At 32.8% G+C, this 144,179-nt stretch overlaps 3 protein-coding genes across 6 annotated transcripts; 2 read left to right on the plus strand and 1 right to left on the minus strand.

Moving 5' to 3' along the window:
- The first annotated feature begins 36,895 nt into the window (after positions 1-36,895).
- On the plus strand, positions 36,896-45,670 carry LOC124942799 (RNA polymerase II C-terminal domain phosphatase-like 4). Of its 4 annotated transcripts, none has more exons than XR_007099747.1 (11): positions 36,896-37,184; positions 39,611-39,762; positions 39,876-39,961; positions 40,044-40,159; positions 41,204-41,384; positions 43,174-43,463; positions 43,758-43,946; positions 44,043-44,099; positions 44,939-45,250; positions 45,339-45,444; positions 45,561-45,670. XR_007099747.1 is itself a non-coding variant. In XM_047483355.1 (10 exons), exons 2-9 carry the CDS (start codon positions 39,611-39,613, stop codon positions 45,242-45,244), a joined length of 1,377 nt encoding a protein of 458 aa, XP_047339311.1. In that variant the 5' UTR covers positions 36,896-37,184; the 3' UTR covers positions 45,245-45,250; positions 45,339-45,670. The 4 variants fall into 4 exon arrangements, 2 of the variants coding, with proteins under 2 accessions (XP_047339311.1, XP_047339312.1); XR_007099748.1 differs by having other exon boundaries at positions 44,939-45,226; XM_047483355.1 differs by having other exon boundaries at positions 45,339-45,670.
- Positions 45,671-72,840: 27,170 nt separating this feature from the next.
- LOC124942909 (U-box domain-containing protein 38-like) lies at positions 72,841-75,060 on the minus strand. Its single transcript, XM_047483478.1, has one exon. It carries the CDS (start codon positions 74,785-74,787, stop codon positions 73,090-73,092), a length of 1,698 nt encoding a protein of 565 aa, XP_047339434.1. The 5' UTR covers positions 74,788-75,060; the 3' UTR covers positions 72,841-73,089.
- A 48,389-nt stretch (positions 75,061-123,449) lies between these two features.
- LOC124942144 (LIM domain-containing protein WLIM1-like) lies at positions 123,450-125,142 on the plus strand. Its single transcript, XM_047482572.1, has 5 exons — positions 123,450-123,705; positions 124,123-124,219; positions 124,315-124,358; positions 124,443-124,532; positions 124,618-125,142. Exons 1-5 carry the CDS (start codon positions 123,568-123,570, stop codon positions 124,828-124,830), a joined length of 582 nt encoding a protein of 193 aa, XP_047338528.1. The 5' UTR covers positions 123,450-123,567; the 3' UTR covers positions 124,831-125,142.
- The last annotated feature ends 19,037 nt before the right edge of the window (positions 125,143-144,179 follow it).

The raw sequence follows: 144,179 nt of genomic DNA on the forward strand, positions 1-144,179 counted from the left end.
TTTAGTCCTTCATAGAGCATTAAACTCTTTAGAACAGAACTCCAAATTATTATCAGTATGCAAAAGTTTTATTAGTTTCCTATTTATTTCTCAATCATAGTCTTCCACTATTAAATTTAGAGAACACAACAATCTTTTTCTTAAAAAAGAAAGCCCAAACTTTTCTAGAGAAATCACCGATAATCGTTATCATATAGTAAGCATATCACATAAAATACACCCTAGACGGTCCCCAGAGATTATAGATGTTGAGTTATGGAGCCTACACTTATAATAAACTCTACATTGTTAATTAGAGTTTATTGGATTTTCTTTTAGGTTTTGGGCTTGGGCCTGACCAAAGTAATTTAAGTTTATTACCTGAATGTTTACCCTATAAATATGTGATTATTAAGGGTTTACATTGTTAAGACAGAATTCTAGAGAGATAAAGTGAATATACATAATTCTAGAGAGATAAAGTGTGAGGCAAAAAACTCTATATTTCTTCTTCTTCTTCATAGTGAAATCTGGTGGTGGCTGAAGTGGATGTAGCTCAATTTGAGTGAACCACTATAAATTTGTGTCTTCTTGTGTTCTTATTTCTTGTATTTATACAGATTGTTTCAAGCTAGTCGGATTTGGGAGATTCAAATCCTAACAATAGAGAATATAATCAAGTGTTCCTTCAGTATTGTGGATGATTTTAGAGAACTTGACTTTTTTTCTTGCCGAGGACATAGTGCTCACAAAACTTTAGTGTGGTAATACTCTATCCATCAAGAATTCCTCATTTTCTTAATTCGTTCATGTCATTCTCACTCATATGACTAATTCGCATGTACTACAATTTAGTGATATCAGGATCATACAATGAAGAGGTGGCAACAATAACATTAGCTAAAATAGTAGAGCCTTTCAAAAAATATAATATGTTCGGTTTTCTTTCACCCTTCATCACGATAAGAATACCTCTACTAATCTTCATCACTCCACTTTCATCAATGTAAATGTACCCTTTTAAATCAAGAGTACTGAGAGAAATTAGATTTCTCTTCAAACTAGCAACATGTCTCATATCACCAAGTGTCTAAGTAGCTTCATTAAACATCTTGGATTTTATTGTTATTATACCCATGAATTTACATGATGAATTATTTCACATCAATACAACATATTTGGAAACTTTATCATATGTTTAAAACTAGTCTCGATTGGAACACATATGATACATATAACTAGAATCGAGTATTCATTCATCTTGTGATCTCGCATCGCAAACAAAAGCCACGAGGAGTTCACTCTCTTCAACTTTAGTAGTGCTAGATTCACCAAAATTTCTAGTCTGCTTTTTAGGAGGATTACATTCTTCTTCCTTATCTTTATTTTATAGTTTTTAACACTCAGATTTTACGTGGTCTCCTTTTTTACAGTAATTACAAGTCTTCCAAGATTTTCTTGACTTTGATATATCTCTCTAATTATTTGTTGAACTTTTTTCTTGTGTTTTTTCTTGAGCAATAAGACCCTCTACTGGACCATCAAAATTGTTAGCATGATGTTTCATCTTCTCTTTAGAGAATATTGTATCATAAACATCATTCATTGTGACAACATCACGACTAAATAAAATAGTATCACGAAATATGATGTACGATGGGGGAAATGAACAAAGTATAATCAAAGCTAAATCTTCATCATCAATCTTGCATTCCAAGGCTTCCAAATCAATAACAATTTCTTTAAATATTAATAAATGCTCTTGTAGAGACGTGTCTTCTACCATATGAAGAAAATATAACAGTTGCTTTAAATGTAGCTTACTAGTAAGACTTTTTGTCATACATGATTGTTCTAGCTTCATCCATAACTCATCAATATTCGTCTCCTTCAAAACATCTTGTAGAATATTGTTCGACATATGAAAATGTATGTGAGACATAACATTGCGATCCATCCTCTTTTTCTTTGTTATTTTCCATGAACTGTGCATCTTATCAAACTCTGATAGATTTTCGTCTAAATCTATCTAAGCGATTATAGTTTGCATCTTAACCTGCCATAGAGAAAATATAGTGTTGCGATCCAAAAATGTAATATTGTAAATTATACTCGACATCTCCGAAAAATAGATATAGTCTTAGAATAAAAAAGTTCAAGGCTCTGATACTAATTATTGAAAAATAGTATATGGTTTTGTGACTAATTAAAATAAAATAAAAGATAGAGTGCAAACAAATGAAGTACGATAATAACACAAAATTTATGTAGAAACTCAAGATAGAAAAAAAGACAGGCATATGAGAATTTTTTTCACTATATTGTTAAAGAATATTACAATTTAGAGAGAGGAGAATAATATCAAATATTATGTGTATATAAAATTCTAACTAAAGATCATATATTTATAAGTCATATAACTGGGCCACTAGGCCTAAATATCAAACAATTATGATTTTATTTTATTTCATTACGGGCTTAGGCCAGGTCCCGATAAAAACTCATATGGATCACCATAATCTAACAAAGAAGATTAAACATTAGGGAGAGTTCTTCCATAATAGTGTTTTACTTTTGGTATGACAGAAACAAGTGTCCCTATGTGAACAAAACGTTATGTGTTGACAAAACATGGATAGTTTCCTTGTGGGATATTGTTAGTTTCAACAATTTGTTCGCTAAAAAATTTCATATTATTTTTGTTGGGAGAAGATTTTTGAGTAAAAGCTTTCATCCAAGATCTCGTTTTTTGGATGAAGTGTTATTCACGATGGAATTCTTACAGATAATGTGTGCATGAAAAAATGTTGTATTATGGTAAGTCGTATGTGTCATGAGAAGGATAAATCGACAACTCATTTAATTTTGAATTTTCTAGGGTGGCTAGTATCTAGAGTCTTGTGGGGTATTACTAAAATTCACTAGTTGATGCCTGAGTCTATGGGTAGTTGTTGAGAAGTACCAACATAATTAATTATGGTGAACTATTTAATTGGAGAGAACTCATCAAATATTCAACAATCAGTCGTCATATGCGTATCATTCATAATGTTATTATTATGATGCTTTCTAAAATTCATTCCGAAAAGTGGGTACAATCGGTTAGGAAGTTGATCATTCTTCTCGAGAACCTATGAGCTCAATAACTATTGGTTAACGTGATTTTATTTGTATTTCTTACTTTTGTTATTATATTATTTTTATTTTTATTTTCATTATATGCTTTTTCGTTATGCTTTGACCCCATAAGTTTCGACTACATATATGTTTTTTTTAATTATCTAGGTTAAACCTAGAATTGGCTTAAGACCTCTTTTTTAGTTTATTTATTCATTTTAGAAAGGAGATAATATCATCGCCTCAAATTCGTCTCTGAGCCTGTTGAGTAGAGTTAGTTTTAGATCTTGATCAAAATATATTGTTTCACAATGATAAGTGTATCTAACATGTTCTTGATAGGTTGAATGAAGTGAAGAAGAGAGCCAATATCTGTGTTTGTGTTAAGGAGTTTGCTTTGTAACTAAAGTATTCAACTCTTTGATTGATAAACATTGGTCTTCTCTAGGGTTTCTCATAGTTTTTGTTCTGAATCTCGTTAGTCAATGTTGAAAAGTGTTGTGCAAATATCGTTTGATCTTGAATACTTTATTATTTAATTTTGGATTGTTATTTTGAATTGTATTAATTTGATCTTCTCTTATTTTGAAAATATCTTGGAGGAATTTTTAGATTACTTTTACTAAATCAATAAAATTAAAATTTACCATGATAGGAGTAACTTGTGATTTTTAATATATACAGTTGCATTTATCAAGTTGTATATTTTCAGTTATTATGTATAGAACTTAGAAGTGATTTTGTGTTCTATTGAAAGCATTTTTTATAATTTCCCCCTAGATTTTAGAATCGATGATATAAAAATAAATAAGAACTATTTGATTGAGTTCTTAAAGTGAAATATTAAATTATATGATTAATTGTATTGATAATATTTACAATAATATATCTATTTATACTAACAGTAGAAAAGTTAACTAATAATAAAATACTTAAAAGCTTATTAGTAGGGCTGGACAAATAATAATATATCTAATTTACTAACTTTTGTTTTAAATCTTAATTTGAGTGTAAATGAGTATGGATATCATGTTGGTCAATATACTAATTTACCTGTAGGTTAAAAGCTTACATACAATATTAATATATACATACGCAAAATTATAAATTGAATTTAACAATCACAAGTGGTTTAGCGGTTAAATTGTTCATATTTCATACTTAAGACTAGAGTTTGAATCGACCTTATGCGAATTTAAGAGTGTATTATTAACACTAAAATGACTATAATGGTGGTATATGTGGGTGTGAATTTAAGGGATAAGAGAATAGTAATTTGAATTGATAGTGTGTGTTCATAATGCATATTTGAAGAAGAATGTATGATGATATTGACAAGTTAAGTTAAAGAATTATAGAAGAAGAATTTTGTAAGAGAGAACTTGATGAATTTATTGAAGGAATAAAGGGCTATATATATCTATCATTTTATATTTGAAAAGTAAAATAACTTCCATAAACTAACTATTAACTTCTACTAACTACTAAGAGGATAATAACAACTAACTACCATTAACTACTAGATAAGATAAGAACAACTAACTACTTCTAGGGAATTGGGACTCACTCCTGAGAAGAAATCTAGAAGTACAGAGGATACTTGATCATATAAGTAACATACAACTACACGACAGACCGAATATTCATGAATGGAAAGCTGAGGACAATGGAAAACTGGTATCGAATAAAATATGGGAGGTAACCCGGAAAAAAGCGCAGAAAGTAGAATGAGCTCCTCTTGTATGGTCAACGAAGATTATCCTTAGACACTAGTTCATCCTATGGCTCGCCTTCTGGGAAAGACTCAGCACTCGTGATCTTATCAGCAAGTATACGAGCATCCTAGACACGAGTTGTCTTCTATGTAGAGGAAATGAAGAAACCATAGATCACCTATTCGGGAGCTGCTGCATTGCTTCAGAGCTTTGGGACAGATTCTATAAAATCCAGGAGCTGATCAGTTTCCCGAGCGAATGAAATAAAACCAAAGATGCAACACTACTCAAAGCCAAGGGAAATAGATTTGCAACAAGCGTGTTCATGTGTGGCTTTGGAGTAGTGGTGTATAACATTTGGCAAGAACGGAATGCAAGGGTATATGTCAGAATCCGTAGGAGCGTTGAAGAGTTATGGAAAGATATTTTATCGGATTGCAGTGCCCTCACGGGAACGTGGACAAGAATTTCAAGCACGGAGCAGAACTGGAATATCTGTAGGAACTGGAATTTACCGGTTTTTAAACTTACTAGAATTGAAAGCATTATAATCAGATAATTCATTTATGTTTTTAGCTTTTTAGCTTTTATTCAGAATGTTACGACTTCAAAATCATTTTAGGCCTGTCTAGAATGATCTTTTAAACTCGTGGTTTTTTTTCCCATTTTTGGGAATTTTTAATAAAATGACGCTAAGTCGTTTCCCCCCCCCCCAAAAAAAAAACTATCTACTTCTAGATAAGAACGAGTTATAAATCTCTATATAAAATATTAAACTAATAAACAAAATAACATATATCTTAACATCCTCCCTTAAATTGGTAACACTTGTATCAATTTATACCCAGATCAACACAAACACCTAACAAATCTCGCAGTTTCTCAAAAGCATCCAACTTAAGTGGTTTATTCATGATGTCTGCAATTTGTTCTTTAGTATTGCAATACTCTAGATTCACAGTTTCATCTTTTGTAAGTTCACGGAGAAAATGAAACATGACATCTACGTGTTTGTTTCGTTCATGCATCACATGATTTTTTGATAACTTGATTGCTGAATTATTATCACATAATACAATGATAGCACCAATAGGAGCGTGTTTTACTTCCTCAAAAATCCTTCTAAGCCATACAACTTGACAAGCACACGATGCAACTTCAATGAATTCAGCTTCAGTGGAGGACAATGAAACTATTGGTTGTTTCTTTGAAGACCAAGATACTACTCCATAACAAAACATAAAAGCATATTTAGAAGTACTTTTCTTATCACTTAGGTCCCCTGCATAATCACTATCAGTATATGCAATTAAATTTTGTTGTCCTTTTTCACTTGTAAAAAATCTCAAAGTCCATTGTTCCATTTAAATATCTAAGTATTCTCTTTTCTATAGCAAGATGTGATTCAGTAGGAAATTCCATGAATCTAGTAAGAAGAATTAATTACCACAAACATAATATCTGGTCTAGTAGCTATTAAATACATCAGACTCCCCCAATATCTATTTATAAGTAGTTGTATCTACCTTCTTTTCTTCTTCTGATTTTCCAAGTTTACAACATGGAACAATAGGATTTAGAACCAGATTACTTTGATCCATATTGAATCTCTCAAAAATCTCATGTGTGTATTTCTTTTTCCCAATAAAAATGCCATCTTGCCTATGCAACACTTCAATTCCAAGAAAGAATCTCATATTTCCTAAATCAACCATCTCAAACTCATTTTTCATTGATTTCTTGAAATCAACAAACATACCTTCATTGTTTCCAATAAATATAAGATCATCCACATAAACACATACAATTATAAACATACATTTGTCTCCAATCTTGATAAAAAGAGTGTGTTCATATTGACATCTCTTAAAGCCTTCTTTGCTAAAATAAGTTTCAATCCGATTATACCAAGCTCTATGGGCCTGTTTTAGGCCATATAGTGCTTTCTTTAACTTGAAGACTTTATGCTCTTGACCTTTTTTCTCATATCCATGTGATTGTTGAATATAGACTTCTTCATTTCATTCTCCATACAAGAAGGTTGATTTTACATCATGTTGATAAATTTTCCATTTCTTTAGAGTAGTCAATGCAATTACAACTCTAATGTATCCAATCTAGCAATAGGTGCAAATACCTCATTATAGTCTACTCCATGTTCTTGATTATATCCTTTTGCAACAAGTCGGGCTTTGTACTTATCAACTTCTCCTTTCTCATTCAATTTAGTCTTGAATACCCATTTTACACCTATCTTCTTTGCTTCAACTAGTAGGTTGGTCAAATTCCATGTATTGTTTCTTTCCATAGCCTCAATTTCCATATCCATAGCATTTCTCCATTTTGGTGTCTTCACAGCTTCACAAAACAATAAAGGATCACTATTTACAAGTAATGCTTGATGTATAACATCATCTTCAAATTGATCATCCTCAACTAGATAGTCTCTCAACCATATTGGTGGTCTTCTAACCTGTAAAACCCTTTCTTTTGTTATAGTAGTATTGTGTTCTGCAACAACATTATAAGAATTATCTTCATCAACAATATTAGTAGTATTGTCTTCAACAATAACCTGCTCATTGTTTTTCCCTTGAAAAATGTTGCTACTTTGTCCTCTTTCTATGTCGACTCTTACTTCATCATCATTTTCTTTCAAAACAGACGTGACATCACTTTCCTTTATAAGACCAGTATTCCAATTCCAGCTTTCACCTTCTTCAAACTTCACATCCCTGCTTATAACTATCTTCTTAATGAATGGATTGTATAGTTTATAAGCCTTTGATTCTTCACTTACTCCAAGCAATACACACTTTAGGCTTTTGTCATCCAATTTTGTTCTTTTAACATCAGGAACATGCACAAAAAATATACAATCAAATACATTGAAGAGTTTCACTGTAGGTTTGTAGCCGCTCCAAGCTTCTTCTGGAGTTATATTCTTTAACATTAATGTTGGAATTCTATTTAAAACATAGACAGTCCAATTTACAGCTTCAGGCCAGAAAGTTTTTGGAACTTTTCTGCTTAAAAGTGTACTCTGTACCATGTTCATAATCGTTTGATTCTTCCTTTCAGAAACTCCATTTTACTGTGGGGTGTAGACTAAAGTGAGTTGCTTCTTTATTCCATGATCTTGATAGAAATTTACAAACTCATTAGATGTGAATTCTCCTCCAAGATCAGTTCTAAGACACTTGAGTTTCATTTCAGATTCATTTTCAACTCGGTGCTTGAAAATTTTGAAAACCTTAAAAGCTCTAATTTTTCAGTCAAAAAATATACCCAAATTTTTATGCTAAAATCATTAATGAAAGTAATCAAATACCTTTTGTTTCCATTTGATGTATGATTGATAAGACCACAAATATCACTATGTACTAATTGAAGTACTTGTTCTTCTCTCCATTTTCTTAATTTAGAGAATGGATTCTTTTTCTGTTTGCCTATCAAACAATCTTCACACAAACCTAAAAGAGCTTCAAACTTTGGAAGTACCTTCACCATGTCAAGTTGTTGAAGAGTTTTTAATCCAAGAATACTCAAATGACCATACCTTTGATGCCACAACCAAGTTTGACTTTCTATAGATGAGAAATATGTCTCTTCTTTCTCTATCTTTTGAGAATGAAGAATGAAAGTCCTATTTGTTGCCATTTGAATTATCATAATTATTTCCTTTTCTGGATGATATATCTTGCACTTTCCATCTTGAAGAAGGATCGTCAAACCTTTTTCTAGTAATTGGCGTGCACTAAGCAAATTACTTTTCAGACCGGGAACATAGAAAACATCTTGAATGGTCTGCATAGTCTCTTTCACAATGACACGTACATCTCCTTTGCCCTTAGCCTCCAGACTTCTATCATCTCCAAATCGGATGGTTGTAAGAATATTTTCATCGAGTCTACAAAAAATTTCCTTTTTCCCACACATGTAATTACTACAGCCAGAGTCAATAAACCATGATTCTTCTTTATTACTCACATTGTTTTCTTCATATGTCATTAATAGAACATCTTCATTAGTTTCAGCAAACTGTGCTTTAATCTCACTTTCTTTGGTTGGACACTCATAAGAAAAGTGTCCAAGTTTGTGACAATTGTAACACTCAATAGTAGATTTATCAAAGGATTGTCTCCCTCGACCTCTACCTCTTCCTCTATTATCACAATTTCCTCGACCTCTTCCCTTTTCTTGATCAATATATGTAGCTTTTAGAGCATGTTCTTATTCAAAAACATGTTCATTCATCCTCTGCTCATGAACCAACAAACTGTTTTGCAACATATCAATTGATAGAGTATCAACATCATTTAATTCCTCAATTAAACATACAACATAATCAAATCTAGATGTCATAGATCTCAATTTTTTCTCAATAACTACAACATCTTCCATCTTTTCACCAGTGACTTTCATTTTATTTACAATAACAAGAGTTCTAGCAAAATAATCACTCACAGATTCTTCTGTCTTCATGTTTAATATTTGAAACTCTTTGCGAAGAGCTTGCCTTTGTGCTCTTTGCACTCTAACAGATCCTTTATACTTCTGTTTCAAAGATTCCCAAATATCTTTTGATATATCCTTATTTAGAATGGTTTATAATATCGTTCTATCATTAGTTTGAAAGAGATAATTTTTTACCTTTAAATCTTTCAACTTTGCCTCATTAATGGCCTTTTGTGCTGCATTTGTTGGTTCAAATCCTCTAGCAATTGTCGGAATTCATTCTTCTATTAACCCCCAATACTATTTGGATCGAAGGAAGTTCTCCATTAACATGCACCAATGTTCGTAGTGATCATTCAAATTCGGTATCGAAGCTTGAACAAAATTATTTTTGGTTGTCATGGATTACTTCACCTTTTTCTTCGTTGCAACGTAGAAGACCTTGCTCTGATACCAATTGATAATTTAAGTTAAAGAATTATAGAAAAAGAATTTTATAAGAGAGAACTTAATGAATTTATTGAAGAATAAAGAGCTATATATAGCCATCATCTTACATTTGAAAAGTAAAATAACTTCCATAAACTAACTATTAACTTCTACTAACTACTAAGAGGATAATAACAACTAACTACCATTAACTACTAGATAAGATAAGAACAACTAACTACTTCTAGATAAGAACAAGGAGTTATACATCTCCATATACAATATTAAACTAATAAACAAACTAACATTTCTTAACAGATATATGTGGGGAATGAAAGAGTTATGTGAATGTGGGTGTCGAGACATAAGTCCTAAACAATATGTGGTATACATGGTTGTGAAATTGAGTAATGAAATAATTATATTTGAATGTGCGTGTCGAGACCTAACCCAATAAGTGGTATATGTGGTTCTACATTTGAGGACTGAAAGAGTATGTGCATGTGAGTGTGAATTTGAGGAAATCCAAATTGAAGGGATAGTTATTTTCTCTCACTGAGGCTTAACCCAATATCATTTATTTTCTCCTAATTCATTAAAAGTCCAACATATATCAATTAATTCTAAAAAAATATTGTAGGACAAATTTCTCATAAATGTTTATATGTAGTTAAATATCAAACAATCTAATTCAAATAGTTACATACTATAAATACAAAATTATTTGATAATGAAACTTCTATTGCTAACTATTATACAAGTCAACCTTAAATAAAATATAACAGCAAATATCGAAAATTATTCATTTATTTTAAAATAAATTTTCTGTTATAATTTTGAATTACTAATCAAAATCATATAGCACTCTATGTTTTTATTTGGGGGGAGGGGATTACGTTCATAATATAGCTTACATTTTCATGTTAAAATCATATATTACACTATGTTTTTAATTAGTTGGTTAGTGAAGTCATATATAACCTTTCAAGTTCATATCATTCCACTATGTGAAGATTCTACAAGACAAAAAACCCATGGAATGTAAAACATGACCATATATTCGTGAATCGTAGTTTATCCTAATGATATAGGATAATCAAGTGGTGTCGTAACCCTCACAAATTACTACCACATCGAGATCAAAGAATCGAAAATTACAAATATTGAGTATAAATTATTTAAATTGACATTTTTGGTATGAAAAATAAGAATACAAAATTTTGACCTATAAAGCATTAGTGGTTGTTTACAACTTTGCAGTTATTGATAGAGTCAATGAACTAGTTTATTTTTATCCTTAAAAGAGTGATAATTGAAGAATCAATATTTCATTGTGGTAATTTAAGGTGTTGGTCGACTCCACCAAGGTAGCTCAGTGGTAAGAGTCGGCTTAAGAGACCAAAATGTCACGAGTTTGATTCCATCTGAAAGCGTTTTGAGTTTAAGAGGAGTGTCATGGTTGTGGGGTGTCATGCTAGTTCTCCTTTGGTTAAAAAAAATCAAGATGTTGGTCATCAATGGTATTTTCCTAACATCTTCTATAACATAAGTGTTGTGGGACGAAAATATTTTTAAGTCTCGCGATCTACTTCTTTTAAATTTAATCTTATTATATAGCACGAGTGATTTTTATAGGTATTATGGGTTATAAAGTGATGTTGGTATTAAGAACTATTTTAGTCTCTTACCCATTATCTTTTTTATTTGTTGATTATATGAATATTGTATAAAGATTTCTTATATTTGTAAATTTTTTATAAAAAATATTAATTAACAAACTTATAGTGCACGATAAAATACAATTTAAAATGGTGTAGACAAATTAGAACTCCATAATATGTAAGTATTCGTTATTATTTAAGGTATTATATGTATCAAATAAATTAGCTTAAAATTTCGTGTTCTTTTGTTTTCATTTCAAAATTGAACTTGCTTATGTTAATTAACATAATTGAAATATAATGATTTAGATATGTAGGTCATGACTTTATTGAAACAAAATGTGTATTCTTATGTAGTTTGAGGGACTCGACTGGATTACTTCTAATTTTTAAAAAAGGTTTGAGTCTTAACATATTTGAATGTCTTAATATTAATTTAATGTTTGAATTGTAATTATATGTATAAAGAATGTGGTTGACTTTTAGAGAAGTAACGATGTGAAAGAGATGTTATTGTGGTCTGCAAAGATTACATGTAGCTATAATTTTTTGTAAATTTATAATATAAGAAATAATCAAAATATGGGTAGAATTGATTTGAAACAAGAATAAAAATTTTATGGGGTTAGTATGTGTAGAGAAGATGTATGATTGAAAAGGAATAATTGTATATATGAATGAGAAATGTACAGGTTATTTATATTACAATTTGTTATATGTAAAGTCTAAATATGTGGAGCAATTAGCCCTGCAATCACTAAGATTATGGAGGAATATATTGTGACTTGATTGCATCTTTGACTTGCAGATTTTGTGGAGCAATTAGCTGTGCAATCACTAAGATTATGGAGGAATATATTGTGACTTGATTGCATCTTTGACTTGCAGATTTTGTGGAGTAAGATTGTTTGGTTCTTTAACATTACCCCTCAAGATGGACCTTCCATTGAAGAGGCCAATCTTGGATAATAGGAACTCAAAACGCGGGCGAGGGAGAGGTTTGGTGAGGCCGTCGGCGAGCTAATCATGTCCACTGATGTGTTGTACCCGAAGTGTTCCAGCTTGGACTTGTTCACGAACAAAATGAAAGGCGAGAGCAACATGCTTCATTCGAGAGCGAAAAATCGGATTGGCGGAGTAATTTGTAGCACTTAAGTTATCACAATATATAACAGGTGTAGAAGGTAAGTGGATGTCGAGTTCTTGTAGAAGGGATTTTATCCAATTGAGTTCGGAAGTGGTGTCAGCAATGGCACGAAATTCAGCTTCGGTTGAGGATCGGGCTATCGTTTTTTGTTTGCAAGATGTCCAGGAGATAGCATTTTTGCAGAGATATATGATATAACCTGTAGTGGAGATGAAGTTATCAACATCGCTTGCCCAATCCGCGTCACTAAAGGCATGTAGTGATGATGGAGTATTGCGATGTAATTGCAAACCAAGGTGAGAAGTCCCGTGAAGGTAGCGGAGGAGCTTCTTGAGAGTTGTCCAGTGAGCTTCTTGCGGGTGTTGCTTGAACTGGGCTAACTTGTTGACAGAGTAAGCAATGTCAGGACGTGTGAGGTATAAGTATTGGAGGCTTCCAACAGCAGAACGATAAGTAGTAGGATCACATGGAGGTGTGGAGGTATTTTGTAGCAGTTGAGGGTGAGCAAGCATAGGGGTAGTTGATGGTTTGCAGTCAAGCATGTCATGACGTTAAAGGAGGTCGTGTATGTACTTTCTTTGGGAGATAAGGAGACCAGAAGTGTTGTGTTGTACTTCCACCCCTAAGAAGAAGGAAAGTTGCCCTAAGTCCTTGAGAGAAAAGCGTTTGGCAAAGTTGGAAATAAAGACCGAGACAAAATCAGGTGAAGGACCAGTTACGATAATGTCATCGATGTAAACAAGTGCATATAGGAGATCGCCATATTTTTTGTAAATGAAGAGAGATGCTGTAAAACCGAATTGTAGTAGATAGGAGGTGAGGGCTGTAAACCATGAGCGTGGAGCCTGTTTTAACCCGTATATGGCTTTGTTTAAACGACACACATAAGAAGGGTTGTTAGCGTTGATGAAGCCGGATGGTTGCTGCATGAAGACTGTCTCTTGGAGATCACCTTGGAGAAAGGCGTTGTTGATGTCGAGTTGGCGTAATGTCCAGTTGTGTTGGAGAGCAATTGAGAGGGTGAGTCGAATCGTGACTGGTTTGATAACCGGACTGAAGGTGGCAGAGTAGTCAAGACCAGCTTGTTGATGAAAACCTTTTGCGACAAGCCGAGCTTTGTATTTGTGAATCATGTTATCAGGATTATATTTGATTCTGAAGACCCATTTACAACCAATGACATTTCGAGCTTCACTAGGTGGTGCGAGAGTCCATGTATTGTGTTTCCGTAGAGCATTGTATTCAGCAAGCATAGCATCACGCCAATGAGGGATGGAGAGTGCTTGTTTGGGGGTGGTTGGTAGTGATGTGGGTGAGGAGATAGTGGTAAGTTGGGCATACTTTGGGTTAGGTTTGGTTATGTTGTTTGTGAGACGAGTTACAGGACGAGGGAGAATGGGAGGAGGGGGGTGGTGGATGTGGTGGCGTAGGAGGTGTGTTTTGTGGGGGTGTAGCAGCGGTGGACGGTGTTGTAGGGTTATGTGATGGATGTGGTGGCGTAGGAGATGTGTTCTTATAAGAACTTTGGTTAATGTCTTTGGTTACCTATTTTATATATAAGGTGGTCTTGATATTGAGTATGAAATATGAGCTATTATGTTTGTGAATTTTCAATTATTTATTTAAAATATTATTTGTTTAGCAATTTCAAATTTGTTGAGCTTACATTCTTAATTAGCCACTCAGATTTTACTTATTAAATTTTGATAAGAATGTATATGTACATTTTTGAGTTACAAAGCTCTAACAATGCATTATTAGGATATCGATTCTTTGGATCAATATGAATAATTAAAATTAAAATTTATTTCTTTCACCCTAAGTTATAATTTATTTATTTTCCATTTGACGTGAATGTCACTGTATGTATATATATATATATATATTTTATATATATATATATATATATATATATATATGTTTTTCATGCACAATGTCATCTTACTTTAATAGAAAAATGTCATAAGATTTTTCATCAACTTGATTTGTCTATATATGTTTTTATTATTATAGAAATCCTACATTTTTAAAATGCTCATAAGGAACCATAAATTCAAATTTTATCCCTACTACAAGGAAGAGAAAATAACACACGTTTGTTTCGCTGATAATATGTTCTTAGTGGCTCACGCAGATGTCGAATCTGTTAGTACAATCAAGGAAGTATTGACAATATTTTCTAGTATTACAAGTTTATTCATTAAATAAGACAAAGTCAGACTTTCTATAGAGGAGGAGTGAAATAGGATTTAAAGTAGAATATATTTAATATCATGAGGATAAAAGAATGAACGCTTCCATTCAAATGTCTTGGAGTCCCCTTATCTATAAATCAACTTCAAAGCTCACATTTTCGCTCACTTATTGAAAATTTCAGAAATTCTATCTTGGGTTGGGATGCAAAACACATGTCATACGCAAGAAGAATAGAATTTGTGAAAAGAGTTATTATGGAAATCATTGGTTACTGGAACAACACATAGTCATTCCCAAAAATATTCATGGTTGAACTAGATAAATTAATGAGAGACTTCACATGGGATACTCAAGGTAGAGGAGACAAAAAGGTTAAATGAGAAACTGTGTGTACCCCAAAGGAAGAAGGAGGGCTTGACATTAAAAAATTGTATCATATGAAATCGAGCGCTCACAATCAGACATGTATGTGACCTTGAGATAAAAGCAGATTCATTATGGGTCAAATGGGTTCATATCAGATTCATGAAAGGAGAAGCCAACATATGAACATGCCAAATTAAAAATGAAATGACATGGTCCTTGAAGAAAATCCTAAAAACTAGATGAGAGGCATATCAGATGATGAGTTTCAGAATCGGTAATGGAAGGAGAATATTATTCTAGCACAATCTATGGCCAGAGAATAATCATATATTTTTTCTAGAAAAATTCCAACCTATAAGAGTCCGAATCAAAAGAAATTGTCCCCTTGTGTTGCAAAGATTAATCAGATAATGATAAAGAAATAAAAAAAGTTATTACTAGCATGTACCCTTGCAAAGATTAATCAAATAATTATAATTTTAATGCGAAACATCTCTATATATTATAATTTGAAAAATATATTTTTATTTAAAATTAATAAATAAAATATTACATGTTTAAAACATTATTTAATAAATATTTAATTAAATTAATAAACATTATATGGTCAAATAAATAAAATATAAAAACAAGCCATATAATTTAATACTTATAATAAAACCAAAGAGTACAAATAAATTAAAACTATATTATTGTATTGGAGAATATAAATATGTTAAATTTTATAATACATAAATAAATATTTTATCTCGGATACATTTATAATATTAATTCTCCAATTTTCTAATTGACAATTTAAAATCAACATGCATAAATGATAGACAAAAAATAATAATAAAATTGACATAAAATAATAGTCACATAAAACTTATATTGTTCTATTAACAGGTTAACAATGTCACTCATAAACATAAAATGTATTATACCTAATTTTGAATGTGTTTATCATTTTTCTAGTCAAATATTTTAATTGACATTTTTTAATTATAAAATATATTTATCAAACTAATAGTAAAATAGACATAAAATGTTATATTAAAAAAGTACTTCATTTAAGAAGAATCATATTCATGAAGAACTTTATCCTACCAAATACATATCTTTCAAGAATGACAATAGAAACCATAATTCCTTCATCCCTCAAATTCGAACTCTCACATATACCATCATATTTAAAGGATTCCATTATCGACAACAATCGAATAGTCATTCATTCGTCCCTCTAATCATTTTAATCTTTATAATACACCTTCTAAAATCCGTAACATCTAGGACTCAAACATTTATCTCAAGTTTTAAATGTGAACAATGTAACCACTACACCATTTGTGATTGTTGAATTTAATTTATAATTTTGTATGGGAGACAAATAATCAATTTTTTTATTAAAATATATCACGAATGTATAAATAGGTCTTACAAAATTTATAAGAAATTAATACAAAATTTTAAAATTATATAAACGGAATGACATCCATTTATCAAACTTTATATTGAATTTAAAATATAAATTATCATTAGCTTAGTTAGTTAAAATGATGAACTTATATGGTTAATAATTTAATACGATCATCACATTTTGTGTTGAATTTAAAATATAAAATTTTATTAGCCTAATTGGTTAAAAGGTTGTACTTATTTTTATTAGGTTGGAAGTTCGAAACTTATATATACCATATTTTTTTAATTTAACCGTTCCAAATTTATGGCAGGTCAACTTATGACTCGACCCAAGTATCTATTTATTCTAAGATATATTAGGCCCAATTATCATATGAGGCTAGAACTTTGGGCGTTTTACTATATGGGACTCGAACTTTGATTTGAGCCATATGGGGCTTTAATTATCAAAATTTTGGCCATTTGAGGCGTTTTACTACAGAGATGTTTGATCCATTTCTTTTATTTGACGTGGTATTTTTTTTCCATTTATATGGCACTTGCCATTTTTATAAAAGAGGTGTAAAACAATTTATAAGCCCCTCTCTCTAAATCTCCTTTCCTCATCGACAAAAGCTCTTCCTCTTTATTGCTTTTTCATCTCCTCTAAATCTTCCACTTCATTATATTCAATAGCTCGATCAACAACTTTGACAGTCTGTCAAATATCTCAATCAACGATTCTGACAACGAAGGTGAACATTCTTCACTCGTCTCCCTCTCTCGATTTATGATTTGATTTAGGAACAATTAAGGCAGGGCATTCTTCACACAAAAAAGTAAAGAAAATGGGAATGTCTTGTTTACTTAAATCAGTCGATCAATTTTTAAGAAGAACAACACCTCCACTATCTTCACCCTCATATTGTACTTTCTCTTCATCTCCTTTTATCGTCGCCTGATCCAACTTCACCTTATATCTCTATATGTTGTTTTGATTGAATTTCGTTTCTAATTATTTCAAGAACATCATGTTACTTGTGTCATTTAAAACAAATTTGATAACATGAAAATGTTATTACCAATTTTGAACGTCTTGGATGGCAAGAATTTTGTAGACATGTCCATGAATTTGTTGATCATGTTTTATTACCGCATGTCTTGAAGGTTGGATAATAACTTCACTAGATAATTTACTTAAGAGTTTTAAATGTTGAGTTATGGAGCCTACACTTATAATAAACTCTATAATTGTTAATTAAAGTTTATTGGGTTTAGGTTTGAGTTTGGGTTTGGGCATAACCAAGAGTTATTTAGGTTTTATTACCTGAATGTTTACCCTATAAATATGTTATTAATAAGTATTTACATTAAAATATAAAATTCTAGAGAGATTAAGTTTGAGGCAAAAACTCTGTATTCCTTCTTCTTTTTTATAGTGAAATCTGGTGGCGGCTAAAGTGGACGTAGCTCATTTGAGTGAACCACTATAAATTTGTGTCTTCGTGTGTTCTTCTTTTTTGCATTTTTACAGATCGTTTCAAGTAAGTCGGATTTGGGGGATCTAAATCCTAACAACTGGTATCAGAGCTGCTAGACTAGATTGGAGTATTGGAAACGATGGAAAACGAGAACAGTATAAGACACGAGATTGGAATATTTGATGGAACAAATTATGTCTCTAGAGGATGCAGACTGAGGATTATCTATATAGAAAGAAGCTTCATGTTTCTTTGAGTGAGAAACCAGAGAAAATGGATGAAGTTGAATGGAAACTCCTTGATAAACAGGTTTTGGGAGTTGTTCGATTGACGCTAGCCAAGACAGTTGTTCACAATGTAGTAAAGGAGAAGACCACCATGGGTCTGATGAAAGATCTTTTTGATATATATAAGAAACCATCTGCTAACAAAAAGGTACATTTAATTAAAAGACTCTTCAATTTAAGAATGGTTGATAGTAATTTTGTTACTCATTTGAACAAATTTAATACAATTGTGAATCAACTACTATTAGTTGAGATTGATTTGGGGGACGAAGTTAATGCCCCGATTTTGTTAGCATCTTTAACAAATATTTGGGAACCTATGAGTGCATAAATTAGTAATTCTATTGGAACTTCTAAATTGAAATTTATTGAAGTTAGAGATCGAATTCTTGTTGAAGAGGTTTGTAAAATTGATTCTGGTGAAACGTTCAAAGGTTCTACTCTAAATGTTGAAAACAGGATTAGATGTAATGATAGAAATTTCAACTAAGGTAAGAGAAGATCTATGTCGAGGAATAAGAGGAGTACTTCCAAGTAGGAGAACATTTGATTGCTGGAACTATGGTAAGTAGGGTCACTTGAAGAGAAACTGTAAAGTGCCGAAGAGAAATAATGATGATAAAAATGATACAGGCAACACAGTTATAGTAAATTGACACTGATGCGTTACTTCTCTCTATTGATAGTCTGATAGATTCATATTTTGGAGTTGGGAGCATCTTTTCACACCACTGTTCACAAAGAATTAATGGAGAATTATGTGGTTGGAAACTGTGAGAAATTTTATCTCGTAGATAGTGAGCCACTAGATATTGTTGGCATGGGGGACATCAAATTGAAGATGTAAAACGGTTCTATTTGGAAGATTAATAAGGTGATACACATTCCAGGTTTAATGCGCAATCTGATTTCTGTTACACAACTTGATGAAAAAGGTCATAATTTCAGTTGTGGAAATTGTGCGTGGAAGGTAACTAAAGGAGCAATAGTTGTTGCTCGAGGTCACAAAACTAGAACGTTATACACGACTTCAACTTATAGAGAGAAAAAAATTGTTGATGTAGTTGATGACTCGAAGAACAATGAGTTGTGGAATTATAGGTTGTGCCATATGAACGGAAAAGTGATGAAAATTCATTTGAAAAATGAACATATTCTAGAACTGAAGTCTGTTGAACATCAGTTATGTGAAAATTGTATTCTTAGAAGAAAAAACGGGTGAGTTTCTTTAAAATTAGGAAGAATCTCAAGAAAGAAAGGTAAAATTGGTATACACTGATGTGTGAGGACCTTCACATGTTTCTTTTATTGGCAGATCACACTACTACGTGACATTTATAGATGATTTGACAAGAAAAGTATAAGTTTACTTTATGAAGCACAAGTTCAAAGGGTTACACCTACCTATCCTATGTAGAATTCAACTGTTGAACCTTTCATCAGATTAATCTTTCAATTTCCATTAATGTGGGGGATTGTTGGAATTAAACTAATTCCATTAATTAAATGGAAATGATATTTGGGCTAATGAAATTCACACCAAATTCAAATTTGAATTTCATGTGAATTTAATTTGGATTAATTTCACACTTAATTCACATTTGAATTTGGTGTGAATTTCATTAGCCTAAATATCATTTCCATTTAATTAATGGAATTAGTTTAATTCCAACAATCCCCCACATTAATGGAAATTGAAAGATTAACCCGGTGAAAGGTTCAACAGTTGAATTATACATAGGATAGGTAGGTGTAACCCTTTGAAACTTCCCTTATGAAAGTATATAACTTTACTAGCCGATTAGTAGACTCGATGTCCTTGAACTATTCTGCCTTTTATGTAAATGATTACACACTTTCACATAAAATTATTCCTAATACATGTTAGTTCTCATGATTGTGTTCGTTTTGGCCATGAACACTCGCCTGGTTCAGTGAGAGGGTCTAGAATTGAGTCGTGCAATTCTTTCGAAGCAGTCCCACTTCTCTCTCACATAGGTGATCTCTTTGTTCACAAAGAATGATTAAAAGCCTGTGTGCTTATCCTTTCCCAAAATGCTATTTTATCGTAGAATTTTTTACCCATGACAATCTACTAAGTTTAGTACAATTAGGTTGTCCCATTGAACATAGTTCTTGATATCTCCAGTCATCGTAGGTTGGGTTTCCCTTCATACTAACGTATTATAGGCTTAAGTCTCATTCCTTGTGAGGACTTTAACACCAACTCTTTGTTTAACCCTTTGGTTAGTGGAACCGCAATATTATCTTTTCATTTTACGTAATCAATTGAGATAATTCCAGTAGAGAGTAATTGTATAATGGTATTATGTCTACGACGTATATGTCTAGACTTACCATTATATATATGACTCTTAGCTCGTCCGATCGCAGATTGACTATCACAATGAATAGAAATTGCTGGTACAGGCTTAAACCATATTGGAATATCTTCTAAGAATAGACGTAGCCATTCAGCTTCTTCACCACATTTGTCAAGAGCTATAAATTCAGATTCCATCGTGGATCTAGCAATAACAGTTTGTTTAGAAGATTTCCAAGATATAGCTACACCTCCAAGTGTAAATACATATCCACTTGTTTACTTAGAGTCTTTCATATCTGAAATCCAATTAGCATCAGTGTACCCTTCGATAACAGCAGGATGTCTCGTGTAGTGTAGACCATAATCACGAGTATTTCTTAAATACCTAAGTAATCGTACAATGGTTTTCCAATGATTATTACCCAGATTACTCGTGTATCTACTTAGTTTGCTTACTGCATGGGCTATATCTAGTCTTGTACAACTCATTAAGTACATTAGACTCCTAATTATTCGAGAATATTCTAATTGAGAAACACTATTTCCGCGATTTTTAAATAGATGTTGACTTGTATCTATCGGAGTCTTAGCCAATGCAGAATCATCCTTGTTAAATTTTTCAAGGATCTTATCCACATAATGTGATTGACTTAGAACTATCCCTTCCGATGTTCTAATCACTTTGATTCCAAGAATCACATCAGCCAATCCCATATCTTTCATGTCAAATTTTGAATTTAACATATCTTTAGTGGATTTAACCATTTTATCATTACTTCCAATGCTAAGTATGTCATCTACATAAAGACATAAAATGACGTAACCATTTGTTGTGTCTTTAATATAAATACATTTATCACATTTATTGATATTAAATCCACTTGAGATCATAGCATGATCAAATTTCTCATGCCATTGTTTTGGAGCTTGTTTTAATCCATACAATGACTTAACTAATTTACAAACTTTATTTTATGGTCCTTGAGAAGAAAACCCTTGAGGTTGATCTATGTAAATTTCTTCTTCCAAGTCTCCATTTAAGAAAGCTGTTTTTACGTCCATTTGATGAACTTCTAGATTGCGCAAAGAAGCAATCGCAAGAATAAATCGAATAGAAGTTATTCTCGTAACTAGAGAATATGTATAAAAATAATCAAGACCTTCTCGTTGGCGATATCCTTTTACCACCAGTCTTGCCTTATATTTATCAATTGATCCATCAGCTTTCATTTTCCTTTTGAAAATCCATCGGCAACCTAGTGGTTTATTTAACGGGGGCAGATCCACTAGTTCCCATGTATGGTTTTGCAAGATAGATTCTATCTCACTATTAATTGTTGTTTCTATTGAGGCCCTTCAGACGAGTTAATTGCCTCATTATAGGTTTGAGGTTCACTTTCCATCATGAAAGTAATAAAATCTGGACCAAATGATTTTTCGGTTCTAGCTCATTTACTTCGTCTAAGTTCAACCTCAACTTCATTCTCCTTTTCTTGTTCATATAGTTCAAGAAATCTTTTTGGAGAACTTTGTTCTTCATTAAACTTATATGGAAGTACATGTTCAAAGAACGATGCATTTCTCGATTCCATTATCGTATTCTTATGAATATCCGGAATGTTCGATTTAAACACAAGAAAACGATAAGCACTAATGTTATGTGCATATCCAATAAATATACAATCAACAGTTTTTGGTCCAACTTTCATCTTTTTAGGTAATGGTATGGCTACCTTAGCTAGACACCCCCACATTCGTAAGTATTCATATGATAGTTTTCTTTCATGTCATAATTCATATGGACTCTTATCTAGCTTCTTTCGTGGAACCTTATTTAAAAGGTAATTAACTATCAAAATAGCTTCTCCCCACATGTTCTATGGTAGACCAGAACTTAATATAAGTGAATTCATCATTTCTTTTAATGTTCTATTTTTCCTCTCAGTCGTACCGTTTTGCTGAGGAGAATAAGGTGCTGTCGTCTCATGGATTATACCATGTTGAGCACATAACTCGGCAAAAGGTGATTCATATTCACCTCCTCTATCACTTCTTAACACCTTGATCTTTTACCAAGTTGGTTTTCAACCTCATTTTTATAGAGAGTAAATTTTTCTATGACTTCATTTTTACTTTTAAGAATATACACATAACAATATTTTGTGTTATCATCAATAAAAGTAATAAAGTATTTTCCTCCACCACGTGTTGGTGTTCCTTTTAAATCACACACTCTGTATGAATTAAATCAAGCGGTCTATTACTTCTTTCAACGTTTCGAAAGGATGATCTCGTCAATTTCGCTTCAAGGCAAATTTCACACTTGTGTTTCTTATTAATTTTGAATGTAGGTATACTCTTCAGTTTTATTAATCGATGCATCGAATCATAATTAATATGACCTAGTCTACCATGTCATAAAATGGAAGACTCCAACAGATAAATAGAAAAGTTATTCTTTTCATTCATATTTGGCTTAACTGCCATTACATTGAGTTTAAAAAACCCATCAGTAGCATAACCTCTACCTACAAACATTCCACTTTTGGATAAAATAATTTTATCCGACTCAATCACAATTCTAAAACCATGCTTACTTAGAAGAGATCCGAATATCAAATTTTTCCGAATCTCTGGAACATACAACACATTAGTCAATGTTAAATATTTCCCTGAAGACAACCTTAACACCACTTTTCCTTCACCTTGTATGTCAAAAGTGGCAGAATTCCCCATGAATAGCTTTTCACCATTCTTCACTTCTTCGAGGCTTGAAAATACTTCTTTGTTGAAGCAAACATGTCTTGTAGCTCCTTTGTCAACCCACCACTCTCGTAGATTAGACCCCACCAAGTTAACCTCATATATCATCGCACATAGATCCATGTCCGATAATCCTTGAGTCAAGTTAGCCTCTCGAACTCTTCTCGGCTTCTTGCAATCGGAAGATCTATGGCCCATGCCATTGCAATTGAAATACTTACCCGTGAACTTCTTAGAAATTCCTCCTTTAGGATTAAGGATCCGGTTTTTGACAAAAGAATTTTGTTTCTTCTTGTCTTTACCATGCTCAACCACATTTGCTTTAGCCACATGTTGACTAAAGTATTTCTTTGAGGCGCTTTTATTTTCCTCTTCAATGCGTAGACGAATTACCAATTCTTCTACGTTCATCTTCTTTCGCTTGTGCTTAAGGTAGTTCTTGATATTGTTCCAAGACGGTGACAACTTCTCAATAATAGCAGCCACTTGGAAAGTTTCTCCCAAATTCATGCCCTCAGCATGAATTTCGTGCAAAATAACTTGGATCTCTTGAACTTGTTTAATGACCGGTCTTGAATCTACCATTTTGTAGTCCAAAAATCGACCGACCATAAACTTTTTTGTACCCACATCTTCTGTTTTCTACTTACGTTCAAGAGATTGCCATAGTTCTTTAGCCGTATTCTTTTCATTGTACACATTGTATAATGAATCTGATAAGCCATTCAGCACGTAATTTCTACATAAAAAATCTGAATGGTGCCAAGCATTATTGGCCGAAGCCGCTTGCACATCAACTTTTGGATGCACGTTTGCATCCGACGATGAAGCCACGTTTGACTCATCGATTTGGGGAGTGTGAGGATCCTCCGCGAGGAATCGCGCAAGACTTAGGGTCGTGTGGTAGAAGAACATCTTCTGCTGCCATCTCTTAAAGTTTGAGCCATCAAACTTTTCTGGCTTATCCAGATGGTTAGCTGGAACCGGCATCCTCATGTTAGAAGTAGGTGTTTCGGTAGTCATTTCTGAAAGAAAACCAGAAACGTGTAAGAATTTGAGATAAGTAATATTTGAGACTGTTTTAAGATTGTTGGTAATCTTATCTCATAAAAATTACACGTAAATAATATATGAAAATAATACAATGATAATAAAACAAATACAACAAATTATTTAAGAGATGAAGAAAAATCTTCTCGTTTGCTCCGAGGCCTGTGGAATCACAGTTCTCTTAAAACAGTTTCACCGTCTCCCGTTTGTGTTGGAGAGTTTCGTCGGTGGCTGCTTCCCAGGGTACAACGGAACCTGCAATGATTTAGCATAGAAAAACCACTATAATAGCGAACTAGACAAAAGTACCTGAATCGCAATCACCGGGTTTTGCACAAAAATGGTCGAGTCAAGAAACTCGAATAACACTCACAAGAACACTCACAAGAATACTCACAAGAACAAGGAAAGACTTTAGAATTCTAGAGTGAGAAGTGATAAGATAATGTGTGGAGAGGAATCAAGGTGAGGGGATATTTATAGTTGAAAATTAAACTCATAATCAATTCTTTAATCCAACGGCCACTAATCCATCATCCATTCATCCAATGGTTATCTTTGCTTGCCTTTTCATTATCTTTGCAAGTTACATCCAACAATAAGTATTTTGTAGTTACAATATCAATTAACATCATTTGTTAATTGCCTCATTCAAGGCATTAATGTTAATTGTAACAATTAACAAATTTAATTTACAATGAATTTGATGTGAATTTCATTTGGATGAAATTTCACCTTAATTCACATTTGAATTTCATGTGAATTTTATTTGGATTAATTTCACTTTAATTCACATTTGAATTTCATGTGAATTTCATTTGGATTAATTTCACTTTAATTCACATTTTAATTTCATGTGAATTTCATTTGGATTAATTTCACACTTAATTCACATTTGAATTTGGTGTGAATTTCATTAGCCCAAATATCATTTCCATTTAATTAATGGAATTAGTTTAATTCCAACAAATGTGAATTAAAGTGAAATTAATCCAAATGAAATTCACATGAAATTCAAATGTGAATTAAAGTGAAATTAATCCAAATGAAATTCACATGAAATTCAAATGTGAATTAATGTGAAATTTCATTCAAATGAAATTCACATCAAATTCATTGTAAATTAAATTTGTTAATTGTTACAATTAACATTAATGCCTTGAATGAGGCAATTAACAAATGGTGTTAATTGCTATTGTAACTACAAAATACTTAGTGTTGGATGTAACTTGCAAAGATAATGAAAAGGCAAGCAAGGATAACCGTTGGATGATGGATTAGTGGCCGTTGGATTAAAGAATTGATTATGAGTTTAATTTTCAACTATAAATATCCCCTCACCTTGATTCCTCTCCACACATTATCTTATCACTTCTCACTCTAGAATTCTAAAGTTTTTCCTTGTTCTTGTGAGTATTCTTGTGAGTGTTCTTGTGAGTGTTCTTCGAGTTTCTTGACTCGACCATTTTTGTGCAAAACCCAGTGATTGCGATTCAGGTACTTTTGTCTAGTTCACCGTTGTAGTGGTTTTTCTGTGCTAAATCATTGCAGGTTCCTTTGTACCTTGGGAAGCAGCCACCGACGACTCTCCAGCACAAACGGGAGACAATGAAACTGTTTTAAGGGAACTGTGATTCCACAGGCCTCGGAGCAAACAAGAAGATTTTTCTTCATCTCTTAAATAATTTATTGTATTTTTTTTATTATCATTGTATTATTTTCATATATTATTTACGTGTAATTTTAATGAGATAAGATTACGAACAGTACAAGTCTAAAGTATTTGTGATTTTCAAAAAGTGGAAAGTTTTGGTTAAAAATGAAACATATCAGAAGGTTAAATATTTGAGATTCGACAATGGAGGTGAGTACATCAGTTCAGATTTAAGAGAATATTGTGTTGTAAATGAGATTAGTATGGTGAAGAATGTTCCACAAACGCCTCAAGAGAATATAGTAGCTAAACGGATGAATCGAACATTGAACGATCATGCTAGAAGCATGAGATTGCATGATGGGCTGCCTAAAACCTTCTGGGCATAAGCTATAAACACTAATGCCTACTTGATAAACAAGGGACCCTCTATTCCTCTTGAATTCAAAATTCCTAAAGAAGTCTGGAGTAATAAAAAGGTAAACATTTCTTATTTGAAAGTGTTTTGTTGTTTATCATATGTTCATATTAATGAATGTGATAGGAGCAAACTTGATCCAAAATTTAATAAATGTATTTTATTGGTTATGGTGATATTGAGTGTGATTATCGTTTTTGGGATAATCAAAATAAGAAGATTATTCATAGTAGGAACGTTATCTTTAATGAATAGATTCTCTACAAAAATTGTGTTGGGAAGACATCAGATGGTGATTTCAAACTGGAAGAGACTAGTATGGTCAATAAGAGAGATATTTCTACTAAATATATACCGACTATGGAAGAAGACCAATATGTTGTTGAAGATTACATCATTGAGAACGTGGCCCCAAAGGCAAATTAGTAAACACCGATTATATAGTTGAGAAGATCATCAAGAAATCGAAAACCAGTCGAAAGGTGGTCTGCATGTCTAAACTATATATTGTTGATAGATAGATGCGAACCTGAATACTATAAGGAAGCAATACAATCTGATGAATCGATTAAGTGGGAGTCGGCGTTGAAAGATGAGATTGACTCTCTAACATCGAATCAGACTTGGGAGCTCGAGCCACCAAACGGAAAAAAAGCACTTCACACCAAATGGATCTTCAAGATTAAAGAAGAACATAATAAAACTATGAGATACAAGGTAAGGTTGGTAGTGAAAGGATTTCAATAGAAATAAGGTATTGACTACAATGAGATCTTCTCTCTAGTAGTCAAATTGATGACAATTAGAACTTTTTTGAGTTTGGTTGTGAAAGTAGACCTTCATCTTTAATAAATGGATGTCAAAGATACTTTTCTTCATGGTGATTTGGATGAAGAGATTTATATGCGACAACCACAAGGCTTTGAAATGAAAGGAAACGATGAGCTTGTGTGTAAGCTTCTGAATAGTCTGTATGGTTTGAAACAGGATCCAAGGCAATGGTACAATAAGTTTGATAGCTTCATTAAAAGTAACCATTTTCTCGGTGTGAAGTTGATCATTATTGCTATATCAAGAGGTTTGATAAATCGTACATTATTCTTCTCCTTTACATTGATGACATGTTGATTGTTGGAGCAAGCTTGTATGAAATTAATAAGCTAAATAAAGAGTTGTCTGAAAAGTTTGCAATGAAGGATTTGGGTGCTGCAAAATAAATCATTGGGATGAGAATTTTCAGGGATAAAAAAGTTCTTAAGCTTTCATAAGAAGAATATGTGAACAAAGTTCTTATCATATTCAACTTGTATAATGCAAAACCAGTTACTACTCCATTAGCTAGTCACTTCAAACTATTTAAAGATCAAACACCTTCAACAAAGGATGAGAAAAATTACATGACCATCGTTTTGTATGCCTCTATCATTGGTTGTATTATGTATGCGATGGTTTGCACAAGACTAGACATAACACATGTAGTGGGAGTTGTTAGTAGATTTATGAGCAACTCAGGTAGACAACATTGAGATGCAGTAAAGTTGATACTACGATACTTAAGAGGAAGTATGGGTCTCACTTTGTATTTTCAAAAGTCTAATATGGGTTTGGAAGGATATGTTGATACAGACAATGATGGTGATATTGATAGTAAGAAGAGAACAACATGGTACATTTATACTCTAGGAGGTACTACAATCAGTTGGGTTTCAAAATTGCAGAAGATTGTTGTTCTTTCTAATTATGAAGTAGAGCATGTTGTTGTCACAGAGGCTTCTAAGGAGATGATGTGGTTGCAACTCTTTTTGAGAGAATTGGGTCAAGATTACAAGGGAAGTATGTTGTGATGCGACAGTTAGAGTGTCATTCATTTGTCAAAGAATCCTGTTTATCATGGAAGGATGAAACATATACAAATTCGTTATTATTTCATCCGATTAGCTTTAGAAGATGGAGTGTTATCTCTTGAGAAGATTTCCGGGAGTAGGAGTGAGCAAACGGGTAAACCCAACCCGTATTACTCAACCCATATTATTTACTAATATGGGTTGGGTTGGGTTGGGTATGGGTTGGGTAACCCAAATTATTATTTTTTATTTTTTATTTAACATGTATTTGACTCATTTAACACATTTTAATCCATTTAACACGTTATGACATTTTAACACGTTTTCCACATTTTTCACGTTTTTGGCACGTTTGACACGTTTAGCACGTTTTTTTTTACGTTTTGACACGTTTAATACGTTTTTCACACGTTTAACACATTTAACACGTTTTTGACATGTTTAACACATTTTTGACACGTTTAACACGTTTTTGGCACGTTTAACACATTTTTGACACGTTTAACACGTTTTTCATATTTTTGGTATGTTTAACACAATTAACATGTTTTGACACGTTTTTCACGATGATGACACATTTAACATATTTTAACATGTTTTTCACGTTTTTAGCATGTTTAACACGTTTTGACACGTTTAATATGGTTTTCACGTTTTTCACATTCTTGACACGTTTAACACGTTTTTAACATTTTTAACACATTTTACACGTTTTTCATGTTTTTCCCATTTTTAGCACATTTAACACATTTTGACATGTTTTTCACGTTTTTAGCACGTTTAACAAGTTTTAACACGTTTAACATGTTTTTCACATTCTTGACACGTTTAACACATTTTCACACGGTTTTCACGTTTTGACATTTTAACACGTTTTTGACACGTTTAACATGTTTTTCACATTTTTTACACGTTTAATACATTTTTTTACACATTTAATGTGTCAAACGTGAAAAACGTGTTAAACGTGCCAAAAACGTGAAAACGTGTTAAATGTACCAAAAATGTGAAAACGTGTTAAACATGTTAAAAACGTGTTAAATGTGCCAAAAACGTGTTAAAACTTGTCAAAACGTGTTAACGTACAAAAACCATGTTAAACATGTCAAAATGTGTTTAATGTGCAAACACGTGTTAAACGTGCTAAAATGTCAAAAACTTGTTAAACGTATTAAACGTGAAAAACGTGCAAAGACGTGAAAAACGTGCAAAAATGTGTTAAATGTACCAAAACATGTTAAATGTGCTAAAAATATGTTAAATGAGCCAAAAACGTGTTAAACATGTTCAACATGTCAAAAACGTGTTAAACGTGCCAAAATGGGAAAAATATATTAACACGTGAAAAATGTGTCAAATATGTCAAAAAAGTGTTAATAATGCCAAAAACGTGAAGAACATGTTAAATGTGTAAAAAAACGTGTTAAACGTGTGAAAAACATGTTAAACGTATAAAAAATATCAAAAACGTGTTAAACGTGCCAAAAACGTGAAAATTGTATTAACGTGCCAAAAACGTGAAAACCGTGTTAAACTGATCAAAAACGTGTTAAATATGTCAAAAACATGTTAAATATGTCAAAACGTGAAAAACGTGTTAAACTTGTCAAAAACGTGTTAAACGTATTAAACATGTCAAAAACATGTTAAACATGACAAAAACGTGAAAATGTGTTATTAGTGTGAAAATGTATTAAACATGTCAAAAATGTGTTAAACGTGCCAATAACGTGAAAACATGCCAAAAACGTGAAAACGTGCCAAAAACGTGTTAAACGTGCCAAAAACTTGAAAATGTGCCAAAAACATGAAACGTGTTAAACAAGTGAAAAACGTGTTATAATGTGAAAATGTGTTAAAAAAATTTAAAATGTGTGAAAAACGTGTAAAACGTGTGAAAAACGTGTTTGACTTAAAGTTGGAAGATGATTAGTTTATATTGGATGAATAATAGAGAATTAAATTAAATTTAAATAATTTGGGTAATTTGGGTAACCCTAACCCAACCCAAATTAAATCCAACCTATATTCAACCCAACCCAAATTAACCAACCCGAATTAATATTTTGGGTTTGGGTTAGGGTTGGGTTTGGGTAAACCCAAATTATGCTCACCCCTACCCGGGAGTGAGAATTAGTTGATATATTGACGAAAGTTGTGACAAATGAGAAACTGAAGTTGTGTACAACTTCAATTGGTCTTTTTTGTTAAGACACTAGATGGAAAGTCGCTACCTATAGAGAGATGATGAAGTTAATCTCCAAGTGTGAGATTAATGAGTTATGGAGCCTACACTTATAATAAAATCTACAATTGTTAATTAGAGTTTATTGAGTCTGAATTTAAGATTGGGTTTAGGCCCGACCACTTTCGATAAACCTTTTTTTACTAGTGATAGTTGATTTGAATAGACTTGTAAGATATTTTATTATGTGTCCTTAATGATTCACTGGTCATTGTATTTGGACTTCATCTCCTGCCACCTTTGATAATTGTTTTTGCTAAGTTTGATAAAAATAAAGTCCTATTTAATAATAAAATTATATATTGGAGCCATAAAATGATAATAGTATTGATATTTAACTAGTTTTAAATCAATTTCCTGTTCAGTTCCATTCTTTTCTAATCTTATTTAATATTGCAAACATCAGTCTGATTTTTATATAATCAATTATAATTTTATCTCCTCTCATCAATTATATTAATTAATTTATTAATTAAAATATTTTTATTTTTTATTTATTTTATAATATTAATTCATTTTGAGTTTTTTTTTGAAAAATAATATATATATATATATATAATTAAAACATTATTTATTTTATAATATTAATTCATTTTAAGTTTTTTAAAAAAAAAATAATATATATATATATATATATATATATATATATATATATATATAATTAAAACTAATGTTTGGAGTGGTGGAAATGAAATTAAAATTTACATTGAACTTCTAATTCCAACTATACGAGAATTGATATTAAATTACAATTCAATTCTATATTTGAGAAAACTACCAAATTGTAATTTAATCTCAATTCTTATTTTGAAAATAAGAATATAATAAAAATAATTTTAATATATATTATCTATTTTTATTAAAAATGTTGATTTGACATGATCAATTAAGATAGTTCAAATGTTAAAAGATATTTAATGTTTCAATTTTTATTAAAAAAAATATTGGTTCAACATGTTAACTTCATATATTTAAAAAACAAAATATATCGATTCAACATTTTAACTTTCTAAATTGAAAAACAAAATATCGGCTTAATAGGTTAACTTCTTTAAGTTTCGATGTTTATTAAAAAAAATATTGGTTCAACATGTTAACTTCATATATTTAAAAAATAAAATATATCGGTTCAATATTTTAACTTTTTAAATTTAAAAATAAAATATCGGCTTAATATGTTAGCCTCTGAAACTAATATATATATATATATATATACTAAAAAAACATTAGTTCGATATTTTAACCTCCTAAATTAAAAAAAATGTTAAAATGTTGCCGATATATACTATTCACTACCATAGTTTTGGCTCTATATGCTACAACTTTACTTATTTTGGAGTTATAATCTTCATCCATTGTCGGTCTTAATTCTCTAACCGGAATCTTAAGGTTTGCCCTGATTCTTTCCTCATCGATTTGCCAACCATTTTGCAGTGATATTTTTATTTTTGTATGCATGATCACAATCTTCGTGGACATCATTCAGCATTTTAATTACCAAATCACTTGTTCTGTTATTCCTATTTATTTATGCAAAACACTCCCATTTATAGGGTGGCTGACATTTGGCACGCACTCTTTGTCTCTCATTGTAGGAAATTTTAATCGACTTACCCATGCATATAGAATAATTTCTAATAGCCTCCTTGAATTCTATAGAGTTACAAAATCGTTGCCCTAACTGAAATGATGGATTTCTCATGTCCCTTTCTACATTGAAGTCAACATATGGAGGTCTTTGTGCATCCTACTCCTCATCAGATGATCCATAATTGTTATGAAGTCCATCATCAACCATATTTTCATCTAACACTTTAGTAAAAGTGTGATCAAGCCCCACCTTCTGCACATGTTCATGATCAACATTTTGTCCCTTATTTTTCCTCTTATCATTCGTATTTCTTATTTCACACTCTAATGGACCACTGCCTTGAACTTGAGTCACTGTTTCAGTTGGTTGAGTAAACCCTATTGCAATGACATCTTCACTCTCTTGTTGTCTTAGTCTTCGTTTAAGTTATGTTCGAACATATCATCATCATTGCAATAAAATTCTCCTTCTGAAAAGTTATCACTATTTGCATCTTCACTACTTGTATCATCACCATTTGCATCATCACTAGTTTCCAAATCACGATTTTCTTCATCATTCTCATCTTCCTCATGTACTTTTTCTTGTGTAGTACTATTTGAGCCTTGTGTACTCTTTCTTACTGAAATTGTTGCAGTACCCCTTGAACCTTGTGCACTATTTCTTACTAAAATTACTGTAATACACATTGAGCCTTGTGCACCCATTGTACTCCTTTTTACCGAAGTTATTACAATACGACTTTCGCCCATTTTTGTTCTTTTAACTAGAGTTGGTTAGGTTGACAGTTCAATTTCAATCCAATAGTAAACCTCAGTCAATCTTCCCTTGTTTACCCACGTACACATATTCATAACATCAACATCATTTACAATGTTCCTTATGTTACATTTCAAAGGATCACTTGGTTCCACATTCGAGAAGAACATATTATTGTTGCCATACCCTAGGTCTTTAGTCATTACCTTAATCTCTTGGAAAGACATTCTATCAATATCACAATAATCAACATCATCACCAACGTATAATAACCCATCTCTTCTTTATCCATGATAAAGTTTAATGCTAAAAAATTCAGACTCAAGACCTGTAACCCAATATATGTACATTGAAATAGTATAGAAGTTAATTAGAAGAATATATGAATATTGTAAACTTGATATCAATGTATAATTAGAAAATGAGGGTTTTAATTAGAGAAAAATGTTAAACATCTTATCAAGTATATTATATAAACTAGTAACTCTGTATTACTTAAACAAATAATCTCAAGTTTAAGTGCACTTCCAACTGAAACAGTTTCAACACAAAACTAAAGTCTATAAGTTACTATAGTAATAAATAGTTCAAATGATCTTTTACCTAACTAGAAGAATCATTATATCACATAAGAAATGTACTATTTTCTTTCCTCTATAAGTCTCTTTTCTTTAATAAAGATAAATATATAGCAGAAATTAGGTACAAATGAGATAACTATAGCTAATACATGGAGCAATATGTTTAAAAATATTATATCATAAGGAAGAAAACTAAGAAATAGGTATACACCAATAAGTACTTATCATATACTCGATTGGAACTAAAATCACAATTTCTAGGTCTAATCATCCAAGCCATTACTCTGATAATATGAACTTTATCTTATGTCTCTCTTTATCTCTCTAGCATACCCTTCTCTCGCACCGATCGCAACTTAGGGATTCTCTACTTCTCTAGCAGACCCTTCTCTCTACAAATCTATGGAAAAGAAGAAATAGGATATTAGGTAGGTATGTGGTCATAAAGAAGATGTAAAGTCGAGAATGATAGTTGAAAATGAAAAGTAGTTATGATGATTAAAAATGGGGGTTTTTAATTAGAGATTTTATGTTGTAACAGAAAAATTGACAAAAGGGCCTTTAGTGACCCATTTTGGTAGTTTAAGGGCCATTGGTGACTTTTCAGAAAGTTTAAGGGGTAATTTGTTTTAAAAAATAATTTGAGGGCTAAAGGTAAGCAATTGAAGTAATTTGAGGGCCACCTAGGTAATTTGTCCTATTTTAAATGATAAAATAATAAGTTATTTTGTTTAAAAAAACATAAATTTAAATATTTTTGAATTATAATTCCGATTTAAAAAGAATAAAATTGAGAACTATAAAATTACACTATATTGAATTTCATTGTAATTCTAATTCTAAGTCTAATTTTTAATATTAAAGCGTCTAACAAACTTAGGACCCAAACCCAATTCCAATTCCAATTCCAACTAGCGAGGTTTCTGTACATTTGTACGGTTATAAAAAAATAACAATTTTATCATCACCTACTTACCGAATCATTTTCGTCATTCATGCAATATATTCCTTATTAGCCAACTATCTCTTCTTTACCGAGATTTAACAATTCACTTCGGTCAACCAATAATCTTATTTTCACCCACTTACAAACTCACTTTCGTTAGCCAACATATTATATATTACACAACCATTCATCTCCTCTTTACTAGGCTTTATCAATTCATTTCCGACAAACAACAATATTATTTTCACCCACTTACTTACTCACTTCCGTCAACTAACCAACATATTCTTTAATCCCTCTTTATAATTATTATAAATTTGCACCGGGTGAGATTCAAACCCTCAATCTTTATTATGTAGAATGAACACTTAACCATTACACCACTAAATATTGTTGATTTCTTTTTATAAATTTATGTATGTATATATAATTGATATGCCTAACAATTATATATATAAAATGTTATATATATAATAAATTATATAAACGAATTTAAAATATTATTAGTTTAATTATTTAAAATGTTGAAGTTATATTATTAGAAATATCATACGTTCATCAATTTTGAAATTGATTTTAAAATATAAATTGATATTAGCTTAGTTAGTTAAAATATTAAGCTTATATTATGAGGTTGCAGGTTCAAAACTTGTGTATCATTTTTATTTAATTTTTTAAGTTTATGGGTAGGCGGGTCAACCCCCGACCCGACCCAACCCAAGTATTCATTACTCAAATATATATATCCAAATTAACCAAAACTCTGGATCCGACAATCCAGACACTTTCAAAATTAAGCATCATTATATTATATATTAATTAGTTAAAAAGTTGAATTTTATTTTTTAAATTTCCCGAGTTTATCATATTTAGTGTTGAATTGAAAATATAAAGTGTTATTATTCTAGTTGGTTAGAGGGTTGTATTTGTTTTAATTAGGTTGTAAGTTCGAAACATACATATACCATCTTTAATTTTATTTTTAACCGTTTTAAGTTTATGGGCGGGTCAACCCACAATCCTACCCAAGTATCCATTTACTCTCACATATATATCTAAATTAAACATAGCTGGCAATCCAAACACTTTCAAAATTAAGCATCATTATATATATATATATATATATATATATATATATATATATATATATATATATATATATATATATATTTAACCGTTTTAAGTTTATGGGCGGGTCAACCCACAATCTGACCCAAGTATTCATTTACTCTCATATATATATATATCCAAATTAACCAAAATTCTCAACCCGGCAATCTGGGCACTTTCAAAATTAAGCATCATTATATATATATATATATTTATAGATTAGTTAGTTAAAAAATTGAATTTATATTTTTAAAATGTCCAGCGTTCATCATATTTGGTGTTAAATTTAAAATATAAAGTGTTATTAGCCTAGTTAGTTAAACGGTTGTACTTGTTTTGTTAGGTTGCAAATTCGAAACATACATATAAAATTTTTAATTTTATTTTTAACCGTTTTAAGTTTATGGGCGGGTCAACCCAAAATCCGACCCAAGTATCTATTTATTCTCACATATATATCCAAATTAATCACAGCTCTCGACCCTACAATCCAAACATTTTCAATATTAAACATCATTATATATATATATATATATATATATATATATATATATATATATATATATATATATATATATATATATATATATATATATATATATAAACTCCAACTCCAATTCCAATTCCAATTCCAATTCCAATTCCAATTCAAATTCAAATTCCAATATATATATATATATATATATATATATATATATATATATATATATATTCCAATTCCAATTCCAATTCCAATTCAAATTCCAATATATATATATATATATATATATATATATATATATAAATTCCAATTCCAATATATATATATATAATGATGCTTAATTTTTAAAGTGTCCGGATTGCCGGGTCGAGAGCTGTGGTTAATTTGGATACTTGGGTCGGATTGTGGGTTGACCCGCCTTTAAATTTAAAACGGTTAAAAATAAAATTAAAAATACTAGAGGTATGTTTCGAACTTGCAACCTAACAAAACAAATACAACTCTTTAACCAATTAGGCTACAAAGACTTTATATTTTAAATTCAACACCAAATTTGATAAACGCGAGACGTTTATAAGTTCAACTTTTTAACTAACTAATATATATATATATATATATATATATATATATATAAAATATGATGATGAGTAAATGAATATTTGGGTTGGATTGTGGGTTGACCCACCCATAAACTTAAAACGATTACAAATAAAATTAAAAATGTTATCCGTAATTTTTTTTCACGTTTTTTATATTATTACTCGGGCTCAATGCTAGTTTTAATAAATACACTTTTATTAATTACGGTTTATTAATTACGAATGAATTTAAAGAGTTGAGGGGCTAATTTAAATATTCGTTCTCCTTCCTTTAGTGCAACGACAAATGGACTAAAGCCCTAGGCGTAGCTGTTCATCGGTTTCACATTTCTCTTCTTCACTAAAGAAACACCAATTTGGTTTTGTACCATATCAAGGAAGCAGCCGGTATATGATTCTTAATCCCGTTGTTGTTTGCTCCGCCGCGTGAAACCCAGAGAGGGAGTGTGATTTTCTTCCTTCCAACAGCTGCATTTGAGCATCACGCGATCAAGTCTTCGTCGACCTCTGCCAGAACAGCCGCCGACAAAGTTATTCAATCATCCCACTACTCGTAATAGGAGCCTTCATGATATTCTTCCCTTGCCCAGCTGAATAGGAGGTGAAAAAACATATTCTTCTCTTCTATTTGTTTATCTAGAACTTGTCTGCCTGTTTCCAGTTGCTTATACTTTAGAATTCACACATACAGTGACTGGGATATTTTTTTGACTATCATAGAAATAATGTCAATCTATTATTATGCATTTGAGCTGAAATTTGATTCTTTCTATAGATTGGATTCAAAATATAAGACATAGTTTCCATGTTTGAACTTAAATGATAAATATCATGTTGAGACAACTTCTGCTCAACTTTAAGTGTTCGTCCATCACTATTGAGCTGAAAACTAAGCATACATGGCATGTTGTATAGATTTTGGGCATTCAACTTGCTATGTTTTAAATTGAATCTTGGGTAACCTTATGCTAGATTTTGACATTAAGTTTTGGAAATTATATTCTGATGTTTGTGTTGAAATTTTGGGATGACAAATTGCGGCGGGGGAGTTCTTCACTAGAACCAACCTCTACCTCCTTTGGGAAGGGAGTTTGCTCTTCCAAAGAGCCAATCTAGGATCATCTTATGAAAGACTTGAAATACATAGTTTACCTCATATTTTTCTTTCAATAGGTATACATAGCTGTGAGCAAACGGGTAATCCCAACCTATACTCAATCCAAACTAAATTTACCCAACTATACCCATTCTAAAAAATCTATTAATATTATATAATTTTTTCAATATTTTTGCTACAACAATTTTTTTGTCATCTCTACCAACTATCTGAGTCAATTATTCATCATTTAATTTGGCTAATTCTTATTCTCATCATCTTTTACGCGAGTTGGTCCTTAATATAAAACCCAACAAACTCCATAACAATATACTAATATTCAAAATGAAATTAAACGATTGTAATACCTGTTATAAATTATTCAGTACAATGTATGGAACATTTTTTCTTTCAAAATTGGCTATTAATAATGTAGCCGAGTATCTGACCCGAACCGAAGACGACTTAAATTTTCCAAACTGGATTGGTTGGGTCCGTTGCTTTAAATATCATTATATTTTATATAATTGTAGTATTTGTTCAATTTTAGTAAGTTTTCTTGAAAAAACTTAAGTAGGTTAAAAATATTAATTTAAATAAAGTTAAAAGTTTAAGTCTTATAAATTAATAAATTATTTGTATAAATCGAATCAAAATAAGGTTTTGAGAAAGATTTTTATCAACCAAAAAGGTCGAGAAGTTGTTTTTATAAACAACATTAGAAACTAAAACAAAATGAATAATAAAATAAACGAATTACTAAAATTCAAACACTGACCTGATGTTTAAAGTATCAGAATAACCAATAGGTGACACAACATTTAATAGCATGGTGATATATTATACAAAACTTCTAACCCGAGCAAATGCAATGGAACCGAAGCAGTCAAGTGAACCTCTAGGTGTAACCTCTTGCTTAATACTAGAATTCACAAATGAAAACATAACATCCGTGGCTGCATTAATTGAGGATACATGACAGAAGGAATTATTTTCATTTTAAACCTCACTTTCAAGAAGCGTAGACTCTTTTTCTCAAAAAGGGATATATATCCTGAATCACGTGTCTTTCTCGTAAGGCTGAGAAAATAACTGGACATCTCTGTAATAGGTAAATAAATGCCTATGTTTCTCCTAAAGTTGTTGAAAATATTTGTATTAAGATATTGGCCATCTTAAATAGCAATAATTATTGCTAGAGTTTGACCTATCTGTACTGATAGATATGTCTTTCTATTGAAGGGGGTGGAGTCACTTATACATTTACTGTCTCTATTTTTATTTGGGTAGTTTGGGTAAGCACAATCCAATCCAATCCAATCCAACCCAAAACCAACCCAACTGGAATTGTCCTACTCAAAATGCTCAGTTCGGTTTGGGGATCTGATTTACCCATTATTTGCTCACCCCTAGTTATACCCAGTTCATTCTTGTATGATAATGATGGTTATAAAGCATTTAGACCTCCAGAATGTTTGACTCTAGATGGTCTCCAGCATTAATATGTATTAGAGATAAATGTTCTGTAGACATATAAGGAATTTTAGGAAATACATTCACAGTATATTTCACAAAGTGACATTCTTCACAATGAAATGAATTTGGATCTTTATTGATGAAGAGTATTAAATTCTGCTCTCATACCATCCAACAACCAGAAAGTAGTATTGGAATGTAAATTTAGATTATTTCAGTTCTGTGTATTACAAGGAATTGAATCAATATTTACATAAATATAATCATTTTAATTTAGGAGAATCAAATCTCCATAATTGGTACCTATAATTAAGAGATTTACGCTTAAGGTTGATTGTGTACCATATTTTCCTTGATTCCAATTTGTCAACTACTTAATATGGTTGAAAATCACACTAATTGACAATATCATCAATAATCAATTATCTACATCTTGTTCTTCTTTGTATGTTCAGATGGGTGTAGCAACTGATTCTCCAGTAAACTCATTCAGTAGCGATGACTTTGCTGCACTGCTGGACGCTGAGTTAGATACTGCATCTGATACATCACCCGATCGTGAAGATAGTGATGCAGATGAGGATAAATTGTCTTCTGAATCCATTAGGTGCCTAGACGTCAAGTTTTCAGTTTCCTCTATCCTGTTGTTTTTTGATGAAAATAACGTTTCTGGTTTCTTTGTGACAAGTTAGCCTAATTTGGAACTTAATATCTATCTAGTGTTAAGAGGCGTAAGATGGAGGCATCTGTTGACGTGGAGGAAATTGGGACATCATCTTCATACCAAATGACAGAGAATAGTTCTGGTGAATTTTTAATTTACTTTGATACATTTTCTTTTAACAGCTCATGCTAAATTGTGCTTCTATATGATTTTTTTTGATGAAGTTTCTGTCAAGACGGATATATGCACACATCCTGGTGTTTTTGGAGGAATGTGTATTGCATGTGGGCAAAGGGTGGACGTTGAGGAAGGCCATGTGTCACTTCGTTATATACACAAGGTATGTATGTGATTAGAAACAAGCATGAATCATTGTGTTGGTGACCTGTATAATAGGGATTGTGTTTGTTCTAATGTTACATTGTTAATAGTATGTACTAGTTGTATCGGGTACAAGTTGTACAAGGTATAATTTGGAAAGGGTTATTAGAGGTTAAGTTACATATATTATTGTTTTTTGATTCGAGGTATTAGATGAGGTATAAGTTGTATGTTTTTTGTAATTCTGTATTGGTAAAGAGTATAAACTTGAAGTATAAGTAATAATGACATTTTTACCCTTTTATTAAAATAAAGTTAGAATTTTATTTTAAGATGTCTTGGTTTAGTATTATTATAATTATTAATAATGTTTGAATTCATATTGTTATTAATTACTTCTTGAAACAATAGCCTTGCTATTCTTTATTTTATTTATTGTATATTTTTTGAGATACATACTTTAAACTTTATCTAATTACTCTTTTACATTAGTTATAAAATCACATTTATACAAGTACTTATTGTTTCTCATTTATTTTATTGCTATCAAAATACAATATAATAAAATTAGACACATGTAAATCTAAAAATTATTACCAGTTTTCATTCAAGTTGAGACTCTTCATTTCATAAAGTAAATTTCCGAACAATTTTAGCAAAAAAAATCCAAACTAATTGCCCCATCACTGCAGCAAAGGGTGATAGTGGAATTCCTAGTATGTCTGAGGCATCATATATGCTTTATATAAGCTTGTAACATGGGGGGAAGGGTTATACAAGCTTGTACCTCTCCCTGGGCACAACTTGTATATACCTTTGTACTGTGAGTATGGAAAAAGGAAAACCAATAACATATATTTGTTACTTTATGGATATTTGAACTATCCCCAGTTGCTCTGATACCCCTAACCAAATGATGCCCAAGTATATTGTGCAAGAAGATGTGATTTTCTTAACATATATGAAGTTTGGTAGGTCAGCAGCATGTGAAAAGTTCCAATTTCACTTGTCAGCTTCTTGAAGTTATTTGAAACTTTTATTTTCATGATAAAACTGTTGGTAGGCGTTAACCTTCAAAGATGATGAGATAACCCGAGTACGCAATAGAGATTTGAAGAATCTGTTTCGGCAAAAAAAGCTGTACCTGGTCCTTGATTTAGATCACACCCTTCTCAATTCAACCCGGTTTATGGATGTTATATCGGAGGAGCAGTACTTGATGGGCCAAATAGATTCCCTGCAAGGTAGGTCCAAATTTTATGCACATATTTTCTTTGGTTGTCAACCTATGTCATTAACTATGGCAATTTATGTGGATTATATCTTGATTAAACCAAATATACCAGCGTACATACCATCATTAATCACTTCTTCCATCAAATCATCAAATGAAATACCCTAAGTAGCACTGATACTCCGAAATGTTTTTTTTGGAGTATCTGATACGGCAAAACGGGTATCAAATACGGAAAAATAGGTATCGTTGAATTTAATGATGAATAACTATGTTTTTTGTTTTTAAATTGTAATGGATCTTATGAATGATGAATATGATTTTAATAATAAATTTATATAAATATTATATGTATAATATTTTTATAATTCTTAATAATTTGCGTATCCTAAACGTATCGTATCCTGTATTTTCAAAATTTTCCGTATCGCCGTATCCGTATCGTATTTGATAAGATACCCGTATCCGTGCAATTTAGGAAATACCAAAATACCCTCACTTCTTTATAACATTTCAAAATATTATATACTAAGATGACAGCTTAGTTTATGTGGAGGATGGATGATTAATATAAGATGACAGATGGTCAATTTACTGTGCTGTGATTCTTTGTAGTTAATGATTATGATTGTAATTGCCATCCTTGGGGTTATCAGGCCTGATGTTCATGCTTTTCCTAGTCCCCTTTCTTCTTCTCTTACTTTTTCAGACTCTTTCCTCTTTCTCTTACTTTTTCAGTTGTTTGTAACAAAAGACGTCGCCTTCGCGACAAGTTTATTAAATCATAATTTAATTTTGTTTTTTAAAGAACTATATACTAAAAGATATTTTATTCTTTAGACCAAATAAATCAAATTTTATAAAAAAATATATATTTTCAACTAAATCAGTTTATTTAAAACAAACAAATCAAACCAGTCCCGTGTTTGTTGTAAGTGGGACATTGTTTTTCATTTAGCTGTCTTGATTAGAAGTTCACATCATTGTTTTTTATTTTGGTTTCTTAAAATAAAAAAAAATGTTGAAAACTAAACATAGTTAGGGGAGAAAGCTTGGACCGAAATACTGACTAAAAATGTTTACAGTGTAAACAAATTTTAAAAATGTTTTCAAATGGGGCCCATGTCTTGATAGGCATATAGATAGCTAATTCCTGAAAAGGAATGTTCCCATTCTTTTTTCATACATTTTAGTTCTTCATAAACAATATTTGCATTCCTTTTGTTGTTGGGAACTTATTGTTGCCCAATTATATAGAAAGAAGATTTTATCTATTCCTGTTAAGTAGCTGACAAGAAAACTGAAGTGTTCCTTAAACTTTCAATCGCAATTAGAGGAAGCAATTTGGTATCTGCATTTCTTTTTTATATGCAACTAGATATCTAAATGGTCAGTCAGTTATTGTGATCAAGTTATGGATTGAAGATGCAACTTCAAAGAAAAATAAAAACTTAGTTGAATTTGACGAATCAATGAATCTAAGTGTTGGTCAAGTGAAGCTGTTTCATTTGGTCATGTACAAACCAAGTGATATATTTTTTGCTTTTGGTTAACAAAGTAAATAAGTTATTTTCTGACAAAAGAAAAGGTTTTCCCCTCTCTTTTTTGGATTTTTTTGATAATTTTATTTGATATTTGGTATCCTCCTCCATGATATGGATATTTATTTATATTGCTATTAGAGGTGATTAAGTACAAATCTGAAGTAGGGATGTCTTCTGGGCATTATTGTAGATGTACTTGTGTTGCATTTTCTAACTTTGTTGTTTTCTTGTAATGATATTGAAACATTATGATAGATATACCGAAAGGCAGCTTGTTTAGACTGGATTCCATGCACATGTTGACCAAGTTGAGGCCTTTTATTCGTACTTTCTTGGAAGAATTGAGTCCCTTGTTTGAAATGTACATATACACCATGGGGGAAAGGGCCTATGCATTACAAATGGCAAGTCTGCTTGACCCGACAAAAACATACTTCGGTACAAGAGTGATTGCCAATGATGATTGCACTCTGAAACATCAGAAGGGTTTGGATGTGGTGGTTGGACAAGAAAGTGCTACCCTTATTCTTGATGATACAGAAGTGGTTGGTTATTCATATGCTAAACTTCTACTTCTACTTTTGCTTGATGCTATTTCTTTTTAGGTTCATACGTCAGCTAAACTATATACCCACATGGAAACACTTATTGATTTTGTATTTGTATCCAGATACAAAAATGTTTGTAAACTAAATTTAGTCAGAGATAGATTCCCAAATATCTATGTGTGTTCCAAATGGGGCATATTAATTTTCTATTATCACTAGTTCAAGGATAATATGAGAGCTCTAATATTTTCTTCCATCTGCATCTTTCTTTCTTTTTTGTGATGATTTTAGGTATGGGGAAAGCACAAGGAAAATCTGATACTGATGGAAAGATATCATTTCTTCGCCTCAAGTTGCCGACAATTTGGTTATAGCTCTAAGTCTCTCTCTCAGCAAAGGAGTGATGAAAGTGAGACTGATGGAGCTCTTGCCTCAGTTCTTAAAGTTCTTAAGCGGATACATGGTTTGTTCTTCGCTGAGGTACTTTTGTGTTTCTCTTTCATTTATGTCCTTCCTATGAATTCAGAACTGAAATACTTTTGTAAATCATCGTCACTGATTCCAACTTCATTACAGGAAACTGAAGTGGGTTCATCAGAGATCATCCCGTTGGACAGCAAAGATGTAAGACAGGTAATAGATTTTTCTTGACCATAAGCGGAATTTTCTCACTTTATATTGTGGTAACTTTTCTCACTTTGAAAAAAATGGTAAGCGGAATGACATTTGAGCTTATTTGATAATTTTTATTTTGTCACGATCTCTTGCATGCACAGTCACGATCTTATTAGAAAATTGCTACCAAGTTAAAATTGAAAGTGATCTTTTATTTTTTTGGTTTGTCTTTTATTTTGGACCATGCTATATAGATTATAGTGTATTTTTTCTTATTTCATTTGGTATCAAAATCATGATCCAAATTATTTTCTATCTCATTGTAAGTTTTGATAAACATAACAAATGTAGATTTTCCGTATCATGTTCCAGTTAATTTTCTTGATCATTGTGATTTTTTTTTTTGTTTCGCGGTTTATTTTTTGTTTTTAGATCATTCTCTAGATTGTAGTGTAATAATTTTGTTTCATTTGGTATAAAATTCATGATCAAGATTATTCTATGGATCTTAAATTTGTGATTTTCACAGCAACATAAAAAATGAAGTGTTTTTTTACAGCAAACATTACAAAATGTAGATTTTGCCAGATCATGGTCCAAATTATTTTCTAAATCATGACCATATTATTTTTTTTTGTATCACTATGTGTTTTGACAATTTTTTTGGATGTTAAAATGTCATACCAAATAGGCTCTTCAATACTTCTTTCTTTCATCCATTTGAGGTGTTGTATTCTAGACATTAATTATCTTGTTATTTTCTTCACAATTTGTTACACTATTCAAAGTGTCTAAGAAAACAATTTGTTACACTATTCAAACTGTCTGAGAAAATAATGATTGATTATACCTGGTAGGTTCTGAAAACAGTTCGGACTGAAGTTTTAAAGGGGTGCAAAGTGGTCTTCAGCCGTGTATTCCCAAATAATGTTATTGCAGAAAATCAACATCTCTGGAAGATGGCAGAGAAACTAGGAGCTGTTTGTTCAACAGAAATTGATTCGTCTGTAACCCACTTAGTTGCGACAGATGCTGGAACTGAAAAATCGCACTGGGCAATTAAGGAGAAGAAGTTTGTTGTGACCCCACAGTGGATAGAAGCTGCCAATTACTTCTGGTTCAGACCACCTGAAGAAAACTTTCCAGTTAACCAAAATAAATGACAACATGTTGAGCCAATAATGATCTGTTGTCCCTTTCTTATTAAGTGGATGTTGTGTGCTATTTGATTTACTTTTTTTTCCCTTCATATTACAGGTCTAACTCAAACAGAAAGCCTAATTTAGAAGTTCTGGCCTGAAATTCTCAGTTGGCAACATCAACAGTTCAAAGTGTCTTTCAGTGCAAGAAACTGTAAATAGAGGTATTGTTTGTTTGGGAATTAATTGTAACGAAACAACACTGATAACATATTGTTCTTGACAATGATTTTGAATATTTGATATTAGAAAAAGAAACATTTAAACTTTTTTTTTGTAGCCCATCATGTGAGATTTGGGTCTAGAAGAAAGAAGAAACCTTCATTGTAGACATGCTGTTATTTATTTTAAAGTTAAATGAACATGCACAAGAATTCTTGTTTAAAGCAACTTATATTTGCAAACATTTTTTTTGTGTATATATGAATTGGGATACCAATGTAAAACCATCAATAATTTTATAATGTGTACTATAGTCTATGTTCACTTTTCTAAATGTGATTTATTTGAATTTACATCTGAATGAGAAGTTTACACAGCTATCTCTTTGAGATGGGAAAATGTAGCTAGCACTTGGTCAAGTTTTTTTTTTTTCTTTTTGCAAACAGGATTTTAAACCTTGTATTAATGAAATGAAATGGTCTTTTAGAATATGATTGTTTAAAACTGATGTAATGAAATGGTCTTTACAAGTTGTCTTTATTGCACTTATATTCAGTCATTTTACGTATGTCCAACTTTAGATTAAACTTGGAATTCATTTTTACTTTTTTTTTACTAACTATAAATATATGTTCCTCAATTTTTTGGGACAGTGATGTTGCTACATCTTCATATGAAAGATGTGGTCTCACTCAAACACAATATTTTATTAAATGAAATAAATTCTGGACAACTACAATTTAACTATTCTTTATTGAAATTAAGATATAGCTTCAATGCTCTTTAAAAAAACATAGTTTTTAAATGAGTTCATTGTGTTTCTATATAATTTAAGTAGACTTCTTTTATTCTTATAAAGGTGGCAAATACAAATTTGTAATAATTTATGTTCTTTTAATATCTAAATACACTTTTAGTTATATAATTTTTTTTTAAATGGAATTGATTTATTAGAAAAAAAATATATAGATAAAATTATGTATGATTTTGAATTAGGATTAGATACGCATATAATTGAACATTATTAAAAAGATTGATCTCATTAATATCTGGATAATTAATTATAATTCAAAATATTTATTTCTCTATTATTTTATTAACAATTTCTCATTTCTCTATTATTTTATTAACAATTTCTCTATCCTCGCTATTAAGATTGCCTAACCAAAGCTGAAAGTGACAATACACTACTAAAAATTTCAAAATTAGGCAATTGTGGTAACAATTGCATAACTCCTAATTGACTTGTTTTAAAACTCTAATTTTTAAACATTGGCTATCTAGTGGAAGCTAAAGAGAACCCTATAAGATATATATGGAATTCAAGTGAGTTGAGAGTTATTTCTCAAGTTATGCTATCCAAGAGAATATTCTAAATTTTCATTTTTGAGTGCTCCTTATAAATTTGTGTGCATCTTCATGTAACTTCATCATATGATGATCATAGTGAATAAGTATATGTAGACATTTTTTTGAACCAATATAAAAATCTTGTGTTGTTCCTTGCTTGCTTTATTTTTTTTATCATTAAAGTATTATCTCTTTTCAGAGATTATGTGTGTCAAAAGTAATTCATATGTTTGGCCAGTTTGTGCATTATTTAGTGTCCAAGTGTTACAACCTATAGCACATCTCCCTCAACAAGTGATATCAAAGTCTTATTTGCTCTTAGCCTTGTGAAGGTTAGGATAAAAAAGTTGTTATACCAAGTTGAAAACTAGTGAAACTATTTTGGTGTCTTGGTTGATTTAACATGGTTGGTTGTTTTGACATTGAAAATTTTATTTGAAGAAATGATTTCGGGATATGGAGAATGAAGATGAAGGCTCTTTTGGTTCAACAAGGAATGGTAGATTCCTTACTTAGAGAAGAGAAGACGCCCAAAACTTTTTCAGATGACAAGAAGAAAGACATCCTTGCCTAAACTCATTCCTTATCATTTTGAGTTTAGGTGACAAAGTATTGAGAGAGGTTGCAAATGTGGTCACACTACATCTCTTTGGCTGATGTTATAATCTATTACATTACTAAATCTCATGTAAATAGATTGTTTTTGAAGCAAAATCTCTTCACATATAGGATGGAAGTCGAAAAGACAATGGAGGAAAGTATTGATAATTTCTTGAAAATCATTTTAGATTTGGAGAATATTGTTGTGAAGGTTGAAGATGAAGATCAAGATCTCATGCTTCAAAGCCTCTCGAAATCCTATTAAAATCTAAAGGATACAATATTGTATGGAAGAGAGTTCATCACATTGGAGGAAGTCTACAAAGTTCTATTGTCCAAAGAAATGTCAAAAACTACCAATGGAGTTAAAAACCACGTAGATGCATTGTTTGTTAGAGAGAGACCACCAAAGAAAGACACATAGAAGAAGGAATAATCTAGAGCTAGTAAATCAAAGTCAAAGTCAAAGTCTATAATGTGTTATGAATGCCAAAGGAAGACCACTACAATTGGAATGCCCGAGACTTAGACGAGGTGAAAACAAAAACAAAACTAGTACAAGTGGATGGAATACTTTCAATTTTTTCTATGATGAATAGAACTTCTATGTATTAACCATTGAACCTAATTTAGGTTATAGTGATTGAATCCTCAACACGAGATGCTCATTTAATATGACTCATAACTGAGATTGGATCAAATACTATGAGGGACTTAATGGTGGCAATGTGTTGATGTGAAACCATGTAACTTTCAAGGTTGTGGGTATTGACTCGATTAGAATCAAGATGAAGGATGGTTCACCTTTGGAGCTTAATGGAGTTAGGCATAATCCAGACATAAAGAAGAACTCGATTACATTGGGAACACTTGATGATTAAGGATACGGTGTGATTATAAGACAAGATGTTTTGAATATAATAAAAGAAAATTTGATAGTCTTCAAAGGAAAGAAAAACGAGACAGACTTTTATAGATTAGATGTGCACAAGAGATACGTCTTACAATAAGTTCTATCAAAGATTCTACAAAATTATGGCACTTGAGATTATGTGATATGAGTCAAAGGGGTTGGAGGAGATAATGAGGCAAGGAGTATTTGGTGATCCAAAACTTAGTGAACTAGAATTTTGTAAACATTGTGTCATCAAAAAATCCACAAGAGTAAACTTTGATGTTTCCTAATCCAAGTTAAATGAAATCCTAAATTACATACATTCAGATGTTTGGGGTCAACTCTAAATATGATTCACGGTGGTGTAAATTATATTATTATCTTTATTGATAATTACTCTAGGAGGTGTTGGATATTTTCTATGAAGGAAAATTGTAAAATTGTCTAAAAATTTAAGGATTAGAATATATTGGTGGGGAACTAAACCGGTAAGAAGATCAAGAAGCTTAGAATTGATAACAAGCTTGAGTTTGTGAATGGAGAGTTCAATAAACTATAGAAAGAGCATGGGAGTATAATACATCTCACAATTAGAATACACTCCATAACAAAATGGAGTTGCTGGAAGAATGAATCGAACATTTCCTTAAAAGGTTAGATGTATGTTTTCCTTTTCTAAATTATCTAAATATTGTTGGGTGAAGTGTTGAGTACTATTTTATACTTAGTAAATAGGTCCCTCTCAACAACTCTATATTTGAAGACTCAATAGAGATGTGGATTGGAGTTATGTCAAGTTACAAGTTATTGAGAATCTTTGGATGTGAAGCTTACTATTATGTCAAGGAATGAAAGTTAGATCCTAGAGCAAATAATGATATTTGACTTGGATATCAAGAGAGAACCAAGGGCTATAGAATTCAATGAGATTTCCATGATGGTTGATATTGAATCAATCTCACTCAAGAGAGATTTGAGTGAAGAATTTGTGGAGAGCGCAACTTTATTTGAAAAAGAGAAAGAAGTGAGGCCAAATGAGGATTTTAATGGAGAAAAAAAATGCTTTATGTCAAGTTATTACCACACCATCTAGGTTTGACCCAATCTATAAAATGAGCCATGAACCTATAGACATCTTCTCAAACAAATGATGATGAAAAAGATGATGAACTTAAGGTGGAGTCCGTTGCTAAAAGCAAAAGAAGGAGCATAAGACCAAAACTTAAAGTGGAAAGATATGGCTACATTATTTCATATGCTGACCTAATTGCCTATGCCTTAATGATATATAACGACGAAGAGGAGGATTCATGTTCATATTGAGAGACAATTGCATCCAAAGAATATAGTTCATAAAAAGTGGCAATTCAAGAGGAATTTGGTAGTCTTGAGAGGAATAATACATGGCAGTTAATGGACCTACCTAAGGGACAAAAGGTAATGGGCTTTAAGTGGGTATTCAAGAAGAAGCTAAATGATGATGCAATTGAGAACCACCGTTTGTCAGGCTTGAAGCTTGAGCAAATAGATGTCAAAACTGATTTCTTGCATGGAAAGTTAGAAGAAACTATTTAGATGAGGCAACTCAAGGGTTCCATCAAGAAAGAAGATGAGAACAAGGTATGTCTTCTTAATAAATTTTTGTATGGGCTTAAACAATCACATATGCAATCTTATACAAGATTTAATAGCTTCATATTAAGAAATTCATTCAAGAGAAGTAATTATGATTGTTGCGTGTGCTTGAAATATGTTAAGCATGTGAAAGATAGAACAATTGCATACACTAATTTTTTTATTCTATATGGATGATATATTAATTTCTAGAAAAGCCAAGAAGGTTATTGATGATCTTAAGAGGTGGCTAGGAACTGAATTAGCCAGGAACTGAATTAGATATGAAAGATATGGGGAATGCTTGGAAGCTATTGGATGGAAAAGGGCTTGTTGCATATTGGGAAAATTAGCTACTTGTAAAAGGTGGTGTCTAGATATTCCATGTCCCATTGTAAATGAGTGTATACTCCATTGGAACCTCACTTCAAGTTATCAAGTGATGATTTCCCCAAGAACGAAGATGAGGGGAAAAAGATGAATGTCACGCCTTATGATAGTGCCATAAGGACCTCAATGTATGGAATGGTTTGTACTAGGTCAGACCTTGGTTATTCATCGAGTTTGATAGGAAGATTCATGCCAAATCCTAGTCGAAAACATTTAAAAGCTATCAAATAGATCATAAAATATGTTTCTAATTATACTAAATTTGGTTTAATTTATGGTAGAGATAGGACCACTAATCATTTGTGTTTAATTGGTTATGTTGATAGTGAATATGCTGGGGATTTAGATAAGAGAAGATCAAACACATGAAACATGTTTATGCTTGGAGGAACTTCAATTAGTTGGAAATCAAATATTCAATCACTATGGCTCTTTCTACAATCGAGGTAGAATATGTGGTACTTGGAGAGACTTTGAAGGAGGTCAAATGGTTGAAAAGATTTGTAGAAGAACTTGTTGATTATAAGGTGGAGGCTAACTTTCTATAGAGACAATCAAAGTGCATCATTGCATTTAAGCAAGAATCCATTACACCATGAGAGAACGAATCATATAAATATCAAATTCTATTTCGTGAAGAATTTGATAGAGAAGGGCATTAAGGTAAATAAAGTTGCAACTAAGGTGAATGTAAGTGACTTCTTGACAAAGGTGGTTCCAAGGGATAAGTATTAGGCATGTATGAAGATGCCAACATGAGAGTATGTTGGGATCCGAGGGCTTAATTGTCCAAGGTGGAAAAGACAAAGACATATGGAGTATTAACTATGACACATAAGCATCAATGTGAAGTTTTATTGGGATTGATGATGAATATGTTGATACCAAGTCCTAATAAAAAATAAGACAAGAAGATTAAAGATTAATTATTTATTGAAGAATTAATGTTGGTAAAGAAAATTGATAAATAAATGAGCTAATCCAAGTGATTGATTTTGATTGGAGAATAGAAATATATATGTTATGTCATTGATCCAAGTAGTGATTTATGTCTTGAAAAGGACATCAAATGAGCTTGGGATAAATCACAACAATTTAGAGAAAATTATATGAGAGAAGAGTACAAGTTAATTTGAATTCAAGATTTCTTAATCAAAGATGAAAGTGACAGTACATTACTGGAAATTTCTAGATTAGTCAATTGTGATAACAATTGCATTACTCATATTTGACTTGTCTTAAAACTCTAATTTTCTAAACTTTGGCTATTTAATGAAAGCTAAAGAGAACTTCATAATATAGAACTAAAATTCGAAGTGAGTTGATAAATATTCATTTCTCAAGTGAGGTTACCCAAAAGAATATGCTAGTTTTTTAGTTTTGAGTGTTCCTTATAAATATTTGTGTATTTGTTTTGTAAATTCACAATTTGATCATAGTGAATAGTATTTCTCTATCTTGGAAAGTGGATGTATCCTTTTTCTAAACCACTATTTGAATTTTGTGTTGTTCTGTTGTTATTATCTTGTTTGGTTCGTATCTCTTATCATTAAAGTATTATCTTTTTGGAGAGATTGTTTTTGTCAAAAGTAATCTGCAAGTTTGATTGATTTGTGCATTGTTTAGTTGTCAAGTGTAGCAACATATTGCACATCTCCTTAACATATATTATTTAAGAAAATAAAAATATTATGTTAAATTAAGAAGAGAAAATTTCATTTATTTGGATAAAGTCTTAAATGACTAAAATTGTGATAGTTTGACCTCATATTGCACAACTCAAAGTTTGAGCCATATCTTGACCTACATTTTCCTTAGGTTATTACCCTTATCCGATAGAGCCTAACAATGTTCAAAGATAAAAATGCATTAATAAGTTAAGTCTAGAGAAAATCAGGAGTGTCATATTCACTGAAGTGAACTACGGTCCCTTGATCATGAAATTAGAGTACGTAGACAACCTTATTAAAGGTCGATGATGCGCACATAATACCTATAAAAAACACTAGCTTATTTTCTTTTTCTTTATTTTCTTACCTCATTTATCCTTCTTCTTTTTCTTAAAAATTTAAAATGTATAAAAAATTGAAATAGCTAATGTCCACAAAATTTATTTTTTATTTTTTAAATTAAAAAAACTAGCACGACCTCCCACAATTATGACTCATATTTCAATTTAAGGCGTTTTAAGTGAAATCGAATACATGAACATTGGTCTCTTAGATACAACTCTTGTCATTAGAGCTACTATAGAGGGTTGTAGTGTCCACAAGGTTTAATCACAAGATAAATAGATATACGAGTTTTAAGTCAAATTATACTTCACGAGATGAAATCGTCCTAGGATAGACAATTAGGTGTAGATGAACTAAATAGTCTAAGTCATTCCCTATTTATAACCAAACACTTATCCAATATCTCTTCATTTTTTTTTTATTTTAGGATAAAAATTACAACTAATTTGCGGCTCTTAAAATCTAAAATTAGACGTTACAACCTCTAAATTATTTTAATCTCATAAAAAAGATTTAGATCTAGATTTCGGTATACTCAAAACCTTTTCAGTTATATTTTTTTAAACTTAAGATGCGGAGAAATTAGAGAAAGTGATGGCGGATAAAAAAAAATATTACATTGGTGTCATGATAAGAACTCACACAATCTAGGATATAAACCTTCTTCTATAGTGGTGGATGAAATGTCCATAACATATGAACTATCATCATATGCCACATTTGTTTTGTGCTTCACCCCTTATTATACTTTGTGATTGTCTTCATTTTGTTCTCTCCTTTTTTTAATATGGGACATCCCTTTCAAAAAACCATAATTTTTTTGCATTCAAAACAAAATGATTTTTCTCTTGACTTTGATATAGCTCTTCCAGATCCACCTTTGTTCTTCTTTTTCTTCTGATTTTCCTTTTTAGTTGATCTACCTTTTTGCAAATAGAACTTCAACATGGTCTTTACTTTTGTCTTACAAATTTGAAATTTATTTAGACAACATAACACTATAGAACTATGGACCTCATCGAATGATATGGTCTATCAACTTTTGTCATTTTCGAAATCTCGAGCTTCCATAGTGTTGTTCAAGTTGACCTTTCAAAATTTCATTTTTTTTAAATTTCCTGGAACTTTAATTCTAAACTAATTCATTAATTCAGAATTAAATTAGTATATGGACTTTCTGTCAATGTGCAATTTGTCCCCTAGACTATTTTAACGTTCAATTTCGACCCCAAACTTTCAATTTTGAATTATTTTAATTATTCTAAAATTTTTTGACCCATTGAATTTTTTTCACGTCCAATTCGATCCACCAATTTTGACTATAAAGTTTCAATTTCAACATCTTCTGGAAATCCTTAAGTCTTGTTTGTTTCCTTTTATACCAAACAATCATGTTTTATCAATTGGAGTTTCTAAATTAATTTAGAAATATTCTAAAAATTCATTAATGGTCAAAAATATTATTTTTACAGGAATAATATTTTCCCATAATTTGTAGGGCATGTTTGGAAAATGGCATAACTTTGAATGCTCATATCTTGAATTCCACACTAAAGAAAATTACAAAATATCTATAGTAGGTCCACCAAATTATTTTTGACCTTCACAAAATTTTTAGAATTTTTGGGACATGTTTGAAAAAATACTTATTTTAGTAGTGTCATATTTGAAGTCATGTATCTGCGAAAATTCTAAACTCGAATGCAACGTGCTCCCAAAAATATGTTCAACATGCGCAAGAAATTTTAAACATCTTTAAAAATTTTATTCATTTTGGTTGTGCCATAAACTGGGCTCCCATTTCCCTCGAATCCTCAATCCACGTCTCTCTACATCTTTCTTACAAGGATTCACAATTCAAATCTGACAAGCATACACTCAAGCAACATGTGAAGTAGTAAATTCACATTGTTGTTCATGTGTGTCTGATGTGCATTTAGGATTTCATTCTATCCTCCTTCGTTTAAGAGAAACATAATGAGACTTTAGAGTCATCTCTTAACTAATAATAAGATTATCCTTCTAAATAGACTTAGGACATAATAATGATAGTCAAGAGAATTCTAGTGTCTTAATATCAACCTTTGTCTAAATCTACTTGAAGCTTAAAATCATCTTTAAACAAAGATAATCTAGACATAAGATTAGGATATTCACAAGCAAAATAATTATAAACTCAAAATGCATGTATAACGAACCTTCACAAACACAACGGTCAATTACATTCGAGTAGAGACTATACTTTGGACATGCGTATATGACATAACGCTACAACCCTTTCTTAATGCGTAACCAAGTACCGGACCCTTAATATGCGAATACTCTGATTTTCTTTCATTTAGTTTCTTTGTTAAGTAAACGAATGTGGCGACTCTAAAAATTAATTAGATTACGATGTTTCCACATGTACTAATCTACAACATGTACGGGCCAATAAAAAAGTCATTGGTATAGAACTCCACTTTAGTTCATCATCTCTATAGATAGGACACACTAGTAAAAAAGTAACATTTAAGGGCGATTTTTACCGCCGTTATTGCATAATTTACCGCTGTTAAAAGACAATTATGACGGTAAAATTATCGTAGTCAACCGCCGTTAATAGTTTCTCTGTTAAAGAAATTTTGACAATTAAGGGCGGTAAATTTACCGCAGATAATAACCTTGAACTGCGGTTTATAAAATTACAGTTAATAGTCTATAATTGCGGTTTATAAAACCACAATTAATAGTCTCTAACTACGGTTTATAAGACCGCATTTAATAGTCTCTAACTGCGGTTCCTAAAACCATAATAAATTGTTTACTTATAAAGGCAGAATTTTCACCGCAAGTAATAGTTTCTAACTGCGGTTTAAAAACCGCAGTTAATAGTGGTTATAAAGGCGGTACAAAAACCGTAGTTAATAGTTAGTTGGCTATATGTAAATGCGATATTTTTACCGTAAGTAATAGTCTTTAAATTCTATTTAAAACCCGCAATTAATAGTGGTCATAAGTTAATAGTTAGTTGGCTATATATAAAAACAATATTTTTATCGCAAATAATTGTCTCTAATTACGGTTTAAAAATAGCTGTTAGTAGTTATAAATGTAGTTAATAGTCAATTGGCAACAATAAAAATCATTCAAAATAATATTATATAATTAACACTCCATTTTTATATTATAATATTATCTAAAAATATAATTATATCAAAATATAATTATATAGTATGCAAAGTTATACAAAATAAACATTGTTATATCAATAAAAATGATCAAACCCCAAAATTTTAAACAACTTCTCTTCCTTCTTTTCAGATCTATAAAACATTCAAATGAAAATTTATCAATTAGTAACAAATTACAATTTTTACTCTCTTTTAACAAGCAAGAACTAAGTAAAATATTTCCTATATTAAATAAATTGATATAAATTACATATGATTAATTTATCGGAAGAGATAATTCATACTAACTTACAATTATGTAGAAATCTTCTTCAAATGTATTAGAGAGCAAGGTGAAGCCATGCATAAATTTTCTTCAAATGTACCAGTGAGTAAAGTGAAGAGGGAGCAAGGTGAAGCTAATAGGGAGTAAAGTGAAGAGGGAGTAAGGTGAAGCGCAAGAAAAATAATAGGGAAGGTAAATAATGCTAGAGAATGTAGATAATGCGATAAAGAGAATAGGAATGTAGATAGTTCTCAATCAACAAGAATAGGTTAAAGCTCCAAGAAGAAAGTTAAACCGTGGAAAAGAAAATAGAGGACTGAGTGAAGTGGAATAACCCTTAATTCCTTAATATTTTTATTATTTTATATAATTAAAAATTATAATATTAAATGCAATAATTCTCATTTATATTTATAAATTTACCTATTATATAATTCAAAGATATTATACGCATTTCATTTTTTTAATTAAATTCTTATATTTTTTTATTCATATTTAAAATTATAAATATAATTTTATTTTATCTACTTATAAGTACACACTAATATTAATTAAATTGATATATAATTATAAATTTTATATACAATAATATTTTATAAAAAATATTTATACTACAAAGTTTATATTACAAAGTTTATATTTTTCCATTGCTTTTATTATTACTTATGATTATCAGATTATCTAAATATTTACTTAAACATAAATTAGAAATAAAATAAAAAATTACTTTCACACATTTTCTTATTTAGTTTTTGATTGTTTTTTTTAATTTTAACTAATTAAAACTCAAAAATATTTTTATTGTATTTTATAATTTATAAATTAAAATACTGAATTATTATTAATAATTAAACAAATTACAATTTTAAATACATTTGAGTTTAAACTAAATTAAAAAAATACAACAAAAATGCTAAATAAATAATTAATAACAATTTATCTTCATTAATCAATAAGAAAATAATCATTGAAATAATCAAATATTCATTAAACATATTTTAGGAATATAAATGAGATAAAAATGACTAGTCCTCCATATTTTTAGAATTTATTTGATAAAGAGTTTATCTTCATATATAAATCAAATTATAAAAGTTTACACAAAAATGATAAAAAGTTTTTATATATATATATATATATATATATATATATATATATATATATATATATAATTTTATAAAAGTAATTTAGATATAAATTTTGATTAAAATGATAGAGAGTTTATTTTTAATTAAAATATATGAATAATATATATTAATGTTATATTATTTGAAATTTAGATATATTATTTGTAAATGTGATTAAATTATTTAATATAAAACTAATCTTAAATAAAAAAATTAAATATATTTATATAATTGTGATCCACATGACAAATTACTTAGTTTTTATGACATTTGTTATCTATATAATTTTATTTTATGAATTAATTTGTGATGAATTAGTCTATTATTTAATTTATTATTTAATTAGTGATTAAATATTAATAAGATTTAATATTATTTTTAATATTATTTATAAATTTAATGTATATAAAATTATGAAACTAAATTTTTATTAGGTTAATATTTAAATTTATAATAATATATAATTATTGACTCAATCACTATATATATTTTATAATAATAAATATATTTAAAGTCTTAATAATATTAATATATATATATATATATATATATATATATATATTTATTATATTATTTCAGGAATTTAATTAAAATATAAGTTAAAAAAATAACAACAAAAATGATAAGTAAATAATTGATAACAGTTTATCTCTATTAATCAATAAAAAAATAGTCAAATCTCCATTAACCATATTTTAAGAATTTAAATGAAATAAAAATGACTAGTTATTCAAAAAATAATAGTCAATACCATAATTTAGTAAAAGGAATTTGGTAAAAAAGGAATGACTTGTGATCTTAATTAATTAAAAAAACTAAATAACTTTCTTTCTTCTCTTTTTTTTTTATCTTTCCTCGTTCTCTTTCATTTTTTAACCTTCACATCGTTCCCTCTATCATATTATTCCCTCTATCATATTGTAAATATATATATATATATATATATAATATTTCATTTTAATTAATAAATATACTAGTCATATATATATATTTGGAAAAACAATTTAGCGGCATTTCATTAAAAATTCTCAAAAACGAAAAAAAAAACCCACGAGTTTAATAGATCATTCTAGACAGACCTAGAATGATTTTAAAATCGTATCATTCTGAATAAAAAACAAAAACTTAAATGAACTATCTAATTATAATGTTTTTATATATAAATGTAACTACATGTTATAATTATTTTCATTACGATTTAAAAGCCTTAAAATTGTTAATATATATATATTTATTATATTATTTCATTAATTTAATTAAAATATAATTTTAAAAAATAATACAACAAAAATTCTAAATAAATAATTGATAACAATTTATCTCCATTAATCAATAAAAAAATAGTTTGACAATATCAAATCTTCATTAAACATATTTTAATAATGTAAATGAAATAAAATGACTAGTTTTCTATATTTTAAAAATTTATTTGACTTAAAAAATATAATAGTGCATACCAAATTATAAAGGTTAAAAAGTAATAAATATTTTATCTTAATATATATATATATATATATATATATATATATATATATATATATATATTATTTTATAAAAGTAATTAGTGATAAATCAGTCTATTATTTAATTAGTCATTAATTATGAGAGAGAAAAATATTAATAAGATTTAATATTATTTTTAAGATTATTTATAAATTAAATCAATGTAGGATATTCAGTTATATATAAATATGAAGTCTCAATATAAAATTTTGTTATTTTTTTTCATTGTTAATTCATGTAAAGTATGTTTATTGAACTAATGTTTGATAAAATAATATTTTTTAATTATTTATTTTTTAATTAATTTATCTAATATTCTTACGTATGATGAGGTTGACATAAAAAATTCATTTTTATTTGAAAATAAATATATATATATATATATATATATTTTATAAATATTATTTTGTAATATCTAACCTACTTTTATAAAATGATATATATATATATATATTAAATTTAAGTATGAATATATATAGGTTAAATTTAAATTTGACTTTCTATATTGGTTGAATATATAAAATATGAAGGGTTTCATAGTTTTACATAGATTTAGTTTAGAATTAATACTAAAAAGAATATTGATTAAAAATAAAGTTTTAAATTAAATTAAATATAACAATAATTAAATAGACTATTAAAGAATAAATTAATTCATTACTAATTAATTTATAAAATAAGAATTTAATTAATAAAAAGAATCTAATTTATAATTTCATATTTATATATAACCTATGCCATCAAAACTAGGTAATTTGTCAAAATTACTTATATAATTATAAATAATTCAATTATATTTATAACATTATCTTTTATATATATATATATATATATATATATATATATATATATATATATATTACTCTATAAATCTATATAATAATATATATATATATATTATATTACACAATTATATTTATTAATTCTTTATAATTTTGTATACACAATTCTTTTGAAACTTATCTCAATCAATTTTTAAATAATAAAAATTAAAATTTATTAATAAGACTTTTTTTTATGTTTATAATCATATAAGACTTATAACATTATTTTTTATACAGTTAAACATAAAAATTTTAACTGCCGTATAAAAAACCGCAGTTAGAAATAAGACTTTAACTAAGTTAAATGTAATAATTTTAAAGGCGATTTTATATACCGTAGTTAAAGATAAGATATTTAAAGGCGGTTTTATATACCATAGTTAAAAATAAGATATTAACTACAGTTTTAAATACCACCGTAAAATTTCGTTGTTAAAAATACCTTTTTTACTAGTGACAACATCCTATATGAATAGTCTTCCTAACTACTTTTTACAAGACTTGAGAGGAAGGTAAGCCAAAGGTTTTTATAACATAACTTCTGCATAAAAAATCTTTCTAAAAGTGTACGGGTTGCATCTATCATTCAAAATCCTTTGTTGCATCATTCTATGGGTCGATCACTCAAACGGATAGGTAAGACATGAGACCAACCAAGTTTGGATCGCACAAATTACCCTTAAAAACAGGAAATTTGAATGGATAAGAAACCTATTCATTATGAAAAGATCATTTCATGAAAGAAAACGAAAAACATTTAAAAAAACAGGATTTAGAGAAGTGACAAAATAAAACAACTTACACTCTTGAAATTCAAAGAAACAACAGGTTGTTACTGCTCTACCTCATGCCACTTCTGAACTCATCTGACTTAAATTCTTGCTACATGAACTTTCAATCTCCCCACCTCAACCTCACACTCTATGGTGTGACAACATTAGTGTTGTATTTCTCTCCGTTAATTCAATTTTGCATGCTCGTACGATTGATTTTCACTTCATTCGTGAAAGTGTTGCTTATAAATCTCTTTTCATCTAATACATACCTATTAGATTACCAATATCCTCACCAATAGACTTGCATCAAACCGATTTGATTTATTAAGTAATGATGTGTGGCTCCCCGTTTTGTTTGAGGGAAGGTATTAAAGAATCTATAATTAAAAACAAAGAGCAACCCAATTGAGTCTCTTCATTTTCATCTTCTAACTCTTAAGTATATTTAAAATCTTTACATATTCAAACTGTTTAGATTTTTTTTATAAATTCATACTCTTATAATTGTAATCACACACTTCAAATACATTCTTAATACAAAACAAATTCTTTACTACTTATCTTCTTTAACTATTGTGTCCATAAAATGTGAGTTGGAATCTTGGAGGAAAACAAGTGAAAAACTCTCACTCTCAATCTTCACTTCTATATTCTCCAAGTTTAGAACTATCTTAAAAAATAATCCATATTTTTTTAAGGCCGAATTGTGAAATTGGGGATCTTTATTGGGACCAATTGAGATTTCAAACCTCTTTTTCAAACCTTATAATTTGGTGTTCCTTATTGTTAAAGTTATACCAAACGAGATTTTATCTTAACGGTTTCAAATATCTTATTATATATGTGACATTTATAGATAAATAAATAAAATTATCAATGTCACTAATTCAACTACCAAATTTTAGTGAATTAAGGTAGCGTTTAGTACGTTGTACAAATTATATAGGGTATAAGTTGTATAAAGGTATAAATTGTAACTCCCTATAAATTGTATAGGGAAGTAGAAGCTGTATGGGTTATTAATGTTTAATATGAATTATAAAAAATGGTATAAGTTATATGTGGTTTATAATTTTGTGTTTGGTATATATAGTATAAGAATGTTGTATAAGTTATATAAATATGAATTTAAAATTATTATTATTATTATTTTATATATTTATTTATTTAGAAATAATATTGTTTATTATTATAAATTATTGAAATGTTATTATTTAATAATTACTATAATTTTAATTAAATTACAGAAATTAATTATAAAATAAACTGTAAATTATATTTATTTTGAATAATATTAATAATTCTAATAAAATAAAATAAAAATAAAATTAATTTATATAAAATAAACAATATTATTTATAATAAGTAAATATATAAAGTAATAATTAATAAAATGATCGTTATAAAAATAAATATATATTTTTTAATTAAAATATTGATTATTTAAAAAATATATATTAAAAATAAATATGTATAATAATAATATTAAAACTAAATAAAATATATTTAATATATTATATAATAATAAATTATACATAATATTAATAAAGGGTATGATGATAAATTAAAATTTAAATGATATAAAAAAAGTTTTGTAGGTAAAGATACTAGTTATAATTTTATACCAAATATGATGTATAAATTATATAAATGTATAAATTTATACCAATAGTAAAATCCTAACAAACAACATATAAAAACACTATTGGTAATACCAATAGTGTTATACTTCTTATACCTCATACCAGTTTGGAGTACTATAACCCAAAAACAAAACCCTTCGGTTCCGTTCCTAAAAAAGCTTGAGGTTCGAGGATTTCAACCTCGGTTTGCATGTCAAAAATTGTTTTATAATATAAAACATTATTTTCAAAAAATGTCACTGATTCCTGAAAGCTTTTTGAAACTAATTCAAAATAATTAATTTCGTGGGTTCAATTTTAAATAATTCAGAAATTTTATGATAATCAAATCACAGTTTTTTTTAGAAATTCTTTAGTTTTAAATTAATTAAACATAATTAATTTAAAATATTAATTATTTTGAAACAGGGTCGTCAATTGATTTTTTGAAAATCAATAAAAGTTGGAATACATATACAAACGTATGACCATAGTTTCTTTCAGTTCATAGTTTGGTGATACTCGGAAAAATGATTTCACGCTTCATCCTCCATACCCATTTTAAAAACGGTCTCTACTTATAAAGTTGATTTTTTGAAAATCGGTTGTATAACAAATGAGTTCTAACAGTTTATTCTTCCGATCTTAGTCATGTTTCTAGGTTTAGCATTATTTATAATATTAAAACATAAATATTTAAATGCTGGTACCTGTTGCGGATGATAACTAGGGAAGAAATACATGAAGAATATCAACCATTTTTAAAGGTAATAAGGTTTAGAAATAAACACCAAAACAAGTCTTTGTCGAAATATTTTTGTGGAAATATCCAAAAAATATTTAAAATGCATTTTATAATTTCTTGGGATTTTTATAAAATAATTTGGAGTCTTATTATTATAAAAATAATTTTGGATTTTTAAAAGTGGAACTGAACAGGCCTTTGGAGTCCTAGGTCTGGGGTTCGTTTTTATCGAACAAGGTCAAAAGACTCTCTATCCAGCTCAAGGAACCTCTCGGTCGAGGTTCGGGATCCTCAGTCTAAGGATAGAAGCCATCGGTCGAGGTACTAAGGACTCTCGGTCCTTGGTTGATCTTATCGGTCTAGGTGTAAAAGCCTCTCAGTCCTAGGCTAGCCTAAGGCTATGTTTCTTGCTTGAGGTATATTAACCTCTCGATCTGGAGCTAGCTCTAGGCTATGTCCCTCGGTTCTAAGCTTAGGAGCTCTCGGTCCCAAGGTTAGAACACTCGATCCTAAGGTCAGGACTCTCGGTCTTAGGGTTAGGGAGTCTCGGTCCCAAGGTTAGAACTCTCGGTCCTAGGTTTAGGACTCTTCGTCCTATGACGAACCTATCAATTCTAGGTGAAAATTCTAGGTTAGATTTCTCGGATCTATCACAAGAACGTCAGTCGGAACTCTCGGTTCTAGGTTGATTTCTTGGTCCTAAGTTTCAATCCAGACTGAGGACCCTCGGTTCAAGGCAAACAAGCCTCGGTTCTCAAGAACACCAAAGTGTAGGGTTTAAATTCATTTTTTATCTCTAATTCTTGGATCGAAGACTTGGATAGCTTCACAAAGCTCCCAGGAATACGTTGATCATCATCTCAATGTATGGATGGACCTGGATGATGATCGATTTGTTCAAAACAGTTTGTGATAAAAAAAATCGAGTTTTTAATTTTAAAGTTGTTTTGAAGTGAAAAGAGTTATCCAATAGTTTCCTTATATCACATATACTTGATTGGTACCAAAACAAGAACATTGACTATTTGTTTGAACCAATTCAAGAACTCAAATTTTTTATTTTAATTTAAAAATTTTGATTTTGATCAAACATGATCGGGATGGATCTAACATTATCCAAATAGTTGTCCAACATGTTTATAATCATGTCGGGAAGCATTGGGCTGTGATTCAACATAAATAACCCAAGTAAAACAAACCTGATTTTTTTTGTTTTTTGAAATTTATATTTGATTTTTTGTTACTTAGATCGATTAATCAGTTCTATCAAATGAACATTGTTCCTAAATGATCCTAAGAATGATTTCCTTTCATAAAACACTATGAAAAATAAGTAAACAAGTTTTTATAATTTAAATATAAAAATTTTAAATTCAAATTGTAAATATGAATTAGATGATGATTGGAATCATACCAAAGATAGAAGAACACTCCTTGGAACTTATGGAAGCTCTTGGGATGCCTTGATCAAACCTTATAGGTCTCAAACGAATTTCCAAAAAATTCAAAAGCTTTGAGCTTCAATGGGAGATTTATGAAATCTTCTGATTTGAAGGTGGAGATTGGATTCTCCGCCCCTTCAAAATTACTTAGGGAAGTTATTTATAGCATTCCTAAGTCGGTTGGAGGCATCTAGTGGTCTCAATCGACCATAATCTATGATTGACTTTTGGCTGTTATTGGCTGAAGTCGCTGGAATAAAGATGATTCATCCCTATTTTGATAGGGAGAAATTATCACCATCGTAGGGTGATCATTTCAGGCTTTAAATGAGTCGAAATGGTGGACTAGCGAGGGAGTTCCAAAAAAGAAAAATTGAAGTTGGTTGTTTGTTCTTATCCCTCTAGTGTCGCATTGGAGACGAAGGTGGCGCTCAAAATGACATCGTTTTAAGCGTATTTGGGTGTTCTATCTTGACGTCGTTGTGTTTAAGTAGTCCGTTAGTGTTCTATCTAATGACCGTTTGATGATCAGCTGCGGCCCAAACGCGCGTCTCCTCGGCTATAACGTGCTACGCGGAGCGTTCCTGGGCACTAGATGAAAATCCAACGCTCATCCGATGGTCCTGACATGTGCTGCAACTAATACCTTTAGTTTCGACTACACATGATCACATATATATATTTTTATTAAATCCTTAAGGGTTTATTTGAAATTGATTTTTATTTCACCATTTTCTCTTTCATTTTGATATTTTTAAATACACAAAATATTAAAATAAATATGGTAAACATTTTAACAATTCTTTTTTTTATTATATATTTTTATGATTTGAATAAATAATTCTTATTAGATGAAATATATATAACAATTCATCAAATCTATTTATTTTTGTCCTTTAATTTTTTCTAAAATTATTTTGAGATAATATGGGTACAACTTTTATTTCAAATAATTTTATTTTTATTTTGGCCTTAACCCGTAATAAATTTGATTAATTAGTACAATTATTAATCCTAATTAATTGTTTTAAGTGGTTTTTTTGGTCATGGGGTTAATTATTTCGTCTTTATTTATTTAAAATAAATCAAAATAATTATTTTAATATTGTAAATTGGGATGTAGATTTTTAGTGTTTACAAAGTGACCCTCTCGAATCGAGTTTGAATACAACAAACCTTTTTTTTGAAAACATTGATTCGAGTATGACATCTAACACTAGATTATCTAGTCCAATATATAATGAGGGAGTTAAAAAAGATGGAACATCTAGCGTGTCACGGTTGGAGTGACCTGTTGATGTTATACATAACATTCGCTAATGTGCTTCCAAGCGTTGCTTTAGGAAATCATTTCCTTGGTGTTTATCATAAGAAGGATGATTTTTGAAAATCCTATTTTATAGAATTCGACAAAGTATCTATAAAATCCATGGGATAAATATAATCATAGGTATTGAAACATCAATTCCTGTCTAGCATGAATATTAAGAGATTATTTATGTTTTAGTCATGTATAAATGGTTAAGGGATAACGTTTATGAGATATGCAGGGAACATAAAAGTTTTAGTAACGTTTAATGTGGGTTACTAACAAGTAACTTTTTTAGGGTGATCATAAACATATGATCATGAGACTATCGACATATATGCTTTGGTGAGGAAGTCAACAAACTTTATTACGGATTTTGCTATCATGTGATTATGTATATATGACGATGATGCCGTCAATGTTTATCACATAATTTAACAAACTTTCCTTGAAGATCACTCACATGTGAGGTTGAGAATGATCATGTATAAATGATCGTGGTGCTATTAATTAATAGGCTTTAATGTGTCGGGAATTGGGAACACAACATTTATCAAAGAATGGGATCGGAACGGAACAATATCAGAGAACATAACTTCATTGGAGTTCCTATGAGAAGGTAGGATTTCGAACAGGACATTGTGAGATTACCTATCGGATGATAGGGTTTGAACATGATTATATACAAATAATCATTGTTCTTGTTTACAAACAAGGCATAAATACCCATTGAGCGATAGGGTTTGAAATTCCTATTCAAATGATATGTCTTTTATATTAATACCTATCAAGAGATAGGGTTTACTTGAGTACACGATTAGAAGATGGGGTTTGGTTACCTATCGAGTGATAATGTTTTGTTTGAGGACATAATGAGGGATAGAGTTTGAAGTTTTGGACAGATCATGTACAAACAATCGTTGTGCTTTTTGATAAACAAGGCTTGAATACATTCAAGAGTTAGAATTTTGGGGTACCTGTTTGAATGAAAAGGTTCAATTACCTATCGAGAGATATGGTTTGATCACTATCATGTATGAATGATCGTTGTGCTTGTGGACAAAGAAGACTTATTGCTTTTGTGATTTAGGAGATGTACCTATTGAAAAATAGGGTTTTGATGGATACATATCAAGAGATAGATTTTTCTTGAGTACCTATGTGAGTGATAGGGTTTAAATTACCTGTTTGGATGACAGGGTTTGGAATACCTATTCGAACGATAGGGTTTTGTTTGAGGACCTATCGAGGGATAGGGTTTTGGATTACCTATTTGGATGACAGGGTTTTATGTGGTTGGATCATGTACAAATGATGCATCGGCTTGTCTATAGACAAAGATTGAAGGATCTATTGAAAGATAGATTTTGTTTTGATAGTGTTTTGATTGCATTAATGTTGTGAGAGGACATACCTATCGAGTAATAGGGTTTTAAAAAAATCATATATAAACGATTTTTCTCATAACTTTTGAGATATCGATTATAAATTCGATCTCGTGTACAAACTATGATCCATGGTCATAACCCTCGAGGAAGGCGGTCAACATCTTGACCTTTTGATAAAAGAGTGCAACTTATTTTTGGTTGCTCAGCCCTAAACCACATTTTTGAAAGTTCGACTCATCGCTAAAACATTTGGGAGAGGCTTTTGACTTTCTATTTTGGGTTTTTATATGCCGTTTTCTATTTTTTGTTGGCTCGCGAGTGTATTTGGTAGAATCGGTACATCAATGCCTTTGTCATATGCAATCAAGATTCAGATCTTGGATAGGCCGTGGATGTTGATTTCAATACCTCAACCACTTGAGATGTTTTCTTTTTTTGTTCTCGTGGTGTATCTGGAAGAATTGGTACATTCTTTTCTTGCCTTAACAAATCAAGACTAAAGTCTAAGTGAGCACAAATGGTGATTTCAATACCTCAACCAACAGAGGAACATTTTTCAATATTGTTTTTAGAGATTTTCGAAGTTTATTCTAGTTCTCTTTTTAGAAATTTATTTTTTTGATTTTTTTCTTCCTAAAGCATGAGTTTCAAACCTCTCATTCTTTAACAAAAGTAACGATGATGTGTCCATTCTTAATTTTGGGCTATGGGTCTCACTTTTATGGGGTTTATTCTTGTTCTTTTTTTTTATAAACCATCGATGGGGGTTGTTCTTAGGACAATCGTCTACAAACGAAAAAAAGATTATGACTGATATCTCTTAAATCGGGTTTATTGGGAAATCCACGGTTTTATTTCTAAGAATATCACTTGAAAGGAAGCGATGCTCTTGACTTTTCCCCTACTTGTTTCCTAAAATCCGAAATATCGGCTCTAGGATGAGAAGAATATTTTATTCCTTTCTCAAAAGACGTTCTTTCTCTTTTTGAAGAAGGGACTAGGGATTTTTATTTATGTGAGACTAGGCCCGCAAACATGTAGGTTGCCTATGTATCTTCTCGGTTTTATTTTTTGTATGAGAAGAATTAGGTCTCCGTAGTTTGACCTGAGTCTTTTGTCCATGTTACAAGTTATACAAAGCATGTGATTGGATTCTATTGAGATAAGTTTCTTTTAAGGTCGAGCTTTAAACTGTTTTGCGCATGCTTTGATATTATACAAAATATCTTTTAAATGCATCGAGATTTCTTGGCGCAATGAACTCTTTGCCTTCTAGGTTAGATAGGAGGACAACTCCTCTAGAGAGGATTTTATTAAGTAGGAAGGGTCCTTCTCATTGGGTTCGAAACATGCCCCTATGGTCTGAGAGTTATAAGGTTCGTTTGAGAAATAGATCACCTTCTTTGAGATTTTTTAGGTTTGACCTTCCTATTGAAGGTGTTCGACATGCGTTTTTAGAAGGCTTGGGTTTTGCATGGAGCATTTAACCTCCTATCATCCATTAACGTTAGTTGGTCATATCGAAATTTGTTCTAGTCTTCTTTTATGACGTGACTTTCTAAGAGTACTCTTAGAGTTAGAATATCGATTTCAATAGGTTGTACAGAATTCATGTCGTAAACTAGAGAGTAGGGAGTTTCGTCCGTCGATTTTCGAGCGGTCGTATGATATCCCCATAAAGTATATGGCAACTTCTCATGCTAGTCCTTATATGTGCTGGTCATTTCTTGATTATCCTAATCACGTTTTTGTGTGTCGCTTCGACCGCACCATTGGTTTGGGTCTATAGGGCGATGATTTGTGATGCTCGATCTTGAAATTTGTACCTCTAGAAAAAACTCTTCAGTTCCGTTTCGAAAAAAGCTTGAGGTTCGAAGAATTCAATCTCGGTTTGCGTTCTGGAATTATTTTTAAAATAAAATATTATTTTTAAAAGTTGTCACTAATTCCTTTTTGAAACTAATTAAAAATAATTAATTTCGGGGGTTAATTTTAAATAAATCCGAGAATTTTATGATGATCAAATCATAGTTTGTTTTTTTAGAAAATTCTTTAATTTTAAATTAATTAAACATAATTAATTTAAAAGATTTTTAATTTTGAAACAAAATCGCCAATTGATTTTTTGAAAATCAATAAAAGTTGGCATACATATACAAACGTATTGAACAGAGTTACTTTCCGTTTATAGTTTGGTGATACTCAGTAAAAAGCTTTCGCGCTTCATCCTCTGTACCCGTTTTAAAAACGGTCTCTACTTATAAAGTTGGCTTTTTGAAAAATCGGTTGTATAACGTTTGAGTTTTAACCGTTTATTCTTCCATTCCTAATCATGTTTCTATGTTTAACATTATTTAAAGTATTTAAACATAATTATTTAAATGCTGGTACATGTTGCGGATGATAACTAGAGAGGAAATACTTGAAGAATATCGACCATTTTTAAAGTCATTAGGGTTTATAAATAAACACAAAAGCAAGCCTTTATCGAAATATTTTTGTGTAAATATCCCAAAAATATTTAAAATGAATTTTCTAATTTTTTGGGATTTTTAGAATATGATTTGGAGTCCCAAAATTATAAAAATAATTTTAGATTTTTAAAAGTGGAACCAAATAGGCCTTAGGACCGGAGTCCTAGGTCTGGGGTTTGTTTTTATCGATCGAGTTCAAAAGAATCTCGGTCCGGGTCAAGGAACCTCTCAATTGAGGTTCAGGATTCCCGGTCTAAGGACAGAAGTCCCTCAGTAGAGGTGCTAAAGACTATTGGTTCTTGGCTAATCTTACTGGTATAGAAAAGACTATCGGTCCTAGGCTAGCCTAGGGCTAAGTTTCTTGGTCAAGGTGTATAAACCTCTCGGTCCGGGGCTAGCTCTAGGTTAAGTTCCTCGGTCCTGGGCTTAGGAGCTCTCGATCCCAAGCTTGGGATTCTTAGTCCCAAGGTTAGAATACTCTGTCCTTGGGTCAGGATTCTCTATCTTAGGGTTAGGGATTCTCGGTCCTAAGGCTAGAACTCTCGGTCCTAGGGTTAGGACTCTTGGTCCTAGGTGAATATCCTCGGTCAGATTTCTCGGTCCTAGTTCAAGAACATCGGTCGGACCTCTCGGTCCTAGCTCAAAAACATCGGTCGGACCTTTTGACCCTAGTTCGATTTTCTCAGCCCTAGTCTAACAAGCATCAGTTCTCAAGAACACCAAAATGCAGGTTTAAATTCATTTTTTAGCTCTGATTCTTTGATCTAAGAGCTTGGGTAGCTTCACAAAGCTTATAGGAATATGTTGGTCATCATCTCATGGTATGGATTGACCTGGATGATGATCAATTTGTTCAAAACAGTTTGTGATAAAAAAAATTAGGTTTTGATTTTAAAGTTGTTTTGAAATGAAATGAGCTATCCAATAGCTTGTTAATATCACATATACTTGATTGGTACAAAAGAACACAAGTTGTTCATTTTGACCAATTCAAGAACTCAAAATTTTCATTTTATTTTGAAATTTTTGATTTTGATCAAATATGATCGGGATGGATCAAACATGATCCAAATAGTTTCCCAACATGTTTACAATCATGTCGGGCAACTTTCTGGGTTGTGATTCAACCTAATTAACCCAAGAAAAACAAACCCATTTTTTTGATTTTTGAAATTCAAATTTGGGTTTTTTATTTAGATCGATTGATCAGTTCTATCGTATCTAGATAGTTCTTAAATGATCATATGAATGATTTCCATCTATAAAACACTATGAACAACAAACATACAAGCTTTTGCAATTTAAAATATAAAAATTTTAAATTCAAACAGTAAATATGAATTACATGGTGATTGGAATCATACCAAAGATTGAAGAACACTCATTGGACCTTAGGGAAGCCGTTGGGATGTTTGGATCCAAGCGATAAGGTCTCTTTTGGATTTTCAAAAAATCCAAAAGCTTTGAGCTCTAATGGCGGATTTCTGAAATCTTCCGAATTGAAGGTAGAGATTGAATTATCTCCCCTTCGAAATTTCTTAGGGAATCTATTTATAGAATTTCTAAGTAGGAATAGGGATGATTAATCCCTATATTGATAGGGAGAAATGATCACCATCATAGGGTGATCATTTCAGGTTTTAAATGAGCCGAAATAGTGGACTAACGAGGGAGTTCCAAAAGGAGAAATCGAAGATAGTTGGTCGTTCTTATCCCTCTAGTGTCGCGTTGGAGACGAAGGTGGCGCTAAAAGGGACGTCGTTTTGAGTGTATTCGGGTGTTCCGTCTTGACGTCGTTGCGTTTGAGCGGTCTGTTGGCGTTCCAACTAACGATCGTTTGATGGGCTGCGGCCCAGGCGCGCGGTTCTTCGACTACAACGGGCTACGCGGTTCTTCGACTACAACGGGATACGCGAAGCGTTCCTAGGTGCTAAATCTAATGGTCTTAGCGTGCGCTGCCGCTAATTCCTTTAGTTTCGGCCACACATGACTATATATATATATATATTAAATCCTTAAGGTTTATTTGAAATTGATTTTTTTCGTCCTTTTAACTTTAATTTTGATATTTTTAAACCCAAAAAATATTAAAATAAATATTGCAAATATTTTATCAATTTATTTTATTTTTTTCGTATATTTTTAGGATTTGAATGAATAATTCTTTTTATATGAAATGAATTCAATAATTCATTAAAATTATTTATTTTTGTCCTTTAATTTTTTAAAATTATTTTGAGATAATATGAGTACAAAATTTATCCCAAATATATATATTTTTTTTATTTTGGCCTTAATCGACAATTAATTTGATTGATTAGTAGAATAATTAATCTTAATTAATTGTTTTGAATAGTTTTTTGGCCATGGGGTTAATATTTTGACTTTATTTATTTAAAAATAAATCAAAATAATTATTTTAATATTATAAATTAGAATGTAAATTTTTAGTGCTTACAACTACCGAATTTCAGAAAATCGATAATCAAAACTCTTAATTCGCTAAAATTTTGTAGTTAAATTAGTGACATGAATATTTATTTATTTATAAATGTTACGTACATAGTAAGTTATCGACGTTTGAAACTGTTAAAACAAAACATCGTTTTGTACAATTTTAACAATAAAGAACCCAAAATTGTGAGATTTGAAAGTAGATGTCTGAAATCTCAATTGACCCATTGAGAGCCTCAATTTGACAAGTCGTCATATTTTCTTATATTATTCTTCTAGCCCCTCTCCTATCACCAAAGAGCCTCGTTTTGAACCATAATCTATTGACCAAATACTTGGTCATGCAGATAGATTATAGCTTTGAGTATAAGGATACAGAGGTCTCCTTTGTTATCTTACTCACAACTTTTGTTACCTAGGCTCAAAATATTAAGGAGTTCAAAATATTAAGGAGTGACCTCTTTAGAATCTCCAACTTTCTCTTCTAAGGATAGCGTCCTATCAACTCCCAACAAGGCATCAATGCATCAAGACTTCTTTGATGCTTGATGCCAAGGCAACCCTCATTTTGAGTCTCTAAACTCCATGATCATTCTTTCCTATGAACATGTCCATGTCAAAACTAGAAGTCATGTTATACCAACTTATTCAACTAAAAAATAAAAAATAGAAAATATGTATTCCTTCTCTATGTTAGGGTTCAGGAGGACCGAAAAAAATAATTTTTTTTTTATGGTAGAGATGTGACATAATCCATTAATATTTTTGTAATTTAATTCATTATTTACTTATTTAATTCAATAAAATTGGAGAAAAACCTATCTTTATCCCGTTGTTTTATTCATATTTTTTCTATAATTTTTAAGTAAACTTCATTATTTTTAAGTAAACCCAACTTTTATTCATAATTTTTCTATAATTTTTAAGTCAACTTCATTATTTTTTAAGCAAACCCAACTCAAATTTTACGATTCCGTCCCTGAAAATATGAGTATAAAATAACTTCCACTGGCAAAGCTGAAACATCAATCGAGAGACTGAAATTTCAGATAGTCGGGATGCTGATGAAGTTCTTAATTTACGCACAGCAGCCAGATGGGGGTCAGTTAGATGTCTGGTGATGGTTTTGAAAGCTGTGAAGTTGGGTTGATGGTCGACGGTGATGGATTTTTGTTGGTGAGATAGAGGGGTCTGCAATTAACAAACACCTCAGATCAAGGCCCACAAAACCTAGCTCACTTGGCACTTAACAATTTCTTGATTAAACATTCATAGGTCCTAATCCTAGTTCGTACCATACTTTGTTCCTCTATTCAAACCACAAACACACCCTCATACATGTGAAATTTGTGTTATCTTTAAGGTAAAATCATGAAAATTCTCATCCAGATTTAATAACTTAATTGACTTTACATGAACACAACTGAAACAAGGTAATAATGGGTTCAATAAAGAAAGACTATATATTAAATGTTGTATATGCACATACATACATTACAGTCAAAATCAACACACAGCCATGTTTTCAATGTAAAGTTTCTTACTGTATGAAACTGAACTCTAAACATAGATTAACCAACCAACCTATCACCTAATTCTCACTGAAGAAAAATTATGAACAGAACAAAAAGAAAAGAAGAAACAGTAAAGAGAGAAAGAGCAATAATAATTATTGACAAGTTCAAAACACAGAGGAGTTAGGCCCAGCAATACCATTGTTCCTCACCCCAACCTTGTAACGACCACCCTGAGTCAGCCCGTTTGCCATCACTCCTTCCCAGTCAGGCTCCGAGTCACCATCATCATCACCATCATCATAATCACCTTCATCAACAACAACCCTTCCTCTCAACAACTTAAGGATCCTATTCGCTTTTTCTTTTCCTCGTTCACTACCTCTCTCTGCCACTTCTCTCAATATCTCAGTTGCCCTTGGCTCTTTAGCCATCAGCCCCTTAAACCTCAAACTCCCTTGACTCAAGGAAAACAGGGCTGCGACACAATTCTCCCTACTCGACTCCGAAACTGAACCGTTGTTACCCTTTCTCAGCAGACCCATCAGAAACTCCACTGCACCCGCGTCCAACATGGCTGACCTCCCTTCTGGGCACATCGCCATGTTACAGAGAACAAGCAACGAGCGTGAAGCCATGTCACTGCTGGAACCAGCAATGGAAAGGAGGGTTGTGATGGTTCCGAATTTGACCAGTTTAACTCGGTTACTCTGGACAAGGGAAAGGTGGTAGAGCGCCATGGCTGAGTCATGCCGAGTTCGTTCGCTTTCGGATCTCAAAGCATAGAGAAGCGGTTGGAGACCGCCAAGAACACCAATGGCAGTTTTGTTGTTGTCATCTAATGCAAGACTGAAGAGAGCACCTGCTGCATGCTCCTGTGATTCGCTGGAGCGGCCTTTTAGCAAATCGATTAGCGGAGGAACGATCCCTGACCGCACAATCTTCACCTTGTTTTTCTTCTCTAAAGAGAGGTTCACAACTGCCGCCACAGCGTTCGTCTGCACAGTGGAGTATTTCGACAACAGGAGTGGCCTCAAGGCCGAGAGCAGTTTATGTGTACAAAGTGAGATCCTTGATTCCTCTTTAGACCTGGTCATGTTTCGAAGCTTTATCACTACCTGTTCCTGATCATACACAACCGTACTCTTCATCATCGCTACAAATTCCTCATCCTCAGAAGAACAATTCATAACCTCATCAAGATCAATATCCGATGCCGTTGAATGAGAAGAAGAAGAAGAAAAGCTAACCGGACGAGTCCTGAACGGTGGAGTCGCAGGAATGTTAGCAATTACAGATTCTTCAGAACTCGAATAACAAACCGGACGAGTCGTGAACGGAAGCAATGGAGTCTCAGGAAGGTTAGCAATTACAGATTCTTCAGAACTCGAACTGTATAAATGATGCTTACGTGGATTCAACTCTGTCGCCGCATGCGTGAAAAGCTTCGTCGCAGGTGCCTTTTCCGCAACACCCTTCAGCAAATCTCTCTCCGAAGACGCCATTAACGACCGAACCAAGTCTAGGGTCGACAAAGAATCAGGTTCTAGAGGGTACTGGTGATTGCAGGAATCACACCACCTACGAATCGAAGTTTTTAAGGCCAAATTAGGGATCACCGTAGAAAAATCAGACTTTGACCCATCAGGGAGAATCGGAGAAAATCCTAAATCTTTACACACTTTAACGATAGCCCTCTCAAAGGTCTGCCCTGAAGAAACAACAACAGGATCGTACAACAAAGATTCCGAAATTGGACAGAAGAATTCCTCAGGAGGCTCTTTAATTTCCTGCTTTGATGATGATGATGAAGATGAAGACTTGTGTATAGAAATCTTCCATCTATGCTTACCATTTCCACCCATTATAGATTTACATATACCCAGATAGGAAAGTATGAATGATTCACTGATAGATGTAATTCAGAGTCGATCTAAGTAGAGCGAGAGAGACCTGATCTTAGGGTTTGACGTTTGAAGCTTTGAGAGTAGACGAAGACGGAGTCAGGAGTGGGAAAGTTGACAAAATGAAGAGAGCTGCTGCAGATGATGCCTTAGTCGCAGAATTCTCCGTAAAATTTTCGATATTGATTGACCCTTCTTCATTCCAAATTGGTGTGGGATGGCTTCGATGGTGTTTCCACTTTTAGGATTTAACTCTGCAATATACTCTAATAATTCATTTCTAGCTTAATCTGCCATTTTTCAATAATACAAAAGTAACATAATTTATTATTTACACTTTTTTTATTTATTATTAAGTAAATCATAAATTTAATATACATATTTATATATTTAAATTATTATTTTATATAATTTACTTCATCATCTCTTCATAATTAATAATAAATTTAAACATCTTAATTAATAATGATAGACTAATTTAATATTTATAAAAATAATTACATTTTTTTTATTAAATATAATAAAAAGTTGTAATAAAACGAATATTTATTATACTAGTATTTATCCCGTGCATTTGCACGAGTAATAATATAAAAAATCGTGAAAAAAATATTATGGTAAAATTTTTATGGGCGGGTCAACCCAAAATCCGATCAAAGTATCTATTTACTCTCACATATATTCAAATTAATCACAGCTCTCGTCCCGGCAATCCGAACATTTTAAAAATTAAGCATCATTATATATATATAGATAAGTTAGTTAAAAAGTTGAACTTATATTGTTAAAATGTCACGCGTTTATCAAATTTTGGGTTGAATTTAAAATATAAAGTATTATTAGCCTAGTTGGTTAAAATGTTGTACTTGTTTTGTTTAGTTGCAAGTTCGAACCATACCTATAACATTTTTAATTTTATTTTTAACCGTTTTAAGTTTATGGGCAGGTCAACCTACAACCAAAGTAATAATGAATTTAAGATATATTTAAGGAAAAAAGCTCACTTAAACGTATGTACTTATACAACTAGCTCATTTAGAACTTAGACGTATGCACTAATAAAAGATAATTTAAACATATGTACTATGACTCATTTAGCCTCTTTTAATAACCATGATTAACTTTTATTTTTAAATTTATATATTTATTAATTAAATATTAATATATTTTCTCTCTCCTTATTTTTCATTAATTGAACATGTAATTTATTTTATTCTTAATTTTTTTATTATTTTAATATTAATTTCTCTTTTATACTTGATCTTCCTTTTTTTTATTAGTTTTTATTTCTCATATTTCTTAAATTCTTATTTTTAAAAAAATTTAACAACTTATTTATGAATTTTATGTTTTATTATAATATTTAATTTAATATAAACAAAAATGAAATTAATAATTTTTTATTTAATTTTTATTCACGATTTATAGTAGTAGTAGGGTGCATTATTTTGTCTAATATTTAATTATTACTCTTTTGGTGTTTGATGAATGCGTTTTTATTATTATCGAATTTTTAATTCTTAATTAATTTATTTTTGTGCTGAAGGATTTTCATTGTTGAAAGGATTTTCATTATTGAAAGGATTTTCATTGTTATATTCAATCATTGAGACCAAACAATTTTAAAATAATTAATAATTAATGTGAATATAAGAAAAAAATATAAAAAAGAAGAAAAAATATAAAGTTAAAATAATTAATGATGAATGCTCATATATATAAAATTAAATTAAAATAATCAATAATAAATACTCATATAAAAATAATAAAAAATTATAAAAAAGATAAAATAAAGGGTTCATTTATTAGTAATAAATGAAAAAGAAGGAGATAAAAAATATATTAATATTTAATTAATAAATATATAAATTTAAAAATAAAAGTTAACTATGTTATTAAAGGAGACTAAATGAGCCAATTTTTGATAATACATATGTTTACGTAATCTTTTATTAGCTTTTTTTTTTCTATATTTAATAATAAGTTATAATTATAAAATTTAATAATTAAGTAAATTTGTTTGAAAATAAAAATAAATTAGATTAAATTTAGAAGATAAATCCCAAAATTTTATTGGGAATGATACACACTACTTGCTTCACATTTGAACTGCCTTAATATTCATTCAGTATACTGATGGTTTTGCGTGAACCCTTAAAACTAAAAACCTTTGGGTGGTCTACAATCCATATCCTCCCAAAACTTTTTTTTTTCTTAACACAGCAACAAGATTTACTAGTTTATTTCTTTCTTTTAACAATTTTTTTTAGAAAAAAAAATAATAATAAATTTAGTTATATCTCTTATGAATCAAGTACTAATATCTTAAACAATTTTGTAAATCATGTATGGATGTTCCACATATTTGAATTTATAAAACTTAATCACTTGCTTAGATTTTGATAAAAAAATCTCTTTCTTAACTCCAAAACCTATTACAACAGAATTACGTTTATAATGACTTTAGCTTAGTGTACCTTAATAAGATCAACCATTTTTTTAAAAATAAAATATTTTTACTCGAAGGTAGCCTTGTGTCTTATCTTTCTCTCGAATCCCGAAAATATGAGATGAGAAACTGAAATGATAAGCTCGACTCGAGTTTGTGTAAAACAACTTTGTCGATTTGCATTACAAATTTATTTAACTTACCTCATCTTTGTTAGATTTATCAGAATTAAATCATAGTTTAAATGTAAGAAATTAAAACTGTAATTAGTATAAGCGTATTTGTACTCATCTTCTCTTTCCTTAGAGGTTCTTCCAATTTAATAAGTACATAAATTAGTTTATCTCTATGTTGATAGGGAGGCAAAGAGGAAAAATGACCGTGCTTCAAATGTGGACCATACCGTTACAAAATAACTAATATGTTAGTTATTTTGTTTGAATAATTCTAATTTGGCCCTTCATAAAATTATAAATATCACTTAAGATATCATAGTCTTATATTAATAACAAATACACCCATAAGCCATAAACTTGATTTCAAATTAGATCACATTATTTTGACTTATATAAAAGATGACATTTGCACAATTGTTTATTATACTAATAACCCATAAATTTCAACAATCTCCCATTGGGTCATGTATGTATAAAAAAATGTGTTAACCATAATGCTTTCAAAATTTTGTGTCATCTCAATCATATGTTGTATAAACAATTTTATTAATTAATTATATAAATATAAGACCAAAGAGTTCATCGTTGTATTTAATCACAACTAGACCCAACAATGATCACATATATCAATACAATTAATTAGCAAATCATATCATTAATGTGAGAAAAACAAATTTCATGCACAATGATCTTTTCATTCAATTTTCAACTAGTCCTACTTAAGTGAGATCAAACTCTTAACATTATTATACAAATTATCTTTAAACATTATCATATTTGAAATATATAAGTGTATACACAAATACTTTAAAGTTATAGAACAACAATGTAATATAAATTCTCACTTAATCTAAAGATTCTCAAATACTAAAATACTAATGTGAGTAGTGTGCTCATGAACGTCCTTGGGTACCAATCATTTTATAAGAGGATATGTTAACATGGAGTTTGTTCCTATATGTTCTATGCTTAATTGTCTATTATGTACCCTTTCTTTAACAACAAGGAATTTGATGTCAATAAACTTTGAATTTATTGAACTCATGTTGTTATTGGAATACAAAACGGTTGATTTGTTGTCACAATACAATTTTATTGGTCTTTCAATTCCTTCCATAATACGCAGCCCCATGACAAACTTTCTTAGCCAAAAACCATAATTTGATGCCTCATAAAATGTTATGAATTTAACTGTCATGATAGAGGAAGCTACAAGTGTTTGTTTAGCACTCTTCCAGGATATAGTTCCTCCAGCTAACAAACATAGCCTAAAGTCGATCTTCTACTATCTTAGTATCCCGCAAAATTAGAGTCAAAATATCCAATGATCTTAACTGATTTGACCTCTAATATATGAGCATATAATATTTTGTTTTATTTAAATATCTCATAGCCCTTTTGGATGCTTTCCAATGATCTATTATGCGTTACTAAGATATGTGCCTAAAATTCAAACATTATAAGAAATATCAGGATGCGTACATATTTGAATATACATCAAACTCCCAATAACCGAAGCATTGAGAATTGATTTCATTTTTTTCAATCTCAAGATTTCCTTTTGTGCGTTTATTTAGAATAATTTTGTCTCCATTAGCGACAGGGGTGTAGAAAGGTTTACTATCAACCATTCCATAAATTTTAAAAACTATATCAATATAGTTTCTTTGAGATAACCCAAGGATACCTCTAAAACAATCTCGATGTATTTTGTAAGCACTAAATATCTACACTCCAATTTATAAAATTAAATTATTTTGAATTATTTTTAAATAATTAAAATCAAAATAATTAACCCCATAGCCAAAAACCTATTTAAAAATAATTATTTAAGATTAATTATCGTGCCTATTAATCAAATTAATTAAAAGTTAAGGTCAAATAAAAAATAAAATTATTTGGTATAAATTTTATACCCATATTATTTGAAAATAATTTTAGAAAAATTAAAAAACAAAAATAAATAATTTTGATGAATTGTTATATCCATTTCATAAAAAAAGAGTTATTTATTTAAATCCTAAAAATATACAAAAAAATAAAAATAAAATAAAATAATTTGAGGATAAAATATTATATTTATTTTATCCAAATTAGACCAAAAACGAGGGTGAAAATATTTAATTGTGATTTAATCATGAATTATATCTTAAAGAAATTAAATAAAATACCCCAAAATTCCCAAAAATACCAAAAATAAATAAATATAATCATAATTGTTATTATGATTCTAAAATATTTTTTGTGAAACTTTTGGTGAAAAAATGGATTTAAAAGGGATTATAAATTGATTTTTAATAACTTTTTAAATAAAAGTAAAATTAAATAATCTTGTGTAGAAGAAATTTTATTAAATCTTTACAATAGGATTCTGGACCACCAGATGAGCGCCTAGATCTCATCCAACAGCCCAGAACGCGCCAGACCTCCGCTAAAACAGATGCAGCATGCGCGTCTACACCTGATCAACTAACGGAACAGACTAACCACGGACGGAACCAAACGGAACTCGGCGTTCCTTCACTCAAAACGGAGTCGTTTCCTTCGTCTTCTTCGCTGGGACACAGGACTCGCCAGAATCGCAACCTCGCCGGAGCGATTCTTCTAGAAGGGACAACGCACGCTACAGGCATCCTTTATCGCTCCAAATTTCGGCAATGTGCTCCCCTCATCGACGCCTACACGTCGCCCTTATCTTTCAATCTTATCCTTCCCTGGATAAAGCTTCCAGTTGCTGTGATAAAATTAAGGATAAGATCGTCGGAGGTCAAATTCGTATCGACCTTAGGGGACTATAAATAGTCCCTTACCTTTCACTACCAAATCATCAAACAATCACCCCACAATCACTAGATTTTATCCTCTAAATCCAAGTTTTGAAGATTCCAGCAAGCTGATTTTTGTCAAAACCTATTCCGACGATCCAAGCCTCGATCCAAGCTCTTGAATAGCTGCCAATACACCCCAGGAGTGTTCTCCTATTAGTATGCATCCATATTGTTTGTATCAAGATTTGTGATTATAAATGTTGAATTTTTTGAATGTTTCTTGTTTGATCGTTTGATCTTGTTTTTAATATTGATTATGGAATTTCTTTTTTTATAATCATTATATATATCATAGATAAGTTTTCCGTTGAAAGAAATCAGATCAAATCCACCTAAATCAAAAATTCAGAAAATCAAACTTGAAAACTGGATTTTTTAAAATCTCATGCTTTGAGTTTAATTTGAATTTTTTGGTTCAAATAGTTATTATACATGTTTGAATGATTTTCAAGAAATTATAATCATGTTTTGATCGTATTTGATAAAACTGAAATTTTAAAAATAAAGCTTGAAAATTGTATTTTTGAAATTCTGTGTTCTTGCTTTTAATCCAGATTTTTTAATCCAATTAGTTGTTATACATGTTTGTTGACATGTTAGGATGAATTTCATGCAACTGTTTCATCACTTTGATCATGATCAACTCTTGTTTTTGAAAAATATTAGATTTTGATTCAATCTTCAAAAATTATTCTAATAATATTATGATGTTCTTGTTTTGGTTTAGATCAACTATATTCATCATTTCAAAGCTAATGGAACAAATTAGACCTTGAATTGACCTAATTTAAAAGATCCTAAATTTGACCTAGGTGTTTTATAATTGATCCTTGTAAGGACTTCAAAATCGTGATTTATGTTAGGACTTTTATTCTTCATGATCATATGAACTTACTGTAGTTTACGAATCGTGATTTCATGATCCTAATCAAAAGTTATGGATTTCTGAAATTTTTGACCAAAATGAGAACACTCGGTCCTAAGGTTTTAGCCTAGGATTGATAAAACGAACCATGGGTTCGAAATTAAGACCAAGAAAATGAACCTCAAGTCAAAGCCCTAAGACCAAGAAAACGCACCCAGGACAAAGGATCCTAGGATTGAGTTTTTTGACCCAGGACCGGTGTTCTTCAGCTAGGACCGAGGACCACGACCGGTGTTCTTCAGGAAGAACCGAGCCCTACGACCAATGGTTTTAGCCTAGGACCGTGGATCCCGACCGATGATTTTAGCCTAGAACTAGCTCGACCGATAGTTTTAGCCTAGGACTGTGGAGCCCGATCGAGTTTGTTAGGTCTAGTCAATTTGGTTAAAATGAACTTAAGAAATAAGTTATTTAATACAACATTGTCTTTATTATAGGCTGACAGTATTTTGATGATGTGTAAATTAATCTAATTAAAACCTAGTTATGAACAGGCAAAGCTGAAGAGCTTAATTTAATACTGCAAACAAATAAGACTAAGTTGTGAAATTGTCTCCTCGCAGGTACATCTCAAGGAAACTCAAGCAGATGTCTTGGTCGGTTAGACGTCGTCTAACTTCTTCAGACGTGATCTAAGGAAAGCGTAGTTAGACACGGTCTAACTCCTTTAGATGCGGTTTAAGGAAAGCGCGGTTAGACGTGGTCTAACTCCTTGAGACGCAGTTAGACGTGGTCTAACTCCTTTAGACGCAGTCTAAGGAAAGCATGGTTAGACGTGGTCTAACTCCTTTAGACACGATCTAAGGAAAGTGAGGTTAGACATGGTCAAACTCCTTCAGACACGGTCTAAGGGAAGCGTGGTTAGACGTGGTCTAACTCCTTCAGACGCGGTCTAAGAAAAGCGCAGTTATACGTGGTCTAACTCCTTCAGACGCGGTCTAAGGAAAGCGCGGTTAAACGTCGTCTAACTCTTTTAGACGTGGTCTAAGGAGTGAGCGTAGTTAGACGACGTCTAACTTCTTCTTAGACGCGATTTAATGAAGAAGCATAATTAGATGTCGTCTAAATTCTTCTTAGATACGGTCTAATGAAGAAGTGTAGTTAGACATCTTCCGACTTGATCAGACGTCCGAAGGAGCGTCTACTTCTCTACTCAGCCCGTCTACTATGTTCGTTATCAGCGGTCTGACAAGCCATCTGTCCTTAACAAATGAGCAACTACCACGTACACGTTTATCACTCAAATTGCCCACGTTGTATCTCTCCAGTACAATACAATATTAGAGGATATTCGGCGCACTATCAGTCCTGTACGGCCACGATCCTAATGCTCACAATCTGATGTACTGTTGTACTATTGGCGGTCGTCCAATGGACACATTGCACGTGTCCACAAAAAAAATCGATTGTTGGTGCTCTTCAAGTATTAAAAGAAGTTCAAGGACAGCGGACGAATCGCTGGAACTTTACTCTCATTCGATGGCTGACTTCACATATGGGTCTTACAAGTTTCTTAAGTTCTCTCTCTTTGATTATCCAATCTCTCAAGCTCAAGCACGAAATAACTACTCATTGTGTGATTATTCTGTAATTCAGTCACTATTCTTTCTATGTGAAACCTTAGTGTTGTAAGTTGAATAGAGGTTTTTCTATTCAACAAAGAGTTAGCTAGAAGTTCAGAAGTAGGCGGTTGTTAAGTCATGTGATTTCTAACTGAGTTTGTGTAGTGTGTTCTATAAAAATCAAAGTCTTCTAGTGAATATCCTTCATGTTGATGAAAAAGGGGTGACGTAGGAGTTTTATTTCCGAACATCCATAAAACTCCCTGTGTTCTTTACTTTCTTCATTTTTCATTCATCTGTCTGAAGCTTCAAATCCAACAAACTATTCCGCACTTGAACTTGTTCAAGAGTTTGTGAAGATTTGTGAAGAATATAAATAGATTTTAACTTCTAACAGAGTTAAAATCAAATGAAAGTTTGTAAGTTGTTCACAATAGTTAGACTCCCGTCTCTATTATCAACACCAATCTTAACAAGTGGTATTAGAGCAAGGTTTCTATTCTCAAGCTTCAATCACCAGTTTCTTGAATCATGTCTATGGCTGTCATCAACAAGGTTCCCATGTTTTCTAAGGAAAACTACAATGGTTGGAAGGTGAGAGTGAAAACTCATTTGTCTGCCGTAGATGATGACATGTGGTTTGTCATCACAGATGGTCCGATAAAAATAGAGAAGACAAAATGTGAATGGACTACTGAAGATAAGAGGAAGAACAACCTCGACAACATGAAAAAAGACATTTTTTATAAGACTTTGGACGATAACATGTTCAACAAGATTATCTCATGCACATCTGCCAAAAAAATCTAGGAGAGGCTGACTCAACTGTGTGAGGGAAATGAGCAAACACAATAAAGTAAACTTATGGTTGGCACACAGCAGTTTGATAGCATCAAAATGCGTCCTTGAAAAACGATGCTGGAACTTTACTCTCATCCGATGGCTGACTTCGCATATGGGTCTTACAAGTTGCTTAAGTTCTCTCTCTTTGATTATCCAATCTCTCAAGCTCAAGCACGAAATAACTACTCATTGTGTGATTATTCAGTAATTCAGTAACTATTCTTTCTATGTGAAACCTTAGTGTTGTAAGTTGAATAGAGGGTTTTCTATTCAACAAAGATTTACCTAGAAGTTTAGAAGCAGGCGGTTGTTAAGTCATGTGATTTCTAACTGAGTTTGTGTACTGTGTTCTATAAAAATCAAAGTCTTCTAGTGAATATCCTTCACGTTGATGAAAACGGGGTGACGTAGGAGTTTTATTTCCGAACATCCATAAAACTCCCTGTGTTCTTTACTTTCTTCATTTTGCATTCATCTGTCTGAAGCTTCATATCCAACAAACTATTCCGCACTTGAACTTGTTCAAGAGTTTATGAAGATTTGTGAAGAATATAAATAGATTTTAACTTCTAATAGAGTTAAAATCAAATGAAAGTTTGTAAGTTGTTCACAATAGTTAGACTCTTGTCTCTATTGTCAACACCGATCTTAACAAGTGGTATTAGAGCAAGGTTTCTATTCTCAAGCTTCAATCACCAGTTTCTTGAATCATGTCTATGGATGTCATCAACAAGGTTCCCATGTTTTCTAAGGAAAACTACAATGGTTGGAAGGTGAGAGTGAAAACTCATTTGTCTGCCGTAGATGATGACATGTGGTTTGTCATCACAGATGGTCCGATAAAAATAGAGAAGACAAAATGTGAATGGACTACTAAAGATAAGAGGAAGAACAACCTCGACAACATGGAAAAAGACATTTTTTATAAGACTTTGGACGATAACATGTTCAACAAAATTATCTCATGCACATCTGCCAAAGAAATCTAGGAGAGGCTGACTCAACTATGTGAGGGAAATGAGCAAACAAAATAAAGTAAACTTATGGTTGGCACACAGCAGTTTGATAACATCAAAATGCGTCCTGGAAAAACGATGACTGAGTTTGATGAGAGATTCAGTAAAATCATCACTACTCTCTCCACTTTGGGTAAGACTTACAGCAACAGAGAGGTTGCGATCAAAGTCATGCGTACTCTGCCTAGAGAATGAGATATTAGACAATGGCAATGAGAGAGTCTAAAGACCTCAACAATATGGAGCTCTATGATTTGCTAGCCGAACTGAAGGCCTACGAGTTTGAAATAAACTCTAGGAACGTAGAGGAGCATTCCACATCTACCATCTCTACCAGGGCGCGAGTGACTACTGAGGAGCCACCTACTGCCAATGCTGTGAAGACTACTGCCGAGTAGATCAGCAGCGACGCCATGGCTCTCTTCGTGAAGAAATTCAGAAAATTTATGAAGAAGAGCAATCCTAACTCAAGTTCTTCAAACAATAACAATAATGATGATAAGAGTAATTATAAGGCTCACTTGAAATATTTTAACTGTGATAAACTAGGACACTTCAAGGCGGAATGCAGGATGTCCAAGCGAGATGAGAAGTAATATGAGAAGAAGAACAAGAAAGAACTGAAGGCTCTCATGACTGCTGATAGCAAAGCCAAGTGGGTCCAAAGCGAATCAGATGATTCATCATCCAACGACTGCGATGATGAAGACGTTACCTGCTTTATGGTAGAAGAAGAATCTGAGGTATTTGACTTCTCCTCTGAAGATTTCACAAGAGATGACTTAACTGCCGCACTTAATGACATGGTCATTGAGTATAAGAAGTTGTTAGAATCTTTAAATGAGATGAGATTGAAAAATAAAACTGTTAACATCTCTTCATCTCAAACTTCTGAACCAAAAGAGTTTGAAAACAAAATGGTTGAGCTCTCATCTGAGAATGAGAAGCTCAAGAAAAAGGTTCAAACACTATTTTCTGAAAACTAATATTTGACATATGTGGTCAGTTCTTGGACGAAGTCTAAAGATGCATCCAGACAACATATTAGGTTGCTGAGACCTTCCGGATGCAAATCCGATTTAGGAGTTGACAATGCCAGCCCAGGCAAGTCTAACAATAAGTTAAACACGGTGAAAGACAAGCTTAAGGCTATGAGCTTTGTCAGGGGCAGTTTAACTAAAAAATGAACTGATCCAAGTTGTGAGAACTTAACATTAAATGATGAGATCATTATTATGTAAAGCCAACTGAAAGTTGACTGAAGCCTAGAAAGGGAGCAAGGAGTAAGTCTGGAAAACCAAAACCTGACAGGAAGTCAATGAGTTTTAAACAAAATACATCCTCTAAGGTTAATTGAACAGCCGCTAGCAGGAAAACGTCTGCTAAGCCTAAATCATACGCACGTTTCACAACACAACATGGGAAATCCACCAAGATAATTAAAATATAGATTCCCAAAGGACTGATTAACCATGGACCTAATTAAATGTGGGTATCAAAAAGCTGTATATATATTTCTTTGTAGGTACAACAGGTTAGCTTCTTGGAAGAATCTATCTGGTATTTGGACAGTGGCTGTTCAAGACACATGACTAGAGATAGACGGCTTCTAACTAAAATAAAAAAGTGCACTGGGCCTAAGATCACTTTTGGTGATAACAACAAAGGTAAAACCGTGGGTAAGGGTACGATTATCCATGGTAACCTCACTATTAATGACGTGCTACTTGTTGAGAACTTGTGTTATAACCTAATTAGCATAAGTCAATTGTGTAACAATGAATATACTATTGATTTTCAAACACATGCATGCCTGGTTAAGGATCAGTAGGGCAACACCCTACTGATCGGAAATAGAGTAGGAAATTCTTACAAAATGTAATGGAAAAATAAGATATCTAATCCCTTATGCATGATATCCAAGAATGATCAAAACTAACTACGGAATAAAAGATTAAATCATCTTAATTTTAAAATTATTAACAACATTTATTCACATGATTTAGTTTCTGGTTTATCTAAATTGAACTTTTCAAAGGACAAAGTCTGTCATGCTTTCCAGTTGGGGAAATAGGTCAGATCAAATTTTAAGAGTAAGGGAAAATCTCAATCCAACCGATGCTTGGAACTATTGCACATGGACCTGTTCAGTCAAATTCCAGTAAAAAGCTTTGGAGGAATGAGATTCACTCTAGTCATAATTCATGATTTTCAAGATTTACTTGGATTATTTTCTTATCTTTTAAGGATCAAACTGTTGAAAATTTGATAAAGATCTTTAGAAGACTTCAAAACGAAAAATCTTTAAGCATCATCAAAATTATAAGTGACCGGGAAACCGAATTCACCAACTGATGCCTATCTTCTTACCTCGAGGAGTCTGGTATTAGACACGAGTTGTCTAGTACCAGAACTCCATAGCAAAACGGTGTTGCTGAGAGGAGAGTCAGAACACTGATGGAAGAATCGAGATCTATGTTGCCGACTCAGGTGTTTCTCAAAAGCTATGGGCAGAAGCCATAAACACATCATACTATACTCAAAATTGGTCAATGATTAATAAACGATTTAGCAAAACACCCTATGAACTATTTTATGGAAGAGTTCCTAAAGTTTCATACTTTTGAATTTTCGGGTGTAAGTGTTTTATTCACAATAATGGGAAAAATCTGTTAGGATCGGGGACGCCCTTGGAGGACCGGGGGTGTTTTCCGGTTTGGATAAGGGAGGCCGCTTACAACACACACAACTTGGTGATAGTCCGGTTAAAGACTAAAACCGTTCTCAGCACTGCACAACCTGTCACAGACTCTTGAACCGGTGTTCAAGGGCGGAAGTGTCTATTTCAGGTTGAAGCAACGTTTGCGACTTTAGATGATGTTTTAAGAAGGAGGATATTTAACGAGAGTGAATGACCGGTTTTGGAAGTATGATTGGTTTGCGGTTTTATGGTAAGATAGCGGGAAATGAAAGCGAAATGAAAGAACACAAGACACGGAAATTTGTTTATGGATGTTCGGAGCAAACCCTCCTACGTCACCCCTTCTTCTCAGGTTGTGAGAAGGATCTCCACTAACTCTTTAGAGTTACACTAACACTTCCGGTCGAGCCCAACTTCGCTACTCGCCGGTTACACCAAACTCACACTTTGATGTAATACAACACAACACAATAATCACACACAAGGATTTCCGGTTTTAGGCTAACCGACTTTAGAATATAGAACTTTATCTCTCTAGAATTGAATGCTTTATGACTTTCACAATTTCAACTACTCAATTTCTCGTATTCACTGCTGCATTTGAATGAGGACGTTTGATCTTCCTTTTATAGCTGAAAGTAGCTAACGGCTACTTTCTTCTCTCTCTTGCGGATTGGTTGATCATTAGCACGCCTATCTGCAGGAGGATTTCTTGCACGCTTCAACTTCCTCAACACCTGGCATTCATGCAGGTGACTCTGAGCAGATGATGACATAACCGGTTTTCAGATTGATACACGTGTTGGTCATCCGCTTCCGGTCGTCAGCATCGGATCACCAAGGCATCATTGCTTTCCTCCCATGCTTCTGATCGGATCCGATCTTCTTTTATCTTTTCGAGACACGTTTCCTCCGTCATAGTACGTCACTCTTGAGATTTGAATCTTCTGACTTTTGATCTGTACTTTCCGGTTTCTGTGTCTTTGCGCATTATGATCCGGTTGAAGTGTATTCTTTTGTTCTTTGCTAACCGGTTGCTTGAGAAAGTGAAGCCGGTTCCTGTGATCATTTGTCTTGATCACTTGAAGCCGGTTTCTTTGATGTAATAGCAGCTGGTTATTGATGCACGATTTCCGGTTCCGGTTTGTTCAGTACCTGCACATGAAGTTTAATTTCTGTTTAGTTTGTCTGGCCGGTTCCAAAATTAATCTACTTAATTTTTCTATCAATTTCTCCCTTTTTGATTATTTAGAATAAATATTCAAAAATTGTAATGTGTGGCCGGTTTTAAGAAAATTAACTTACTTAATTTTTCTATCAATTTCTCCCTTTTTGATTATTTAGAATAAATATTCAAAAATTGTAATGTGTGGCCGGTTTTAAGAAAATTAACTTACTTAATTTTTCTATCAATTTCTCCCTTTTTGATTATTTAGAATAAATATTCAAAAATTGTAATGTGTGGCCGGTTTTAAGAAAATTAACTTACTTAATTTTTCTATCAATTTCTCCCTTTTTGATTATTTAGAATAAATATTCAAAAATTTGTAATGTGTGGCCGGTTTTAAAGATTTTGTTTGAGAGAAATGTGTTTGAAAAACATGTGTTTGATTTTTGATAAGTGTGTGTTTTGAAAAATATGAGAGATAGGTGAACTTGTATGTTTAAGAAAAACACAAAAGATAGCAAGAGTGACCAAGTTCTGAAACACATCAAGGACATAGTTGTTTAAAGTAATTATGGAAATAGAGTTTAAGACTTGGATGATCCCCCCTTGTCTTGCTCCTTTTCCAGTTCTTTGTCCAGACGTTTCCTTGCTTCTTCTATTCTTGCTCTGTGCTCTCTAGCACGTCTGTCAGCATCGATTACCAAACCGGCCCATACACTTGAATGACCGGGGACCTTTTTCCTGAGATTGAAGTTGGCGCAAATTGGTTTTGGCGGTGGACGAGGTGGAACAGTCAAGGGTCTGCAGCTTGGAGTTGCGGTGGATTCTCCGGTTGACCTTCTTTTCCGTCTGTTGAGTTCCTCCGAGTCTTCTTCCTCTTCTTCATCCAGCGGTTCCGCATTCAGTCCAACCGGTTCGGCTGTCTTCAATTCTGCCCTTCTTATCACTTCTTTAACAGCGCTTCGTTTCTTTTTGTTCCGTGTGCTCATGGAATGAGATGATTGACCCTGTGCCGATTCATGAGCGTTTGCCTGCTCCTCTTCATTACATTGTTGGGCTAGCTCATGATCCTTGTCTTCCAGTTCCTTCTGAACCCGTTCTCTTTCAATTTCTTCTTCTTGCAGCTTCCGTGCGGTTTCAGCATCTTTCTCGATTTGGGTTTGGGTTGAGCCGACTTGAACTTTTGACAATTCACCGATCTGGATTGCCATGGCTTGCAGCATATCCAAAAGTGGAGCGGTTGCGGTTTTGACAGACTCGGAGATCATGGCTTGGACCGTTGTTTGCATTGTTGTATCCATCATAGCTTGTAGAGAGTTTACCATTTTATCTTCAGCCGCTGAGATTTTTTCTTCGGTTACCGCTTTGAAGTTCTCTAGGCATGAATCAGCTGTGTCAACCACTGCTTGTTTGATCTGCTCGATGTCCAGAGCCTTAGCCGGTTGAGAGGCTTCTTGTTCTCGGTTTTCAGAAGTGCCAGTTGTTTCCCCATTTAGAAATAGAGGCCTACTTTGATATTGCTCGGGATTGTTGAATTGGCGTTTGCAAGTATCCCACCATTTCTTATCAAGGCGTTCGAAGCTTTGCACAAGCCGTTCTCGTACCCCAATAAATCGCTCCGCCATCTTCATTTCAATCTGTTCCAGCTCCTTTCCTTTGATTTCTTGAAAGGCATTCTCAACTGCCTGTAGCCGCACGTTTTCGAGAAGTACCGGAGCTTTGGAAAACGCCGGTTGGATCAATTGGGTGTTAGCCAACTCGAGTGCCTGTTCTTCTAGCTGGACGAGAGCGTCCCATTGCTTGTTTCCACTGAAACCTGGAAGCATGTCAGATAATTTGGTCTCTGTCCGGAGCTTCACCCACCGCATATATGGAGCTAGTGCCTCACTTGCACCTTTGTTCATATCTTGGATGAATTCATCGAACAACTCATTTTCTTGCTCTAAAGTATATGGGTATTCTTCTCCGGTTGTGGCTTCAGTCTGAGGGTCGATCTGCAGTGTGCCCGTTCCGGTTTCAGTCGGTTCTTCAATCAAAATGCCCTTGCCTTTATCTGCCTGAGTAGTACCTTCTGGAGCTGCCTTGTCTCCTGCGGAACCGGAAGGTTCCCTTTCTTCAATGTTTTCCTCCTGAGCCGGAGGTGCTGTTTCTGTTGACTTGGTCGTCTCATCGACCGGTTGGATTTCTGGTTGATCAGGCACTTCAACCTGATTTTCTGGTTTCCGACGACTAGAGACGTCGTCTTCTTCGGTTTCTCTAGTGATCTCCTGGACCACATTCTGAATAGCTTCAGACGTATTCAAGCCCACTTCGGCTAATACTTCATCGGCTTGCTTGCTTGGGGACTTGGAGGTTGCAGATTGAACAATTTCTTCTGCTTCCTCCTTAGAATTTGACTTGTTCTCCTCGCTCCCCGAAGATTCGGTTTGCTTTGGAGAATCAGATGGAATAGGAGTTGGAACAACGGTGTTAATGGGAATTGGTTGGAATACCTCTGCGGTTCTTTCAGGAGGATTGTCTGAGGAGAGCGTTCTCTCGGAGTCCGCCGGTTTCTTCGAGCTCTTCTTTGCTGATACCTTCTTCCTCCTTTTCGGTTCTGGTTGAGCTTCTGCCTCAACCGCTTTTCTGGACGGTTTCTTTTGTCGTTTTTCTTCTTCAACCGGAACCGATGAGCTGGCTCCCTTGGATGACTTTGATTTTGAGATTTTTGGCTTGATCGTCTTCTCCGGTTTCTCTGCCACTGACTCAGAGTCAAGGATGTTGGATATCGGAAGCGGTACGCCTTCACCTAGTTCCACATTCAGGAACTCAAGAATCTTCACGATTTGCATAGCATAGGCCTGCACCCGGCCTTCTTTCTTGATTACCATTTGACAGAACTCTTCGTATAGCACGTAACCCCAGTCCACCTTATCGTTGCGGACGATGGCTAACAACATTCTTAGCTTAAACTTTGTAAGATTGTCGAAGTTACCTCCTTTTCCTTGGAGCGATTTGGAGATGATGGTCACCAGCCATTTGTATTCCGGTTTCAACTTAATTTTCCGGCTGTTGTGGAGCACCAGGTCCTGACCTGAAAGAGATACAACCAACCGGGCAGCATTTGATTCTGCGTCGGTTAAGTCGAACTTTAGGTCCGAACCAGTGTTAGGCAGACCGAGAGCCTCCGCGAAAATTTCTTCAGTTATAAGAACCGTCTTCCCGTTGACGGTAGCCGATACTTTTCTTTTTAACAGTGTCGCCGTCGCCAAGAACTCCGTCACCGCCGCCGGGTAGAGGGTGAACGGACCAGAGAGGAACTTCTCCAACCCAGAATCTCGAAGGAGTTGAAGAACAGCTTTGTTCTTGTCTTCAGCGTGCTGGTCGATGTCTTCAAAATCAACTTGCAGCATCCATTGAAACGGGGCTTTGCCTAGATCCATTGATGATTTTTGAGAGAGAGATGAAGATTGATGATGATCGGAGAGAGAGAGTCTTTGAAGTTCTGGAAATCTTTAGAGAGAGAAAGCGCATGTGTTAAATGAACTGTCTTGAGTTTATATAGATGGCGGTTCCAGGCAGTTTTGAAGATGAACCGTCACTTTGGAGTTTTTGGCGCTAATTTTCCCTCCAAAAGTTACTGCCGTAACTTTAGGCGGTAAAGGCTGATTTTGATGGGCGGTAAATTTTGAAAGGTAAAACCATGGGCGGTTATGATTTTCAGATTTTTCATTTTTGCTTGAGATTCCGGTTTCTGTTACATCTTGTTAACTGGAAATTGTTAAGTTAACTTTAAGTTTGAGTATGTAAGTTTAAAAGACCGGAATGAGGACGAGAAACCGAAAGCTTTAATATTTCATTAATGCAAGAATAGAGAAATACATAGGAGCGGTTCTGGTCGTACAACAAAATGACCAGAAACCGGAAAGTAGAAGTAGGGAGACAGAGGGATTTAATCCTAGGTGAACCAGTCTCCTTCCATCATCCTCACATACCAATTTTCAAAGGTGTTTTCAGGTGATCGTTCCTCAATCCTTGATATCCACCTGTGCATCATGATCGTGGTGAGGGTGTTGGATGGTCCAACCGGAACACCGGTTCCGAGATTGCGACGTTTGGACATAAGAAACCGGGTGATCTGAGGGGCGTAGCTGATCTTTCCCCTCTTACCGGTCATAAGCAGCTTCAGCTTATTGAAAAGATATGATGACCAGTTGATGTCGGTTTTACGGATGATGGCTATCATGATGTCGAATGCCTCCCGACTGTAGTTTTGGTTTGGCATTCGGCCTATGATAGACCGTTGAACCAAGTCGTGCAGGACTTGGTAGTGAGGAGCAATATCCTCTTTCTTCCCACAGTCCTTAATCGGAGTGTTGGAGGAGGAGAAGATCTGGAAGAAGTCTTCCTTAGTCGGTAGGAATGGCGTAGGAAAGTCAGAAAAACCTTCGGTAGGAAGGTGGAAGAAGGTGGCGAATTCCTCCTCAGAAAACTGGAGGAATTGACCATCGATGATGGTGCGAATGCTACCATCATCCAGAACGTGACCGTTGTTAAAGAATTCGTACACCTCCTCTTCGAGAATGGTGTCCGAACCCTTAAGAAAACCTTTCAAACCAGAAACTATGACATGCTGAAAAATGCCTTCATAGTAAATACTTTCCTTGATATCCTCAAAATCGATAATAAGAGTGTTTCTTAATTCAGCAGACATGGTGATGAACAATGAAGAAGGCTTAGGAGAGTTCTTGAGCTTTTGAATTCTTAGAGAGAGGGATGCTTGAAGGCGTGGTTTGAGAGATGAAGATTGAACTCCTTTTTATAGCCTGGAATGAATGATAGCATTTAATGCAAGGATTTAAAATTGTAGCCGTTTATGCTTAGGTATTAATAATTTTGTGGTTTTCCAAGAGAATAAAAGCATGTATTGTCAAATCAATTCAGGCATGCTTTTGATACTGAGAATTTATGTTTCCAAGAAGGGAATGATTTGCTTTGATACGGCGCATTTAATGTTGTAGATTTTGATTTGGAAGAAAGAGAAATCTATTTCATTAATTAAAGTACAGAAACCGGTGGTACAACAGAATACCGGTTTTGTAAGGAAAAGAGAAAGACAAAAGAAAGGACAGGTTTAGACGTTCGATGATTCAGCTGTTTGAGCCTCAGCCGCTTCAATTCTTCTCGCCTTAACCGCTTCCCATCGGTCGATCATCTCCTGCACTCGTTCTTTGGTGAGCACATGCCTTGGATGCAGAGTGACGAACGCTCCAGAATGGATCTCCAGACTTGCGCAGAAACCGCTCAGCTGAGGAGCGTATCCGGTTTTGTTGGAGAGAATCATCCTCTTCAGGTTGCTGAAGATGATCCAGGACCAGTTGACCGGTGTCCCAACCGTTACAGCTATCATCATCTCGAAAACCCTCTGAGTGTAGTAGTAACTTTTCTCTCTGCATAACACAGATTTTCCCAGAATCTCGCAGAGAATCTGGTACTTTTGAGAAAGTTTACTCTTAGCACCCCAGGGCTTAACTGGGATGTTAGATCCAGAAAACCGGCGACACATTTCTTCCATTGTCACCGATGAATACGTTAGGTCGGTTACCCCTTCATTGGGTAAACCGCAGTAGACAGCGAAATCCGTCTCGCTGAAAAGGAATTTTTGGCCGTAAACCTGTGCAACGAGTATCTCTCGATGCACTTCTTTCACGGTTTCGAACAGTTCTTCGACTACAAGGTAGTCGATGATAAACCTGTTCTCAAGGAAACTTCTTAGCCCGCTCCTTTCAATGGCTAAGAACATCTCCTTGACTTCATGGTCCTCATACTGATAGATTGATTCAAAATCTGCCAGTAGGATCTTCTTGGCTAAAGGGTTGGAGTTCATGTTTGTTTGTGAGAGAGAAAGGGTGGTTTTATCTCAAGGATGATTCTTGTGAATAGTAAACTTGTGATGTTTTGACAGGGATTAAGCATGGTTTATATAGCCCGTGGATTCGGCTTAGTATTAAATGAAGTTAAGCATGCCTGATGATGTCATTGCCTATTAAATAGACTTAACTTGTTGAAGTAACTAATGGTTATTTCCAAGGTAAATCTAATAATTACTAAGATAGCAATGATGAAAAATATCTATTGACAAGATGTAAGTTTCCCTCTCTTGATGATGGACACATGTCGTCATCTCGATTATGGGAAACTTGTTTTTAATTAATCACAGGCTTCATTTATCAAAGCATGCACGAAAACTCGGTTAGTCATCTCAGGTTAACCGGAAAAATTCATTTCATCAGATCAGAGTGCATGCGTACTAATCGGTTTTCCATGACCGGTTTTAGTAGGATAATTCCGTTTTATGAAAAATAGTTGATTGATATCAACAATTGTTCAATTTTGGATTTATCTTATCCACTTCAACCTGGTTATTTCAACCGTTAAGTAAACATACATTTGATTTGAAATAATGAAGTAGTCGGGCATAACCGGAGTTTTCCTCCCGGTTAGCATGTTTGATTTTATTAATGGCCTATTAAACTGAGAAGCTTTAGCTTCTCCCTGAACACATATCCCGGTTTTACATGCATCATGATTATATCAATTGATTTAAATTAGTAAGACCCAGAATATTTCGAAAATGTGAAAACTTAGCTTCCTGTAGCGGTTTCGTGAAGATGTCCGCTACTTGTTGCTCGGTTGACACATATTCCAGCCGGATGTGTTTCTCCTGAACATGCTCCCGGATGAAATGATGTCGAATGTCGATATGCTTCGTTCTTGAGTGCAACACCGGATTGTATGTAATCGCTATGGCGCTGGTGTTGTCACAGAAGATAGGAGACTCCTTTGCTTCTATTCCGAAGTCCCTGAGTTGCTGTTGGATCCAGAGGAGTTGTGCACAGCAGCTTCCAGCCGCTAAGTACTCCGCCTCTGCGGTTGACGTTGCAACGGACGTTTGCTTCTTGCTGCTCCAGGTAACTAACCGGTCACCCAGAAACTGACAGGTTCCACTTGTACTCTTTCTGTCGATTTTGCATCCCGCGTAATCGGCATCGGAATAGCTTATTAGATTGAAGCTCGAGTCCTTTGGATACCAGAGTCCCACTTCTTGAGTTCCCTTTAGATATTTTAAGATTCTCTTAGCCGCCGTATAATGAGATTGCTTTGGGTTTGCTTGAAACCTCCCGCATACTCCAACCGCAAACAGAATGTCAGGTCGGCTAGCTGTGAGATATAACAGCGAACCGATCATTCCTCGATATGCTGTGATGTCAACCGCTTGACCATCATCATCTTTGTCCAGCTTCACGGAAGGACTCATTGGCGTAGCCGCTTCGGCACAAGTATCCATCCCAAATCTCTTCAGCAATTCGGATGTATACTTCGGTTGGCTGATAAAGATTCCGGCTTCCAACTGCTTAACCTGAAGTCCTAGAAAGAAACTCATTTCCCCCATCATACTCATTTGAAATCTATCAGTCATCATTTTCGAAAATTTGTCGCATAACTTTGGATCGGTTGACCCGAATATGATGTCATCAACATAAATTTGAACAAGTAAAATTTGCTCATTTCTTTCAAATTTAAATAAGGTTTTATCTACTGAACCGATTGTAAATTTGTGATCAAAAAGAAATTGAGTCAAAGTATCGTACCAAGCTCTTGGTGCTTGTTTCAAACCGTAAAGGGCTTTATTCAGCCGGTAAACGTGATTTTCATGTTCTGAATTTTTGAAACCTGGAGGTTGATTAACATACACCTCTTCATTTACTTTACCGTTTAGAAAAGCGCTTTTTACATCCATTTGATAAACTTTAAACTTTTTGAAAGCTGCATATGCTAAAAATATTCTAATGGCCTCAAGTCTAGCTACAGGTGCAAATGATTCTTCAAAATCAATGCCTTCTTCCTGTTTATATCCTTGAGCCACTAACCTGGCTTTGTTCCTCGTAACTAAACCGTTTTCATCGAGTTTATTTCTGAATACCCATCGTGTGCCTATAACCGGTTTATTTTTCGGTCTAGGAACTAGATACCAGACTTTATTTCTCTCAAACTCGTTTAATTCCTCTTGCATTGCCAAGATCCAATCTGGATCTGACGGTGCTTCATCCACCTTTTTCGGCTCAATTTGTGATATGAAAGCAGAGTTTCCATAGTGATCCAAATTTTGTTGCCTAGTTCGGACGGGTGAGGATATGTTACCTATTACTAGCTCAAGAGGATGATTTTTGTTCCTTCTGAGGTTAATCCGAGACGTGTCTACCAAGCTTTCGGCTGGCTGATCAAGGTTAGACTGATCGGTAGGTTGAACAGAGTCAGACCGACCGATTTCTTCAGTGGAAACTGAAGCGTCAACTTTCTGCGGTAAAGCAGCTTGATCAGGTTGAATTTCAACATCGACCGCTTGGTCCTTGACAAAGCGTCTAAAAACCGGAACCTCGTCTTCATCATCAGAATAGATATTGAAATTTTCCATTCTGTTGTGAAGGTCGAAGGGTAATGCAGTGCTTCGCTCAACCGATTCATCGAAAACAACGTGTGCGGTTTCTTCAACTGTTAAAGTCCTAGTATTATATACTCGGTATGCTTTACTTACAGCTGAATATCCCAACATTATTCCCTCATCGGATTTAGCATCAAATGCGGTCAAGTACTTCTTGCCGTTATTGTGAACAAGACATTTACTACCAAAAATTCGAAAGTACCGTACATTTGGAATTTTATCAAAATAAATTTCAAAAGGAGTTTTCGAAAACCGTTTAGTCACAAGAGATCGATTTTGTGTATAACAAGCAGTGTTGATAGCTTCAGCCCAAAACTTTTGAGCTATACCCGAATCGGCTATCATTGACCTTGCGGCTTCCTTGAGAGTTCGGTTTCTTCTCTCAGCCAGGCCGTTTTGTTGAGGAGTTCTGGCACTAGACAACTCGTGCCTAATACCGGAATCATCAAGAAAAGTAGTTAAGTTGCTATTAATGAATTCAGTTCCTCTATCACTTCTAATTTTGTTTACTCGAATAGACTTTTCATTTTGTATTCTCAAAATCAGTTTAATCAAGTTTGAAGCAGCGTGATTTTTAGAAGCTAGAAAAGTAACCCAAGTAAATTTAGAATAATCATCAATAACTACCATAGTATAATGCATGCCTCCTAGGCTAGTTACTCTAACCGGACCAAACAAGTCCATATGCAGCAGTTCCAAACATCTTTCAGATTGATAGTTTCCTTTACTTTTAAAAGATGATTTCACTTGTTTTCCCATTTGACATGCAGCACATACTTTATCTTTTGAAAATTTAACATTTGGAAAACCATGAACTAGTTCCTTGGAACAGATAAAGTTAATCGTTTTGAAATTCAAGTGGTTTAACCGTTTATGCCAAAGCCAGTTTGGATCATTTCCGGCTATCATACACACAGGTTTTTCGAGATCTGTTTTCCAGTTTACTTTGTAGATGTTTCCTATTCGGTTACCGGTTAACAAGATTTCATCATTTTGATTCTTGACTAAGCATGAGTTTTTATGAAATTCAACTTTATAGCCCACATCACACATCTGACTTATGCTTAATAAATTGAAACTTAGCTTTTCTACCAATAACACATTATTTATGGAAAGTTCACCATGGACAATCTTACCCTTGCCCACGGTTTTACCTTTTGAGTTATCCCCAAATGTGATGAATGCTCTTGTTTCGTATTTGATGTCGGTTAGTAGCTCCTTGTTTCCGGTCATGTGCCTTGAGCATCCACTGTCCAAGTACCATTCAGAATTCTTCAACCGGTTGCTCCTCCTAACCTGCAGCAAATAATTATTTACAACTTTTTGGTACCCATATTTAGTTGGGTCCATGGTTGATTAGTCCCTTTGGGATCCAGACTTGAATTAGTCGGATCACTTTCCCAGTTATTGTTTTGATAATGTTTGGCTTAACTTCTTGGTCATTGCTCAAGAATGCCTTATGTGGTGATGGACTTCGTTGATATCGGTTTTTATTATGTTTATTTGGTTTCCGGTTGGCTTTCTTTCTCTCAGGATGAAGCCATTTTTCAGATTCGTTGGGACCTACGTACTTAAGAGTTTCTTCCGGTTTTAGTTCATTTTCTGTTTGTGAACTTTTGACAAATTTTATGAACGGAAGATTATTTTTCGTTAGTTTCATCCCGTTAGACTGTTTTATTTCATTTTGTTTACTTGGATCATAACCGATACCATATCTACATTTCGGATGTCGTTTATAGTTACACATTTGTTTTACTGCTTGACGTGATCTCTCCCACGCAGCCGTAACGTACATTGCTCGCTCATCAGTTTCCATTTCCGGTTGAACTGTCTTCTCATCATCCGAGAATAGTTCATCCGGTTCATGTGTTTTGATCTCATATATTTTATCGTTTTCATCATTTATTTGTTCGTTTTTAGTTTCTACAGATGCTGGCATATACGCAGATATATTTCTGAACTCAGCAACCATTTGGTTGAGTGCAGAAACTAGATCTTCCTTAGTAAATTCATCAGAAGAGAAATCAAATACCTCTTCATCGTTTGCCATGAAGCATGTTATTTTCTCATCACCATCTTCATTGTCGGAATATGCCCATTCACTTCCACCGTCTGATGCAATGAGAGCTTTTTGGATCTCCTTTCCTTCATCAGCACGTTGATCATCATTTCTTCGGTAGTCGTTTCGTTGGTTATTGTTGTTTCCCCGATAATTGTTTCCTTGATAATTGTTTCCCTGATACCGGTTTCCTTGATAGTTATTCCCTTGATAGTTTCCTTCCGGTTTTCTATCATCTCTTCTTGGTTTTCTACATTCCGACTTCATGAATTTTCCGAATTTCTGGGCTAGCATCGCCATCACATCATCGGTTATTTGATCGGTGTTTTTGACTGGAGCCGGTGCGGTTGATACTGGAGCCGCCGGTTCCACCGATGTAACCAAAGCTCTTGTTGCGGTTGATGTAGATGTTTCATCTTCGATCCGAGAATTGATCTCGAACTCGTAGGCTTTCAAGTCCTCAAACACATCGTGCAGCTTCATCTGCCCAAGGGTGTTGGATTCCCTCATCACCATGGTTTTGATGTCCCACGTGCTCGGCAAGGATCTTAGAGCTTTGATTATCACTTCTCGGTTGTCGTACTTCTTTCCGAGTGTCTGAAGCTCGCTTACTACGCTGGTGAACCGGTTGCTAAATTCTTTCATATTTTCTCCCGGTTTCATCCTTATGTTCTCATACTTCTGCGTAGCCACCAAGATTTTATTTTCCTTGGTTCTTTCGTTTCCCTCGTGGATCTGGATGATCGTTTCCCAGGCTTCCTTTGCATTTTCGCACTCTGATATTTTGTTCAAAGTGTTGTTGTCTATGGCTTTATAGATGTGCCTCATGCAATGGTTGTCCAGGTTGCTTCTTCTCCGATCTTCACTTGTCCACTGGCTTTCCTCCTTGTTAATCTTGATCGGTCCTTCTTTCAGGACTCGGCTCATCTCATCATCTAGTGTTATCAGATGTAGATACATCTGCTTCTTCCAACTGCTAAATGCTTCGCTGTTTAGCATTGGCGGCTTGTCGCTGTGAGTCATGCTTCCCACCATTTTGATTGCTTGAGTGCTAAGAACCTCGCTCTGATACCACTTGTTAGGATCGGGGACGCCCTTGGAGGACCGGGGGTGTTTTCCGGTTTGGATAAGGGAGGCCGCTTACAACACACACAACTTGGTGATAGTCCGGTTAAAGACTAAAACCGTTCTCAGCACTGCACAACCTGTCACAGACTCTTGAACCGGTGTTCAAGGGCGGAAGTGTCTATTTCAGGTTGAAGCAACGTTTGCGACTTTAGATGATGTTTTAAGAAGGAGGATATTTAACGAGAGTGAATGACCGGTTTTGGAAGTATGATTGGTTTGCGGTTTTATGGTAAGATAGCGGGAAATGAAAGCGAAATGAAAGAACACAAGACACGGAAATTTGTTTATGGATGTTCGGAGCAAACCCTCCTACGTCACCCCTTCTTCTCAGGTTGTGAGAAGGATCTCCACTAACTCTTTAGAGTTACACTAACACTTCCGGTCGAGCCCAACTTCGCTACTCGCCGGTTACACCAAACTCACACTTTGATGTAATACAACACAACACAATAATCACACACAAGGATTTCCGGTTTTAGGCTAACCGACTTTAGAATATAGAACTTTATCTCTCTAGAATTGAATGCTTTATGACTTTCACAATTTCAACTACTCAATTTCTCGTATTCACTGCTGCATTTGAATGAGGACGTTTGATCTTCCTTTTATAGCTGAAAGTAGCTAACGGCTACTTTCTTCTCTCTCTTGCGGATTGGTTGATCATTAGCACGCCTATCTGCAGGAGGATTTCTTGCACGCTTCAACTTCCTCAACACCTGGCATTCATGCAGGTGACTCTGAGCAGATGATGACATAACCGGTTTTCAGATTGATACACGTGTTGGTCATCCGCTTCCGGTCGTCAGCATCGGATCACCAAGGCATCATTGCTTTCCTCCCATGCTTCTGATCGGATCCGATCTTCTTTTATCTTTTCGAGACACGTTTCCTCCGTCATAGTACGTCACTCTTGAGATTTGAATCTTCTGACTTTTGATCTGTACTTTCCGGTTTCTGTGTCTTTGCGCATTATGATCCGGTTGAAGTGTATTCTTTTGTTCTTTGCTAACCGGTTGCTTGAGAAAGTGAAGCCGGTTCCTGTGATCATTTGTCTTGATCACTTGAAGCCGGTTTCTTTGATGTAATAGCAGCTGGTTATTGATGCACGATTTCCGGTTCCGGTTTGTTCAGTACCTGCACATGAAGTTTAATTTCTGTTTAGTTTGTCTGGCCGGTTCCAAAATTAATCTACTTAATTTTTCTATCAATTTCTCCCTTTTTGATTATTTAGAATAAATATTCAAAAATTGTAATGTGTGGCCGGTTTTAAGAAAATTAACTTACTTAATTTTTCTATCAAAATCATTTGACTACTTTTAATGCTAAAGCAGATGCTGGAATCATGGTAGGCTTTTCCTCACTCAGTAAAGCTTATAGAGTGTTTAATAATCGAACACTAACTGTTGAGGAATCCTATCATGTTGTTTGTGATGAATGTATTAATTTTTTTTTGAAGAATTCATTAAAGTTGCTAACAGATTAGAAGCGACAAATCTTGAATCTGATAGTGATGATGAGGCTCCGGTCAACAAGATGTACTCGTCTAATTAGATGGCTGAACCGGTTGAGAGTCAACTAGATGTCCAAACTATAAGTCAGTAGACGACTGACAGTTTGGACATCGCGGGGCCGTCTGACCAGACGTCTGATCCCTTAGGACCAAGCTTTAAATGAAACAAAAATCATCCACCTGAATTAATAATTGGTATTCCTAATGCTTCTCTTAGGACCTGACACCAATTAATGGATGAAATGGCAAACTTTGCATTTATTTCTCAAATTTACCCAAAGAAGATCAATGAAGCACTACTTGATCCAGATTGGATTAATGCAATGCAAGAGGAGTTGAATTAATTTAAAAGAAGTAAAGTGTAGCATCTTACTCCAAGGCCGACTAATCAATCAGTTATTGGAACCAAATGGGTTTTTCGAAACAAGCTTAGTGAAGATGGCTTGGTTGTGAGAAACAAAGCCCGATTGGTAGCTCAAAGTTATAGGCAGGAGGAAGGAATTGACTTTGAGGAGTCATTCGCCCCTGTTGCTAGACTTGAAACATTCATAATCTTCCTAGCTTATGCATCTTTTTAGAATTTCAAATTTTATCACATGGATGTGAAAAAGTGCATTTTTAAATGGAATTTTAAATGAAGATGTGTATGTTGAACAACCTCTTGGCTTTCAAGAACACTCCTTACCAAATCATATTTTGTAAACTTGAAAAGGCTTTATATGATCTTAAACAAGCTCTTAGAGCTTGGTATGATACTTTAACAAAGTTTTTATTTGATCATGATTTTGTAGTTGGCATAGTAGACAGAATTCTATTCAAATTCGTTAAAGATTCTCACATTTTGCTTGTTCAAGTATATGTTGATGATATCATATTTGGGTCAAATAACCCCAAACTATGTGAGAAATTCTCTAAGTTGATGTAGGACAAATTCAAGATGAGCATGATGGGAGAATTGAATTTCTTCCTTGGTTTTCAAGCTCGCCAACTTGAAAATGACATTTTCATTAATCAGGCTAAGTACATCAGGGTGCTGCTAAAGAAGTTTGGAATGGAAAGCTGCTCGGCTGCAACAACTCTAATGAACTCTTCCAGCAAGCTAGACAAGAATGAAGATGGCCAAAGTGTTGGGAAAAAGTAAAAACAAAGTAAGAAAAAAGCTAATAAAGTGAGAAGTAATTAAATTAGAAATAAACAAAATCTATTAAACATTAAACAACAGAATTCTGATGATGTTTAGAATGGAATTTTGATAATGTTTAGTTGTGAATAAAGCTAAGTTGTCTATTTGGTTTTGTGAAAGTGCATTAGACTATGCTAACTTAGACGTGGTCTAAGCAGGCTAATTAGACGTAGTTAGACGATGAAGTCTAACTCGATTAAACTTGGTGGTCTAATGGAATGCAAAGTTGGTTTTCAAGCTCGCCAACTTGAAAATGACATTTTCATCAATCAGGCTAAGTACACCAGGGTGCTGCTAAAGAAGTTTGGAATGGAAAGCTGCTCGGCTGGAACAACTCTAATGAACTCTTCCAGCAAGCTAGACAAGGATGAAGATGGCCAAAGTGTTGGGAAAAAGTAAAAACAAAGTAAAGAAAAAAGTTAATAGAGTAAGAAGTAATTAAATTAGAAATAAACAAAAGCTATTAAACATTAAACAACAGAATTATGATGATGTTTAGAATGGAATTTTGATAATGTTTAGTTGTGAATAAAGCTAAGTTGTCTATTTGGTTTTGTGAAAGTGCATTAGACTATGCTAACTTAGACGTGGTTTAAGCATGCTAATTAGACGTAGTTAGACGATGAAGTCTAACTCGATTAAACTTGGTGGTCTAATGGAATGCAAAGTTAGACGTGGTAGTCTAACTTCATTAGACTTGGTGGTCTAATAGAATGCGAAGTTAGACGTGGTAGTCTAACTCCATTAGACTTGGTGGTCTAATAGAATGCGAAGTTAGACGTAGTAGTCTAACTCCATTAGACTTGGTGGTCTAATGGAATGCGAAGTTAGATGTGGTAGTCTAACTCCATTAGACTTGGTAGTATAATAGGATGCGTAGTTAGACGTGGTAGTCTAACTCTATTAGACTTGGTAGTCTAATGAGATGCGTAGTTAGACTAGGACGTCTAACTCCATTAGACTTGGTAGTCTAATGGGATGTGAAGTTAAACGTGGTACTCTAACTCCATTAGACTTGGTAGTCTAATGCGATGCGTAGTTAGACGAGGACGTCTAACTTCATTAGACTTGGTCTAATGGGACACGCAGTTAGACGAGGACGTCTAACTCCCTTAGACTTGGTCTAATGGATCACGTCTAATGCATTGCTTTAGCATCCGTTTGAAGAAAGCATACGTCTAACCACGATCAACTAGCTCTCTATTACTCCTGCTCGACTCACTTCTGTGCAGTCTAACAATCCAGCTAATGGTATCAAATAAACAAACTCCATGTACACAAATGTCCTTCCAACGGTTTGTCCAGTACAAGACAATATCAGGAGGATATTCGGCGCACACCCAGTTCGGTACGACCACAATCCATTTGCTTAGAGTCTTCTGATTTCTGGTACTATGGGAGACCTTCCAATGGACACTTGCCACGTGTCCATGAAGAATATTCGACCGTTGGTCCTTCTACTACAAATAGATGCTCAAGGACAATAGACGAATTACTGGTTACTAAATTCATAAGTTTACTCTTGCACTTACTGATTTCTTACATTCTTTAAGTTCAAGAGAGAAAGATTCACTTACTGTCTAGTTGTGAGAATATTGTAAGTTGAACAGAGGTTGTTCTGTTCAACAGAGATTTAGCTAGCTCAATAATTGTATTTGATTCAAAGTATTTAGGGGATATCCTTCCGGTTGTGGAAGAAGGGGTGACGTAGGAAGGTTTGCTCCGAACATTCATAAACAACTCCTTGTGTTCTTTATTTATGTCATTCATCTTCTATTGGTTCAAAGCTTCAAATCCGATGAGCACTTCCGCACTTGAAATTGTTTCAAGAGTTCGAAGGATTTGTGAAGAATAGAAACAGATATTAATCCCTCACAGGATTATTATCGAATCGTTTATCATAAGCTGTTATCAATAGTCAGACCCTAGTCTCTATTGTTAACACTAATCTTATCAAGTGGTATCAGAACATCGTTTTCTACTCTCAAGCAACAAGAACCTGAATCATGACTAAAGATGCCAGCTCCTCCAAGATTCCTATGTTTTCGAAAAAAAAAAACTACATGAAAGGATAGGTGGCACCAATAGAGACAAGGGACTAACTATTGATGACAACTTTCTATTCTTCACAAACCCTTGCAAACTCTTTACAAACCCTTGATAGAAATCCTGTTAGAGATTAATATCACTTTCTATTTTTCACAAACCCTTGGCAAACTCTTGAACGATTCAAGTGCGGAAACGTTTGCTCAGGTTTGAAGCTAAGAGTCGATGAAGGAGAAGATGACATAATGAAAATGACACACAGAGTTGTTTATGGATGTTCAGAGCAAAACTCTCCTACGTCACCCCTTCTTCCAACCACCGGAAGGATTCACTATACTTTTCTTAGAATCAAATACAGTTGCAAAGCAAGCTCACTGTTGAACAAAACAGACTCTGTTCAACTTACAGTATATTGAAGAATATCACTCAGCTAGATAATATTTTGATTCTATCTCTCTCTTGATGTACAAACACTGTAAGCAAGAAAGCAATTCGTAAGATTGTAAGTTCAATAGTTCGTTCGTGTATTAGCGTGTATGTTCGTCCGTTGTCCTTGAGGGTCTTTAAATAGAGAACAGGTACCAACGGTCGAATCTTCCATAATGACACGTGGCAAGAACCCATTGGAAAACCTCCATAGTACACAAGTACAAGAGACTCCGTGCATTAAGATCGTGGCCATACCAATCTGGTAGTGCGCCAAATATTCTTCTAGGATTATCCTACAAGAAACAAGTAGTGGGAAGAATATTTTCTTACGTGGCATTAATTCATTGGATGTAACTGGCTGTCGTACTGATCTGCACGGATTAGTGGAGCAGAAGTAGCGTACAACTAGTTGATCGTGTGTAGGCGGATGCTAACTTTAAGCAACTGTTGAAGCGAGGCATTAGACGTGCTCCAATTAAACTGACAAGTCTAATGAAGTTAGACGCCCCCGTCTAATAACATAATCCATTAGACCACAAAGTCTAATGGAGTTAGACGACACGTCTAACTATGTGTCCCTTCAGACTAATCTGAAGGAGTTAGACTCCGTGTCTTACTTTCATCTGTTAGACTGCACGTCTAACTACGTATCTGTTAGACTGCACGTCTAACTGCGTATCTGTTAGACTGCACGTCTAACTGCGTATCTGATAGACTGCACGTCTAACTGCGTATCTGTTAGACTGCACGTCTAACTGCGTATCTGTTAGACTGCACGTCTAACTGCGTATCTATTAGACTGCACGTCTAACTGCGTATCTATTAGACTGCACGTCTAACTGCGTATCTATTAGACTGCACGTCTAACTGCGTATCTGTTAGACTGCACGTCTAACTACGTATCTATTAGACTGCACGTCTAACTACGTATCTGTTAGACTGCGCGTCTAACTACGTATCTGCTAGACTGCACGTCTAACTACGTATCTGTTAGACTGCACGTCTAACTACATATCTTTTAGACTGCACGTCTAACTACGTATCTGTTAGACTGCACGTCTAACTACGTATCTATTAGACTGCACGTCTAACTACGTATCTGTTAGACTGCACGTCTAACTACGTTTGATAGCCAATACGTCTAATGAACCTGATTCAAGTTAAGTCAAACTTAGCATGTTTTAATGCACCTACATAAAAACAATTAGACGACTTAGTTTCCTGCTTATTTAAGTTTTATACATCAAAATATCGTTATTCAAAATGATTTGACCCTTATCAAAATAATTTGACCCAACACTACATCGTGTGGAAGAAGAGAGTTTATGCTCATTTTGCGTCCATAGATGATGACATGTGGAGTGTTGTCACAGAAGGTCCTATCAAGATAGAGAAAGACAGATCTGAGTGGAAAAATGAAGACAAGAGGAAGAAAAACCTCTACAACTTGGCCATGGGTATCTTATACAGATCTCTTGACGATAACATGTTTAACTACATCATATTTTGCGAGTCTGCGAAAGAAGTTTGGGAAAGACTCACTAAACTCTGTGAAGGCAATGGGCAAACCAAAGAAAACAAGATTATGGTTGTCACCAAGCAGTCCGACAACTTTAAAATGCTTCCTAGAGAAACAATGTATGATTTTGATGCAAGATTCAGCAAGATCATTACCACCCTATCTATTCTGGGCAAGACCTACAACAAAGAGAGATTACTATAAAGGTCATGCGAGCTTTACCTAGGGAGTGGGACATCAAGACTATGGCGATGAGGGAGTCCAAAGATCTCAATAAGATGGAGCTTTTTGACTTGCTTGTGGATCTGAAGGCATATGATTTCGAGTTGAACTCTAGGAGTGAAGAGGAGCAACCCACATTCACCATCATTACCAAGGATTTGGTGACTTCTGAGGGACCACCATTTGCCACTGAAGTAAAGATGGTTGTGCAGAAACTCAGCAGCGACGTGATGTCCCTCTTCGTGTAGAAATTCGGCAAATTCTTGAAGAAGAGAAATTCTAACTTAAACTCTTCAAAAAATAACAATGATGATAAGACTAAATCTAAGGCTAACGTGAAATGTTTTAACAATGGTATACTAGGTCATTACAAATCGGAGTGTAGGAAGCCAAAACGTGATGAGAAGAAGAAAGACAACAGAAATGAGTTGAAGGCCCTCATGGCGGCTAACATCAAGGTTAAGTGGATGCAAAGAGACTTAGATGACTCATCATCTAGTGATAGTGATGATGAAAAGGTTGCATGCTTCATGGCAAGAGAAGAGGAAGACTCTAGGTATTTTATTTCTCTTCAGAAGAGTTTTCACGAGATGACTTAGTTACTGCACTCAATGACATGGTCATGGAGTACATAAAGTTATTTGAATCTCAAAATGAAATAAGGTCAAAATCTAAAAATTATGAACCTATGTTTTCTCAAACTCCGAACCAAAAGTTTTTGAAAATAACATGGATGAGCTCTCATATGAGAATGAAAAGCTCAAGGAAAAGATTCAAACTCTTTTTTCTGAAAACTAACGTTTAACTTATACTGTTAGTTCTTGGACAAGGTCTAGAGAAGCTGTCAAATATTAGATAGTTTGTTAAGGCTTGCCAGATGTGAATTAGGTTTAAGATTTGATAGTGATGACTCAGACAAGTCCTGTAATAAGTTAAACTCAGCAATAAACAAGTTTAAGCCAATAAGCTCTGTCAAAGGAAGTCTAACTAATAATGGAACTGATCCAAGCTGTGAGGGTCTAACCCTAAAGGATGAGATTACTTATGTTCCACCAACTGTAAGCTGGATGAAACTTAAGATAGAAGCAGCCAACAAGTCTGGCATATCAAAACCTGATAAGAAATCAAGGAATTTTAAACAAAAATCATCCACTAAAGTTAAGGGATCAACTGCTAGCAGGAAGACATTTGCTAAGCCTAAATCATACGCACTAATCACAACACAAAATGTGAAGTCCATAAGAATAACTCAAATATGGATTTCTAAGTGACTGATTGATGGAGGACCCAAGTGAATGTTGGTACCAAAAGCTGCAAATATATTTTTGTGTAGGTGATATAGGATAGTTGCATGGAGGAAACTTGGAGTACACTCTTTTGAACAAGCTCCAGAAGATCAACAAGTGGCACAATTGCCACTCCTATGGACTAAGTTTTTTCTTCCCTAAAATTATTTTTGGTCTTGAGGACCTCAAATCATTTATACATTTATTTATTTTAAATATGCATAAATTGAGGGGGGAAATTTAATATTTAAAATGTTCAGACAGATGCACGCAGACAAAAGCTTTAATCGGTCCATTAGACGAGGAAGTCTAAAAGAAAAGCAAGTATTTAGACATATATTTGTTTATGCAGTTTGTGATTCTGTGTTGGATAATTGTCTTTGTTTATAACCTACGCAGGTTAGACGTCTGAGTCTAATAGATGTTTTGACGTCTGTAAGACAAGCGTAGTTAGACACTCACGTCTAACTAGATACACGTCTAACACGTGTTGTTCAAGCGTAATTAGATGTCTACATCTAATAGACGTCTAGACGTCTGTATGATAAACGTGATTAGACGCCTGCATCTAATAGACGTCCATCCAACATAACGCCAAAATGTAGAAGCAAGTTAGACATCTAACTACGTGTGCAGTTAGACGCTTTATCTTCGAATTAATTGAGGACAACTGTCAATATGCGTTATCATCCAATCTTTTCCGCCCAAATATTAAAGCAGTTATTTTCTAAACTCGAATAACTTGAAGACACGTGTCTTTCAATGTTAAAGAAAATAACTAAAATACCCTTAAATATTAAGATTTTTTTTAAACTCAGTTAATGATAACTACCTTTGGGAAAAGGCGTCAAACATTAATTGAAGGATTTTCTTTCTCAAAAAGTGACGATTACACTTGTGACTTTTCGGATTCTATTTAAAAATTTTTACATATGCTCTGGATCCTTACGCTTTTAATTTTCTCAGAACCCTAAATTTATCTTTGCCTTCTCTCTAAGAAATCTTGTTCATCTTTATCTCTTATTCTTAAAATGGCTGGCAAGAAGCTTATCTCTCTTGCTCACAACACCCTGTAGGTAGATTTTGATTTTGTTTACTCTTTCGATCAACAAGATGTTATGGATATGTTCCGTTCTCTTGAGTACTCTAGTCTTCGGAATTATATCAGCGGTCCTTACGTTTTCTACGAAAAGGAGGTCCGTGAGTTCTTCAAGACGACGAATGTGGTCGTAGATTCGATAACGGCGACGGTCAATATAAAGTCTATCTCCTTCGGTGAATCGGTATATGCTGAGTTCTTTGAACTTCCATTGGAGGGTCACAACTTTAACACAACACTTCCAGTTGAAACCATTTCAGAAATATAGATCGTCTTCTCAAACGATGGTAGTTCTATCAGATTAAACGGGAAGAAGAAGGCCCTGAAACCACATTTTATTCTTCTAAACGACATTGTGGCGAAGGCTCTTCAGGACAGGGAAGGTTTATTCGACCTGTATAGCCAAGACCGTTTCGATTATATGACGGTTATTTCTAAAGGTATGTTAATCAACTAGGCATCAATTTTATTTTACTTCATCCATAAATCTATTTTCTTACCTATGAGTTCTAGTATCAATAACTCTAATTAGACCGTACATCTTTCTTGGTATGTCTAGATAATAGGTAGGAGCATAAATCGTTATTAAATCGTTATTAAATCGTTAACATCGCATAAACACATTCCTCATAGAGTAGTTGTTTAATAAAATGGATTTATCCATAAAATATTTGATGAAAGACATGAAATCAATTAAAAAAAGAAAATCATAGCTTATTCTTCAGAAATACCTGCACGGAAAGAAATAAGAATTTCTGTTATATCCCTTATTTCCATGGGATTGTAGTTCAATTGGTCAGAGCACCACCCTGTTCTCTTCTGTTTCATCGATTTTGTACGGATCCTCATTTTCTTCTAAAAAAAGGGAAGGAGAAGTATCTTCTTCGGTGGATCCCTCTTATTCCTGAAGACTCCTTTGGGTCTTCCAATATCAATAGGTTGATTATTTCGCTCCTGTATCTTCCAAAAGGAAAAAATATCTATGAGAGTTGTTTCCTGAATCCGAAATTAATTTGAATTTACTATTTTTTATTGTTTCCAAAATAACGTTCATCAACTAGCACTATTTTGATATGAATCTTTAGAAGTAATTTATCAAATTGGTTAGATCTAAAATAAGAACCTCCTAAAGATATACGGAAAAAAAAAAACAAATCGCAACGAAAAAGCAGAATAAATTGGATTTGGAAGTAACTGTGATAGTGAATAAAAATAAATAAGATTTAGCTAATGTAATAAAGATACTAATTATTGCTCCAAAGACTCTACCTCCTTTATTTATTTCAAAAATTCAGGTACTTCATATTCTTAATTTTTATTTTTTATATGTATCAGAATTCCCGCCTTTTCCAAAATGTACCCAAATTCGAATCTCACCAGCTGCAAATAATAATTGGAGTTTTATTATTTTAGGGAAGCGACCAAGTGGTCAGATTTCTGAAAAGCGGGCCAGTTTGGCTGAATGCAAGTTCGGTTGTCTCTACCGTGCATTCGGCAAGATGTCTGGAAAAACTGAAGTTGGAAAAATACCGAAACTGCCACGTATGCGCATCTGGCTGACCGAAATGAATAGTGCATCCGGATAACCGAAACTGCCATGTATGCGTTATTATTTAAATTATATGTGTTGTACTATCATATACACCACGATCTCAGGATTATTCTCTGATGTACTATCCTGGCACTCATCCAACGGATGGAGGACAAGTGTCCATTGAAGAAGATTCGACCGTTGTTGTGCTTTGGATATATAAGAAAATCAAAGGAAAACAGAAACATAGACTTGATGCTCTGGGCTCTCTTTCTAATTAAAATTTATCTTTCTACAAATATATATTCAAGTTTTTATGTGAGAGATTGTTCATACCGAAAATCATTGTAGTATCACTTTTCTTTAATTGTGAGTTCTTTGTAAGTTGAATGGATAGTATCTATTCAACAAGTGTTGTGGGAGCTAGGAGTTCAGAAATAGGCAGTGTCTAAGTCCTAGTTGTCCGACCGAGTTTGTGTAAGTGTTGTATTCAAACTAAATCTTCTAGTGAATATCCTTCTCAAGGTTGAGAAGAAGGGGTGACGTACGAGAATTTGTTCTGAACGTCCATAAACAAACTTTGTGTCTTGTGTTATTTATATTCCAAATCTTCTAATCCCTTATTTGTTTCTTCAAGTCTAAACAAACAGTTCCGCACTTGACTTCGTTCAAGAGTTTGTGAATACTTGCGAAGAATAGAAACAAATACTAACTTCTAATAGAGTTAATATCGAAGTAAATGTTTTCGCAGTTAACAATACTTGGTCAACCCCCTGGTATTGTTGACTCCTTTCCTAACAATAATAATAATTATAAATGTAGTTATATCTCTTATGAGTCAAGTACTAATATCTTAAACAATTTTGTAAATCATTTATGGATGTTCCACATATTTTAATTTATAAAACATAATCACTTGCTTAGATTTTGATAAAAAAATCACTTTCTAATTAACTCCAAAACGTATTAAAATAGCATTACGTTTACGTTTATAATGACTTTAGATTAGTGTACGTTAATAAGATCAATCACTTTTTAAAAAATAAAATATTTTTACTCGAATGTAGCCTTGTATCTTATCTTTGTCTCGAATCCCAAAAGTATGAGATGAAAAACATAAATGATAAGCTCGACTAGAGTTTGCGGAAAACAATTTTGTCGATTTGCATTACAAATTTATTTAACTTACCTCCTCTTTGTTAGATCTATCAGAATTAAATCATAGTTTATATGTAAGAAATTAAAACTGTAATTAGCAGAAACGTACATGTACTCATCTTCTCTTTCCTTAGAATGAAAATGTTCTTCCAATTTGATAAGTACCTCAATTAGTTTATCTTCATATTGATAGGTATGCAAAGAGGAAAATGATCGTACTTTAAATGAGGACCGTATAGTTACAAAATAACTAACATGTTAATTATTTGGTTTGAATAATTCTAATTTAGCCCTCCATAAAATTAGAAATATCACTTAAGGTATCATAGTCTTATATTAATAACAAATACACCCATAAGCTATAAACTTGATTTCAAATTAGATCACATTATTTTGACCTATAGAAAAGATGACATTTGCACAATTATTTATTATACTAGTAACCAATAAATTCCAACAATCTCTCACTAGGTCACGTATGTATAAAAAAAAATTGTTAACCATGATGCTCCCAAAGTTTTGTGTCCTCTCAATCATATGTTGTATAAACAATTTTATCAATTAATTATATCAATATATGACCAAAGAGTTCATCGTTGTATTTAATCACAACTAGACCCAACAATGATCACATATATCAATGCAATTAATTGGAAAATCATATCATTAATGTGAGCAAAAGAATTTTATGCACAATGATCTTTTCATGTCAATTTTCAACTAGTTCTACTTAAGTGAGATCAAACTCTTAACATTATTGTACCAGGTATGTGTATACACAAATACTTTAAAGTTATAAAACAACAATGTAATATAAACTCTCACTTAAACTAAAGATTCTCAAATACTAAAATACTCATGTGAGTAGTGTGCTCATGAAAGACTTTGGGTACCAAGAATTTTATAAGATGATCTATTAACATGGAGTTTGTTCCTATATGTTTTATGCTTAATTGTCTATTATGTACTCTTTCTTTAACAACAATGAATTTAATGTCTATAAATTTTGACTTTGTTGTTGTTATTGGAATACAAAATGGCTGATCTGTTGTCACAATAAAATTTTAGTGGTCTTTCAATTCCTTCCATAAAACGCAGTCTCGTGACAAAATTTATTAGCCATAAACCATGATTGTATGTCTCATTAAATGTTATGAATTTATTTGTGATGGTAGAGGAAGCTACAAGTTTTTGTTTAGTACTCTTTCAGGATATAGTTTCTCCCACTAACAAATAAACAAACCCTGAAGTCGTTCTTTTACTATCTTGGTATCCCGCAAAATAAGAGTCAAAATACCCAATGATCTCAACTAATTTGACCTCTAATATATGAGCATATAATCTCTTGTTTTCTTTAAATATCTCATAACCCTTTTGACTGCTTTCCAATGATCTATTACGCGTTACTAAGATGTAAGACTAAAACTCAAACAATATAAGAAATATCAGGATGCGTACATATTTAAGCATACATCAAACTCCCAATAACTGAAGTATAGTGAATTGATTTCATTTCTTCAATCTCAAATTTCCTTTTAGGAATTTATTTAGACTAATTTTGTCTCCATTAGCGACAGGGGTATCTAAAGGTTTACTATCAATCATTCCATACATTTTAAACACTATACCAATATAGTTTCTTTCAGATAACCTAATGATACCTCTAGAACAATCTCAATGTATTTTGTAAGCATTAAAATCTACACTCAAATTTATAATATTATAATAAATATTTTGAATTATTTTTAAATAAATAAGATCAAAATAATTAACTCCATAGCCAAAAACCTATTTAAAACAATTAATTAAGATTAATTATCGTGCTAATTAATCAAATTAATCAAAAGTTAAGGTCAAAATAAAAAATAAAATTATTTGGGATAAATGTTGTACACATATTATCTCAAAATAATTTTATACAAATTAAAGAACAAAAATAAATAAATTTGATGAATTGTTATATTCATTTCATCTAGAAATAATTATTTATTTAAATCCTAAAAATATACAAAAATAAAATAAAATAAATTGGTAAAATATTTTCCATATTTATTTTAAAATTTTGTCTATTTGAAAAGATCCAAACTAAAGCCAAAAGGGTAAAAAAAAATCAATTTCAAACAAACCATTAAGGATTTATTAAAAATATAAATCTGAATCGGGTGTAGTTGAAAATAGAAGAAAACACTACAGTAGGAGCTGTATCCATTGGATGGACGTTAGCTCCTCATCCAACGCCTCAAAGCGCTCTACGTAGGTAGTTGTAACTAGAGCAACGCGCACCGGGTCATATCGGACCAACAAACGATCGTTAGCGGAATCGCTAGTGGACACTCATTTGCCAACTACGCTATAAGGAACGCCATCGGACCACTGAATTACCAACAACGCTAGACGGAACGCCAACGGAACGCTGGAAAGTGCTCAAAACGGCATCGTTTTGAGCGCCACCTTCGTCTCCAACACGACGCCGGAGGGATAAGCATCAAACATTCAACTTTGATTTTACTTTTTTGAAACTTTCTCGTTAGTCCACCATTTCGGCTCATTTAAAGCCTAAAATGATTACTCTACGATGGTGATCATTTCTAACTATCAAAATAGGGATGAATCATCCCTCAGGCGACTTCAACCAAGAACAGCAAAAAGCCATTAATGGCTTTTGGATGCCCCTAACCAACTTAGGACCAGTATAAATACCTCTAAATAATTCTGAAGCTAGAGAACCAACTCATACCCCTCAAATCGAAGAAAATAAAAAATTCACCATTAAAGATTTGAAGCTTTTGAATTTTTTGAATTTTCTTTTTGAAGTGTTAAAGCTTGGATTTAAGATCTAGAAAGCTTCATTAAGGATCGAGAAGTGTTCTCCAATACTTGTTAAGGTTCCACTCAACCTCAAATTCATATTTACAGTTTTGTAACCCCGGGGAATCGCTCCTCGTAGCTTAGCACATGTTTGGACGACACGTGGCAATTTATGTGCTAGACGTCTTTTAAAAGATAATATTATTTTAAAAGAGTTTAAAAGATACATGGGAGCTTTAAAAATTAATTATGTAAAAATAATTAATTTTATTCAAATTTTAATAATCTGGGGGCCAAATAATAATTTGGCCAAAATCTGACTAAATTAATCAAACAAATTTTATATTAGAGCTATAATGGGTTCGGTTTTTTGTTACGCTCGATAAAGGGCTTTCGCGCTTTTCCTCCGCGCCCGTCAAAAGACGGTTTTATTTTATTAAAACAAAGTCTAGCTATAATAAGATTTATTTCTAAAATTTATTTTCTTTATTTAGTAGTCCGGGGTCCTAAACAATGATAGGTTTAGATTATGTAAGTAATCGAATAAAATTATTTAAAAGGTCATGCATATGATTGCGTTGATATAAAATTGATTAAAAACCCTGAAAAATATTAGAAAAGTGTTAGAATTTAAAAAAAAGCCCTTAACCAAAATATTTGTTTAGGAAATATCCCGAAAGTATTTAAATATCATTTTTTTTACCTTTCAAAATTATTTGAAAATGGATTTGGGTTCCAAAATTACAAAAATAATCTTGGATTTTGAAAAGTGGAATCAAACCGACCTTAGGATCGGAGTCCTAGGATTTGGGTCCGGTTTTGGCGATCTAGGTTCGGACGGGCTCGATCTAGACTGGTTGGACTAGATCAGGGCTCAGGAGCATGGGTCCGTGGATCCGGAGGGCTCAATTCTGAGTCCAGGAGGCTCGGTCCCGAACTCGAACTACTCGATCGAGGGATCGGAGGGATCGGTCCTAGGGTTCAAGAGGCTCAGTCTTGAACTCAAGCTATTTGGTCCTAGGTTTGGGAGGCTTGCTCCCAGGTCTAGGTTTCATGGTCAAGGACCTGGGAGGCTTAGTCCCAGGTTAGAGTCCTTGGTCCGAGGTTAGAAACCTCCGTCGGATGCATCAGTCCTTGCTCAAAAACATTGGTCTTGAGTCTCGATCATACCTCAAGAACACTAGTCCTCTTAGAAATCTCTTAAAACCCTAATGAAACCTCGAACACCTTCAATTCGGGTGTGACAAGTTTTGGGTTAATTCGAGTTTTCACCAAATTCTCGATCCTTCAATTGAATGACCCATAAATAGAACTTGGGCTAGACTATCCAAATGTTAGTAAATCCATATGAAAGGCGAACCATACACAAATCTGTCATTGTTGATCGAAGCTTGAAGTTAGAATTTTTCTAACTTTTTGTTCGAGTACTCTAGGACGACTTCAAGCCTAGCCAAAAGCTTCATACTAATTATTAGGGATCTTACTAACTCAATGTAAGCTACATTTTTTGATTCTGTAAATATTAAGAATCTACACTCTAATTTATAATATTAAAATAATTATTTTTTATTTATTTTTAAATAAGTAAAATCAAAATAATTAATCTCAGTCAAAAACTCAATTAAACAATTAATTAGGATTAATAATTGTGGAAATTAATCAATTCTATCTCAAAATAATTTTAGAAAAATTAATGGAACAAAAATAAATAATTTAGAATGAATTATTGTATCCATTTCATTTAAAACAATTATTTATTTAACCTTAAAATTAAAATTAAAAAAAAAAATTGTAAAATATTTTCCACATTTATTTCAACATTTTGTGTATTTAAAATGATCAAAATTTTAAACCAAAGGGTGAAAGAAAAAATCAACTTCAAACAAACTCTTAAAAATTTAATAAAAATAAATAAAACCGTGATCGGGTGTAGCCGAAACCGAGAGAAGATGCTACAGCCGAAAATTGGGCCATCAGATGAGCGCTAAGATCTCATCCAATGATCCAGACGCGCCCGCTTATCTCATTATAGTTGAGGAAGTGCGTGCCCGAAATGCACCAGATCCACTAATGCAAACGTTATCACCGTCCATCCAAACGCAATAGAGCGACCGCGTTCTGATGGAACGCCTTGCAAACGCCAAAATGAACCCGAAATGACATCGTTTTGGCCAAAATGACATCGCAATAGATAAGTTTGAAGATTCATCTTCGATTTTGCCAACTTGGAACTCATACGAAACTCAACAATTTTGGCTGATTTAAAGACTAAAATGATCACCCTACCATTTTATCACCCTACCATTTCTTGGCTTTATCGATTTATTCGACATTCTTAGGAAAAAAACTCAAGCGTAGCTTACCATTTTAGTTTCTCATCCAACTCGAAATTCGAAAGAATGTAAGACAAGGGTCTATTCGCACTTGATTTGATTTCTTAGCATTGACCGATTTAGACGTGTACAAAAATATCATATCGTGGATAAAAAAAATTTCTATTTATTAAGACGCAAGTACACAATACAATTTTAAGACTCAACTCGTTCAATTGTCTATACAATGAAAAATTATAGAATTGATAACTTCAAAGATTTCCTCACACATTGGATTTCCATACGGCTCTTTTATATTTAGAGCACCTTGGATTTAAAAGTGATTATACTTTTCTTATGGCTTCAAAAATTACTTGATCATTTAAATGATCTTGTATCTTGTCCTTTAGAGCAAAATATTGATCGGTCATCTCCCTTCATCTAATAATACTCACAAAATGAATCAAGATATTACCCTAGATACGACTTTTCTTCGTTTAGTTCCAAGTTTTTGATAAGACCGTTTTCCTTCAAAGTCTCGTCATTTCGCTCAACAACATCCCGTGTTCATCAAAAGTACGTAGGGGAGGCTCGAATTTTGGCACTTGGGAAGAATTGTGGCTTTTAGCAATGCGACTAGTCCTTGTTGAGTTATGGAGCCTACACTTATAATAAACTCTACATTGTTAATTAGAGTTTATTGGGTTTTCTTTTTTTGGTTTTGGGCTTGGGCCTGACCAAAGTTATTTAGGTTTATTACCTGAATGTTTACCCTATAAATATGTGATTATTAAGGGTTTACATGATTAGACAGAATTCTAGAGAGATAAAGTGTGAAGCAAAAACTTTGTATTCCTTCTTCTTCTTTATAGTAAATCTGGTGGTGGCTGAAGTGGATGTAGCTCAATTTGAGTGAACCACTATAAATCTGTGTGTTCTTGTGTTTTCTTTCTTGTGTTTTTACAGATTGTTTTCAAATAGGTCGGATTTGGGAGATACAAATCCTAACAACTGGTATCAGAGCAACTGGTCTAGATCTGAGCATTGGAAACAATGACAAGTGAGAACAGTATAGGACATGGAATTGGAAGATTTGATGGGACAAATTATGCCTTCTGGAGAATGCAGATTGAAGATTATCTCTATGAAAGAAACTTCATGTTCCTTTGAGTGAGAAACTAGAGAAGATGGATGAAGCTGAATGGAAACTCCTTGATAGACAGGTTTTGGGAGTTGTCCGATTGACGCCAGCCAAGACAGTTGCTCACAATGTAGAAAAGGAGAAGACCATCATAGGTCTGATGAAAGCTCTTTCTGATATGTATGAGAAACCATATGCTAACAATAAGGTACACTTAATGAAAAGACTATTTTACTTAAGAATGGTTGATGGTACTTCTGTCACTACTCATTTGAATGAATTCAATACTATTGTGAATCAATTGCTATCTGTTGAGATTGATTTTGGGGATGAAGTTAGTGCCCTGATTTTGTTAGCATCTCTACCAAATAGTTGGGAACCTATGAGGGCAGCAATTAGTAATTCAGTTGGAAATGCTAAACTGAAATTTGTTGAAGTTAGAGATCGTATTCTTGCTGAAGAGGTTCGTAAAATTGATTTTGGTGAAACATTCAAAGGTTCTGCTCTGAATGTGGAAAACAGGGGTAGAGGTAATGATAGAAATTTCAACTGAGGTAAGAGCAGATCTATATCAAGGAGCAGGAGGAGTCAGTCCAAGTCTGGGCGGACATTTGAGTACTGGAATTGTGGTAAACAGAGTCATTTAAAGAGGAACTGCAAAGCACCGAAGAAAAATGGTGATGATAAAAATGATGCAGCCAACGTAGTTTCAGAATCTGTCACTGATGCGTTACTTCTGTCTGTTGATAGTCCGATAGATTCATGGGTTTTAGACTCAGGAGCGTCTTTCCACACCACTTCTCACAAAGAATTAATGGAGAATTATGTGGCTGGAAACTGTGGGAAAGTATATCTTGCAGATGGTGAGCCACTGAATATTGTTGGCATGGGGGATATCAAATTGAAGATGGCAAATGGTTCTGTTTGGAAGATTAATAAGGTGAGACACATTCCAGGTTTAATGCGCAATTTGATCTCTGTTACACAACTTGATGAAGAAGGTCACAATTTCAGTTGTGGAAATGGTGCATGGAAGGTGACTAAAGGAGTAATTGTTGTTGCTCGAGGTCACAAAACTGGAAAGTTATACACGACTTCAACTTGCAGAGAATCAGTTGTTGCTGTAGTTGATGAGTCGAAGAATAGTGAGCCGTGGCATTGCAGGTTGGGCCATATGAGCGAAAAAGGGATGAAAATTCTTTTGAAGAATGGGCAGATTCCAGAACTGAAGTCTGTTGAACATCAGTTATGTGAAACCTGCATTCTTGGAAAACAGAAACGAGTGAGTTTCTTAAAAACTGGGAAGGAGCTCAAGAAAGAAAGACTAGAGTTGGTACACACTGATGTGTGGGGACCTGCACCTGTTTCTTCTATTGGTGGATCATACAACTATGTGACTTTTATAGATGATTCAACAAGAAAAGTATGGGTTTACTTTATGAAGCACAAGTCTGAAGTATTTGCTATTTTCAAGAAGTGGAAGGCTTTGGTTGAAAATGAAACAAATCAGAAAGTTAAGTGTTTGAGATCCGACAACGGAGGTGAATGTATCAACTCAGATTTCAAAGAGTATTGTGCTGAGAATGGGATCAGTATGGTGAAGACTGTTCCCTGAACGCCTCAAGAGAATGGAGTAGATGAACGAATGAATCGAACACTGAACGAGCGTGCTAGAAGCATGAGATTGCATGCAGGGCTGCCTAAAACCTTCTGGGCAGAAGCTATTAATACTGCTGCATATTTGATAAACAGGGGACCTTCTATTCCTCTTGAATTCAGAATTCCTGAAGAAGCTTGGAGCAATAAAAAGGTAAACCTTTCTTATTTGAAAGTGTTTGGTTGTTTATCATATGTTCATATTAATGAATGTGATAGGAGCAAGCTTGATCCAAAGTCTAATAAATGTTTTTTCATTGGTTATGGTGATATCGAGTTTGGTTATCGTTTCTGGGATAATCAAAATCGGAAGATCATTCGTAGAAGAAATGTTATCTTCAATGAACATGTTCTCTACAAAGATTGTGTTGGGAAGACATCAGATGGTGATTCCAAGTTGGAAGACACTGGTACAGTCGATTTGAGAGAATTTTCAGCTGAATATATACCGGTTGTCGAAGAAGAACAATGTGTTGTTGAAGATGAAATCGTTGAGAACGTGGCCCCATAGGTAAATCAGAAAAGACCGGTTATATAGTTGAGAATATCATCAAGGAATCAAAAACCAGTTGAGAGGTGGTCTCCATCTTTGAACTATATCTTGTTGACAGATAGAGGTGAACCTGAATGTTATGAGAAAGCAATACAATCTGATGAATCGATTAAGTGGGAGTCTGCTATGAAAGATGAGATGAATTCATTGATGTTGAATCAGACTTGGGAGCTCACTGAGCTACCAAAGGGAAATAAAGCACTTCACAACAAATGGATCTTCAGGATTAAAGAAGAACATGATAAAACCATGAGGTACAAGACAAGGTTGGTTGTGAAAGGATTTCGACAAAAAGAAGGTATTGACTACAATGAAATCTTCTCTTCAGTAGTTAAATTGATGACAATCAAAACTATTTTGAGTTTGGTTGTGAAAGAAGATCTTCATCTTCAACAAATGGATGTCAAAACTGCTTTTCTTCATGGTGATTTAGATGAAGAGATTTATATGCGACAACCAAAAGGATTTGAAATCAAAGGAAAAGATGAGCTTGTGTGTAAGCTTCAGAAGAGTCTGTATGGTTTGAAACAGGCTCCAAGGCAATGGTACAAGAAGTTTGATAGCTTCATGAAAAGTAACAATTTTTTGAGGTGTGAAGCTGATCATTGCTGCTATATCAAGAGGTTTGATAAATCGTATATTATTCTTCTTCTCTACGTTGATGACATGTTGATTGCTGGAACAAGCTTGTATGAGATTAACAAGCTTAAGAAAGAGTTGTCTGAAAAGTTTACAATGAAGGATTTGGGTGCTGCAAAACAAATCCTTGGGATGAGAATTTTCAGGGATGAAGAAGTTCTCAAGCTTTCACAAGAAGAATATGTGAAGAAAGTTCTTAGCAGGTTCAACTTGTATGATGCAAAATCAGTTACTACCCCCTTAGCTAGTCACTTCAGACTATCTAAAGATCAGTCGCCTTCAACAGAGGAGGAGAAAACTTACATGGCCACTGTTCCGTATGCCTCTGCCATTGGTTGTATTATGTATGCGATGGTTTGCACAAGACCAGACTTAGAACATGTAGTGGGAGTTGTTAGCAGATTCATGAGCAACTCGGGTAGACAACATTGGGAAGCAGTAAAGTGGATACTACGATACTTAAGAGGAAGTACGGGTCTCACTTTGTGTTTTCGAAATTCTAATATGGGTTTGGAAGGATATGTTGATGCTGACAATGGTGGTGATGTTGATAGTAGAAAGAGCACAGCAGGGTACATTTATACTCTGGGAGGTACTGCAATCAGTTGGGTTTCAAAATTACAGAAGATTGTTGCTCTTTCTAGTTGTGAGGCAGAGTATGTTGTTGTGACAGAAGCTGCTAAGGAGATGATGTGGTTACAACCTTTTTTGCGAGAATTGGGTCAAGACTACGAGGGAAGTGTGTTGCGATGCGACAGTCAGAGTGCCATTCATTTGGCAAAGAATCCTATTTATCATGGCAGGACGAAACATATACAGGTTCATTATCATTTCATCCGGCCAGCTTTAGAAGATGGAGTATTTGCTTTTGAGAACATTCTCGGGAGTGAGAATCCAGCTGATATGTTGACGAAAGCTGTGACAAATGAGAAACTGAAGTTATGTGCAACTTCAGTTGGTCTTCTTCGTTAAGACACCGAATGGAAAGTCACTACCGATCGAGAGATGATGAAGTTAGTCTCCAAGTGGGAGATTGTTGAGTTATGGAGCCTACACTTATAATAAACTCTACATTGTTAATTAGAGTTTATTGGGTTTTCTTTTTTTGGTTTTGGGCTTGGGCCTGACCAAAGTTATTTAGGTTTATTACCTGAATGTTTACCCTATAAATATGTGATTATTAAGGGTTTACATGGTTAGACAGAATTCTAGAAAGATAAAGTGTGAAGCAAAAACTTTGTATTCCTTCTTCTTCTTTATAGTAAATCTGGTGGTGGCTGAAGTGGATGTAGCTCAATTTGAGTGAACCATTATAAATCTGTGTGTTCTTGTGTTCTTCTTTCTTGTGTTTTTACAGATTGTTTTCAAATAGGTCGGATTTGGGAGATACAAATCCTAACTGTCCTGCCACTCGAAGGTCTCATGACTTACTTCTTACTTAATTTAGCTCTCTCCACTTCTCATTTCTTAAAGCGTTGTTGGCCATGTTATCAGTAACCATCAAAGTGAGCATATAGATTTGTTTTCCATATGTAAAAGTGTGGCTTATATTTCTACCATTTCCAATCGAATTTATAGTTGTTTGTTATGTGCTCATTAGTCATGTTTGGTGATGCAAATTCTTTGGTGATAAGATCTCAAAGTCTTTCCGTATAAAATATAAAAATGTTAGTCAAAGAAAGATATTGATCTCAGTATGAATTTGTGCTCCCTTGAAAAAGAACAGAGAACATCAGACTCGATAGTTGTATGACGTGTATATTATGCACAAGTACGCGATCCTAAATGAAACAACACCTCTTTTCCAATTTGTTTTCTTTTTATTAAACAAATTAAGTTTTGGGTTAGAGATAAACAAGATAAAGTGAACATTTGTTTATAATTGCAAAGGTAAACAAGATAAATTTAATGTTAACTTTTTTCTAAGTTTATAATTGCAAAGGTACAATACTAAATTATTATAATGTTGTTTTAAATTAGTGGTTAATTAAAAACAAATAAATAAAGCTGCTGAAAGTGGCTGTAATGGAGCGGATAATAAAAGTAGGTGCAAGAATATATTATATCATTCAACTGGTAAAAGCCAAAAAGCAGTCTTTTATTATATTTGATACTATAATGAATGGGCCAAGAATTGACAGCTTCTAAGTTCGAACAGTTCATTCTCATTCATCAAACGAAGTTAAAAGGCAATAAAGACTCATTGATCAATTGACCTTTTCCCTAAGGAAAAAAAACTCATCTTTTCTTCTGGGATCCTTCTTCCATATACCATCCGATCATAAATTCTCGTTTTGTGAGAGAAAGAGATTATGGCAACATATGGAGGAACAACCCAGAAGTGCAAAGCTTGCGAAAAGACCGTATATTTGGTGGATCAGTTAACTGCCGACAGCAAAGTCTACCACAAAGCTTGTTTTAGATGCCACCACTGTAAGGGCACCCTCAAGGTGGGTTTTCTTTTGTTTATCTTCTCCCCTCACTTATTGATTTGGGTTTTCTAAAAGGTTAGATCATTATACATCATTTCATCAAACAGGATTTGCATGATTCAGTCTCTTAAGATCACTTATTTTTGTAAGATCTAACTTTGCCTAGGTTTTAATAACTCTTTTGTGTCCTAATCAATTCTGTCTCTGCCTATTTACACAATTGAGTGCTAGTTAGGTAACTAACATGAATCAATTTATATTGTAATTGTGGATTTAATTTGAATTAAAGAGATCCATCACTAGCTAAAAGGTCAATAGATTGATCATCATCTATGAAGTTCGAATGAAAATGCTTGTAATAATATGGAGACATGTTTGAGACAGCTAGCAGGCTAAACTTTGTTTTGTTGGAATTGTATGTATTGATTTACTCAGCTAAGCAATTATAGCTCATTTGAGAGTGTCCTGTACTGCAAGCCTCATTTCGACCAACTCTTTAAGATGACCGGCAGCTTGGAGAAGAGTTTTGAAGGTATGATTTCACCATCATCAACTCTTTTAAGGAATTTGATTCATGTCCCTTTGTAATTGGATGTATGCTTATATTTTTCCCCTTTCCTAATCCAGGAGGTCCAAGACAAGCTAGAGCTGTTGATAGATCTGCAGATCAGGTAACTGTAGAGACTAGTAGTACATCATATTAGAGTCAATTTGTTGTCTTATGTTTTTACATTAAAAATGGAGAGATTTGATAGGTCCAAGGCAACAACAAATTTTCCAAATTATTTGCTGGAACTCAAGATAAATGTGTTACTTGCAAGAAAACAGTCTACCCATTAGAAAAGGTATATCTGTCAGTTGCCTCTAGATTGTGGCTGAGAAATTGTAACTGTTATGTATATATGAGAGAACCGATAATGTTAATTTCAGGTCACTGTCGATGGCGTATCCTACCATAAGGCTTGTTTCAAGTGCGCTCACGGAGGTTGTGTGATAAGCCCGTCAAACTACGTGGCTCACGAGCATAGACTATACTGCAGGCACCACCATTCCCAGCTCTTCAAGGCCAAAGGAAATTTCAGTCAACTTGGCAAGCTTGAAGAAGCAAAAGAAGCAGTAGAAAATGGGTTAGTATCCGCTTGATTCAAACTGTGAAGTTTAAATTTAAAAGATCAAGGTGCTGCGTTATCACAACGTGTGATGTTTCATAAGAGTGTATTTTTAATACGAGCTTTAGAGTGAGATCTGCGATTTGTTTATGATTAAGCTTACATGTGCCATTATGGTATGTTTTGGATGAGGATCAAATGGATTTTGTGCTTGAAGTGAGTCTTTATATTTCCATCATACATTCGTATTTACTTTTTGTATTCAATCAATTCATTAAGACTGTAAGTTTTAATCAGTTTTTGTATTTAGCTATTGTGAAAATTGTCAGACTACACTATATTTATACTTAGTTTTTGTAACTTAATGTTCAGTTTCATTTTATTTAAATTAGAATAAGTTAGTTTATATATTTTTTAAGAATTCTAGTTTACCTTATATTGAATAAAAAACAGCTCTTAATTTGTATAAATACGATAAAATGAAGTAAGGAACTCAATTATAATCGGCTCCGCGATTTCTGCAAGTGTTGGTGTTTCTTATTCAAATGATCCATACTAATAAACACAATTTAATATAAATATCATCAATTTATTTATTTTTTATAAAATTTATTTTTTATAATAATATTAATTTTCCATATATATTATATAAATTCATCATTATATATAATTTTATCATAAACAAATGTATTCGGTTTAAGGGAATATAAAATAATTTTTTAAGAGAATATTTTAAATTTTATTTCACTTAATTTATATTATATTAATTCTCTATCTAATTATTTACATTTAAATTTTTATATTTATTATTTAATTCTCAAAACAGATAAATTTTCATTTTTTTCTAATTATTTTTTTAATTTTTGTCTACTTAATTAATTGATATATAGTTATAACTTAATTATATATATTATGATTTAATTTTATTATGTTTAATTAAATATTACAACCATGATAATTTATCATATTAGCAATTTGGGTTAGACCCGTTGGGTTGGCCCGTCCAGTGCTGTTAATATCGTGAGTCAACTCGTAAACTCGTCCGAGTTTGCGTTTTTACCTAAAGAAATCGAGTCACGAGTCACAAAATATCGCAGAAGTGTAAAATTGACGCTGACTAGCATGTTGACTCGGTCAAACCGTTGAAAACGTTAAAAACGAAAAAATCGTTAACTTTTATTATTTCAAATTTTTCTCATTTTCAAATATCAAAATTTAAACAAATATTACCTCAACTACTTCGTATTAATGAGTACTCCTCCACTCCTTCAAAATAATTGCATATTTTTGTTTGAATCTAAAGCATATTTCTTCTTTTTTTCATCTGAAGGAAATGAAGAATTTAAAACTTCCTATCTCTAAAATACTATCACATGGCTCTTCTTCCTTTCTTCTTCTAATACCTGTAATATCTAAATTTTTTTTAATCTTTACTTTTTAAAATTTTTTTACCGTTAGAACATCTCCAACCCACAAACTAATTCTTAAACCCAAAATACAGTAAATGTCACATCAAACAGTAATTCATCTCTAAGAGCAACTCCAACCGACACGCATAACTTATTATGCGTGCCCTTCTCTCCTCAAACCCACCTGCAAAAAAAAATAAATCATAATGCGAATCTACCTTCTCTCTTCAGTTCAGACGCAAATATGCGTTTGGACGGTTCACTATCACCATTTTGGCCATTTTTTAAAAATGGCCCTTACACTTTTTTTTTACTTTTAATTTTTTTTACATGTAAATTAATTATTTAATTTATATTTTTTTACTCTTAAGATACAAAATTATATTGTTTTTTAAATGTATAATTAAATCATTAAATTTATTATACTTAAATTTTATTTAATTTATTTTATATCTATGTGTATAAGTGTTTTTTATTAATAATGTTTTTTATTATATAATATGTTTATTTATTTAAATATATTATTAATTTATTATAAAGTATTGATATATAATTAATTTTATTTTAATTTTATTGAATGAATAAAAAAATATTGGGGTTAAATATGTAAAGTTGATAAATATATAGATAATATTAATAAGGTTAAAAAGTTTGTGTAAGAAAAGAATATTTTAAGAATATTTTTATGGGTTTGGAAATGAGTTTTTGGGTTGGAGATTAATTACTGTTTGATGTGATGTTTACTGCATTTTGGGTTTTAGAATGAGTTTGTGGGTTAAAGATGGTTTAACCCAAAAACTTATTTCCAAATCCAAAAGAATATTCTTAGAATATTCATTTCTTATACTAACTTTTTAACCTTATTAATATTATCTATATATTTATCAACTTTATATATTTAACCCCAATGTTTTTCCATTAATTTAATAATATTAATAATATTAAAATAAAATTATGTATATATATCAATAATTCATAAACAACAAAATAATTCAATAATACATTTAAATAAACAAACATATTATATTAAAACAAACATTATTAATAAAAAACACTTGGTACACATACACATAGCATAAACAATGTATCAATTCTCGGAATTGGTGTACTCTTCCCACAGATGATCGATTAATGCATTATGAAGTTCAATGTGTGGATCTGTATTTCTTATTTTTCGTACCGAGACATGAAATCTTGAAATCCAAATAATTTTATATGGAGAAATAGGACAAGATTTTCATTGTATGGTCATTCCAATTAATTTTATATGGAGAAATATGACAAGTTATGGTCATTTCAATTAATTTATATGGAGAAATAAGACAAGTTTTTCATTGTATGGTCATTCCAATTAATTTTATATGGAGAAATAGAACAAGTTTTTCATTATATGGTCATTTCAATTAATTTATATGGAGAAATAGGATAAGCTTTTCATTGTATGGTCATTCTAATTAATTTTATATGGAGAAATAGGACAAGTTTTTCATTGTATGGTCATTCCAATTAATTTTATATGGAGATATATGACAAGCTATGGTCATTTCAATTAATTTATATGGAGAAATAGGACAAGCTTTTCATTGTATTGTCATTCCAATTAATTTTATATGTAGAAATATGAAGCTATGGTCATTCCAATTAATTTTATATGGAGAAATAGGACATGCTATGGTCATTTCAATTAATTTATATGGAGAAATAGGACAAACTTTTCATTGTATGGTCATTCCAATTAACTTTACATGGAGAAATAGGACAAGCTTTTCATTGTATGGTAATTTCAATTAATTTTATATGGAGAAATAAGACAAGTTTTTTATTGTATGGTCATTCCAATTAATTTTATATGGAGAAATAGGACAAACTTTTCATTGTATGGTTATTTAAATTAATTTGAGTGAATGGTCATTTGCAATTCAATGTAATAAGCATGGTAAGTGTTAGGATTTTACCTATATATTGACATGGAGGGTAACATATAATTCACTACATCTTACCATTTGAATTCAATTGAATACATATTTACCTTCATCCATTGTTAAGAATGTCTGTCCGATCAGCAGCCTATAAAATAGATGAGGATATCCTCTCATGTCGGGTTTATATCGAAATTTCTAAGGACCCAATTGTTGGAATTAATCAAACAAGTGACCGATTATGGCCTCGTATTGAAGAAGCTTTCAATGGAGAAAGGTTGGAGCATTGGGAAATTCGTACTAAAAGATCTATGCAAGCCCGACTAGATACTATTCAAAAAGCAACAAGGAGACTTAATGCATGCATAAAACAAATTGAGAATATGCATCAAAGCGGTGTTTCAAATGAAGATAGTGTGAGTATTAACATATTATTTGATATACTATTACTTTTGCATTTTGTATTTAATTATTTGAACTTCACAGATGTTCAAAGCTAAAGTGTTGTCACGAAATATTCTAAGTTCACAGCAGGTTATAAGTTTGATCATGTGTGAAACATTGTTAAAAAAATTCAAAAATTTAAAGATTGTTCCACAAGTAGCAGGCGAAATCAATTTGTCAACTATGTTTCTTCCGAGTCAGAAAATCCAACTCCAGATTCTATTGGACAAACATCTCCGGTATCTCCTCATTTTCTCTTAACTCGGAAGATTCAAACATTGGTTCTCCATCTAAAAGACCTATCAGAGTGAAAAAAGAAAAACTAAAAAGGAAAAATGATGTTTAATACATCATTGACCATAAATGAAATTTAAGAAACAAACAAAAAAATTTCTGAAGAAATGAAAAGGACAAATGACCATATGCAAACTCAATTAGATATGCAAAAGAAACGTTATGAGTTGAAAAAGAGTAAGGAAGACAACAAGACTTTAAGGCAAGATTTGAGTAAAATAGAAGATCCAAATGTGCGCGCATTTATTCGGGCTCAACAAGCTCAAATTATGAAAGAAATAGCTCAAAATAAAAGTCAACTAGATCCTTCCACCCCGGCTACATTTTCGGTCTATTTCAATAATCTTGGAGGAAATGGTGCTAATTTACCATATTATTAATTACTAGGAAGATCCCCGTGAGATGCACACGGAAAAAAAATATTTTTACAACGTCACACGTTCATCAAATTTGGTATTGAATTTAAAATATACAGTTGTTATTAGTATAGTTGGTTAAAAAGTTGTACTTGTTTTGTTAGGTTGCGAGTTTGAAACATACCTATAGCATTTTAAATTTTATTTTTAACCGTTTTATGTTTATGGACGGGTCAACCTAGAATCCGACACAAATATTCATTTAATATTACATATATATCAAAATTAACCACAGCTCTCGACCCGGCAATCCGGACACTTTCAAAATTAAGCATCATTATATATATACAAAGATTAGTTAGTTAAAAATGTATCGCGTTCATCAAATTTGGTGTTGAATTTAAAATATAATGTGTTATTAGCCTAGTTAGTTAAAAAATTGTACTTGTTTTGTTAAGTTGCGAGGTTGAGGCATACCTATAGCATTTTTAATTTTATTTTTTACCGTTTTATGTTTATGGGTGGGTCAACCCAGAATCCGACCCAAATATCCATTTACTCTTACATATATATCCAAATTAACCACAACTCTCGACCCGGCAATCCAGACACTTTCAAAATTAAGCATCATTATATATATATATATATATATTATATATCGTTCATTTCTATTATTTGTGAGAAATTTTAATTGTTGTATTATTTATGTTGTACTCTTATTTATTGTACTATTTATTATGTAACGATAATTGTTGTTTTTTAATGTATTTTTTATGTTTATTTGTATCATTTATAATTTATAAAATTTAAGTTATCAAATATAACGTAAAAATATAAAATAAATTAGATAAAATTTCAAGTATAATAAATTTAATAATTTAAATATACATTTAAAAAATATTATAATTTTCTCTTAAAAGTAAAAAAATATATGTTGAAAGATTAATTTATACGTATAGAAATTAAAAGTTATTAAAAAAAAATAAGTCTAAGGCCATTTTTGAAAATGGCCAAAAATGGTATAATGAACAGTGATACTATATACACGTTTTTTTGGAGAGAGGGTGTGAATTCCCATTATAGGATTGCGTTTACCGGCCTATTGGAGCAGAATTTAGTAATGCGTTTGCCACCAATTGGAGATGGCCTTAGATGGTGATAAATTCCAAAGTCAGAAGTATTACAAGACAAATCATTGTCAATAAATTAGTGTGTTGTCTTGTCAACATTGTCCTAGACATTGTCCTATTATCTATATTATATTATTTTATTAATAATAAATCCTAATTTAGTTACAAAACGGTTCTTCTCCTAATTTAGTTACACATTTAGTTATAATTTCTTTAACTAAATAATTATCCTAATTTATAAGTTAATTATAAACTTATAATCTCCTTTATTATTTGAAAATGTCTACATAAACAACAATAAAAATAATATATGATTATTTACATTACATACTTTCTATATAATTTATTAATTAATACCACATTATAAATATATTTAACTAAAATATTATTGTTTTATATTTCGTAGAGTTAGTCTAACTTATAAAACAATGTCATTATCGGTTATATTGCTCATAAGTTAAGTAAGAATAAATTGGGAAATAGATATGATATTGATATGATACGTATAATTCATCGTCATCTCAAACACGTATAATTTATCGTCATCTCAAACATGTTTATTTATAGAGAGTACTGAATGTACAGAAAACGAAGAAGACATATGCGAGGAAAATGGTGAAAAGGAGTAGAAAGAAATGATGGTGATGAAGTTGATAATGCTATGGGTGATTTAGACAATTTTGATGTTAACAATGAGACAAATGTTGATGATTTAATTTCTTGATTTAAAAGTTGGTTATGAACAATTTATTAAGTATTTTGAATGATTTTTATTTGTTAAGTTTAAAATATTTTGAATGATTTATAATTTAATAGTTAATATTATTTATAAGTAAACTCTTACGAGTTTACGATACGAGTTTACAATGGTCTAACGATTTTAAGTAAACTCTCGATTTTGACAGTCTTGCTTGCCCGCCCCGCCAAACAATTTAGACGGGTTGAGTTGAATGTTAGCAATCCATTTGGAAGTGGGCCTACACGGGTCAGCCCGCTCGGGTCGCAGGCCTAGGCGGGTCGGGTTTGGGTTGGCCCGCGGGTTGACAAAAGAAAAATCTAATCTGATTTATAGCCTTATAGGTATATGTCGCATATCCATAGTTTTTTTTCTCTCAGGTAGCGCTGCAGCAGTCAATACTCAATACTTCGTCAATCGGTCGCCGACTACTTATTTGTTCTGCATTTCTTCTCTTCATTCTTACTTTCAAGGGTTCGTGGATTCAAACTTGGTCTAGACTGCAGTAGTCAATACTCAATACTTCGCTCATTGACCACCGACTACTTATGCAGACATTGAAGAGAAAGGCGACGATGGAGAAGAATTTGACATGAATTATATCTCGATTGAGGATATTTAAAGAATGTTGACTTTACTGAAATTTTTATTTTATGAATATTTTCAAATTTTAGTTACTTTGTTGAATTATTTGGTCAATTATTGTGTAACGATAGACAAAACTCTTGTTTGGTGTGTATTATGACTATTTGATCATGTTTTTGAACTCTTGTTTTCTAGAACTACTTAAGATTTTTATTTATTTTTATTTGTAGTGAGACAACCCGCGGGCTGGCCCGCCTAACCCGCAAGTCACCCTGGGTTGGGTTGGGTTGGAGATTTTCAACGCACTGGGATGGCGAGCCGGTCCGCCGTCGACCCGTCAAACGATGAGTTTTGGTGGGTAGGCCCGCCCCGTCATGGGTTGGTCTATCTGACCGCTCTAAGCATCACTTATTTATTTATTTTTTCATAATTTTATTTGAACTATTTTATAAAATATTTATTTTGTTTTAACATTATTTTTTTACAGTTACAACGGAGCAAACATTTTCAGCAACGAAGAAGTTGAAGACGGAACTTCGCAACAAAATAGAGGTTGAATTTTTTGCCCATTTTTTAACGCTCTATATTGAACTAAATCTTACTAAGTATATAAATATATATATTTTTATTATAGATAATTTTATGTTTTAAAATCTGGTAAAACTTAATTTATTGAAATATTATAATATAATGTCTTGTTTTATTTATAATTTATTACATTTAAGCTCACTCTAATGTGAATTCCTATCTTTGTTCCTACACTGCCCAATCTCATTCCTAAAAAGAAAGCATCCTGACGGATCTATGTACGGGTGTATCTAGTCTGGCTGAAACACTATTACTTAGTAAGTGTTTGAGTATTCAAAATTTTTTTAATTTGCAATTGATTTTTGTTAGTTATATAGTGGATTTTAAAATAAACCAAGCACCTCCATAGACCGATTATGTAACACCAAATCAGTCATCAGAGTGTGCTCTCTTATAAACACTTCAATAAGGCCACTCTAAAAACACTCCATTAAGGCCACTTTGTCAGAAACACAACATCACCCCTAACATGAGGCAAAAGAAAATATATGGACTTAATTTGCATAAAGATTCCAAAAGTCTCACCTTCTATCTATTTAACAGAAAGAGGTAATTGTGGTAGAGATGTCACAAAAGACAATGCAAGTTCAAATTGATTTTTCTTGGGCACAATCACGTTTTATGAAGTTGATAGAATGGTCATTTAATTAAATTTTATAAAGTAAAATACTTTATTAAATTACACTTTAATGTTAAGTTCAAAATTTAATAGAGTACATTTTAATGTAAAAGTCAAATTTTATAAATATATCACTAAAATTTACAAAAGAAAAAATTTATAATTTAATATCAAATTTATAATTTTTAATATTTTTTTTTAATTTCGCATCTTTATCATATAAAAATATCATAAATTTTGAATCAAGATCTCTTGCAAATTAACCATTAATTTGTTGATACTATCAATTTATGCAAGATGGTTCTGATTTGGAGATTGAAAGTGTTTTTAAAGAGGGTTTCATATCAAAATTTAAACATCTACTCCCTAATTTTTTATGCTAAATTGACAAGATCATTATTACTCTAATTTATTGAGGAATACATGTTTATACGTGAACAAAGTCAGGCATGGTGGTATCAATATAGATAAATACGTTACATGTTGCTCCTCTAGTTTGTCCACACAAAGTACGAAAAGACTAGGGAGAATCAATCTCTATTGCCTCATTGGAAGATTGATGATTTTTTCTTTCTTACAATAACTTCTGAAATAATTTTTCTGTCTTTCTCTCTTCATTATTTTCCATAGAGTAATTATTCAGCCATACATATTTTTGTTAGTGTGATGTCTCTCACAAATTTTGGCCTCAATGTCATATATATATATATATATATATATATATATATATATATATATATATATATATATATATATATATATATATATATATATATATATATATATATAAGTTATAAAATATTTAAGAAGTGAATATACAAAATATTATAAATCTTTCTTTAGTTCACTTCTGATTATATATTTGTAAACACATAAATTTTAAGTACATAATTTATAAATTTAAAAAAATTAATTACTTTGATTATTTTAGAATAAATAAAATCAAAATAATTAAACTAAAGTTAAAACCTAATTAAATAATTAATTGGATTAATTATTGTGATAATTAAATTTTAAAATAATGACCAAGAAAAATAAATAAAGTAATTTGAGATAAATGTTTTATTCATTTTATCACAAATTAATTTTATAAAAATTAAAGTAATTGAAATGAATAATTTAGGATAATTATTGTATTCATTTTATCCCAAATAAATTATTTATAAAACCCAAAAATATATAAAAACAAATTGTCAAAATATATGTTATTTTATAAAAGAAATATTTTTTTTATAATTTTAAGATTAAAAAAAGCAAAAGGGTAAAATCAATTTCAAAAAATCCTTAAGCTTTAAATCATCTGCGATCCTATATGGCCAAAATTCGGAAGAATTCCTGCAGCATGAACCACAATCTTCAAATGAACACTGGATCATCATTCAACGCCCTAGAGCCGTCCGCGTTGCCCGTTGCAATAAAGGAAGCACGCGTTCGCAAAGCACGGGATGAACTAATGCGCGCCTCAACATCGTTAGCTGAAACATGACAGAATGCCCAATCGTGGATGGAATCAAGACAAAATGCGAACGGAGCATCCCACGTTCGGATATACGCCCAAAACGACGTTGATTCACCCAATATCATCAACTTCCTCGCGACGAAGAAGAAGATAAGAACAGTAGCCATCTTTGATTTTTCAAAGATGGACTTTGTCGTTTCTCCACCTTTTAACTTCGTTCAAAAGGTGGAATGATCACCCTACTCCGTTGATCATTACCCCTACATTTAAGCACATCATTGATGCCTATACCGACAATTGGCCAAAGAATAGCCAAAAGTCCATTAATGGTCTATTGACTTAATCAAAGCCACTTGATCGATGAACCGACCTTAGGAGGCTGTAAATAGCCTCCCTTGAACAATCTGAAAGTAATGGATCCGCTCTCAAGCCCTCAATCAAAGGTTTTACAAAATCCGTCAATAAAGTTTCATGCTTTTTGGATTTTTGGAAAAAGGTTTAAATTTCTAATATAGGTGTTCACAAATATTCCACAAGAGCTTCCTATCATCCACTAATTCAATTTTCTAGTTTGAAATTGCAATTTTTATATTTCAGTTTTCACAATTTCTTATACTGTCCAATTGTTGGATTTCTTGATTGGAGAACGATCCCATAATCATTTCTAAACTTTCCGTTGAAGCCAAACCCGATCAATCAATCTAAATAAAAAAACCCCAAATTTGAAATTGGAAAATTTCAAAATCGGGTTTTTTGTTATTGAGCTATTTCTCAAGAACAACAACCTAGAAAGTTTCTCATTATGTTTCTAATGATGTTGAGAACATATTTGTACCAGTACTAATCTATCCCGATCATGTTTGATCAAAAACTATTTTGTTTTATAAAAATAAAAATTTCAGTTCTTGAATTGCTCAAATCGAACAGTTAGTGTTCATGTTTTGGTTTCATTCAATCATATAAAGCATAAGGAAGCTATTGACAAGCTCCTTACGTTTTATTAAAACCAAAAACCCATTTTTTTGTACCAAAACAATTTTGGTTGAATGAAACCTCATCCCGATTGAATGACACATCAGGATGAGGTTAAAAATAATCTTGGGAGCTTTGTGAAGCTTCCCATGCCCTTAGATTTAAAGGATCCTGGCCTCAAACATAATTGCAAAACTTACAATCTTTATATTTTTTGAAGACCGGGAAACTTATCATGGATCTTGCCAATACCATGTCTTCTTCACGACCAGGACTAACAAAGCTAGACCAAGACTGACTTAAGACCGATGGACATCAACACCCATGACCGAGGAAGATCATCCCAAGGCTAACCTAGGACCGAGTATTCTTAATCTCTTGGGACTGACAAAATTAGCCTAAGGCAAACATAGCATCGAGAATTCTTGCATCCAACCGAGATTTCCCGAACCTCGATTGAAAACTCCTGCTCCTCGATTGAGGATATCAACACCCCGACCGAGGATTTCATCACCCCAATCAAGGGATGTCTACACCCGACTGAGGAGGTCTAGCACCCCAATTGAGGATCCCTAAACCCCGACCAAGGGAATTTCGACCCAAGACCGATAAAAATCAAAGGACGCTGGTCATAGGGTCCGTTTGGTTTCATTTTTAAAATTCAAAAATTATTTTAGTAATTTTGGGATCTTAAACTCTTTTCTAAAAATCCCAAAAAATAAAAAATTATTTCAAAATTATTTATTGAAATATTTTCACAAAAATTATTATTATAAGGGCTCGTTATTTTTTTTTATTTTTAAACCTTAATGTCTTTAAAATTGATGTTTTTTAGGTATATTCCTCCCTAGTCAACGTAATCAGCTACATGTACTAGAATTTAAATTTTGCTGTTATAATTTTAAATACGCGAAAACCTGTGCATGTCTAGGACTGGAATAATAATTTGTTCAAATAAAACATTATACAACAAATTTTCCAAAAGCCAAGATTTTATAAAACTAGAGACCATTTTCTAAATGGGTACGATTGATGTAACTCGAAATCCCTTTCCTATCACCAAACTACAAACCAAAATGAAACTCTAGTTAAAATATGTTTGTACACGTATGACTTTTATTGATTTAAACTAAAAATTAATTGACGACTCTGTATCAAATAAATAATCTTTTATTTAACTATTTTTAATTAATTAAAATAAATATTTCTTAAATCAAATTTTTATTTGATTATTTCAAATTTAAAGAATTATTTGAAATTTGATCAAAAATTTATTATTATTTAAATAATTTCAAACGGTTAGGACTGAGTTTTATAAACCTTTTAAAATAATACTTTATTTTAAAATGCTTGACAGGTAAACCGATGTTGAAATTTCTCGAACTTCGGGCTTTTCTAGGATAAGGGTTTTTTGGGGGTTATAGTTTTTTAGCAACTGTTGAAGATTAAATTGTTTAACTATAAACATAAACTTGACTTTTGAAAAAATGTTTATACCACGTTTTTAACTTAATAGGCAAATCCTAGAATGTACAACACCTAAGTGATGCGTAGGCTTTATCCTAATAACTGTCCGAGCCTACAAAAGGTACATAACTTTAAACATTGCTTTCAAAAGTACACGATTAGGGTCGGTACTTCTACAAATTATGTGAAAAAATTGTAGATGAGGAATGACAACATGTTACAAAATAAGTTATGTTGTGAGAGGAAAAACTAGAATGCATGGGATCCCCCCCCCCCCCCCTTGGCGATGAGTCATCCAATAGGACGTAGGCATTATGGAGGTGGGGAGAAATCCCGATTGTTGATATTCCCTGGTTTATGAAGGTGGTTTACTCCCTCCCCTATCGGTGAATGATACTCTCTTATGATTCCCTTAGCACAAAAAACTTGGATACTTTCTTCAACTCAGTTGTTTGTCGTGCCTAAACAATTAAACCTCGTCACTACAGCCCTTATGTGACTACTATATATGTATTATGTGTATATATCTATAGTCTATATGAACATCTCAAAAATATTTCCTTATTAAAAACAAATGCATTTTTGTAAAATGTGTTGAACTTCCAATCACAGAAGATATCCATGCTATATGATATCGCCCAAATCCCTTGGATCGACAACTTCTACGAGACCGAATGGAACCACAGAGTTTACGGACGAACTTCTATCATGAGGTTTATTAACTTAAAAATAAACAAAACCTTCATAATGCAAATGTAGAGGAGGAGGAGTCTTGTAGGCTGAGTGTACTTTATGGGAGAAAGGCAAATGTAACCAACCATAAAAGAATTCCGAGATATACTGATGATGGACAATAAAAATATTCTACATAATATTCCCTTTGTAGAATTAATGTCCTTGAGAAAGCTCTTTCAAGAGGAATACAAATACAACTAGACGACATTCGAGACTATTCTAAAAAGAACGTCATTGACTTCTAAAAATGGACGAAAATGGAAGTCATAAATGGGAAATCCCTTTGACTTTGGGCTCCTCCATGATGATGGTAATGATCTTACTGGCCCACTTCTTCTTGGCTCCAACGAATGATAAGCCATCCTCCAAAGTCCTGGAAGTACCATACCACATGCGTAGGGGAAACAAAGACTCCTCGGGTATCATTCTAGTTGAGACACTAATGAGGATAAATGATTCATATTAAACCTCCATTGTGAGAAAAAGAGACTCACCTCTAGTTCTATACATCTGACTGCTCGATAAACTCGGACGTCTTTCGCTAGTATACCCTAAAGTCATTATGACCTCTACTCTTCAATACTGAAGAATGAGAAAAGATGTGCCTGAACCTCTTGTAGACAATGATGATGAAATCAGGGAATTACTCCCATGGTATCCTATTATAAAAATGGCTTACATGATGGATGATGAACCAATGATCACACTCATGGGGTTAGAGTGTGTCAGTTCTTATTACATTCACGATCTGTTTAAACATTTCGTTCATGACTTTATGGTCCTTAAACGGGGAATGCCATTTCCATAGACATGTCGATTGACCATAAGGCCTACATTGGTTAGATGGGAAAGTGGCACAAAGCCTCCAAAATGGGAATCCCAAAGGAGTAGAAGAATTACCTAATAATTATTCTTGAAGAATACGAGCAAACCAAGAAGAACGAAGAGCAGGAAGCATCAAGGGTAGGAACAAGGTGTAATAGGACTTAAAACCTATAGCCTTTGTCTTCACTTTTTCCTATTTAGATTCTCTCTCTATAAAATATCAAAAGAAAGATATGTGTGTAACAAACTTAACGGGTGTTTTGTATAATAACTCGTATGTCTTTAACTTATGAATCACAAGGAGATGTTCATTCCACACTATTCATTTTACATGCATATGCATTGCATTGTACTTGTGATACAAATCCAAACCCTCACCTCTTTCTCTTCGCTACAGTCCACAACTGTAGTAGTCGATATGACCACCAACAAGAGAGATCCGAAAACCGGACGCTTTTTTTTTTACCACGAGATGGCCGAGGAAACAACGGCACCTGATTAGATCTGTCGTCTAAAGGAGCTACGTACTTAGACGAATTTTAACTTAAGCAACATGCGAACTAAATTTGGTTAGACGTCTACTTGTTAGATAGACGTATAAGGCGCCTGTATACGAGCGTAGTTAGACGTCGTCTAAACAGTCGTCTAAAGCGTCTGTAGACATGCGTAGTTAGACGTCGTCTAAACAGACATCTAACCAACTTAGACGTTGTCTAAACAGACATCTAACCAACTTAGACGAGGGGGATGTGGATGGCATGTTAGATGTCTAACTATGAGTTACTTTAGACTTCTCATCTTCGAATCAATTTAAGATATCTATCAATTTAACATGCGTTGTCATTTAATTTTCCCGCTCAAATAGTAAAACAGTCATTTTCTAAATTCGAATAACATGAAGACACGTGTCTTTCAATATTAAGAAAATGACTAATATACCCTATAGTTAATTACTTCACAATTTTGTAATTACTAAGAATTTGGTAAAAGTATAGTTAATGATGACTGTTTTTGGGAAAAGACTTATAAAACTTAATGACGGCTTTATTTCAAATCATGTCGGTTGAACACGTTACTGTTCATCTTCTATTAAAGGAAATCATACATGTCCAAAGGGTTTTTACGCTATTTGTTATTCTAAAACTCTAGCTTGATCTCTACCTTCTCTTTTAAAGAAATCTGAATCTTGCTTGTCTGATATTTCTCTCATACTAAAAAATGACTGATAAGAAGATTATCGCTCTCTTTCACAACATCTTGTAGGTCTATTTTGAGTCGGTCTATACTCTTGATCCAGAAGATGTCGTGGAGATGTTCAAATCTCTAGAGGCTTCTGGCCTCAAAAATTTCTCAGCGGTCCTTTTATTCTATACGAAGAAGAAGTCTGCGAGTTCTTCAAAACTGGGAAGGTGGTTGAAGATTCCATCGAGGCAACGGTGAATGGGTCTAATGTTTCCATCTCTGAATTTATTTTTGTAGAGTTCTTCGATCTTCCCTCTAAGGGTCATACCTTTGACATTGCGATTCCGGCCAAGAGTATCTCTGAAATGCAGATCGCCTTCCCAAACACCGATAGTCCGATTAACAAAAATGGGAAGAAGAAAGCCTTAAAGCCCCATTTCAGTCTTCTGAACAATGTTGTAGCGAAGACGCTTCAGGCTAGGGAAGGGTCTTTCGATCGTTACTCCCAAGACAAGTTTGATTACATGGTGGTTATAACTAGAGGGATGCCAGTCAACTAGGCATCTACTCTGTTCTCAACTCTCTACCATGTGGTCTCTCCATCAAGAAAGCAAAGTGAGGTCTTTTCAGTCCAACTCGGTTCGCTCTTGGAGCATCTGGGCGTTCCCATGGGCGGGGGTGCGGTTTTTAACCCCTGTTGTATTTTTCCAATATCTCAGTAAAGAGTACCTTGGCAAGGATGAAAATCTCTAAGGAGTTAAATCCTAAATCCTTCGGTCAACAAATGAGTGGTCAATCGATTACTCCTTCCAAACGACAAGCGACTTCAAGCTACAAGTCGACTACAAAAAGGGCCAAATCTTCATACATGGAGTCTGAAGCGAATTCGACTGGCCAGAAGAAAGTAAATATTAGGGACTCAAGAGAAGTTGACTCCATCCATAAAAGGACAAGACAAGGAAACCCCCCATCTCTACCGTCCCTATATCTTCTTTATCGCCATCTCCATCATCCATCCCAATGAAGAAGCGGGCTAGGTTGTCTTCTTGTGTCGCTGATCAGATGAAGGCATCTAAAGACGCCAAAACAACATCTAAGGTAACATCTTCCGCTCCTATGGCCATAGTGCCCAATTTTAAAGTTCTAGAGGTGGAATATGCTGAAGGACCAAATGTTGACCCAGTTGGTCAAAATATTGAATGTATTAACAGGGAAAACTCGCCGGCTTTCCTTAATGAACCAGTCGTTGCAGATGCTACTAGTAATGTGAACATTTCTATTAAAATAGAGCATGTAGAAGTCCCTTCATCTACTATTGCTATTGTTATTTCCGAACAAACTCCCATTCAAACGGATGCGACTACGCTTGTTGTTGAACCACCAGTTCATTAAAATCCTATCTCTCGATAGGTACAAGAACCTTATTTCTCGATAGGTACCGAACCATATCCCTCAATAGGTATCAAAACCTTATCTCTTAAATTGGTATCAAAACTCTATATGTTGAGATGTATCCAAAACCCTATCTCTCGATAGGTATCAAACCTTATGTGTTGCTAAATAGTGCGATCATTAGTACATGATTTGTCAAAACCGTATTTGTTAATAGGTATCCAAAACCCTATTTGTCGATGGGTATCAAACTTATATGTTGATAAGTCCAAAGATCATTCATACATGATCTATCCAAACCCTATATCTCTATAAGTATCAAAAAACATATCTTTCGATAGGTACCAAACCCTATTCTTCGATAAGTATCAAAATCATATCTTTCAATAGATATAAGAACCCTATCTCTCGATAGGTACCAAACCCTATCCCTCGATAGGTATTAGAACCCTATTCCTTAAATTGGTATCAAAATCCTATATGTTGATAGGTATCCAAAACCATATCTCTCGATAGGTATCAAACCTTATATGTTGCTAAGTACCACAATCATTCATACATGATCCGTCAAAACCCTATTTGTTAATAGGTATCCAAAACCCTATCTATCGGTAGGTATCAAACCTTATATATTAATTATTCTAAAGATCATGCATACATGATCTAACTAAAACCTATCTCTCTATATGTATCAAAAACTCTATCTCTCAATAGGTACCGAACCCTATCCCTTGAAAGGTACCAAACTCTATCCCTCGATAGGTACTAAATCATATTTCTCGATAGGTATCAAGAACCCTATGTCTCGATAAGTACCAAACCCTATCCCTCGATATATATATCAAAATCCTATCTCTCAAATAGGTATCAAAACCCTATCCCTCGATAGGTATCCAATTTATATTTCTCGATAGGTGTAACACTAATTATCCCTCTCAGTCTATGTCTCGTTCCATATCTTAGAACGTGTTTGTGAGACACGTGACAATATGGAAGGCCTACCGCAAGGCAGCTCGAGGTTTGATGATTTCAACATTGATTTGCGTGTTAGACATCTTTTAAAATGAAACATTTAGTTTTAAAAGATTTTGAAAATACTTGGAGCGGTAAGAAATTAATTATGTAAAAATAATTAATCATTTGTTCAAACATTAATAATCTTGGAGGCTAAATAACAATTTAACTAGAACCTGGTTTAAATTAATTAAACATAATCAATTTAAATATTATATATTTGAAATCAGAGTCGCCAAGAGATTTTATGAAAATCAATAAAATGATATGTGTAAAACATATTTATACCAGAGTTTCTAAAAAAGGTGGTTCGTTATCTGTTTACGTTCGGGAAAGGGCATTCGCGCTATGTCCTTTACGCACGCCTAAGGACGATTTTCAAAATTCTTATAAAATAAACAAAGTCTAGCTTCTATAAATCTAATGATAATATTTTTTTTATCTTTAAATAGTAGTCCAAGGGTCCTAAATGAGGATAGACTTTAAATAATTTTACAAAATTATTTAAAGAAGGTGTGTACTTGTTGCGTTGATGTTTAGATTTAACAAAACCCGGAAATATCAAAGAAAAGTGTTAAAGAGTATAACCATACAAGGCCTTAGAAAAAACATTTGCTTTGGGAAACATCTCAGAAATTTTGAGAGTTGTTTTCTAACCTCGGGAATACCATTTTCAGAAAATGGGGTTTGGTTCCAAAAATAGTTTTGGATTTTTAAAAGTTGGAACAAAACTGACGAATTAAATCTTAGGTTTAAGTCCAATCTTGTCAATCTAGGCTTAGTAGGGTTTGAGAGGTTCAATCTTGAGTGAGGGTTCAGACTTGGCCCTGGAGTTGGGGTTAGGCATAACGGTCTTAGGCTAAGTGGGGGTTTGATCCTAGGTTAGGGCTTAGGGCTTGGCCTAGGTTAAGATGTGGCTAGGCTTAATCGTCGGTCCTAGGTTAGGTGTCAAGGTCAATCCTAGGTCAAGTGGCAAGGTCAGTCCTAGGTTAATTTGGTCTAGGTTAGTTTTGTCGGTCCTAAGTCAATTCTCTCGGTCCTAGGTTCACGGTCCTAGACAGATTCCCTCGGTCCTAAGTCAATTTCCTCAGTCCTAAGGCAAAATCTTAGGACCGGGTGTTCTTATTTTGGTCTAAAACTTCAAATGCCTATAACTTTTGCTTGGAATGTCCAAATCACAATCTGTAAGTTGTAGTAGGTTCATATGATCATGAAGAACAAAAACCCTAACATAAATTACGATTTTGAAGATCTTAAGAGGATCAATTTTAAAACACCATTTCTACGTCAAATTTTGGGATCTTTTAAATTAGGCCATTTCAAGGCCTGATTTTTGTTCATTGGCTTTGAAATGATGAATATAGTTAATCCATACTAAAATAAGAACATAATTACATCATTAAAATGGTTTTTGAAGATTGAATCAAAATTTAAGTTTTTTCAAAAACCAAATTTGATCAAACATGATCAAAAGGGTGAAACAGTCACTTGGGATTCATCCCTACATGTTAAAAAATATGTATAGCTACTAATTGAATAAACAAATCCATCTTAGAAGCAAGAACACAAAATTTCAAAAATCCAGTTTTTAAAATTTCAATTTGATCAAACATGAGTACAGTTACTTAGAAATCATCCCAACATGTTTATAAACATGTAATACAACTAATTGAATCAACAAGATTAGATTAAAAGCAAAAACAGGGAATTTTTAAAATCCAAAATTTCAAGCTTTTTTATCAAATTTCAGTTTGATCAAATATGATCAAAACTTGATTACAGTTATATATAAATCATTCAAATATGTATACAAACATGTATAGAAACTATATGGACCCACAAATCCAGATTTAAACCAAGAACATAACATTTCAAAAAAATCAGTTTTCAAACTAATTTTAGCAAAATCTTGATTCAAGATGATTTGATCGGTTTTCTTTCAACAAAAATCTCACACATGATGTATATAATGATTCTTAACAAATAAAACATACAATCAAGCACAAGATCACGATCAAACTGATCAAACAATAAATGTGAAGAAATTCAAAATTTTCAATTACAAATCAAAATTCAAGGCTTCTGGAGTCATGCCAACAGTTGGAAAACATTCATGGGCAGTGTTGGAAGTGATCCAAAAGCCTGGATTGAAGTTTGGATTGCTGAAGAAAGTTTTGAAAAAAATTGTTTTTCGCCGAAAATTGCATGTTTTCGATCGGGGAGAATTGAGGTGTAATTTGTGGTTATTGTTAGATGG

This window comes from Impatiens glandulifera, chromosome 6 (genome assembly GCF_907164915.1).
Source record: "Impatiens glandulifera chromosome 6, dImpGla2.1, whole genome shotgun sequence".
NCBI classification, from domain to species: Eukaryota; Viridiplantae; Streptophyta; class Magnoliopsida; order Ericales; family Balsaminaceae; genus Impatiens; species Impatiens glandulifera.

What these genes read in the sequence shown, in the direction of transcription:
- LOC124942799 (XM_047483355.1), top strand. Translation starts at nt 39,611, where the DNA reads ATGGGTGTAGCAACTGATTCTCCAGTAAACTCATTCAGTAGCGATGAC. An exon ending in CCAAATAGATTCCCTGCAAG is followed by an intron (nt 41,385 to 43,173) that starts GTAGGTCCAAAT and finishes ACATTATGATAG; the next exon opens with ATATACCGAAAGGCAGCTTG. An exon ending in TTCTTGATGATACAGAAGTG is followed by an intron (nt 43,464 to 43,757) that starts GTTGGTTATTCA and finishes TGATGATTTTAG; the next exon opens with GTATGGGGAAAGCACAAGGA.
- LOC124942144 (XM_047482572.1), top strand. Translation starts at nt 123,568, where the DNA reads ATGGCAACATATGGAGGAACAACCCAGAAGTGCAAAGCTTGCGAAAAG. An exon ending in CTTGGAGAAGAGTTTTGAAG is followed by an intron (nt 124,220 to 124,314) that starts GTATGATTTCAC and finishes TTCCTAATCCAG; the next exon opens with GAGGTCCAAGACAAGCTAGA. An exon ending in TTGATAGATCTGCAGATCAG is followed by an intron (nt 124,359 to 124,442) that starts GTAACTGTAGAG and finishes GAGATTTGATAG; the next exon opens with GTCCAAGGCAACAACAAATT.
- LOC124942909 (XM_047483478.1), bottom strand. Translation starts at nt 74,787, where the DNA reads ATGGGTGGAAATGGTAAGCATAGATGGAAGATTTCTATACACAAGTCT.